The 132,382-nt window shown below is 62.7% G+C and overlaps 8 protein-coding genes across 14 annotated transcripts in view; 3 read left to right on the top strand and 5 right to left on the bottom strand.

Moving 5' to 3' along the window:
- ANKRD2 (ankyrin repeat domain 2) overlaps window positions 1-9,084 on the bottom strand; it is a 15,814-nt gene extending 6,730 nt beyond the window's left edge. Inside the window, exons 1-7 of the mRNA XM_074959535.1 lie at window positions 8,920-9,084; window positions 6,574-6,687; window positions 4,341-4,493; window positions 3,964-4,071; window positions 3,224-3,322; window positions 2,268-2,366; window positions 1,765-1,863 (exon numbers count right to left, since the gene is read on the bottom strand). Coding sequence (XP_074815636.1) covers window positions 1,765-1,863; window positions 2,268-2,366; window positions 3,224-3,322; window positions 3,964-4,071; window positions 4,341-4,493; window positions 6,574-6,687; window positions 8,920-8,979 — 732 coding nt within the window. The 5' untranslated portion in view covers window positions 8,980-9,084. The remainder of the gene's footprint in view (window positions 1-1,764; window positions 1,864-2,267; window positions 2,367-3,223; window positions 3,323-3,963; window positions 4,072-4,340; window positions 4,494-6,573; window positions 6,688-8,919) is intronic.
- Window positions 9,085-11,722: 2,638 nt separating this feature from the next.
- Window positions 11,723-28,562, bottom strand: UBTD1 (ubiquitin domain containing 1). Of its 4 annotated transcripts, XM_074959524.1 has the most exons (4): window positions 28,469-28,548; window positions 27,185-27,339; window positions 15,815-16,042; window positions 11,723-12,732 (listed from the first exon to the last, which is right to left on the bottom strand). In XM_074959524.1, the coding sequence occupies exons 3-4, from the start codon at window positions 15,987-15,989 to the stop codon at window positions 12,347-12,349; spliced, it is 561 nt and encodes a 186-aa protein (XP_074815625.1). In that variant the 5' UTR covers window positions 15,990-16,042; window positions 27,185-27,339; window positions 28,469-28,548; the 3' UTR covers window positions 11,723-12,346. The 4 variants fall into 4 exon arrangements, with proteins under 4 accessions (XP_074815625.1, XP_074815623.1, XP_074815626.1 ...); XM_074959522.1 differs by lacking the exon at window positions 27,185-27,339 and having other exon boundaries at window positions 28,469-28,562; XM_074959525.1 differs by lacking the exon at window positions 28,469-28,548 and having other exon boundaries at window positions 27,185-27,538.
- On the top strand, window positions 26,709-50,579 carry MMS19 (MMS19 homolog, cytosolic iron-sulfur assembly component). 3 transcript variants are annotated; one of them, XM_074959521.1, is made up of 31 exons: window positions 26,709-26,729; window positions 33,926-33,974; window positions 34,827-34,927; window positions 35,993-36,078; window positions 36,643-36,717; window positions 37,299-37,368; window positions 37,523-37,651; window positions 37,837-37,898; window positions 39,051-39,137; window positions 39,944-40,018; window positions 40,200-40,277; window positions 40,574-40,712; window positions 41,004-41,158; window positions 41,246-41,324; window positions 41,675-41,800; window positions 42,102-42,183; window positions 43,194-43,291; window positions 44,984-45,124; window positions 45,510-45,665; window positions 46,111-46,210; window positions 47,242-47,344; window positions 47,431-47,505; window positions 47,660-47,786; window positions 47,898-47,998; window positions 48,153-48,209; window positions 48,349-48,535; window positions 49,197-49,279; window positions 49,353-49,517; window positions 49,591-49,650; window positions 50,079-50,179; window positions 50,269-50,579. In XM_074959521.1, exons 3-31 carry the CDS (start codon window positions 34,855-34,857, stop codon window positions 50,294-50,296), a joined length of 2,898 nt encoding a protein of 965 aa, XP_074815622.1. In that variant the 5' UTR covers window positions 26,709-26,729; window positions 33,926-33,974; window positions 34,827-34,854; the 3' UTR covers window positions 50,297-50,579. The 3 variants fall into 3 exon arrangements, with proteins under 3 accessions (XP_074815622.1, XP_074815619.1, XP_074815620.1); XM_074959518.1 differs by lacking the exon at window positions 26,709-26,729 and adding an exon at window positions 29,283-29,381; XM_074959519.1 differs by lacking the exon at window positions 26,709-26,729 and adding an exon at window positions 30,416-30,437.
- A 744-nt stretch (window positions 50,580-51,323) lies between these two features.
- ZDHHC16 (zDHHC palmitoyltransferase 16) lies at window positions 51,324-58,823 on the bottom strand. 2 transcript variants are annotated; one of them, XR_012640348.1, is made up of 11 exons: window positions 58,735-58,823; window positions 56,427-56,679; window positions 55,696-55,890; window positions 55,146-55,234; window positions 54,812-54,840; window positions 54,003-54,136; window positions 53,634-53,681; window positions 52,920-53,005; window positions 52,467-52,590; window positions 52,220-52,362; window positions 51,324-51,864 (listed from the first exon to the last, which is right to left on the bottom strand). XR_012640348.1 is itself a non-coding variant. In XM_074959516.1 (11 exons), the coding sequence occupies exons 2-11, from the start codon at window positions 56,661-56,663 to the stop codon at window positions 51,750-51,752; spliced, it is 1,128 nt and encodes a 375-aa protein (XP_074815617.1). In that variant the 5' UTR covers window positions 56,664-56,679; window positions 58,735-58,823; the 3' UTR covers window positions 51,326-51,749. The 2 variants fall into 2 exon arrangements, 1 of the variants encoding a protein (XP_074815617.1); XM_074959516.1 differs by having other exon boundaries at window positions 51,326-51,864; window positions 52,292-52,362.
- Window positions 58,824-58,935: 112 nt separating this feature from the next.
- Window positions 58,936-64,390, top strand: EXOSC1 (exosome component 1). Its single transcript, XM_074959517.1, has 8 exons — window positions 58,936-59,079; window positions 59,752-59,867; window positions 61,302-61,376; window positions 62,131-62,219; window positions 62,594-62,627; window positions 63,248-63,298; window positions 63,407-63,491; window positions 63,999-64,390. The coding sequence occupies exons 1-8, from the start codon at window positions 59,049-59,051 to the stop codon at window positions 64,103-64,105; spliced, it is 588 nt and encodes a 195-aa protein (XP_074815618.1). The 5' UTR covers window positions 58,936-59,048; the 3' UTR covers window positions 64,106-64,390.
- Window positions 64,391-65,721: 1,331 nt separating this feature from the next.
- Window positions 65,722-72,824, bottom strand: PGAM1 (phosphoglycerate mutase 1). Its single transcript, XM_074959515.1, has 4 exons — window positions 72,646-72,824; window positions 68,255-68,529; window positions 66,932-67,112; window positions 65,722-66,662 (listed from the first exon to the last, which is right to left on the bottom strand). The coding sequence occupies exons 1-4, from the start codon at window positions 72,782-72,784 to the stop codon at window positions 66,493-66,495; spliced, it is 765 nt and encodes a 254-aa protein (XP_074815616.1). The 5' UTR covers window positions 72,785-72,824; the 3' UTR covers window positions 65,722-66,492.
- Window positions 72,825-74,531: 1,707 nt separating this feature from the next.
- Window positions 74,532-101,297, bottom strand: LOC141991237 (M-phase inducer phosphatase 3-like). Its single transcript, XM_074959514.1, has 11 exons — window positions 100,939-101,297; window positions 99,232-99,332; window positions 99,097-99,157; window positions 98,689-98,728; window positions 97,271-97,339; window positions 95,860-95,931; window positions 95,234-95,296; window positions 87,966-88,064; window positions 86,939-87,072; window positions 86,306-86,417; window positions 74,532-80,639 (listed from the first exon to the last, which is right to left on the bottom strand). The coding sequence occupies exons 1-11, from the start codon at window positions 101,094-101,096 to the stop codon at window positions 80,487-80,489; spliced, it is 1,062 nt and encodes a 353-aa protein (XP_074815615.1). The 5' UTR covers window positions 101,097-101,297; the 3' UTR covers window positions 74,532-80,486.
- Window positions 101,298-107,787: 6,490 nt separating this feature from the next.
- Window positions 107,788-131,352, top strand: RRP12 (ribosomal RNA processing 12 homolog). Its single transcript, XM_074960083.1, has 34 exons — window positions 107,788-107,945; window positions 109,665-109,897; window positions 110,214-110,297; window positions 110,873-110,949; window positions 111,382-111,487; window positions 111,871-111,987; window positions 112,252-112,390; window positions 112,669-112,796; window positions 113,160-113,258; window positions 113,394-113,485; window positions 113,644-113,755; window positions 113,972-114,063; window positions 114,231-114,345; window positions 115,019-115,161; window positions 118,857-118,978; window positions 119,743-119,807; window positions 119,955-120,117; window positions 120,484-120,638; window positions 121,200-121,267; window positions 121,641-121,734; window positions 122,048-122,206; window positions 122,335-122,415; window positions 122,610-122,715; window positions 123,076-123,183; window positions 123,644-123,801; window positions 127,127-127,218; window positions 127,427-127,579; window positions 127,885-128,054; window positions 128,336-128,458; window positions 128,979-129,028; window positions 129,276-129,354; window positions 129,781-129,848; window positions 130,376-130,458; window positions 130,892-131,352. Exons 1-34 carry the CDS (start codon window positions 107,807-107,809, stop codon window positions 130,992-130,994), a joined length of 3,876 nt encoding a protein of 1,291 aa, XP_074816184.1. The 5' UTR covers window positions 107,788-107,806; the 3' UTR covers window positions 130,995-131,352.
- The last annotated feature ends 1,030 nt before the right edge of the window (window positions 131,353-132,382 follow it).

The following is a 132,382-nucleotide window of genomic DNA, read 5'->3' as shown; positions in this document are numbered from 1 at the left end:
CAGGGACATGTTCTAACACAGAGCTTGTAGGTGCAGAGAACCGGACCCCTCAGCCGGGTCCATTTTGGGGGGCAGTGAGTCAGACAACCACGTCTGCACTTCACTCCATGTCCCAGCCAGCCCCCAACTGACTCCCCCTCCAGCCCCTCCTCCTCTGGGCTTTGTCCCTTTCCCGGGCCAGGAGGTCACCTGATTCCTTTGCTCTCCAACCCTTTAGCTCTCACCTTGGAGGGGGGAAGGCCCAGGCCATCAGTTGCCAGGAAACAGGGTGTCGGCCATTGTCTGTGTCCAGACCCCTGCACACACCTGCCCTCTAGAGCTCTGCAATGATCATACACCCTTATCCCACCACCGAGATACTTAAGAACTGCCTAGGGGAAACTGAGGCACCCCCACAACATTCAGAGGAAACATTAAGAACAGTCCCGCTTCGTCACATGTGGAATCTCCATCAGTTGAGATTTTTAAGAGCAGGCTGGACAAACACCTGTCAGGAATGGTCTAGATAATTAGTCCTGCCACGAGTGCAGGGGACTGGACCAGACAACCTCTCGAGGTCCCTTCCAGTTCTATGATTCGCTAAGCATGATAAACTTTGTTTATATGTTGGTATCACCTTTGTACCGTGAGTTATAAGTGTGTGCTATATCTATATGTCCAACCTGTGCTGGGCCTGGCTGACACCCCCAGACAGACTGGCATCAGCACTATCCAGCCTGCTGGATGGCCCATCAAGAGCAATCAGCTGAACAATGAGCCCACTGAGAGAAGCCAGGGTCTACACGGATGAGCCAGCAGGACAGGTAGGGACATGCCTGTGCACAGGGGACTCCAAGAGCTTTTCCATGCCCATGTGCTGCGAGCTTGTGTCTGGGACAAAGGATGTACAAGCCACGTGGCAAAGGACATAAAAGGCAGCTGCATCTTCTCCATTTCGTCTTCAATCCTGCTTCCCACCTCTGGAGCAACTTCTCTACAAACTGAGGCTCTGAACAAAGGACTGACTGAGCCATCCAAGCTCTGGGTGTGTTCCAGAGGGACTGTACAAGCCAGCAAACTCACCAAGGCTGCTAAGAACCCGATCTATGGACTCTGAAGTCGTACGTATGGATCTGACTGCTTTGATCATTGAACAACTCTTTTCCCGTTCTTTTTGTTTGTAATAAACCTTTAGTTTTAGGTTTAAAGGCTTGGCTGGCAGCATGGGATTGTGGGTCAGATCCAAACCAGTGTTGCTCTGGGAACGTGGTGGCTGGCCCTTCTGGGTTCAGAAGGACATTTTGTATAAGTAAGCAGTGTTTCTAAGGTTTCAGAGTAGCGGCCGTGTTAGTCTGTATGCGCAAAAAGAAAAGGAGGACTTGTGGCACCTTAGAGACTAACCCATTTATTTGAGCATAAGCTTTCGTGAGCTACAGCTCACTTCATCGGATGCAGAGTTTCTAAGTAATTTCTCACTTTACTGAACCAGTTTGCTGATTGGGAGCCAGAGAACTGGAATGCAATAAAGGGTCCTGGGTGATTTCTTTTTTCAGCTTCTTGATAACTAGTGGGGGGATTCAGGAGCACAGTCTGGGACTGGTTGGTGAATCTAACTTCGGTGTGAACCACCAGTTTGGGGGGAATCTGCTCCCCTTTTGCAGCCTGCTCTGACCTCAGCATTTTCAGTGTGGGCTGCTCTAGAAACCCCAGTCACAGGGGGGTGGGGGGATGCACACCTGGTGCTAGACACCCATGGGTACGGGCACTGCTGCTTGGGGCTCTTACCCTGTCCCGGGAGTTGACATCCACCCCTGTGTTGATCAGATGCTCCACGATATCAGTCTGCCCAGTGCGGGTCGCCACATGCAGGGGGGTGCTCATGAGCTGAGTACGGCAAAGGGGGGGCACCTGCCATTAGCTCCCCGCTGGTTTAAAATAATTAATCCAGACAGCCAAATGCTGTAGCCTCATTGCTACCCCCCATCTCTGCCCCCCACCCTACTCACCTGCCACAACCCTGCCCCCACCCCGCATCCACCCACCTCAGCCCTGCCCCCTTACTTCTCCCTCACCTCTACCCACCCACCACAGCCCTGCTCGCACCGCACACCCATTGCCCCCCACAGCCACAGCCCTGCCCCGCCATTCACCCACCTCGGCCCTGCCCCCCGATACATACTGCCAGACAGTCCCCCTCCACCACTACCCTCCCGTCTCCTGCCACTGCTCTATGCCAGCCATAGCTCTCCCTGCCCTGCCCAGTGCTGCCATGGCCCCCCAACCCCCACCTTATCTTTCAGGTTGAGGTCAGCGCCCCGGTCCTGCAGAAGCTTCACGGCGTCCAGGTGCCCCCCCCGGCAGGCCCAGTGCACGGCCGTGCAGTCCAGCTGCACAACCAAGAGACTCCGGTCAGGACGGTAGCAGCAACACCCGCACCCCCGGCTCCCCGCCCTGCGCCCCACACTGCCCACCCTCCAGTCCCTCCGCCAGCGGGTGGCGCTTACCCCCCCTGCCCAGGAGCCAAAGGGGTTCGGGGTGGGGGAGGGGGAGCAGAAAGAGCCCAGCAGCTCAGGGCAGGGGTGGTGCTTGGGGGGGGGTTGTGGGGGCTATAGCCCCCCCCAACATTTGCCTTAGCCCCCCAGCTCTGAAGGCAGAGCAGAGATTGGTGGCTGCCGGCAGGCGCCCAGCTCCAGCAGCAGTGTGGGAGTAAGTCCGGGCGGGGCCGGGGAGCCAGAGAGCAGCCCCTGCCCGTGCCCCTGCCCGTGGGGCGCAGCGTGCCCATCCCCTGGAACTGCAGGAGCAGCTGCACTGCACTGGGGGATGTGGGGTAGGGGGCTGGATGCTCCACCCCCTCCAGCGGCTGGAGAAGTCCCTGCAGTGGGGCAGTATGTGCATGGGCAGCAGCCCGGGGTCAGCCTCGCACGCTGGTTTGGGGGTCTGAGTCAAGGTGTGAACAGTCGGGGTTGGCGTCACCACGTCTCCCATGGTCCCTGCACCAGCTGTGCAGAGGAAGGGGTGTATGCCGTGCAGTAGCAGCGTGGTGCAGCCTGCACCCAGGAAGGGCTCCCCTGGGCTGCAGTGGCTGGGTCTGTCCGGCCGCCCCACATCCTCCGCCCCACTGCGGCTCCTCTGATGCCCCCTGATCCTGGATGGATTGGCCGGAGTGCAGACCTGGTGCCAGTCCCGGTGCCGCCCAAACTGAGCACATCACTGCTTCACGGGCAGGGAGAGCACCCCGTCTCACCCGGTCTCGGAAGTCCACGGTGGCACCGTGGTCCAGCAGCCTCTCCAGGATCTCCATGTGCCCTTCCAGCGAGGCGCGGTGCAAGGCCGTCCGGTGGAACTGGGGCAGGAGGCAGAAAAGACGTAGGTGTCAAAAGGACTCCCAGCCAGCACTGCTGCACCACCCTGGGCAGCCACGGCCACCAGCCCTCCCAAGAGCAAGCCACGGGTCTCACCCCAGGGAGTCTGTTCCTGGGCATGTCCGGGGTCGGCTGGGCGAGGCACCGTCTCCAGGGAGGATGGCTTTCTCCGGGAGGTGCCTGGGAAGAGGGGGTGCCCCAGCCCAGCCATCCAAGGTCCATCTGGGGAAGGCTTGACCCCTGGTATCTAAGTGCCAACAGACCCAGATTAACCAGCATGCCCTCGGTGCCCTGGCACAGGGCTCCCATCTCAAGGGCCCCCCCCGACCACCGGATTTGGGCGAGTGGCGTTGCAACCTGGCACACTGGGTCACAGCACAACTCAGGTTTCGACTCGACAGCCCTTCATCAAGGGGGGACTGGGCCAGATTGTGGCCCCCCCCCAGTTTCCATAGTCCTCAGGGCCCCAGCGTTCTCGACTCCAGCACTGGATGCCCAAGGGGGCTGTTGCGGGGCTGGGCTGGCTGTGGGGGTGGAGGGGCCTGGGCTGGGCACTGCCCCCTTGCTGGAGCCTGCTTGCACAGGTTTGCCGGGGGGGGGGCGAGGGATGGGGGGGCGTTACCTCGTCACAGGTGTCAGGGGAGCCCCCGTCCCCCAGGAACGTCTCAATGACACGAATCTTGCCCTGCACAGCTGCCCTCAGGAACGTCTCCTCCTCCACGGGGCCCACCTGCAGGGTGGATGGGACAGCAGCTCAAGGGGTCTGTGTGCCCCATGTGGGGAGCTCCACGAACCTGGCCCCAGAGCCCCTGCCCCACAGGGGAGGATGCCAGCTCCATGGCCCTCGCCCCAGAGCCCCTGCCCCAGAGGTGCTCTGACTGGGAGGGGGCTTTTCTGTGGGGTGGCCACCATCTTGGTCAACAACAGGGATCTGCTGGGCCCCCCAGCCAGGCTGGCACAGACCCACATCCTCCCGGGACCCTTCCCGTCCCCCCTTACAATCTCCTCGGACTCCGGCTTGGGCTCCGGCACCGCCTTCTCCACCCTGCGCTTCCGGCGCGTCTTGCGCAGCTCGAAGAGGTACTGGATGCCGCCCACGTGGATGATCTCCCGGCGCAGGTCCAGCGAGCTCTTCCGCTCCCGCCCCTGGCCCTGTGGAGACAGGGCAGAGCCACGCTGGAGCCTCTGGGGAGAGCCCTGCCAGGGCACCGGACTCCTGGGTCCCTCCCTGGCAGCGCCCGTTCCCTGGCTTTAAACAAGCAGGATGTGGGATACCCCCAACCTGTCCCCCCCACAGACTCCCTGGTCCCCATCTGCCTGGCCCCTGGTCCTGACCCCCAACCCTCTCCACAGACCCCCTGGTCCTGACCCCCATCTGCCTGGCCCCTGGTCCTGATCCCCAACCCTCCGCACAGACCCCCTGATCCTGACCCCCAACCCACCCCCCACAGATCTCCTGACTCCCAACTGCCTGGCCCTTCCCTGGCCTCTTAACAATCACCCTGTAACAACATGGGGGGTTTTCTTGGTTGTTCCTTGTTTCCAAGGGGGGGCTTTCTGGGTTGCATGCAGAGGGGGTGGGAAGCGGTGTTATTGGTTTAACGAGGGGATGGGAGAGGGAGTTTGTTGTTCCAGAGGACCGGCCAGAGAACGGGGGACCCAGCCGATGGCCTGGAGCATGGAGACCCCAGCGACTGGCGACCTGGGCCAGCGGGAGAACAAGGGCTGTGAAGAGAGAACCCCCGGGACCTGACCAGCTGGTCCAGCCAGAGGGGCGAGAGGGCAGACAGAGAAGAGGGGGCCCAGGCGACCCTGTTTCCTGTTTACCTGGAGAGAAGACAATGGACAGAGGGGAGCTTGGGGCCGGTGCTATCAGATGCCCAGCTGGGCAGCAGGGGGGCTCGGGGCTGGAGGGAGGGAGCAGGCAGAGCCCCCCTGGGTGCTGGGAGACTTGGATGTCCTGTGCTGAGGGAGGCCAGGCCTGAGGTCCTGAGAGTTTCCTGGGCTGTGTTCAATGCTCAATAAACCTCCTGTTTTACACTGGCTGAGAGTCGCTCCGGTGTAGAGAGCAAGGGGAATCGTCCCCGTTGGGGGGTGGAGGCTCTGGGGGGTCCAGAGTGAGGGGACTCCCCGAAGGGGCCCACGGCAGAGACAGGGGTGCTAAAGCTCCGAGAGATGCGGATCCAGGAGGCGAAGGGCCTTAACCCCGACAGAGAGTGGACCCCCGGGAGAAGGGCTGTCTCACTGAAAAGGGCACCCTGCCACGGACCACATGGGGCCAAGAGTGGGCACGATCGGTGAGTCCGTGACACCCAACACCTGGCCCCTCAACAATCCCTCAGCCCTGACCCCTCCCAGAATGCCTGCTCCAGCCCCCAACCAGGAAACCCCCGCACCATCACACACTGCCCAGCCCCCAACGGCCGACCCCCCCCATCACAGACTGCCCGACCCCAGTCCAAGCAGAGGGAAGCCACGTGGGGCAGCGCTGCCATCTGTGTTTAACAGCTGGCCTGGGCCAGGTGTCTGGCAGGCTGCCGAGGGGGTTCCTGCCCAGCACCCCGGGGGCAGTGAGCCAGGGGCCTGGTGCTGGCCCTGTGCCCCACACTCCATGGGGGGTGGGGAATGGATTCAAGGTGCAGAGACCAGCCCCAGCCAGCCAGGCCTGTTGGGGGCATCAGCCTAGAACAGCCCAGCCCAGCCCCGCTCCTGTGCTGGGCTCCCGGTGGGGCTCTGCACGCACAGGGGCTGCCCACACGGCCTCAGTGCAGGGGCAGGGCCCCCACACAGCACTGCCAGCCTGCCCCCGGGTCTGGCCGGCCCCTGCCCCTCATGCCGCTGGCTGGGCCCTCTGGCTGGGGCTGCCTCCCGAATACCGTAGGTTCCCCCTCTGCACCACGTTGGCCCCGCTCCATCTGGCCTGGACCCAGCCTGCAGCTCCGGACACGGGTGCCCAGGGGGAGGTGACGAGCCCAGACGTGGGGCCAGTTCCCTGCTGACCCCCAGTGCCAGTGCAGGCAGCGTGTGGTGGGGGCCGCAGCCAGGGTAACCCCTCAGTGCCCAGCCCTGCACCTTCCTGGCACAGTCTGATGGGCGGGGCTGGGGCAGGGAAGGGTTAACAGTGCAAGCCAGACGCGGAGTGGGGGGCTGCAGGGCTCGCTGTGCTGGTGGGGGGTGAGGCTGCCAGGGTCTGGCTGTGATGCCCCTGGCAGGGCAGGCCAAGCCCGCGTACCTTGAGCCCCTCGATGCCCCAGTGAACGGGGCCACGGCGCTTCTCGTCCTCCAGCTCCGGCGTGTCCATTCTCGCCACCGCCGGCGGCATCTCGGGGGCCTGGCTCTTGCGCCGCTGTGAAGCCAAGCAGAGAAGCCGGCAGGGTGAGGGCCAGGCCCCGGCCTGCCCCCCCACCCCCCTCAGGACTCCGTCCCCTGCCTCCCTTGGCATTCGGCCCAGGCCCCCTCCCGCCACAGCCCCGGTACCCACATGGGCACTGCACGTGCACGGGGTTTAGCCTGAGTTGCCAAGGGCAACAGCTTAATCTCTGGGCACTTCCAGCCCTGGCCCCTCAGGGGCCCCCAGCTCTGGCCCCATAACAGACCAGGAGGTGGTCCTGGCGTCCTCATGGACACGCCCCATTGATCTGGGTCTGCTCACTCCCTGTGGCCAGCCCCAAAGGCTCGTCTCCCCGAGGGCCCCTCCCAGGATCCCCCAGGCCTGGGGCCCACCCCGAGCAGGGGCGACCCCATGCCTGCACTTGCCATGGGACTGACTCCCCCCGCACTGCACCCCACACCCCATGCTGGTGCCCTGTACCCCACACCCTCCCATTTCAAGAGCGTCCGAACGCCCTACCTGGGGCAGGGCCTTACGGCCTCCCTGCCCACCGCATGGCACGCGCCCAGCATCAGCCCTGCACGGGGTGCCCGGCCCCTGGCTGCCCGCCGACCACAGGCCCAGGCACGGGGCCAGCGCAGACTGAGGCCTTTCCCCAGTCGGTGAGTCTGGGCGGTTACCGAACCCTGGCGCCCTGAGCCCATGGTGATGGGCGCAGGTTCGGGTGTAGGCAACCAATGGTAATGCAGCCCTGCGGAGAGCCTGGCCCCTGGGGCCCAGCCCCGCTCCAGGTGCCCCCCCGTTACCCCCATCCCAGCCCCACTCCAGGCGCCCCCCTGTCATCCCCAGCCCAGCCTCGCTCCAGGCGCCCCCCGTCACCCCTAGCCCAGCCCCGCTCCAGGAGCTCCCCGTCGCCCCCAGCCCAGCCCCGCTCCAGGCACCCCCGTCACCCCCAGCCCAGCCCCACTCCAGGAGCTCCCCGTCGCCCCCAGCCCAGCCCCACTCCAGGCGCCCCCCTGTCATCCCCAGCCCAGCCCCTCTCTAGGCGCCCCGCCGTCGCCCCCAGCCCAGCCCCGCTCCAGGCGCCCCCCGTCACCCCCAGCCCAGCCCCTCTCCAGGAGCTCCCCGTCGCCCCCAGCCCAGCCCCGCTCCAGGCGCCCCCCTGTCACCCCCAGCCCAGCCCCGCTCCAGGAGCTCCCCGTCGCCCCCAGCCCAGCCCCGCTCCAGGCACCCCCGTCACCCCCAGCCCAGCCCCGCTCCAGGCGCCCCCCCGTCACCCCCAGCCCAGCCCCGCTCCAGGAGCTCCCCGTCGCCCCCAGCCCAGCCCCGCTCCAGGCGCCCCCCCGTCACCCCCAGCCCAGCCCCGCTCCAGGAGCTCCCCGTCACCCCCAGCCCAGCCCTGCTCCAGGCACCCCCCCGTCACCCCCAGCCCAGCCCCGCTCCAGGCGCCCCCCCGTCACCCCCAGCCCAGCCCCTCTCCAGGAGCTCCCCGTCACCCCCAGCCCAGCCCCGCTCCAGGCACCCCCGTCACCCCCAGCCCAGCCCCGCTCCAGGCGCCCCCCCGTCGCCCCCAGCCAAGCCCCTCTCCAGGAGCTCCCCGTCACCCCCAGCCCAGCCCCGCTCCAGGCACCCCCGTCACCCCCAGCCCAGCCCCGCTCCAGGCGCCCCCCCGTCGCCCCCAGCCAAGCCCCTCTCCAGGCACCCCCCCGTCACCCCCAGCCCAGCCCCGCTCCAGGCACCCCCGTCATCCCCAGCCCAGCCCCGCTCCAGGCGCCCCCCCGTCACCCCCAGCCCAGCCCCGCTCCAGGCGCCCCCCTGTCACCCCCAGCCCAGCCCCGCTCCAGGCGCCCCCCCGTCGCCCCCAGCCCAGCCCCTCTCCAGGAGCTCCCCGTCGCCCCCAGCCCAGCCCCGCTCCAGGCACCCCCCCATCACCCCCAGCCCAGCCCCGCTCCAGGCGCCCCGCCGTCGCCCCCAGCCCAGCCCCGCTCCAGGCACCCCTGTCACCCCCAGCCCAGCCCCGCTCCAGGCGCCCCCCCGTCACCCCCAGCCCAGCCCCGCTCCAGGCGCCCCCCCGTCACCCCCAGCCCAGCCCCGCTCCAGGCGCCGCCCATGACCCCCAGCCCAGCCCCGCTCCAGGCACCCCCGTCACCCCCAGCCCAGCCCCGCTCCAGGCGCCCCCCTGTCACCCCCAGCCCAGCCCCACTCCACGCCCCCTTTGCCCTCCAGCTCGCTCACCCAGGGTCTCACCTCCTGCTCCTCCAGCTTCTGGTCAACCAGCTCTGTGGCCCACTTCACGCCCTGCTCCATGGGTGCCCAGGCCAGCAGCTCCTCTCCCGGGCAGGGACGCTGGCTGTGCCCTGGGGCCGCCTGGGGCCCCGTGCGAGCGCACGCTGGGGTGGGGGGCTCCGTGGCTCCCGTGGTTTATGCACTGCCGCTCCTCCGCCCCAAGGCCCCAGGGAGCCAACACGTGCCCGGCCCACGCGACCCGGGAGCCTTTGTCATGAGCTCACCCGGCTGCATTCTCAGCCCTGTTGCCCGGGGTCACCTTCACCCAGCGCCTGGCCCCGGTGCCGTGCCCCACCCGCTGGGCCGCGCAGAGGGGGACTGGGTGCTGCTCTGTGGGGAGCGGGAGACTCCTGGGCAGGCCGGGTCGCACAGGGGGCTCTGTGGGGTGGGGGCCTTGGCTGGCCCTGTGCCAGGACCCCCAGCAGTCTGGGCAGGGGGGCACTTTGTTCCGTTCCCACACCTGACCTGACGTCGCTCCCCCCAGCCAGAGCCCCCCGGACCCAGGGGTTATTTCCGTGTGACGGGGCCAGCTCCACGGTGCCCTGGGTGCCCCGCAGCCGCCGGCTGCCCCAGGCGGGCGCCACGTGAGAACGGGCAGCGTCTGTCCCCCTGGGCCCGGCTGGGGGGCCGGGGATGCTTTGGCTGCTTTGAGGGATGAGCTCAGGAGCTGCTGGCTCTGCGCACAAAGCTCAGACACAGCCCAGCCCAGGACGCGCTGCCCGGCCTGTGCCCCCTGGCCTGTGCCCCCCCGGCCTGTGCCCCCTGGCCTGTGCCCCCCCAGCCTGTGCCCTGCCCCCCCGGCCTGTGCCCCGCCCCCTGGCCTGTGCCCCCGTCCCCACCCCCCCAGCCTGTGCCTCCCCCGGCCTGTGCCCCCGTCCCCATCCCCCTGGCCTGTGCCCCCGTCCCCGCCCCCCCCCCCGGCCTGTGCCTCCCCCAGCCTGTGCCCCCCCCCGGCCTGTGCCGCTGCCCCCGGCCGGGGAGCCAGGAATGGTGGGAATAGTTTGTGCTGAGCCAGGCCGCGGGGCGCGAGAGCTATTCCTGGCTCTGGGCACTGTGCTCAGCCTCACCACTGCACCTCCCCATTTGTCAGCCAGCGGCTGCGGGGCGGGCGGAGGATGGCAGGGCGGGGAAGCCGGGGGGTGGGGAAGCCCTCGGGCAGGGTGGGGGAGCTGGGGGGGGTGGGGAAGCCCTCGGGGCAGGGCGGGGGAGCCGGGGGGTGGGGAAGCCCGGGGGGCCGGGCGGGGGAGCTGGGGGGGGGGAAGCCCTCGGGGCAGGGCGGGGGAGCTGGGGGGTGGGGGAGCCCGGGGGGCAGGGTGGGGGAGCCGGGTGGTGGGGACGCCCTCGGGCAGGGCGGGGGAGACGGGGGGTGGGGAAGCCCTCGGGACAGGGCGGGGTAGCTGGGGGGTGGGGAAGCCCGGGGGGGCCGGGCGGGGGAGCTGGGAGGGGTGGGGAAGCCCTCGGGGCAGGGCGGGGGAGCCGGGGGGTGAGGGAGCCCGGGGGGCAGGGTGGGGGAGCTGACCAGTGTTGCCAGAAGCAATGCCTGGGGTCAGTGCGAGTCGCTCGGGGGACGACAGGTTCTGCTCCCCACACACGTGGGGCTGGTGAAACAGTGGGGGGCTCTCCACCCCCTGCTTTGGCCCAGCTTTTTCATGGGCTGTGTCACGGTGGTGGGCCTCCCGAGGGGTGGGGGACACCAGCTGCCCCTGCCCCATGCTCCCCGTGCTGACCTTTGACCTCTCCACCAGAGGTCCCCGCAGGGGGACCTGAAGTCGCCCCGAGGTGGGCGCGTCCCAGAGACGGGCACCGCGGCGAGCGGGCCAAGCCTGCCCTGCTGGGAGGAGCCGCCTGCCAGGGCACAGCTCCGTCCGGACCCCACGGCCGGCAGGTGGACATCAGCCAAGACAAACGAGTAGCCCCTGCTGCCGGCACAGGACCCTCCCAGCCAGGGGGCAGAGCTGAGGGAAGCCCAATTGTGTGCCCCACTCATGGGGGGCTGGGTGGGTTGGGCTTGAGAAGGGGACAGGCACTGTCCCGGCAGGGCCTTCCTGGGGATGATAGGGGCTGGCGGTGCCCACAGCAAGCACCCAGGTCTTCCTGCCCCGCCCCGCTGGCCTGCCGAGCCCATAGGGACATGGGCTGAGATGGGAAGGTCAGCCAGGCCCCTGGGCACGAGGAGCAGCCAGGTGATGCCCCACAGGCCCGCGTGTCCATGTGCAGGTGGGGCCAGATGCTCCTGTCGGAGTCCAGAGGGCCTGGGGAAGGGGCTGTGTTCAGGGGAGCAGCCAGCCCCAGAGGGTGGCTGAGCTCAGATAGGTGCCAGGGGCTGGTGCTGGCCAGCCTAAGGGGGCAGGGAGCCCAGGAGGTGGGCGGAGGCTGCTTCGGGTTCCATACGCTGGGGAGGGGCCCATCAGTGGCTACAACAGCAGTTAGGCAGTTACCAGAGAAGGCGGCATAACCTAGTGGTTACAGCAGCAGACTGGGCACCAGGACGCCTGGGTTCAATTCCCAGCTCTGCTCTAGTGACCGGGGAGTCGCTGGCCCTCTGTGCCTCAGTTTCCCCCTTTGGTGACATGGAAGAAGCAGTGGGCTGAGGGGCGGGGGGGTTGGGGTGAGGCCAGTACCCTGTCCAGCAGGGCCAAGGGCTGGGCTGGGAAGGGGCAGCTCTAAGGAGCAGTCCCAAGTGAGCAACACAGGCTGGCCAGGCCATGCCTGTGCCCCAGCCCTGGCCGACGTGAAAGCAAGCGCTGGAGGCATCGGGGCCGGGGGAAGCTAAAAAGGCTTTATTGATAAATATGGAGACCCATAGACACCAGGAAAGCTGCCCCCGCCCGGCTGGGAGGTGCCAGGCGACAGGCGGCAGGGCCGAGTGCCCAGGCTGGCTCACCACAGGAGCCAGGCTCGGGAGGGCAGCCCGAAGTGCCAGGCGCCGTGGGCACTGCAGGGTCCCTGGGAACGCGGCTCCCACAGGAAGTGGTTTGGTCTCAAACCTCTAAACCATTTTATGACAGTGTCCAAGTGCCGATGGGGTGAGACAGGCCCCACACACCCCAAGGCGCTGTGCCCACCCTGGCAGCCCTTCCTGAGACTGACCTCCAGGGAAAGGGCTTTGACGGGACAGCTGTGTTCCGATGCCAGCAAGCCCCCAGCCCGCGGCTGCAGCGGGGCACGGGGGGCAGCAGCAGGCACGAAGGGGCGGGGAGGATCGACGCAGAGGTGAGCGCAAGCCCCGCCGATGCGGCTCTGCCCAGGGCTGTGTGCCCAGCTGTGCCCGGCAGGTGACGCTCCAAGTGCTGTCGCCTCTGGGGTGGAGACTCAGTTCGCCGGCTCCAAGGGCCCCGCTGGCTTTCCCTGGGGCCCAGCAGCCCCTGTGCCCGTCAGCCGGCCCGGCTCAGTTCCTGGGCACCAGCGGCTGGTTCACAATCACCTGGATGACAAAGTCCTTCTGGATCTTGGCTTCATGCAGCCGCGTGCGGTCCGTCAGCAGCTTGCCGGAGAAGAACCAGCGCTGCCAGCCTGGCTCGATGCCCTCCTGGGCCTGCAGCTGCTTCTTCAGCTGCCCCACGGTGTCGGCCACGCTGGCGCTCAGCCGCAGGTCCTTGCCAGTGGAGAGCCGCACCTTGAGTGGGAACTCGCGCCGGGTGCTGGGTGCAGGCTCCGGGGGCTCCGTGCTCTCGTCGCTGCCCCGCTCCAGTATGAGGTTGGCAGGTGGCGCCAGGCAGTATACGGGTAGCTGGTAGCGGTTCCCCAGCTCGTCGTAGCACTCAGTCAGGGACCCTGCCGGAGAGCCAGAGACACCAGCGAAGTGGTGAGGGGAAGGAGCTGGAGGCAGATACAGCATGGGCAGGAGCCACCAACAACGCAGACCCCTCTGCCAGTGCCCCTCAATCCCAACCCACAGCCCCTGCTAGCCCAGTCCTGGGGTCCCCCTGTGACGAAGTGTGACTGTTCTTAATGTTTCCTCTGAATAGTGTGGGGGTGCCTCAGTTTCCCCTAGGCAGTTCTTAAGTATCTAGGGGGTGGGGTAAGGGGGTATGATCATTGCAGAGCCCTAGAGGGCAGGTGTGTGCAGGGGTCTGGACACAGACAATGGCCGACACCCTGTTTCCTGGCAATTGATGGCCTGGGCCCTTCCCCCCTGCAAGGTGAGAGCTAAAGCGTTGAAGAACAAAGGAATCAGGTGACCTCCTGGCCCGGGAAAGGGACAAGGCCCAGAGGAGGAGGGGCTGGAGGGAGTTTCAGTTTGGGGCTGGCTAGGACATGGAGTGAAGTGCAGACGTGGTTGTCTGGCTCACTGCCCTCCAGAATGGACCCAGCTGAGGGGTCCTGTTCTCTGCACCTGCAAGCTCTGTTTTAGACCATGTTCCTGTCGTCTAATAAACCTTCTGTTTTACTGGCTGGCTGAGAGACCCGTCTGACTGCGGAGTTGGGGGGCAGGACCCTCTGGCTTCCCCAGGACCCCGCCTGGGTGGACTCGCTGTGGGAAGCGCACGGAGGGGCAGAGGATGCTGAATGCTCCGAGGTCAGACCCAGGAAGGTGGAAGCCGGGTGAGCTGTGTGTCCTGCAGACAGGCTGCTCCCAGAAAGGAGACTTCCCCAGAGTCCTGCCTGGCTTCATGGGGAGCAGTTCCAGAGCATCGCCCGGGGATTCCGTGACAGCCCCTGCCCCCAAAATAGCTCTGACGGTGCCCCTCAATCCCAACCTGCAGCCCAAAGGTATTCCAGCCCAGAACACCCAAAATCCACCTCCTGAAGCTCTTCCCCCCCACACACACACCCTTTCCCTGCCCCTACAGACCTCCCAGCCCCAGGAGGAGTGTGGCCTTTCAGGCACCATGGCTCAGTGCCAGCGGTCAGACAGATTCTCCTTTTGGGATCTGAGAGCTGGCTGGGGGAGCTGGGGCTCCGGGACTAGACACAGCCAGGACCCCCCGAGCTGCATAGCTCTGGGGCTCTTCATTTCAGTCTGGGAGAAGCCACCAGCCCGAGCCACGTGAGCTGCCCACGTGCCTGGAGCTGAGCCGAGGGAGACCCCGATCCCAGGTGGGGTGAGTGCGTTCCGGGAGCCTCTCCCCCCAGCACCCCCACAGCAGGGCTGGGGCACAGGGAGCCCCTGCAGGTAGATGGTCTGGGTCCAGTGTGACACTGCCCCATATTCATCTATCAATGGAAAAGTTACAATTTGCTGAATATGATTATCCTATTTGTAGGCATGTATCATTTGTGTGTCTGGAGTTATGACTATTGACCTTGTATCTGTATTTCAAATGAGCTTGCTCTGGGTCACACTCACAGCTAACCTTTCAGGTACAATAGGGAAGAAGCTAGACAGTGCTAATGGCCCATCCGTGGAAACAATGGGCCATGGGAAAGGCTTGTCCTCACTTGGGGACCCTTCAGACAGCCTATGGATAATGGCTGCTATGACTCGGGGAGACATGCAAGGGCATGTGACCAGACCACATGATACTGAACTCCATTTTGGTACCTGTATTTTTCCATAAACTGAGCTGGGCACTTGGCTTGGATCAAAGGAGTTCCCGCTGTATGGAAAAACTAAAAGGGGGAAGTGACATCACCAAGGAGCCTCACTCCCTCTACAACTCAACACCTGGAAACACCTGAGGAACAAAGACTGAACTGGGGGAAGTGCTACTCCCAGGCTGGAAGAGAGGGTTCCTGCCTGTGTACAGAACATCTACAAATGGCTTGTACTAGCTCACAGGATGAGACACTGTTTGATTCAAATCCTATCTAGTATATTAGGCTTAGATTGCATTTTTGTTTATTTGCTGGGTAATCTACTTTGATCTGTTTGCTATCATTTATAGTCACTTAAAATCTATCTTTCTGTAGTTAATAAACCTATTTTATGTTTTATCTTAACCAGTGTGTTTTTGGGTGAAGCATTAGGGAATCTCAGCTCTGTAACAAACGCTGGTGCATGTCTTCCCCACATGGAGGGGGAAGCAGACTAATTAATGAGCTTGCACCGTACAGACCCCTGTGTAGGACGGTATAATTTTGGGTTTATACTCCAGTAGGGGTGTAAGGCTCGGGAGCTGGAACATTGGCTGATGCCTCCATTGTTGGTCCATGAGTGGCTTAGGTAAAGCACTCAGGTGACTCAGTTGGGCGTGTGGCGCCACCTGTGGTTGTGTTGGGTGATAACAGGGCCCGGAGGGGCTGGCTGTGTGTCATCAGCAGAGCAGTTTGAGAGGCCAACCCAGCTGAATGGTTTGGGGGCACAGCGGTTCCAACAGCTTCCAGGCTTCACCCTGGAGGTAGAGCCCATCTCAGCCACCCCCACCAGCAGGCTCCAGAGGCTTCCCCAGTGCAGGGCCCACTCCTGGGTCACCCCCCTGGCCAACATGCCCTTCCTTGGGGCGGCCCAGCGCAGAGGGGAAGGGACACAGTCAGCCGTGGCTGCCCTGCTGACGAGGGGCAGGGCAGTTAGTGTCATGGGGCCCCTGGGTTGAGCTGCCCCCCTGAACCCTCCCACCCTGCTGTGCAGGCACCAGTCCCCTCCCTGAGCTCTGTTTCAATTCTTACTGGCCCCACTGGTGTCTACCCCTGCACAGGGAGAGGAATCTGTCTGCCCTCCAGCGGTTCTCCTGCAGCACTGCATCCCCCTCCCTGCCCGTGGGTCCAAAGCCCTGGCCCCCATTCTGATCCCGCCCCCTTAGCCCCTGCCCACCGTATGTCACCATCTTGCCCCTCTGGCCCCGAGTCCCTGCCCCATGGCCCCCTCCCACCCTGCTGGCCTGAAGTCCCTGTCCCCCTCCCCCCTCCCGCCCCAGGTCCCCATCCTGCCTGATGTGTCCGCCCCCCTCCTGCCCCCCGTCCCCATCCTGCCTACCATGGGGCAGGGTGATGCTGGCACCATCCAGGATGGCCTGGGCCAGCCCATGGTCGTTGGCCTCCACGGCGTAGGCAGCCGCCTTCAGGGCATCCCAGATCTCCTTGCGGCCCTCAAAGGCGGGCGCCGTGTCCCAGAACTCATCCCGCTTGCTGCGCAGCTGTCCGTCCGTCATGGGGTAGTCGCTCTTCCACTTGGGCCGCTCCTTCCGCAGGGGCTCATTGCGGCCTGGGGGGGACGGACAGAGAGCTCAGCAGGGACCCCGAGCAAGCACCCACCTGGAGACCCTGCCCCCCCCCAGTACCCCTGCCCCCAGCACAGCTGGGCCAGCACCTGCCTGCAGACCCTGCCCCCCTGGTGCCCCTGCCCCCATCACAGCTGGGCCAGCACCCGCCTGCAGACCCCCAGCACCCCCCTGCAGACCCTGCCCCCCTGGTGCCCTGCCCCCATCACAGCTGGGCCAGCACCCACCTGCAGACCCTGCCATCCCCCACGCAGGAGGGACACTCCACAGGCGCCAGGCAGAGCTGTGGCACACCAGCCCCTCCTGAAGGGGAACCGAGCTGGGCACATCCCAGGGACCCGTCCCCCAGCGCAGTGTTCAGCCCAGTGCGCTGAGACCAGCCCCGTCTGCCTGCACCTGCTGCCTCCTGGCCTTAGCTGGGGACCTCCACGGGGCAGGGCCCGGCCCAAGGGTAACATGGATCATAAATACCCTGGCCCTATCCCCAGAGCCCAGCTTCGCTCCGTCCCGGCTGAGGAAGGACTGGGCCAGACACTGCAGGCAAGGCGGAGGGGGTGTTTTGTTTTGTTTGTTTTTGTGTGTGTGTGTGTGTGTGTGCGCGCGCGCGCGCGCAGAAGGGGGGGGCATTGGGGCAGGAGGCCATGGGGCATGCCGGGACAGAGAAAGGGGTGGGAGGAGCTTCAGGTGGTAGATATTGAGTGTTCTGGGCTGGGCTATTGGGGGCGGAGGTCGGGAGTGAGGGGCAACAGCAGAGCTGGGGGGGCACTGGCAGAGCTGCGGGGGGAGCCCAGGGCTGGGCTATTGGGGGCTGTAGGTCAGGAGTGAGGGCCAGTATTCCTGAGGTCCCAGGGGCCCTGTCCAGCCCCGTTGCAGGGCACAGCAGCAGTCCACAAACCAGCCCCCTCGGTGGCTCTCTGTCAGGGCAGAGGGGGCCCACAGGTCTCTGATTGCCCTGCTAACAGGAACGTGTGCAGGTCCCACCCTCGGGAGAGGCCTGACTGGGAGCCCTGGCCAGAGGCAGGCGCCCCTGCCCCCCCCCCCCCCCCGGCCAGGCAGCTGCTCTAATCCTGCCCTGCCAGGCGGCCGCAGTGACTTAGAGGCCCCTGGCCAAGGGCAATATTTATAGCTCAGGGAATTAGCCAGGGAATTAACCGGAGTCAGAGCGTGGGGATTATCGGGCTCAGCCACTCCTGGGGGCACAGGAGGAGCAGACAAGAAAGGATGCACTGGCACTAATGTATGGGGCTGCCAGGACTCCTGGGTTCTCTACCTGCCTGCCATGCGTGACCTTGGGCAAGTCGCTGCCTCATGCCTCAGTTTCCCCATCTGTAGAACAGGCATGGTGCCCCCTGCCCCCCAGGGACAAGGTGGGAGGCGTAACTCACCCACGAGTACAGAGAGGGACCGGCTGCTGGCCAGGGCACCCTCACCAGGGGACTGACACCAGGCCTTCACAAGGGAGATGCACAGGGACCAGTGGGGCCCTGGAGCCATGTGCATAGTAGGGGTCCCAAAAGCCAGGGAACAAGCCGTGCAGGTGCAGCCTGGCAGCCAGCTGGCTGCTTGGTATTGTGACTTCGAGCCCAGGGCACGGGGACCAGGGCACACGCATGGCCATGACTGGACAAAGAGGCGGGCACTGCCCCCCCAGCCTCCTCTCGCTCTGTGTTCGGGGGCTGCAGGGCACACAGGGAAAGGCTGTTTCGGGGTGTCTGTACAGGGCACGTTAGACAGCTGGGTTTTCCCTCAGAGACCATGGGCACGGCTGGGTAAGCCAGTCAGTGCGTGGCAGTGACCTGCTTTGAGTGCTGGATGTTCAAATCCACCCTGCAATTATAGGGATAGCACCAGGGCAGGGAGAGCATGGGGCACCTGCTAGGGGGCTGCTGCCCAGGGAAGGGGGTGCCGAGGGCAGGAGTCCCAGCCCCCCACGCTCTGCAGCCCGTGTCAGAGGCCAGGCTCCCCTGAGACGGAGCAAGGCAGCTCCGCCAGGCCAGGCACCATGTGTGTGTGTGTCACTCGTCTGGGCTGAGGCCACCTGCACTAGCTGGGGGCTCCCTGGGTCGCCCTGTCCCACAAGCAGGAAGGGGGGGGCATTGGGGCAGGAGGCCGTGGGGCATGCCAGGGCAGGGAAAGGCGTGGGAGGAGCTACAGGTGGTAGATATTGAGGACCAGGGCAGAGATCACAGCTGCCCTGGGCTGGGCCGGCTGCGTCAGGGCTGCGGGGGGCTCTGAAGGGCGAAGGCGGGGAGAGCAGCTGCAGCCAGGATGCATCCTCGCCCCGGCGCTCCGGTGGCTGAGCGCAGCCCGCCCACAGGCCCAGCCTGTACCAGCCCCCTGCCCTCCAGACACCGGCTCGCGGGCCCCGCTCGGCCAGGGAACACTGGCACGATCCCGCGGAGCAGCCTGTGTGGGCTGTGAAGAGAGACCTGGGCCCAGCCCCGGTGCTTGTGCCAATGGCCACCTCACCCCTGGCCCACCAGGAGGCCGGGCTCCAGCGCAGGCCCCCCCCCCAAGGGCCGCAGGACGCGCACGATCCCCCCACGGCTGAAGAGGGCAGCCGAGCCTGTCTCCAGCCCCATGCCCTGGCAGTCGGCTCCAGCTCGCACAGAGAAGGGGCCCTGCCCCCACCACCCCAGCCTGAATTCAAGCGCTGCTCTGAGATGACTAGTTCTGGGACCCAGGTTGCTCCAACACATTGCCCCATGCATGGCCCGGAGATCACCGCAGCCAGGCCACAGATGGGCCCTGGGCAGGCAAACCCGGCCCTTCCCTGCTCCCTCAGCGCTGCCATGGGGCACAGGACACCCCATCCCCAAAGCGAGCCCAGCTCCGCCATGGGTGGAACCACAAGCCCAGTGTCAGGCCACGAGCGCAGCCCCGGCGGCTCTGGGACCCTCCGAGAGGGGCCGGGGAGACAGGCCCCGTGCACCCCCACCCCCGGCCTGGCCAGAGTCGGGGCCCCCTCGCTGCAGGGCTCTGCGCCACAGCAGAGAAAGGACACCAGGGCCCCCGGCCGTCACAGCCTGGGCTGCCCTCGCCGGCTCCAGACGCCCCGGCTGTAAGACCTGGCTGCAGGGAGGGTGGAGCTAGGATCCAATTCCGTTTCAAGGCCCAGCATAGCACCCAGCCAGCAGGGCCCACCACGGGGGAGCCGGGCATGGGGCCAACCGCACCCGCATCCCTCTGCACCCCTGGGCTGCTCAGCGCCCGCAGCCACCACAGCTCCCGCCGGTGTCAGGTGAGTTCAGCTCCAGCCCGGCAGGGCCAACCCAGCTCCTCCTCCCCAGACACAGCACCTGCCTCGCAGATTGCGCTGCGGGGGCCAGGGACTGTCGGGCGAAGGCCTTCAAAGGCTGAGGTCTTGCCTGCCCGGCCTGGGCATCAGAGCCAGGGTTTGTGCCGCTCACAACTCCCTCGCGCCCCAGAAGCGGCTGCATTTCTCACAGGTGCTGGACTCCTGCAGGGCAGAGCACTGGGGAAGTCTCGGGCGCTGGAAGGGCGCTGCCACCCCCGGGGCTGGCCAGGGTGGCTCCCCGCACCACCCAGCGCTTTGGTTTGTGTGGAGCGCTATGGGACCAGCCGGCCACCGCTCCCTCTCTGTTGCCATCACCGGGGGATGGCCAGAAGCCGACACCGAGCAGGAGCCCCGGCCAGGCAGCCGCGCCAGGCCAGCGCTGGAGCAGACAGGGTGGGGGGGTCAGTGAGAGACGTGGGAACAGCGCACAGTGCCCCGCGCAGGCAGGCAGGGACGCAGGAGTTAAGCCTGTTCTATTTATCGCGGTCTCTAATCGCCTTGTGCCGCTTGATGCCTGGCCCGGGCAGCCCCCACCCCCTCGGCAGCTCCCAGGGCCTCCCGCAGGAAAACCAAGACAGGTTGGGCCACTTCTTGCGCTTGGGGCCAGGCCAACAGGATCCAGGCAGCTCGCCCTCAACCCTGCTCCCCACCCCTCCTAGCACTGGCATCACCGACAGCAGCCAGTCCGGATCCCCAGCCAGTGACGTCACGCCCCACAGTGCTGGGGACGGCCAAAGCGTGGCCAATCCCTGGCCCCTGTGGAATGAGACCGGCTCTGCAGAGACCCAGCACCCAGACATGCCCCCCGGTCTGATACCTCACCAGCTAGGGCAGCGCATGGGCAGTTGTAGGGCAGGGGCTTGGCCCCAGGCTGGCCCCATGGACTGGGTGTAGAGGTGTGATGAAGCAGGACTGTTCTTAATGTTTCCTCTGAATAGTGTGGGGGTGCCTCAGTTTCCCCTACACAGTTCTTAAGTCTCTAGGGGGTGTATGATCGTTGCAAAACCCTAGAGGGCAGGTGTGTGCAGGGGTCTGGACACAGAGAATGGCCGACACCCTGTTTCCTGGCCACTGATGGCCTGGGCCCTTCCCCCCTCCAAGGTGAGAGCTAAAGGGTTGGAGAACAAAGGAATCCGGTGACCTCCTGGCCCGGGAAAGGGACAAAGCCCAGAGGAGGAGGGGCTGGAGGGAGTTTCAGTTTGGGGCTGGCTGGGGACATGGAGTGAAGGGCAGACATGGTTGTCTGGCTCACTGCCCCCCAAAACAGACCCAGCTGAGGAGTCCGGTTCTCTGCACCTGCAAGCTCTGTGTTAGACCATGTTCCTGTCGTCTAATAAACCTGTTTTACTGGCTGGCTGAGAGTCATGTCTGACTGCGGAGTTGGGGGGCAGGACCCTCTGACTTCCCCAGGAGCCCCGTCTGGGCGGACTCGCGGTGGGAAGCGCACGGAGGGGCAGAGGAGGCTGAATGCTCTGAGGTCAGACCCAGGAAGGTGGAAGCTGTGTGAGCTTTGTGTCCTGAAGACAGGCTGCTCACAGAGAGGAGACTTCCCCAGAGTCCTGACTGGCTTCATGGGGAGCAGTTCCAGAGCATCGCCCAGGGACTCCATGACTAGAGGTGTCTCCAGGGGGCTGCAGTCAGTGTGTAGCTGCCACATCCCAGGGTCCCCAGCTAGCCCAGCAGAGACAGCAAGGGCAGGCTGGGGGCTGGGCTGCTGCAGGGCATGTAGGGGGCAGAGGCTGTGGGTCAGTGCCAACATGCCACTTTCCCCAGCACATGGGGAGGAGATGGAAATTCAACCCTTCTGCAGCGTGCATAGGTATCAGCGGGCCCCGGCTGCTACCCTGGCACATGGAGAGATCCCCCAGCAGGAAGTGATGCTGGGAGCCCTCCCCACCCACCCCCCTGGCGCACACCAGCTCCTCGGGGAGGGGCTGCAGGGCGCGCTGCCTCCTGCTGGTTCTCCTTGCTCGTGCAGCAGCAGTGTCTATGGCTTTGCACAGGGCAGCGCTGGGCATGGCCCCTCTGGGCCAGCACTGACCCCAGGGCTCCAGCCCCGCGCTAGGGCCGGCGGCTCAGCGAGGGGGGCACTCTCCTCTGAGTCAGGGCACTGGGGAGCATGAGCCGTTGTTAAACAGCTCCGAGCCATTCTCGCAAGACCGGGGAAATGCCACGCTGGCTCCCCGCCACCCCTGCAGCTTCAAGGGAGACACTTGCCTGAAAGCTGTTGTCTGTTGCACAGCGCTGCCAACAGATAGGATGGTGCTAGGTGAGCTCGGCAGCCCGTGGAACTCACTGACACAGGAGGTTACTCAGGCAGGAAGCCCCAAACTGGTACAGCAGGTACCTGGCTAAGGATGGCAGCTGGGATAGTCATTGCGGGGCTGGAACTAGGCACCTGTCTGCAGGGGTCTGGGGCAAACCCTGCAGGATGCAAGTGCCAGGCACAGATGTGGGACAGGGACTGGCACTGGGAGTTTTGTAACCGAAGGTGCCAGGCCAAGAGCCACGTGGGGTAGCCCACCAGGCGGTGGGTCTGTGCCCCCAGTCTTCTGCTTCTGGAGCGGGGTCCCAGAGCTGTGCGCACTGGGGGCAGACACGGCCGGAGGTCCCTCAGCATCCCGGGAGGAAGCACATGCAGCCTGGGGGTGGCCCTGCTGGCTTCATGTTAGTGAGGAGCCCCGTGGCCACACAGCGGCAGGTTTCCTTGCCCTGGGGGCTCTCGCCCTCTCTGGGAGTGGAGGGAGCGGACTGTGCCAGCGCCCGCAGGAGCCCAGCAGACACGTCTGTGTGCTCAGGGCTCTCTGCACTCAGCCCGGGGCCACAGCCAGTTGCGGGGACCAGGTGACCAGTGGTCTCAAGCTGCAGTGGGGGAGGTCTAGGTTGGATATTAGGAAACACTCTTTCACTAGGAGGGTGGTGAAGCACTGGAATGCGTTACCTAGGGAGAGGGTGGAATCTCCTTCCTTAGAGGTGTTGAAGGCCCAGCTTGACCAAGCCCTGTCTGGGATGATTTAGTTGGGGCTGGTCCTGCTTTGAGCAGGGGGTTGGACTAGATGACTCCTGAGGTCCCTTCCAACCCTGATCTTCTAGGATTCCCATCACCGTGGGAACGCCCCATCTCCAAGCAGTGGTAGCTAAGGCGACAGAGGCATCGCTCCATTGGCTGAGCCACGTCCACACTGGGTTGGGTCGGCATAGCCATGGTGCTGGGGGGGGGAGGGGAGAATCTCTCACACTCCCAGCAACATAGCTACGGCATAGACCAGGCCTAGCATCAAGCACTGGGGCTCCCAGTCCGTCCCCCGACGGATCCATCCCCAGCAGGGAGCTGTTCCTCACACTCCTGGCTCCCCGCAGTCTCCTCCCAGGACACCTGGGTCTCAGCCTGTGGGGAGTCCCGGGGGATTTTACACACACAGGGGCAAGAACTCCAGAGACACTTGAACCCTATGCAGTGACTCAGCAGCAACAGATTCACTGTGTTCAGCCTAGCTCCCGAGAGGGAGCCACCCCCATGAACCCTCCCTTACAACAGCTGTTGTCAGAAGCTGCCCGGGCCTGGGTCTGGGTCTGACCAAGCCAGGCTGGAACCCAGGCAGGACGCTGCAGACCCTCACCCCAGCGTAGCTGCAGCAAGTGGGTCCATCTTTCCCCAGCCCTGCCAGAGGGCGCCCCTGGCTCTGTGCTCTCCCCTGACGAGCCCCATGCTGCTCCAGCCTGGCAGAAGGGAGATCACAAGCCAGCTGTCGGCTCACTGTAAACCTTGCCAGGCCTGGCCGGCTCCCCGCTGTCCAGAGACCAGCCCCTTTATTGCGCAGAGAGAAAATCTGCAGCCGGCACACTGCCCCTGGGAGGAGTGTTGTCCAAGCCAGCGGGAGTGGCAGCAGGTGCCACCCCAGGACTGTGCCCCCCAAACCTGCAGGGAGACGTCTCGGGAGCCCAAGCAATGCTTGGAGCAGCCGCCCCGCAGGACCCGACACAGTCTCTGGGCACATCCGGGCAGCACCAACGACCCACCCGCCTTCACCTCCAGAGAGTGCTCACTAGCTTAGGCCCCAGCTCACCCCTGCCCCGGAGGAGCCCATAGCGCTGCACACTTCTGGAGCCAAGGGAGCAGCTCGCTCTATGGGAGGAACTCTGGATCCTCCTGCCAACGCAGGGGAAACCCAGAGGGAAAAAAGGGCCCAGCCCACGATGCCAGGTCACCAGGTGTATGTGGGAGAGCCAAGGCATGGCAGGGCTGGAGGGGGGAGCGGCTGCTCCAGGGGGAGCAGGTTTGGCTGCCCGCCTGCCCCCCTCCTCTGGGCTGGGAGTGGCACGCTCTGACCTCAGCACAACAGCCTGGGGACGAGCCCCATGCACCCTACAGTGTGACCCACGATGAACAGATCCCAGCATGCAATGCTCCACCCCGATTGTCAGCCTGGCTCACGTGTCTCCGTGGGCTGCACCCCCATCAAGCCTGCTCCATCTCACACCAGTTAGCTGCAGTCCTGGGGCTCCTGCCATGCAGTGAGAGCACTGGGGCAAGAGGCCAGGAACCAGCCCTGTCTCCCATGCACGCAGCCAGGTGCTGTCCCAGCTACTGGGAACGTCCTGCACCCCACGCGCAGCGAGCGACTTTCCCCAGGAGCTCTGTGCTCCCAGCTTCACAGCCCCAAGTCCACAGGAGTCCCCTGGGGAGACTTCCCTTGCTGCCCTGTAGGAGCCCATGGGTGGGACAGCAGGAGGAGTACTGCAGGGCAGACGTTCTGCAAGAAAACCTAAGCAGTCAGCATGTCTGGTGGGGAGCTGACGGGCTCGGGAAAGCAGAAGGTGACCCAGCCGAGGCCAGCTGGTGCTCACAGCTGGGGCCTGCAGGAATGCAGAACTGGCTTCTCCGGGAGGAGCTGCTGATCCACCCTCACTGCACTCAGATTCCCCAGCACCTCCGACTCAGACCCCAGGCCAGTCGCTGCCAATGCCCTGAATGGCAGGAGGGGTCGAGGGTCAGTCCGGCCACAGGAGTGAAGGCCTCCTCTGGGCCCCGCTCCCCCAGTGCTGCCCTTGGGGGGAGCATGTACATGGCTAAGGGAGGGCGAGCTCCCGTGGGGCCAGGCAGGAGCCCAGCTGTCAGCTCAGACTCCCCAGCCCATGGCTAAGTTCAGGTGTTTGAAAATCGACTTGGGCCTCCCTGCCCATCTGGGGGGGGCGGGGGGGACGAGGCTGGCAGCAAGAGGGCAGAACAACAGCACAGCTACACCTGGGGCAAGGCCTAGACTCTCAGACTGGGGGCCCAAGGCGAGGCCCCCTGTTTAGGCACCTACACCAGCAGCCTGATCTCCCCATGGCTTTGATGGGAGCAGGGGGCACCCAGCCCCCAGCTTTGCCCCAGGGAGCTCGGCAGCAAGGAGCTGTTTGTGAAGCACCTTGCACGGCCACACAGCTGCAAAACCAAACAGAGTGGGGAGCCAGGACCCCTGGCTAATCAGTGAGGAGTCCCACCCGCCAGGGCTCTGCAGAGGGGATAATTCGGGTATCGTGCCGCGGTGGGGAGTGGCGACCCTGGGGGAAAGGAGGCAGGAGCGCAGCAGGTGGAAGGAGCGGTGGATGGGGCGCTGTTCCCGCAGCGGAGAGACGCTGCGGCATTAGAGCGGCGGCCCTGCTCCGTGCGCCACAGAGAGCCCCATGCCCAGTCCTGCTGTACAGCTGGCACCAGGCAATGAGCTCGCAGGGTGCGCAGAGCAGGGCTAGCGCGCGTGAATCTGCTCAACCTGCCACAAGCTGGGAGAGCCCGGGCACCAATCACCCTCCGAGACCTGCAGCCACCTTGGTACAGCCCCACTGGGCACAGCTCAGAGGCTGGGGAGAAGCAGGCCCTGGGTAAGCAGTTCCCGTCCAGCTGTGAACAACAGCACACTCCCCCGCCCCGAATGAGGCCTCTTCCCCACTGGAGCCTGGACGCTGGCACCAAGCGCCCAGCATGCCCAGCGCCTGCTCAGGAAGGCCGCAGAGCGCACACCATTCGCTGAGGGCTGCTCGGTGCCTGGACCTGGAACCCGCTGGGCTGCCTGGTGTCCAACAGCCACCTCTGGCAGTGGGTTTCCCCCAATGCCCACCTCTGCCGCGCCAGCAGCTATTAGGCAGGTCACAAGGATTTGGAAGCTGGTCAGGTCTGGGGCCCTGGCTGCTGGCATTCTCCTACAGAAAAACCCCTCTGGCTCCAAGCCTGTCTGTGCTCAGGTCCGGGAGCCAGGCTGGGACTCTCCTCTCTGGGAAGGTGCCGCTCACAGTCCCTGCTCCCCACCCCACGACCCCGCTGCCTGTTTCTCCTCTCCTGCTTTCCACAAACAGAGTAGTTATCCCCAGTGCCTGGCAGGGGAGGGCTGTGTGACAGGAAGGGCGCGTGAGTCAGCCCCACAGCCACCCTGCCCCCAGTCCTGGCGAGGCTGGTGCATGGAATGCTTGAAGCCGCTTATCACGGGCGTAATCTGCAGTCACACCGTGCAATCAATACAGCCCTCCCACAGTTCCCAAGTACACCACTAATTAAACATCACAACACCTCTACGGAGAGAGGGACAGGCAAGGATCACTTCACCCACCGCTGATATGCATCCACCTCTGAGGTGCAGCATGGCAGCTGTGTAACAGCAATGGTACAAGAGCTTAGGACACAAAGCAATGCACACCACAGCCAGCTGAAACTGCAGGAGAATGTAGAGACAAAGCAGTTCTTCGGTCAGAATTCAGCCAGCACACTGAGGTTCCCAAAACGCTTCCCAAAAGAATCCCAGGGGATCTTTAAGGCTCATGAGCAGCAGGGGTCTCTTCCACTGAATCATGATCACAACACCCCTTCTCCCAACACTCAGTTTCCCTGCAATTCTCCCATCCAAATGTTGACCAAATCCACCCCTGCTTAGCCCACGATCTGCCAGGGTCTCAGCAGGGGACAGCCCGTCTGCAGGTCTGTGCGGCCGTTTCCTGGGGAAGGGCGGTAGATACTCAGACTTGGGTGGGTATTTGGGTTTGTTGCTAGGTGACTCAGTCTAGTCCACAAGGTTTGCACTTGCACAATCCCGACCACATGTCAACAGGAACTCCTCTGAGAACGCTTCCAATACACAACTCCAGCTGCTCGCTCTCTGGCAGCTCACGGAGAAGGGGGCTTGGAATAGCCCCCACACAAAATTTTAAGGCCCTGAAGTACCAGCAGAAGTGGCCCCTTTTTCCGTCGGTGGATAAAAGAGCTGGGACAGAATCTGCTGTGTTATTTTCAGGAAATGCCAAAGCAGAAAGGACCAGGAGGATCCAGCCAGCCCGGCCTGCCAGCAGAACAGTGGCCCACCCAAGTCCCTACGTCTGTCTCCCGTAGTGGCCAAAGCGAGGTATGGCACGGGGTCCCAGCTGTGCAAGCCTACCCCCCGGGGGGTATTTCTCCCTGTCCCCTGCTCATCGTCAGCCTGTGTCCTGAAGCAGCAGGGTGAAGAGCACTTGGGTTTCATGCTTCCCAGGGTAATTCCTAGGAATGCTTCCCTTTTTCCCTAAGCCCCCCCTCCAAAAGGCTATTCGCACAACGGTCTAGGCCCGAGGGAAGCCAGACAGTCCCAGCTAACCCTGCTCCGCACAGGAAAGGCTCGCCAGACACCAGGTAACATTACACACCCGGGCTGGATCCTGCTCCAGGTGCAAAGAGGACATACGAAGCTCCTGACTCAAACAGGGTACAAAGCACGACCAGTCCGCTGTGGCGTAGGAGGCCACCCCCAGGGCAGGGCAGAATATGGTCTGGCCCTGAATGCACTGCAGGAGCTAGGCAAAGCTCTGGCTGTCTCAGACTTACCCAGCTCTTGTCTCTTTAAGGCCAGCCTCTCGCTAAAGTGCAATCCTCAGTGCGGGACATCTGGCCTCTGCCAACACAGCTCCCTGACACTGGGGGACAGGCCGTCGCGAGCAGCTCTTTTGGAGAGCCCCGTCGTGCCCCCCTCAGCAGTCCCGCTGCAGGGAAGTGACAGGTAGCATCACACCTGACTTGTCCATGGCTGGGGCAGTGAACGCAGTTTCTGGGCATGGCTTGGCTGGCACGGCGCTAGGTGCTGTCACTCTCCCAGCGCTGGCCCACAGAGGCTGCACACGCCTCTTTGACGTGCGTGTGTACATGGATTGTACACGGCCCCATTACACAGGGCAGACTCCTGAGGCTGTCCCGGTACCCTGAGCACCAGCCACACGTGGGAGCTGCCTTACACCCGGCTATGAAGCCCAGAGGCTGGGCTGCTGGGTTTCTCCGGCAGGGCTGGGGGTGGTTTGGGTCCCCGTTGGTCAGACAGCCTCGCCGCACTGACCCCGGGGGACCCAGGCGGAGTAGGGAGCTGCGCCAGCCGGGATCCGCGCCCGGCGGGCGAGGGAGTCGCAAGCCTAAAGTAGGAGCCCAGAGCTCAGGGATGGTGGCTAAGTAGCTGGCCAGGGAGCCGGGCCGGCCGGGGGGGCGGGGGGGGGGCTGTCACGGGAGCCGGGCCGGCCGGGGGGGCGGGGGGGGGGGGCTGTCACGGGAGCCGGGCCGGCCGGGGGGGCGGGGGGGGGGGGGCTGTCACGGGAGCCGGGCCGGCCGGGGGGGCGGGGGGGGGGGGGCTGTCACGGGAGCCGGGCCGGCCGGGGGGGCGGGGGGGGGGGGGCTGTCACGGGAGCCGGGCCGGCCGGGGGGGCGGGGGGGGGGGGGCTGTCACGGGAGCCGGGCCGGCCGGGGGGGCGGGGGGGGGGGCTGTCACGGGAGCCGGGCCGGCCGGGGGGGCGGGGGGGGGGGCTGTCACGGGAGCCGGGCCGGCCGGGGGGGCGGGGGGGGGGGCTGTCACGGGAGCCGGGCCGGCCGGGGGGGCGGGGGGGGGGGCTGTCACGGGAGCCGGGCCGGCCGGGGGGGCGGGGCTGTCACGGGAGCCGGGCCGGCCGGGGGGGCGGGGCTGTCACGGGAGCCGGGCCGGCCGGGGGGGCGGGGGGGGGGGCTGTCACGGGAGCCGGGCCGGCCGGGGGGGCGGGGGGGGGGGGCTGTCACGGGAGCCGGCCGCGCCCCCCAGCCCCCGCCGAGGCCCGGCGCGGGGCTGTCTCCCCGGGGCTCCCCGGCCCCGCTCACCTGCTCGCTTGCGGGGAGGGCGCGGGGCCGGCGGGCGCTCCCCGCGCGGCCGCCCCACGCAGCTGCCCATGGCGGAGGCTCCTGCCGGGGGGGCCGGTGCCCGGGCCGGGCCCTGCAGCCGCTGCCCGCCGGACCCGCACCGGCTCTGCCCGGAGAGGCCGGGGCGCTCCGCCCGCCCGCCCCGGGAGCACGTGACAGCGGCCCGCAGCCCCGCCCCCGTGCTCGGCCGGGCCAATGGGAGCGTGTGGGGGGAGGGGCAGAGTGTGACCACGCCCCCAGGCCGGGCCGGGCCAATGGGAGTGTGTTGGGGGAGGGGCAGAGTGTGACCCCGCCCCAGGCAGGGCCGGGCCAATGGGAGTGTGTGTGGGAGGGCTCAGAGTGTCACCCCGCCCCCAGACCGGGCCGGGCCAATGGGAGTGTGTGTGTGGGAGGGGCAGAGTGTGACCCCGCCCCCGAGCCGCCGGGCCAATGGGAGTGTGGGGGGGAGGGGCAGAGTGTGACCCCGCCTACCAGGGCCTGCTCCAGGCTCGGCACGGGCACGGGCACAGCCTCGGCGGGGGGGGCTGACCTCCTTTACCCCCACCCCCTCCCTGTGGGAGTCACAGGCCCCGCCCTTCATCCGCCCCCCCCGGCACTGAGACCGCCCCTCCGCGCACGCGCACTGGCATTTCCCTGGGCCCGTCCGACCCCGTTTGTCACGTGACAGATTTTGTCCCGCCTGTCCACCGTGACTGGAGGGGGGGGTCGCTCCCTGGCGCGCATGCGCCGGTGTTTGGGCCCCCCCCCCCCTCGCCCAATCCACTGCGCATCATGGCGGCGGCCGGTGCTGGGGGGCTGGGCGGCGCCCTGCGGGGCTGGGTGCGGGACTTCGTGGCCGGGCAGCAGGACGGGCAGGCGGCCGAGGTGGCGGCAGGTACCGGCCGGGCCGGGGCTGGACTGGGCTGGGTGGATGTAGGGGGTGGGGCGGGGCGGGGCGGGGCGGGGCTGGGCTGGGCTGGGCTGGGTGGATTGGGAGCTGGGGGGATGAAGGGGGTGGGGCTGGGGGCAGGGGGAATGTAGGGGGTGGGGATGGGGCTGGGGGCAGGGGGAATGTAGGGGGTGGGGCGGGGCTGGGTGGATTGGGAACTCGGGGGGTTGTGGGGTGGGGCTGGGCTGGGCTGGGGGCAGGGGGGATGTAGGGGGTGGGCCTGGGCTGGGTGGATTGGGAGCTGGGGGGGTGTAGGGGGTGGGGCTGGGGGCAGGGGGGATGTAGGGGGTGGGGCTGGGCTGGGCGGATTGGGAACTCGGGGGGTTGTGGGGTGGGGCTGGGGGCAGGGTGGAAGTGGGGCAGGGCTGGGAGCAGGGGGAATGTGGGGCAGATGGGATAGTGGGTATGCTGGGACTCTGGGTTAGGATGGTCATGGGCACTTGCCTGGGGGAGGGTGGGCAAGATTGGATACAGGAGAACAGTGCTCCAGGAGGCTTGGGTGACCTCTGCATCTTCTGGGGTTTGATGGGGCCCAGTCACTGGCTGCCTTCCCTGTGTGTAGGTTCCCAGCCTTCCCTGGCACCTCTCGTGGCGGGATAGCTCTCTCCTGTGCGGTCTGTCAGGGGTGGGAGGTAACTGTCCCCACTGTACTGCGCACTGGCGAGGCCTCCCCTGCACTGCTGGGTCGAAGCGCGGGCACCGCGGTTTAGGAAAGATGGGGATGAGCGAGAGAGCCCAGAGGACACCAGCAGCAATGATAAAAGGTTTAGAAAACCTGACCTGTGAAGGCTGGTTAATAAAAGGCATGTTTACTTGAGAAAAGACTGAGGGGGAAATCTGATAATAGTCTGTAAGTGTGTTGAGGGCGGTTTTAGAGGACGGCGATCAGTTGTTCTCCATGTGCATCAAGGATAGGACAAGAAGTACTGGGCTTCATCTATAAGGATCATTACGCTCTGGACTAGGCGTCCAAGGCAGGCTGTGGAATCCCCATCACTGGAGGTTTGTAACAACAAGTTGGACAAACACCTGTCAGAGGTGGTCTAGGTTTACTCAGTCCTGCCTCAGCACAGGGGGCTGGACTAAAGGACTTCTTGAGGTCCCTTCCAGTCCCACATTTCTAAGATTCTCTTGACAAGGTTTGTGCTGTTTGGTTTCCCAGAGAACTTGCTGTTCTGTTTGTACCAGTAATTCAGTGACTGTTACATTAAGGGATTCTGCCGCGTCTGGAATTTAGCTTTTAAGGCTACAAGGGTGTGTGGCTGCGTCTTGGCAATGGTTTGGAAAGGAGCTAAGAGAGCAGTAGGCATACATGGTCTGTTTGATCTCATGGAAGCTTAGTGGGGGATTGGGGGTCTGTACAGGGACTGTTGGTTTGTAACATGTTTACCAGTGAGTTGAGGAAAGGGGTGAGCTGGCGAAACTAGCAGATAATGCAGAATGTCATTGGCTAACATGATGGCAAGTGAAATTCACGGTGATGTTTGTTGGAAGGAACAATTTGAACTACCCCCGCGCTATGAAATCCATCACGTGCTCACCTTGAGTACTGTGCTTGTTCTTGGCCACCACGTTTGAAAGGGGATAGAAGAAATGAAAGGATGCAGCAACGATTAGAAGTCTGGAAAGAGAGAATAAAAGGTTGGAACTGTTTAGTCTAGAGTGGAGACAAATCAGCGGAACGTGATGTACACAAACCAATGAATGGTACAGAGAAGGTAAATCACGTACTTCTGTTCCCCCCAGACCTCGTGAGAACAACAACATGGAAAGGCAGCACAAACTGATACATAGAAATACTGTTTTACACAATGGATAATTAACCTTTGGCTCTCACTGCCATACCCCCATACGTTGATGATGCTGAAAGTTTCACAGGTTTACCATAGTTTCTGAAACCGTGCTGAGCACAACTGGACCTTGCCTGTGTTTACGGCTGTACCCGATTCAACCCTATAGCAGAATCCACTGTTGGCACAGTCAACAAAAGGTGTCTTTCACAGGCTAATGCGGTCACTAGGTGAAAATACTCAAGCCTCCGGTCACCCGAGAATTGAGCAAATCTCTAGCCTCAGAACATAGCAGGATGAGCAGGTAGCTTAACCTCACGAAGCGTTAGTAACTTGTCATGGTTAAGTCACACTACCTCAGCCTTTTCCTGTTTATGAGGAAACACTCCTCTCTGTAGGTATTATTTTAAATCTTGCCTTTTCAAGTGCAGAAATTCATTGCTCAGGGTTAGAGTCCTTGGAGGTTCCTGGCCTTTTAGGAGACAGTTTAAGGAAGGAGAATTGACAGTTGAGCCCCTGCATTTTTCCTCCTTGGAGCTTCCGATGCAGCTTCACTGCATCCTAACCCACCCCTGTGCTATTCCATTTCCGCTTGCCCACATGCAGGTCTGGCAGTGCCCTTCAGTGATTGATTGACCTGTGGCACCCCCTGCTATTCTAGTTCTGGGCTCTTCCAGTGCCAGTCAGTTCTGGCCTGCAACCCCCCCCCCCCACTATGCCAGTCCTCCCCCCATAGCTCTGCTGATGCTCCTCAATTACAGACTGTCTTGTGCCGGTTAAGGGCTGGGTGCTCTCCAGCAGCAGGCTGCAGCACAACAGGGGTGCCTACCTCAGTTTCCCCTTTTTTCCACCCATGAAGGGAACATAGTTTCGCACTGTCTGATACAAAACGTGCTTCTGGGCATAATTTGTTCACGTACATCAGTGTAGTAATCCCCAGAAGCCTGGTAGTAAAAACCAGTCTCCAGTTCCCACAATAATCATAGAAAGGTTCAGCAGATTTTCCATTCCCCTCTTCAGGTCTCACCGTCAGGTCATGAACTCGACAGTCAGTAGCAGCCTTTTGTTCCCAGGTCCTTGTGCTGCTGATCCAGGGCCCCACTCTCTGGGTCTCCCTGCCTGAGAGGAACCAGTCTTTCTGTAGCCCTCCCTTGGTCTTCATGCTGAAGGCCCCTCGTCCTGTAGTGTCCCCCCTCCTCCTATGCCTGCTCAGGTAGCTCCACCTCCCCACAACAAACCTCTTGACCCTCTTGCTTCTGGGCTCGGCTTCTCCTGACCAAGCTGGTTGTTCCCCGTTTCCTAGGGGCCAAGCCCCAGGCTCCCACCATCAGAGGTCCCCAGCTTTGGTCAGTTCCTCACCAGCAGCCCCCAGGTAGTTGCTCTCCTTCAGCTCTTTCCCTGGGGCAGCTCTCACCTGCCCCTCCTGCCTCAGGCAGGCTCCTTCTCTCTTGGGCCCAGGTGCCCCCAGTGTTCAGTTGACCAGGAACAGGTGGCCCCCTCCCTCTTAAAGGGGAATTGCGCCCAGGGGATTCTGGCCTCCGTTCTAGCCTCTCCCTTTCACTGTTGTTGTGCTGACCAGCATTTGAAGCCATGTCTCAGCGTTAGCAAGCTGCCTGGTGTGCGAACCTTACAGGTTCCTTCCTCCTCCGTGGGCCCCCAGTACCGGGGAGACAGACTGAACTACTAAACAGTGATGTTAACTGGGCTAGCAGGAGTATTTGCAGGAGGGTGAGAGACACACGAGCTGAGGACCAAAAGCCTGGGAGCGGGACAGAATTGCAACCCAGAGCATGATCAGTGGGCGGCTGCCCTGCCAATCACGTGGGGACAGAGTGTTGATTGTTATGCCTCTCCGCTGTGCTGACAGGGATTCTGCTTTCCCCCTGCCCTGCTTTGTGGGGAGGATGTGGCCCTGGAGTGGGTGGGGGGAGGGCCAGCTAGGAATACCAGATGAGTGTGTGTCAGGTAACCCCCTCGTGCGCCAGTAATTGACAGCACATGCCGAACGCTGTCCAGGACAGCAAATCACATCAGCGGATGACGACAGTAGTGCAATATTAGCTCTTCTCTGGTGCTGTCGCTCCAACGTTCTCAGAGTGTGTTGCGGACACTTAGAGACCTCAGGAGTCCCCTGCTGGTGACTGTTACCCCTGCTTTACTGGTAGGGAAACTGAGGCACGGATAGGTGAAGTGACCTAGCCAAAGCTAGGAATAGAACCTGGGAATCCTGATGCTGTCTCACTCGGGCCATGCTCTAAGCAAAGATGGCACCAAAACACTCTGGATCCCACGGCGGGACTTTTCTGCTGGTGGCAGCCAGCCCCTCGCTCCCATGGCTGGGGACAGGGACTGAAAGGTATTCCACCCCCTTGCCCAGTGAGGCTGCAGAGGGAGCCAGGGGAGGGGCTTCTCGCATGGGAGACCCTCGTGTGGCACCGCGTTGTGCTGCAGCAGGCAATGCAGAGACCTGGGCCCCAGCCCATTGTCTCCTCGGGAGCTGGCGTGTGTACACCAGCCCTGCCAAGCCCCACAATTCCCCGTAATTCCCCCAGTACTTAATGGGGTGCTAGGGAAACACACGGCACCTGTGCTGTCAGCTAGGCCTGCCTCTCCTTCCACAGAGGGGAAGAGCAGCCTGGCCCTGTCTGTCTGAGGGACGCATTGGGCCCTCCGTGGCTCATCATTTGTCTCATTTTCTAGGGGTTAAAGCGGGAAGCTGGACCATCTTGGAGATCGTGGAAGCCCTGGGGTAAGAGGAACCCCATACACCTTCTCCCTCTTCCTCCTCCGGCTCAGGAAAGTCAGGGGCTCAGAGTGGAGCTCCCCTCAGGAGCGGGAGTGTTAGAGGCAGAGGGGGCTTTGTGTCACTCCCCTGGCCTGGAGCTGACACACACAGACACACACACAGACACCTCCCCCCCCCCCCCCCGGTGCACTCTGGCCCTATCGGTACCATGCAGCGCCCCCTCTGGGGATGAGCATTCATGGAGCTTGGGCTGAGTGCCGCCTCCCTTGCCCAGCCCATGCATACCGGATTGCTTCAGGAGAATGAATTCTGGGACCCAAACCAAGCAGGAGTCTCCACCAAGTCTTTGCCTGCCAGGATCCAGAGTAACTGCCCCATGCCCCTATCTCCCACGGGAGTTCACTGCTGGCGTGGGCTGTTGGGTGGGTGTTCTCAAGGAAGCGTCCTTGTCCCAGTGCTGCTGCTCCTCCCCCTCAGTCCCTGTGGCCAGTCGGAACCAAGAGCCATTTCTTTGCCTGGCTCCTGGCTGCGTTTGATAACGGAGAATTGGGGTTTCTCTGTTGTGGATGTATTGGGGGTGGGGGAGGGGCCTCTGGTGTCAACTCCATAGCCCCGGACAGATGACTGAGCGACGTCCCCCCAATCCTCCTCCCTTGTGGGCTGGTGGGGGGCTGTATTACTGAGAGGGGAAGTGACTTTGCCAAGGCCATGCAGCCAGTGTCAGAACTGGGCACAGAGCAGAGTAGTCTTTGCAGCCGGCTCCTGCTCTGACTGCTACTCTCCCCCTCACTTGTGCACACTGAATGGGGGCTCTGCTCACCGCAGCCCTCTCGTCTTTCTCCACCCCACCTTTAGGTCCTGCCTTGAGAACACAGAACCTCGCATGCGTGGGCGAGGCCTCCAGCTGCTGTCCCAGGTCCTGCTCCACTGTCACTCCTTGCTCCAAGAGGAAGAAGGTAGGGGATGTGTCAGCCCCCTTCTCCCTGTGTAACTTCAGCCCTGGACACCGGTGTGGGCATTGGTCTAGTAGCTGGGTGACTTACCATGCGCATGATGTGCCGTAGCGCAGGGGTGCTCAAACTGGGGGTCATGACACCTCAGGGGGTCGCAAGGTTATTTCGTGGGCGTCGCGAGCTGTCAGCTTCCACCCCAAACCCCGCTGGTCTCCAGCATTTATAATAGCGTTAAATATAAAAACGTGTTTTTAATTGAAAGGGGGGTCGCACTCAGAGCCTTGCTGTGTGAACGAGAAGCTGGATATGAGTCAACAGTGTGCCCTTGTTGCCAAGAAGGCCAATGGCATTTTGGGATGTATATGTAGGGGCACTGCCAGCAGATCGAGGGACGTGATCGTTCCCCTCTATTCGACATTGGTGAGGCCTCATCTGGAGTACTGTGTCCAGTTTTGGGCCCCACACTACAGGAAGGATGTGGAGAAATTGGAGGGAGTCCAGTGGAGGGCAACAAAAATGATTAGGGGACTGGAACACATGACTTATGAAGAGAGGCTGAGAGAACTGGGATTGTTTAGTCTGTGGAAGAGAAGAATGAGGGGGGATTTGATAGCTGCCTTCAACTACCTGAAAGGGGGCTCCAAAGAGGATGGCTCTAGACTGTTCTCAGTGGTAGCAGATGACAGAACGAGGAGTAATGGTCTCAAGTTGCAGTGGGGGAGGTTTAGGTTGGATATTAGGAAAAACTTTTTCACTAAGAGGGTGGTGAAACACTGGAATGCGTTACCTAGGGAGGTGGTGGAATCTTCTTCCTTAGAGGTTTTTAAGGCCCGGCTTGACAAAGCCCTGGCTGGGATGATTTAGTTGGGATTGGTCCTGCTTTGAGCAGGGGGTGGGACTAGATGACCTCCTGAGGTCCCTTCCAACCCTGATATTCTATGATTCTAAGTGGCCTGGCAGCTGGCTCTGCTGCCCAGTCCCAGGTGCCATGGCTCTCCGGGAGGTGTGGGCTCAGCCCGCAGAGCTGGGGTTGGGGGTCTAACATGTCGGGTGTTTGTTTCCGTGCAGTGACGCACCTGGTCCTGTTCTGTGAGAACCGGCTAAAGGATCATCACCTTGTGATCCCCGCTGTGCTGCAGGGACTCCACGCGCTGGTGAGCTCGCTTCTCCTGCTGCTGCACCCCCTCTCCGCCCGGCCGGGAGAAGGATTCCAGGGCAGAGCTGGGAACCAGCAACATCTGTCCGTCTGGGGGGGGACATGGGAGTCTGCTAGTCTGTTGACGCCTGCTGTGGCCTGTCGGATACTTCCGAAGAAGCTGAAACCACCTCTAATGCATGTGAACGATGCTCGGGGGGGGACGGGGGACGACACAGATGCCTTCCTGACCCTGTGGGGGGGCAGGGACAGCTTAGACCCTGAAGCATGAGGTTGGATCACCCTTATTACGTGTTAATGGCCATGGACTAGCTCCTCCCCAGGAGCGGGTGGGTCCCTCTGGCGCAGGATTTGGCTGGGCAGAGGTGATTAAATCGTTAGTGTGATTAGCCTATGGGCTCCCTGACATTAGGCTGTGCAGAGCGTGAGGGTACAGCTGGTAAATCCTGTCCTGTATGTTGGGGGGGATAGCATGGGGGCATCCCACTCTGCTGCAGATCACCTTCCGGTGGTGGCTGGCAGCTCTGCGCTGTACCTTACTTTTCTCTCCCTATGTCCCCAGAGCATGTGCGAGGTGCTGGCCCCAGGCCTGGCTGTGTCCGTGCTCAAAGCCATCTTCCAGGAGGTGCATGTTCAGGTGAGCGGCCAGAGCCCGTCTGTCACACCCCTTCGCGGGCCCTTCCCAGCTGCTGTCCGCGCCCCATGGGCCAGGGTAATGTGTCGCGTGCATGGTCTGGTGAGTCAGGCTGCACAAGTGCCTCTCGGCTACAAGCAGAGCTCCTGTGTCCCTCCTGCATGGCGGTGTAGAGCGAGCCATGCCCGGAGGAGGGCAGCGCTGGTCCCTGGGGACTCCCTGCTGGCTGGCTGTTCTGGAGCCAGCTGCCTCCTGGGGAGTGATTGGAAAAGTCTCAGCGAGCAGAGCCTTGGGTCCCATCTGGCCAGGACGGGATTGGGCCCTTCAGGCTGTTCTGCAGGCCAGGGTTAGACCTCCAAGCAACGGGGATTCCACCTGTTCTGGGAGATGACCGCCCAGCCTAACCTCCTTGTTTAATGCCCTCGCACTCCTCCTGCTCGCACCCCTGTGTGCCACACTAACTTCCCTCCCCCGGGGGCGCGCGTCCCTTCACCCAGCAGCACCGGGTGTCATAGTCCCTCCAGCCCCAAGTCAGCTCTGGATCACACGTGTGTTCTCCTAACTCCTCCACCCTTCCCCTCCAGTCCCTGCCACAGCTGGATCGCCACACGGTCTACAGCATCATCACCAACTTCATGCGCACCAGAGAGGAAGGTGAGGCAGGGAGACAACCCACTGGAAGTGGGGAGGATGGGTGCTGTGGCCTGGCTGAGGGCATGGGGGACCCGCTGGCAGCGCCCTGTGGCGGCCCAGCGGCTGGGCTGTGGGGACCCTGGGCCATTGCTGTGCATTCTCCTTCCCTCTGCAGAGCTGAAGGGCCTGGGCGCCGACTTCACTTTCGGCTTCATCCAGGTGATGGACGGGGAGAAGGACCCTCGCAATCTGCTGGTTGCCTTCCAGATCGTCCGCGACCTCATCCTCAAGGACTATGTGCTGGGTGAGCGCCTGGTAGCCCTGCCGCCCTCGGCGCTGTTGGCGGGACCTGCCTCCTGGGCAGCCACCACCCTCGGAGGCCCCTGTGATCCTGAGCTGCCTTGGGCTGGCTCCAGAGCTACTTGATCCTGGCCTGGTCTCCTGTGGGGCTGGCCCTGGGGCTGAGCCATCTCTGCTCTCTCCCCGCAGGTCCCTTCGTGGAGGAACTCTTTGAAGTGACGTCCTGCTACTTCCCCATTGATTTTACTCCTGTGAGTGAGTCTCTCCTCCCCATACCTTCTGCGTTGCCTGTCAGCGCGCTCCCATGGGGCCAGGGCTGGGGGTAAGCGGGGCAAGGTGAGAACCGAGGCTCATGAGTGTCCCATTGTGGGTCTCGGTGTCCTAGGCAGTGTGCATGAGGCCAGGTTCGTTTGACTGGTATTGCTGGTCTCTGGTCCCTTTGTTTCCTATCTTTTAAACAGTTACCAATCCATGAGAGGATCATGGATTTTATCCCATGACAGGTTTCAGAGTAGCAGCCGTGTTAGTCTCTATCCGTAAAAAGAAAAGGAGGACTTGTGGCACCTTAGTCTCTAAGGTGCCACAAGTCCTCTGTTTCTTTTTATCCCATGACAGTTTACTTTACTTAACAGCCTTTGGTGAGGGTCCTTGTCAAAGACTTTCTGAAAGTCCAGGTACACTATATCCACTGGATCCCCCTTGTCCACATGCTTGTTGACATTCTCAGAAAATTCTAGTAGATTGGTGAGGCATTTTCCCTTTGCAAAAACCATGTTGACGCTTCCCCCAACAAATCATGTTCATCTCTGTCTGGTAATTCTGTTCTTGACTCTACTTTCAGCCAGTTTCCCTGGTACTGAAGTCAGCCTCACCGGCCTGTCATTGGCAGGATCGGCTCTGGAGCCTTTTTAAAAAAATGGGTGTCCCATTAGCTGTCCGCCAGTCACCTGGTCCAGAGGCTGATTGAAGCGATCGCTTAGGTTACACACCACAATTAATAATTCTGCAATTTCACATCTGAGTTCCTTCAGAACCCTTGGGTGAATCCCATCTGGTCCTGGGGACATATTGCTGTTTATCAGTTTGTTCCAAACCCTCCTCTAATGACCCCTCAATCTGGGACAGTTCCTCAGATTGTCACCTAAAAAGACTGGCTCAGGTGTGGGATTCTTTGCATCGGTCTTCACGGCTGAGGGTGCGAGGGAGAAACTCGTCAGAGTCTATGCTCCTTTCTGGTTTCCTCAGTAGGGTTTGATTTGCAGGGTTTAAAAGATGCCTTTTTCTCTCTAATGGCCTCTCTTACTCTGTGGTTCTGCCCTGGTGGCATGTTTTGCTGCTCGTTCTGTTCTGTTCTTTGGGGGATTTGTCTGACGGGCTTCCTGCTCTTTGTGCTTCTGTTCCAGCCCCCCAACGACCCGCATTGCATTCAGAGAGAGGACCTGATTGTGAGCCTCCGGGCCGTGCTGGCCTCCACACCCCAGTTTGCCGAGGTACGATGCCCCTGGGGTGGGGAGCAGCAGCTACACCAAGGAGCATCGCCCTTCTGAGGTGGAGGGAGGGCGGGCTGGTGTTTCTGTGCCCTGGGCTCTGGGTTGTAGTGCGGAAGAGGACCGGATGTGCTGGTCTGGGTGCTGGCCCCTCTCCAGAGCAGCGGGCAGCACCTCTGAGGAGAGCCGGCTCCCTGCATGGGCACTGTGGTGGGAGGAGGGAATTCACAGATCCCAGGGCCATTGTGATAGTCTGGTCTGACCCCCTGTCTGCCAGGCTGGAGACCTGCCCTGAAATAATCCCTAGGGCCGGTTCCTTAGACAAACATCCCAGCTTGATTTAAACTTGGCACGTGCCAGAGAATCCATCTGCCCCTGGGGGCATGGTCCCCTTGGTTGGTGACCCTCCCTGTCACAAATGTATGCCACCGTTTGCGTGTGGGTGGCTGGGCCCCAGAGCGAGGACCGGCCAGGCTGGCTCTGGGCTGCTGGGCACTGATGCCAAGCGCGGTGGGCAAAGACCTGTTCTGGGGAAGCAGTGCTAGGTCTCAGTGTTCTGATGGAGGATGGCAGCTGATGGGCTGGGCCTCCCCTGGAAAGGGCTGCAAGCCCTAGCAGGTTCCCCTGTGTCCCCTGCCCTGCGAGCTCAGGATGGCTGCCGGCAGCCGTGCTTTGGGGAAGGCTCTGCACTCGCAGCCCTGCCTCCGTCTGGGGACGGGGGAGTTCCAGGTCCTAGGCGGGGAGCTGGCGGTGTGGGCTCAGGTGCTGGGCTGGGTCCAGGGAGCCTAACCACCTCTCTCTCGCCGCAGTTCCTGCTGCCGCTGCTAATCGAGAAGATGGACTCGGAGATGCAGAGCGCCAAGCTGGACTCCCTGCAGACCCTGGTACGGGGAACAGGCTGGAGCACCGGGTCTCTTCTCTTTGGCCCTAATGTGGTTGTTCCTGCAGCCCTGCCCACAGCCAGCCTGGCAGGCTGAGCCCTCTGACAGGCGGGGGATGTCCCTGCTCTCTGGCCCCCTCCCTTGCTGGCTCTTCCCTAATGTCTGTCCTGGCTCCCTCCTGCAGGGCGCCTGCTGTACCATCTACGGGCAGAAGGAGCTGCAGGAATTTCTCCCCAGCCTCTGGTCATCCCTGCGCAGGGAGGTGAGTGCAGCTGGGCCCCAGGAGTGCATCTGGGGGCAGGAGGCTCCCTGCTGGGAAGACGAGTCTTCTGCATCTCCGCAGGAGAGCCCCAGAGCACTGCAGTCGGCCCTGGCTGAGCCCTGGCAGCCCTGCCCAGAACACGAGGGTTGGGGGGAACCAGGGCAAAGCCCAGACCCCATCGGGGCTTTTGGGGAGTGCATTTGGGGCGGGGCCCTGTGCTCCGTTTCCAGAGCTAGTGGGAGTGGGGTCCGTCTCCCTCTGGCTGGCATCTGAGCACGCCTGACTTCCTCCCGCAGGTGTTCCAGACGGCCAGCGAGAAGGTCGAGGCGGAGGCTCTGGCTGCGCTGCACAGCCTGGCTGCCTGTCTGTCCCGCTCCGTGCTCAGCTCGGACACTGAGGACCTGCTAGACTCCTTCCTGAGCGGCATCCTGCAAGGTACCTCCTGGAGGGGCCCTGCACGGCGCCCACGCCTGGCTCTAGGGCCTGCATGCACTGAGTGTCCCCTCCCGGCTCTCCCCACTGCCCCTCGGAATCCTGTTCCCCCTCTGCGGGCCCCGAGCGGGACAGGCCTGGGGAACTGCCAGGGTCGCACCCTTCCCTGCAGAGGGTTGGCATGGCAGGGGCGCCCGTGGGCTCCGGGTGGAGGAGAGTCCTGGAGCTGGGTGAGCGGAGAGCAGCAGCGTGGCCTGGGGCTCCTGGGGGCGTAGCTGACGCCTGCTCTCTCAGACTGCAGACACCATCTGTGCGAGCCTGATATGAAGCTGGTGTGGCCGAGCGCCAAGCTCCTGCAGGCAGCGGCGGGCGCCTCCTTCCGAGCCGGCCACCGGATCACCAGCAGCGTCGTGCCCCTGCTGCTGGAGCAGTACCACCAACACCCGCAGGTGAGGGGCGCCCGCCAGTCTGCCCTGGTGCCGGGACACTGCACGGGACCCAGCTCTGACCAGGGCTGTGCCTTTGCTCCCTTGTAGAACAGCCAGCGGAGGACAATCCTGGAGATGCTTCTGGGCTTCTTGGAGCTGCAGCAGAAGTGGGGGCATGAGGATGAAGGTGAGGCTGTTAACTCCCCCACCCCCCCAGCATGGGGGGGCCATTACCTGCTTCCGAGGTGCCCCCGACGGTCCGGACTGGTCCTAGGTGCTGCCCGTTGCCCTGAGCTCGGCAGGGATGGGCTGTTCATGTTTTAAACTGACCTGCAGATGAACCAGCTGCTGCGTCCCACCGCAGAGGTCGCTGCACTCCTGTGGTGGGTGAGGTGTGCTGGTGTGAAATCTGCGCAGCCCTCGGGCCGGATGGTGCCTGGGCCGGAGGCTATGTCCCACCACTCCCCTGGTTCCTGCGGGGTGGCCGGGCTAAAATTTGTGCCCACAGGGCCCTGACGCTGTCTGTCTGTCCCCTAGAGGAGAGCGCCCTGCTGTGTTCCCGAGCCCCGCTCTGCTCCGTGCTGTTCTCGGCGCTGACGGACCCCAGCGTGCAGCTGCAGTTGGTGGGGATCCAAGCCCTGACCGTCCTGGGCACACTGCCAGGTTGGTGTCTCCCCGGGGCGGGGGCGCTGGTGGTGGCAGCTCGGGTGGGGGAGGCTGTCTGGTTATGGGCTGGTGTCAGTCCCTTGCAGGGCGCTGACCATAGCGGGTGCTCTGGGGCTCTGTTCCCCTCCTGCTGGGCTGTCCCGTGGCCCTGCCAGTGCTGTGCTGGGGCAGCACCTGGGGGCACTAGATGGTGCTGCAGGCCGTGGGGGCGGGTCCTAGCCTGGTGCCCGCTGGGCAGTGCTCTGGGCACTGGGCCTGACGTCGAGCTGCGGGAGCTCAGCCGTGTCTCTCGTTTCAGGGCTCCTGGCTCCCTCCGACGTGCAGCTGGTCGTGGATCACCTGACCCAGCTCATCTTGCATGCGGACGATTCCCAGAGCTGGTGAGTGGCTGTGCGGGTCCCCGGCCTATGGGTAGGCCTGTTGTCACGGAGTCCCCGGGCGATGCTCTGGAGCTGCTCCCTACGAAGCCAGGCAGGACTCCGGTGAGGTCTCCTCTCTGGGAGCAGCCTGTCTGCAGGACACACAGCTCACCCAGCTTCCACCTTCCTGGGTCTGACCGCGGAGCATTCAGCATCGTCTGCCCCTCCGTGCGCTTCCCACCGCGAGTCTGCCCAGGCAGGGTCCTGGGGAAGCCAGAGGGTCCTGCCCCCCAACTTTGCAGTCAGACGTGACTCTCAGCCAGCCAGTAAAACAGAGGCTTTAGACGACAGGGACATGGTCTAACACAGAGCTTGTAGGTGCAGAGAACAGGACCCCTCAGCCGGGTCCATTTTGGGGGGCAGTGAGCCAGACAACCCCATCTGCACTTCACTCCTCGTCCCCAGCCAGCCCCAAACTGAAACTCTCTCCCACCCCTCCCCCTCTGGGCTTTTTCCCTTTCCCCGGATTCCTTTGTTCTCCAACCCTTTAGCTCTCACCTTGCAGGGGGGAAGGGCCAGGCCATCAGCGGCCAGGAGACAGAGTGTCGGCCATTTATGTACCCTGGCCCTTTGCTCTGCAGCAATTACACCCCCTTATCCCACCACCTGGAGACTTAAGAAATGCCTAGGGGAAACTGAGGCACCCCTACAGTATTCAGAGAAAACATTAAGAACAGTCCCGCTTCGTCACACCTGGCTAGAACAAACCCAGGTCGCCTGTGGCGGCCTGGGACCCCACTGGGCTCTTGGGGTCCTGGGTGCCCTGCACCCCAAGAACCATACCGGGGCCTGCCGTGGGAATGGAGGAGTGACCAGGGGTTGGGGCAAAGCCACCAGCTCCCCTGTTGAGGGGCTGCGAACCCAGCCTGTCTCCCCTGTGCTCCGAGCCCTTTGCCTGTGGCTTGTGTGGCCATGTGGGACCCTGCCGGCCCCACCCGGCAGCTCTCACCTCTTCTTTTTCTCCCCCGCAGCATGGCCGCAATGGAAGCGGCAGGATCTCTGGCCCCCATCTACCCAGGGGCCTTCACGGGGCGCATGGCGCAGAGGCTCGCAGAGGAGTTGCAGTCAGGTACTGGGGCCTGGCTGGTGTGGGAGGGAGGCAACTCTCCACCTGGGGGAAGGTCCCATCACCTCCACCCTGGGAGAGGCTGGGACCCCTGTTCTCTCCCCCCCCCCCGGTCACTGCAGTGCCCATGCCATGCTGTACAGAGCCGTGCCCCCCTCACTGGCACCCCGCTTCTCTCTCCCCCGTCACTGCAGTGCCCGTGCCATGCTGTACGGAGCCGTGCCCCCCTCACTGGGACCCCCCCTCACTCCCCTGTTATTGCCGTGCCCGTGCTATGCCCAGCTCCTAGATGGAGGTGCTATAAAGTGGGTGCATAATTGGCTGAAAAACCGTTCCCAGAGAGGAGTTATCAGTGGTTCACAGTCAAGCTGGAAGGGCATCACGAGTGGGGTCCCGCAGGGATCGGTTCTGGGTCTGGTTCTGTTCAATATCTTCATCAACGATTTAGATAATGGCATAGAGAGTATTGAGGATGATACCAAGCTGAGAGGGGCAGCAAGTGCTTCGGAGGACAGGATTAAAATTCAAAATGATCTGGACAAACTGGAGAAATGGTCTGAAGTAAACAGAATGAAATTCAATAAGGACAAATGCAAAGTACTCCATGTAGGAAGGAACAATCAGTGGCACACATACAAAATGGGAAATGACTGCCTAGGAAGGAGTACTGCGGAAAGAGATCTGGGGTCATAGTGGATCACAAGCTAAATATGAGTCAACAGTGTAACGCTGTTGCAAAAAAAAGCGAACATCACTCTGGGCTGTCTTAGCAGGAGTGTTGTAAGCAAGACACGAAAATTAATTTTTCTGCTCTACTCTGTGTTGATTAGGCCCCAACTGGAGTCTTGTGTCCAGTTCTGGGCACCACATTTCAGGAAAGATGTGAACAAATTGGAGAGAGTCCAGAGGAGAACAACACAAATGATGGAAGGTCTAGAAAACATGACCTATGAGGGAAGATTGAAAAAACTGGGTTTGTTTAGTCTGGAGAAGAGAAGACTGAGAGGGGACATGAGAACAGTCTCAAGTACATAAAAGGTTGTTACAAGGAGGAGGGAGAAGAATTGTTGTTCTTGACCTCTGAGGACAGGACAAGACGCAATGGGCTTAAATTGCAGCCAGGGCGGTTTAGGTTGGACATTAGGAAAACTTCCTGTCAGGGTGGTTAAGCCCTGGAATAAGTTGCCCAGGGGGGTTGTGGAATCTCCATCACTGGAGATTTTGAAGAGCAAGTTAGGAAACACCTGTCAGGGATGGTCTAGATAATACTCAGTCCTGCCATGAGTGCAGGGGCTGGACTAGACGACCTCTCGAGGTCCCTTCCACTCCTTCGATTCTCTGATTCTAAGCTATACAGAGCCGTGCCCCCCTCTCGCTGGGACTCCCCTCCCTCCTGTCACTGCCGTGTTCACAGGGGCCCTTCTGCTGCGGCCTGGCCCTGGTCTTCAGTGCAGAACTGGCTCCCTGATGGCCGCGCCATGGCAGCATTGCCCAGTTTGGGGAGTGCATCCCAGCTCCTAGGGCCGGGCTGGGCCTGGCTCTGGCGGTGCTCAAAGGGGCTGGGCTCTAAGGGTGGATCCCAGCTGGGGAGTCGAGGCTGTGCCCGGTCTCCATTCTCTCTGCTCCCCCACCACCGCTGTCATCCGGAGCCACCTGCCTGTGCCCTGGGTCTCATCCATGTGCTGCTTCTTTCAGAGCGGGAGGAGGAGGGCAGGCAATCCCCGCACTCCCTGCGGGCCCGCTGCCTGCAGGCACTGGCAGCAGTGTCCACACACCCCAGGATAGTGCGAGAGACGGTTCCTATCCTGCTGCAGTGTCTGCAGCAGGTGCCGAAAGGTAAAGCCACCTGGGAATCCTGCCGGAGCCTTTGCGGGTTCCCGAGGGGGCTGGCAGGGGCATCCGCAGAGATCTGTGTGCGTGGGCTGGAGTCCAGGGCTGGGCTATCAGGGGGCTGCGGGTTGGGGTTGAGGGGTGTCAGCAGAGCCTCGGGGGAGGGGAGGTGCCCAGGGCTGGGCTACCAGGAAGCTGCGGGTCGGGGTTGAGGAGCATTAGCAGAGCGGGTACCTTGCCAGTGCCTCATGGGCTGGAGCTTCGAGCTGGCCCAGGGGCACTTCATAAATTGTCCGTGTGCTGCTTGGCATCTGCCACCTCCTGAGCCCCTGCAGGGGGGAGCGCTGGCGCTGTGTGCCGGCGGGGGTGTTCATGGGACTCTGCCCTGCAGGGAACGTGCCAGTGGGGGCCTGCGACCTGGTGGCCGTGTGCCAGAGCCTGCAGCGGGTGGCGGTGCGGTGCCAGCGGGATGCCGAGAGCTGCTGGTACTACCACCGGACTGTGGTGCCCTGCCTGCTCGCTCTGGCGGTGCAGGCCGCCATGCAAGGTGAGGCCCAAGCTCGGGCATGGAAGGGGACAGTCTGGGTCTTGCTGCCTCGTTGGGGTCAGACCAGGGGCTTCTGGCTGGAGAGCAGCCACAGGGCGCCCTGGACGGATGCTGTCCCTGTGGCTGGGCAGCCCAATAGGCCGGCCGGGCAGCCCAATAGGCCGGCCCGGCTGCCCTGCCAGGCATGGCGCCCAGGGGAGGCGCTGTCACAGCCTGGAGCGCCAAAGGGAAGGTCTCCCCTCCCTGCTGGTCCCCTTGGTGGCAGGGCCCGGCCCCTGCTGGTGAGAGGACCTGCAGTGGCCACGCCAGCCTTGTAGCCCTTCTCCTAACTCTGCTAGTGCCCGGGAGCACTCTGGGGGTGCCTGAGCCGGAGCTGCGGCAGGTCCCCCCACGGGTGGGCTGCAGGCAGGCTCTGACCTGGCCCTTTCCTCGCTGCTGGCTGCAGAGAATACCCATTCGCCACTGGGGAAGCTGCTGCTGGAGGAGGATGTCTTGACTGCCATGGTGCCCGTCATCAGTGCGGCCAGCGCCCACCTGTGCCCTGAGTGAGTAACACCAGCACCCCAGGGCAGGCCACTGGGGCTCTGAATGGGTTGCCCTGGGGCCACGTCACGGAGCCACAGGGGCGGTGCTATGGCCCCAGCTTGGGCGGAGCCCTTCAGTGTGCCTGACCCCCTGGATAAACCTCCCGGCTTCCCCACCTCCTTAGCCTGGACCCCAGCCCTGCAGCCCCCCTGAGCTCCGGGCAGCGGGTCCAGCTGGGAGAGCCCCCGAGGGAGGTTTGTGCATTAGCCCCTGAAGGTTGCCCCTCGGCCAGCGTTCACAGCGACTTCCCCAGCGCTGTCGGACAGTCGGGTTTGTTCGGTAACTGGCCACGACCCAGGCTGGCGGTCGGGTCTCCCAGAGAACTGAAGGTTACAGCACGGCTCATTCTGGGGAGCCCAGAGCCCGGCCAGGCTGTAGGGAGCCCCTGGGTTCCAGCTCTGTCAGGCTCTGACCCCCTTGGTCCAACTCCTGGTGAGAGCCCCAACTTCTTCCAGCAGCCCCCTCTGAGCCCCCCACCCCCTTCCCAGCCCTTTGATCTCCAGCGGGGGTGTGGCTCAGCCTCCCTGCGCAGAGGCGGGGAGATCTCTGTCCCCTGGGGTACTGGGTGTCAGTGTCCTGGGGACTGGATTTGCCGTCGGCATCTCAAATCTCCACTGATCTGGGACCAGGCACAGACCGCCAGGCGACGCCCCACCCTTGTCTCAGCCTGTCCTGAGAGGAAAGAGTCCTATCCCACGCACGGGGGAACAGTGCAGGGGAAACTGAGGCATGTCAGACTCATAAAATATTACAAAAATTTTCCACTTTGTCCCATCACATGCCCGTCCTGCTGCTCAGCCCCCGGCTCTGTCCCTTGGGGAGGCAGGGCTGAGCGAAGAGGGGCTGTTCCCTTGCCGTGGGGGGCGCTGTGACTCTGGGTGGAAGTGCTGTTCTCCTGACCTGCCTGGCCACTGCTGCTCCGAGCTCTCTCCAGGGCAGCACATCCCAGCATCTCTGAGGCTCCTGCTTGTCTCCTCCCCCCCCCCCGCAGGCTGGCTGCCCAGAGCGTCTCGCAGGTGGTGCCCCTCTTCCTGGACGGGGAGGTCTCCTTCCTGCCTCAGGACAGCTTTCCCTGCCCCTTCCAGCCCTTCCAGGTGAGTGGGGGTGCAGGGAGGGGCTGGGGCTGCGGGGGGCTGGGGCGCGGGCAGTTGGTGACACTGGCGCTGCTCTTCCCTTGCAGGGCGGGCAGCACATGGCAGCACAGAGACGCCTCGTCGCCCTGCTCATGGCCTTCGTCTGCTCCTTGCCCAGGAACGTAAGTCGGGGGATGGGCCCTCACCTGGATTCACGGGCCTGGAGGGCCAGGGTGAACCGGGGGCAGTGTGGATGTGGCGTGGGCAGCGCCCCCGGGATTGGCAGCTCTGGGGTTTGAGTGCCCAGCGTCCATACTGGGTTCTGGTCTCTTCCAGGTGCCGATTCCCCAGCAGGACAGGCTGCTGCAGGAGCTGCTGGCTCTGAGCTGCTCCTGCCACTGCCCCTTCACGGCCACCGCGGCTGCTAAGTGCTTCGCGGGGCTGGTGAACAAGTCCCCGGCAGGTAAGAGGGTGGGGCAGGCGCTGACCAGTCTCCACTCCGCTGGGCCAGCCTCAGGGGCACTCGGCCTGGGCGCTGCAGGACTCCATCCCTCTGTCCCGTCTGTCCCCCCAGGGCAGCAGCTGGACCAGCTCTTGGAGACAGCAGTGAACAGGATGGAGGCCGGCCTTGCCGAGGGCCCGCTCAGAACCCAGGCCCTCGCCCTGCTCCTCTGGGTAAGGACAGCAGCCTGGGCTCTCCGGGGCCAGCTGGCTGTGCCCGCCCGGCTCTCCGGGGCCAGCTGGCTGTGCCCGCCCGGCTCTCCGGGGCCAGCTGGCTGTGCCCGCCCGGCTCTCCGGGGCCAGCTGACTGTTCTTTCTGCCCCTGCAGGTGACCAAAGCCCTGGTGCTGCGCTACCATCCGCTGAGCTCCCGCCTGACAGACAAGGTGAGCGGCCAGCCCCCCCGTGAGACGATGCGCGGGGAGGCCCTGGGGACCCTGCACCTCTCCTTAGGCCTGGGAGAGGCCCTGCCAGCCCGGGGCGCCTGCCCTCACTCAGCCTCACGGTTCCTCTCTCCCCCTGCAGTTGCTGGGCCTCCTGGGCGACGCTGAGCTGGGCCCCGCGGTGGCCGACGGCTTCTCCCTGCTCATGGCCGACTCCCCGGACGTGCTGCACAAGGGGTGTCACGCCGACGTGCGCATCATGTTCCGGCAGCGCTTCTTCACCGACAACGTGCCCAAGCTGGTCCAGGGCTTCCATGCCGCCGGCCCCGGTGAGCCCGCCGGCCCCCCCGCCCCAGGTCGCTCCCACCCCCTGGGCTGCCCCCTGCCGCCAGCCCCCCCGCTCCTGGGTCGCTCCCACCCCCTGGGCTGCCCCCTGCCCCTCCCGCCCCTGGGTCGCTCCCACCCCCCGGGTCGCTCCCACCCCCTGGGCTGCCCCCTGCCGCCTGCCCCTCCCGCCCCTGGGTCGCTCCCACCCCCCGGGCTGCCCCCTCCTGCCCCTGGGTCGCTCCCACCCCCTGGGCTGCCCCCTCCCACCCCCTGGGCTGCCGCCTGCCCCTCCCGCCCCCTGGGTCGCTCCCGCCCCCTGGGCCGCCCCTGCTGCCTGCCCCTTCTGCCCCCTGGGCCGCCCCTGCTGCTTGCCCCTTCTGCCCCCTGGGTCGATCCCACCACCTGGGTCGCCGCTGCCCCCCGCTGCCTGGGTCCCTCCCACCGCCTGGGTCCCACTGCCTGGGCCCCTCCTGCCCGTCTGGGTCACTCCCACCTCCCAGGCTACCCCCCGCCCCTGTGGGCTCCCAGCTCCTGGGCGTGAGTGGTGGGGATCAGCCCCCAGTGTCTGCCAGGCCCCCAGCTCTGGGGGGTGCTTTCCCCTTCGTGTGTGCCTGGCCCCTCCCAGGAACGGGGCTGTGATCTGCTTCCCTCTGCTCTCCCCAGGCGTGAAGGCGAATTACCTGAAGGGCCTGTCCCACGTGCTGAACCACCTGCCCAGGCCGGTGCTGGTGACGGAGCTGCCCACGGTGAGTGCTGGGCTGGCAGGGCAGGGCCGAGGGTGCCGAGCCGACAGATCGCTCACAGCCTGTGTCCCCCCAGCTGCTGTCTCTGCTGCTCGAGGCCTTATCCTGCCCGGACCGCGTGGTGCAGCTCTCCACCCTCAGCTGCCTGCAGCCCCTGCTGCGGGAGGCGCCGCATGTCATGAGCCTGCACGTCGACACCTTGGTCACCAAGTTCCTGGGCCTGACCTCGAGCCCCGCCATGGTGCGTGCCCTGCCCCTCTCCCTTCCCCGCCCCGCTGCCGCCCACGCTCACCCCAGCTCGCTCTCTCTTCCAGGCCATCCGCATCGCTGCACTGCAGTGTGTCCATGCGCTCACCAGCCTGCCCATCCCCGTGGTAAGTGCCCGCTCCCAGCAGCCTGCCCGCGCAGGCCTGGCCACCTTCCTTGGGAGACAGGAGCGGCTCAGCGAGGTCGGACACGGTCTGGCCTCGCTGGGGTAAGGCGAGTGCCAGGGACCACGGCCAAGGGCCAGGCAGACCATGGGTAAGATAGAGCCTGGTGCCCAGGGTGGGGTCCCCCGCAGCGGAAGGGGTGAACCCCAGGGGGAAGGAGGGGCTGCGGGGTCTGGAGCGGGCTGAGCACTGCTCTGTAGTGCCCCCGGGGGTGTGGAGGCTCACCAGGGCAGTTCAGACGTCCCCTGTGGGGAACCTGGGGCTGCCAGCCAAGCACAGGCTGGCCGTCCCCTGCACACCGGCGCCGGCCCCGTGCCCCTCGCTGCAGGGCGCACAGTGCCCCCGCTGACGGGCAGCGCTCTCCCCTCCAGCTGCTCCCGTACAAGCCGCGTGTGATCCGGGCCCTGGCCAGACCCTTGGACGACCTGAAGCGGCTGGTGCGGAAGGAGGCGGTGGTGGCCCGTGGGGAATGGTGAGTGCCGGGGGGGCGGGGGGGCGGCAGGGGGCTCCCGGGACAGCCTGGAGCCCACCCCGACCATGCTGCCTGTTCTGTGTCTGCAGGTTCCTGCTGGGGAGCCCAGGCAGGTGAGGCCCTGCCTGCACGAGCTCCTGCACTGACTGACAATCGAACCAGGACCCACTCACCAGCCAAGCCCTTCAGCCGCTGCCCTGGACCAAGCCTCCCAGAGCGGGAAGGGAAGGGCGGCCGGAGGCCAGCCTGCTCCAAGCACAACGGCGGAGCTGCGGGGCGGCCCTGCTCCTGCTGGCTGCAGTGCTGGAGGGAAGGCAGGCGCCTGGCTCCCGGCCGTGCACATTCATAGGCAGCGCATGGAATCCATGGGCCAGACGAATAAACACACGTTTTGCTAATGGCCTGAGTGGGGAAGATGGCTGGGGCGAGGGGCCAGAGGCTGCTGCTGAGGAGGTGTGAGCCCACCAGGGGCCCTGGAGCTGGCCCCTGCAGGCGAGGGTTTGGCCTGGCCCGGGGTTTCTCCAGGGCTTAGTCGAGTCTGGGTCTGAAGGTCCCAGGGACCACCTGAGCCTGCATGTCCCTCCTGCACTCCGCCAGCTGGAGGGGTTTGCTCCCTGGGGTCCTGTTAATTGCCCCACTCCCTGCCCCTTTCAGGGCTTTGCTGTGTCCTGCAGGCAGGGGCCCCACTCTGGGAACAGGAGGGCCCTTCTAAAGCTGGCCTTCCCCACTCATGTCTATGCCGGCTCTGTCCAGCAGCAGCACCCGCTCACCCCTGCTGGCTGGCGGGGGCCACACAGCCCCTGCTTTGCCCAAGGTCAGCCCAGGACTCGGGTCCCAGGGCTCTCAGCCCTGTGCCCTAACTGCTGGCCCACGCTGCTTCGGGCCCTCAGGGTGGGTTCAGTCCGTACCCTGTGTCCTCTAGTACAGCAGCCCGACCAACCCTGCTGCCCCAGGAGCTGGCTGTTCCCTGCCTCTGGGGCAGGGTCACGGCTCTCCAGCTGCGGGAACCCCCAAGCTGGTGCCCCCTATGTGCATTCTGCCTCAGTGGGCAAAGCTTCCCCCTGCCACTCAGCCCCGGCAGGCTGCCCCAGGGCTGGAACCGGCGGGACAGCAGCAGGTAACACTCCAGCTGCATTAGTGAAAATTTTTTTTTTTTTATTTCTGGCATTTAAAATCCCCTGTGGGGGAGGGGAGGGGCCCCCAGCAGCTCCATGCCCTGAGTGCCAGCTGGGGAGTCTCTGCTGTCCTGTACATGTGAGTGCCCTGGGCCCTGCCCCACATGCAGGTGCCCTGGGGTACGGGCTCAGCCCCGCAGAGAGCCACCCTGCACATGCTGCCCACCTGTCCCTGTGTCTCCAGAACGCAGCATGTCACCCCCAGGCACCGCGAGCTGCCTGCAGCCACGCTGGGGCTTGCTGGAGGGGTCGGTGAGCTGAGCTGGGAGGCTCCAGGCAGCCGGCTGGTGCATTTCCTCATGGTGGACGCCCCGAGGAGTTTCTGCTGGTTCCAGGCTCTGCTGGCCCGGGCTGGGGGGCGGGTACCGCAACCTGCGCCTCTGCCCCCACGTCCATTAGATGGCCAGGAGAGGTGCACGTGGCTCTGTCACGCAGGGAGGCCAGTCCCAGCTCAGGCCAGTTCCATGGGGCAGGTGCGTAGAAGGCAGCAGGACACGGGTGAGCCAGTGTCTGGGGGAGGGAATAGAGCCCCTTGGTGAGAAGACGAGCCCTGGCTGCCAGTCCCCACGTGGGGGCCAGGCTGGCTCCAGCCTCAGCCCCTCTGGCCCTGCCCTCCCCCAGGCGGTGCCAGTATCCACCTTGCCAGGGGCCCCCAGTGCTGTAGTATGAGGGGCCCTCAGAGCCCATGTGTTGGGGGGGCTCTGGGCCAGGCTCTAACATCCTCCATTGGTGACCACAAGGGCCAGCTACCAGCCTGGTGAGTCTAAAGCAGCAGGGGACTGAGTCAGCGAGAGACCCCAGGAGTGATTCCATCACCCCAGGCAGAGCCATGGCCACCCCCTTCCGCCCGCAGCAGGGAATCTACCTGCGCGTGTCCACTGGGCAGCTGCCGGGCAGAGCCATGGCCACCCCCTTCCCCCCGCAGCGGGGAGTCTACCTGCGCGTGTCCACTCCCAGGAACACCTTCCAGTTGTCCCAGGCGCCGTAGCTGTAGGGGTTCCTGAACACCTGTGCCAGAGGGAGGGCTGCCATTAGCCTCCCCAGCCTGGGTTCCCGGAGCACCTCCAGCCCGCCCCCACCATCCCAGCCTAGAGCACAGGCCCTGCACTCACTCTGCCTTTCTTCTGCAGCCTCTGCCTCTCCTTCTTGTTGATGTGTCTCTCGATGCTGGTCTCCCCTCGGCTGATGAGGGCAGCGTGCCACAGCGTGAGGGCCCCCAGGGCCAGTGCTACGGAGCTGGGGGGAGAGCAGACGGGGTGGCGATGGGTGGGGAGAGGGGCTAAGCTGAAGCATGCTGGGAACCCCGACGGGAAGCTAACCTGCACTTGCTGCAGAGTCAGCTGCCTCCTTGCCTCAGGGAGGCCCAGGGCTCGGCCCAGGGGAGCAATTAGGCTCCCCGTGCACGTCTCGCTGTATTTCCTGCAGGGAAAGGCCCAGGCTCGCCAAGCCCAGCTCGCCTGCCCATTCAGGGGGCACAGGGATGCTCGCCCTGCTGTGCGTGGGAGACAGGTCTGTGCTGACTGGACCCAGTAGCCCAGCCCTGGACACCCGCCCAGCCCAGTTACCTGCACAGGACCCAGAGGTAGACTATGCTCTTGTGGAAGGCCCTCTGGCGGAAGGAGAAGGTGGGGGGCGGTGTCTGGTAGTACGTCTGCAAGGAAGGGCACGCGGGCAGGTTAGGCCAGACTGATGCTGGGCATCCATGGTCATTGGGGGTGACTCTACACCCCCCCCCCAGATGTAAATGGGTAGCCAGAGCAGATGGATGGACAGACAGTGAGTGCGTGGCCAGACAGACACCTCGCAAGAGACAGCGGAAGCGAGATCACAAAGCACTGGGCATGTGGCTGGTGCAGGGCTAAACCCACCCAGCGGCCGGGAGCGACGGGACAGCCACCAAGCAGGGCCTGCCGGAGCAAATGGCACAGGTGGGTGCTGCTGCCAACCACAAGGGCACCTGCTGCGCCCCTGGCCCAGTAACCCGAGTGGCACACGAGAAGAGCTGTTCACACAATGCCAAGGTGCTGGGGCAGTGTCCTGGCAGAGTTGCCTGGCCCATCCCAGCTCCCCTGCCCATCACAGACTGCGGGGGGGCGGTGCAGCTGGCTGAGACTCCAGCCCCCAGCATGCAGTGCTCCAGGACAGGGTGGAGCAGTGCATGTTGGGGGACAGCACCTTTCGTGGGGGCCATGCTGCTAAAGCCAGCGGCTGTGCTGGACCCCTAGACACAACTCCACGCCATGTTGCCTTCAGCAGCTGGGGGAGTGGGAATAGCCCACCTGGTTGCCAGCCACCTGCAGTCTCTCCTTCTCAAGCAGTTTCATTCTCTATTGGATGGAAAACAGGGCACCAGTTACACGTCTCACAGCAGGGGCGCCAGCACCCTCCCCCATGTGCCCAGCGTCCTTCGGCCCTGCTCACTGGGGCTGGCCGGCCCTGGCTGCGCCCCTGTGCTGTGTTCAGCATGAAACCTGGAGCTGCTGCCAGTCCAGGGGCAGGGGCACTGGCCTCCCAGCCGGTTTAGCCCCAGCTCCCGCCAGCCCAGCGAGAGGGTGATGGGCACAGGACAAGGGCCTGGGCAGAGCAGCCACGAACGCCCTTGGCTGGCTCAGCTGAGCTCCTTCCCACAGGCCCGGGGGCCCAGTCACCTCAATGGCAGCATAGGCCTCCCGGAACATGTCCCAGCTGCTGATGCCGCAGTAGATGCAACCCATGGTCATGAAGAGGCAGAAGGAGAAGAAGTAGCGATGGTTGTAGTGTCCCACGCAGTTATTCAACCACGCTGCGCCAGGGTTAAAGATGTGTAATGGGCCGGGCTGGCCACACACTTCCCTGCCCAGGTTCCCACTCCCCGCTCCGCCGAGCCCAGGAACAGCCGGGGAGCTCCTGCCGCAGCTGCTCCTGCCAGGAAGGGGCAGGAAAGCAGCCCCACAGCTTAAAGCAGGAGCCCCAGCATGCACGGCCCCATCTGGCACTCACTGAGCCCAGCATGCTGGGACCTGGGCTGCACTTTTAAACCAGAGGTGTCCAGTGCCCCAGCCTGGGTCAGAGCCCGGCAGCTGCACCAGGACCCACAAGCAGCAGGGCTGGGCACAGAGTGCAAACCCTTCCCTTGATCAGCAAAGCCAGAAACCTCCCCGTGCCCAGCCTGGCCTTCAACCTGCCGGGTGCTGCCTGCTGCTGTCTGTCCACCAGCCCTGAAGTCTGAGCGGAGCCGCCCTTCCAAGGGCAGGTTTCTGTACGACCCCAGGCATCCCCTTTCGGCAGCACCAGGCGCTCAGTGAGCATCACAGACCTCCTGCCAAGCCTGCTGCACCCCCGGCTCACTGGCACCATGCGGGCATGAAGAGCTGGCCCCCAGCGTGCCAGGACAGCACAAAGACTGCCCCCTTTCTGCCCAGAACCCTGCCCCCCAGCTGGTCAGGGGCTGCAGGGGGTAGCCTTTGCGGAAGGATACGGCAGTGATGGTCCATCTTCAGCACACACCTGGGAGAAGGAGAGTGGCACACGCTCAGCAAGCATGCGACCGGGGTGCAGAGACGGGCCCCAGCTGGGGTCTCCCACCTCGGCACAGCCCACCGGGACTGAGGCAAGAAGCCAGCAGAGCAAGGGGGGAGAGGGGAGTCCCTACCCATTGCAGGTGGTGCTGGGGGGGGACTAAGTGGGGGGAGCCCCTACCCATTGCAGATGCCGCAGTGGTGCTGGGGGGGGGCTAAGTGGGGGGAGCCCCTACCCACTGCAGATGCTGCAGTGCTCTGTGTGTGTGTGTGTGGGCGGGGGGGGCACCCTACCTGTTGCAGATGCTGCAGTGGTGCGTGCGGGCAGGCTTGGGGGAGATGCATTTCCTGCAGATGGAGACGGCCACGGTGTTGCTCTTGGCCTGTGGAGGGAAGCATGGGCTGGGCCGTCACCGCTCAGAGCAGCGCCCCGCTGGATCCCTTGGCCATCTGCCCAGCCCGCTCAGGACTGCCCTCGCTGCCCCACCAGGACCCTGCTCGCCCCTTGCCCAGAGCCCTGGCGACTGTGAGCCAAGCCCCACGTAGGCGCCTCACCATCCGTCTTGAGCCAGGCTGGAAACTAAGCCTGATGGCCACTTGCCCCATGGCTCCGAGCCAGATGTCTCTGGAAGTCCAAGGAAGTGGTGCCAGTGAGCCCGGCCGTGGCCCCTGCTCCCTGAGATGCACCAAGAACTCAACTAACTGTCCACAGTGCCCCCTGCTGGGAGAGGCTGGGGCTAGAGTAGCCAGGAGCTCCCCCCACAGCCAGCTCCTGCCCCACTCCCCACAGCGCCCCCAGGGTGACGAGGGACAGCAGCAGTTGGTGGCCTAGGCCTGCCCCTACCTGTGGGGGGTGCCCTGGCGGGGTGGTGATGGCCATGTAGTAGTGGAAGAGGATCATGAGCAGGTTCCAGTGGCCGTAGACGAGGTGCCAGCAGATCCAGCCGGGCGGGTAGCTCTGCAGGATGAGGGGCAGCAGGCAGATGTAGACAATGGCCACGATGGAGCTTGTCAGCACGATCACCAGGGCCACGAACACCTGCAGGGAGGAGCAGGAGAGGGCCTGAGCCCCCAGCCCCGAGCCTCAGCCCACCCCCCTTCCCTGCCCTGAACCCCCAGCCCTCAGTGCACCCCCCAGCCCTGCACTGAGCCCCCAGCCCCAGTCTACACCCCTTCCTCAGCCCCAGTGCTCACCGCACATCCCCTTTCTCCGCTTTGAGCCCCCAGCCACAGCGCGCCCCCTGCCCACTCCACCCCGAGCCCCTAGGACGTGGGGCACATGACTCTTTACACAGCTGACCCAGATTTCATTGGTTTTCCCTCTCTGGCACGGTGCCCGGACCTCAGGCAGCAGCACCACTAAAGAGGGGCTAGGAATGGGCAAAGCATGCTGGGAACCAATCCATGCCAGTGAGCACCCCCCTGCCAGCTCCAACTTGGGGGGCAGAAGGCTCTGGGGCTGGAACAGACAGCTGGGGGGGAGGAGATGAGACCCCATCCCCTCTCCTGGCTCCCCAGCCCTGAGTAGAGGGGCACTCACCCCACCTGGCGCCCCCCACCCCGCAGGGCACTCACCACACCGAACCAGCGAGTGACGTGATCCACCAGCCAGTAGATGGGCTCGAAGAGGGAGTCCAGCACCACGTCGCTGTTGGTGAAGGAGTTGTAGAGCAGGGAGCGCAGGCAGAGGTGCCCATAGCGCCACAGCTGCTGCGCCCGCCAGGCCAGCCTGAACCTGCGCCGCCGGCCCACACGCAGGCACTTCACACAGAGGCGCATCACCGCTGAGAACGCCCGCCGGCGGCTCCTCATCCCTGCCGCACACAGCCTGCGGGAGCAGAGCCCGGCTCAGACCTCGCGCGGGGAGCGCCAACCCCAGTGCCCCAGGACAGCGCTAGGGACCGGGGCAGGGGCTGCCAGGGGGGCTGTGCCGCCAGGACCGGGGCTGCCGGGGGGCTCTCCCCAGCAGTCAGGGCTGCTGTACTGTCCTGACCTCACTGCACTGGCACCAATGTTTCTGCCTTTGCCCTGCTGGCAGTACTCGCTGGCATGCCCAGCCCATCCCCGGGTGGGGGCAGAGGAAGCCAGTGACCTTCGGTTGGCCTGGGTGGGGGAAGCAGAGCCCGGGCAAGGGGAGTGAGCCCAGCTCCTGGGGCTGTCCTGGGTAACTGTCTGGAGGACGGGGAGTGCAGAGCCCACAGCTCCCCCCCCCATCCTGGCACAGGTGTTCATTGGCCACATTTCGCCTTTCCCACTCCAGATGCAGAAGAAACCAGAGATGGGGCTGAGGGCAGCTCTGCTGGGCTGGCTCCAGGGTGGGAGCTCAGACACTGCCAGCTCCTCCAGAGAGCTCCGATAGAGCCGGGGAGCCCCCAGAGGGGTACAGGTGGCGTTAAAACCCACACCACCATCTCCCACCCCAGCAGAGACGGCAGCCTCCCTCCTGGGGGCTGCTGGGTCTCAGCCCCCTGAACCTAGCACTGGGGGCTATTCCCCTCTCATAGCCCCAGTCTGGGGGAGCCCCACAAGTTATCCACCGCCCCCCACCCAGTCCAGTTCATCTCAGGCGAGCCTGGGAGACAAGGCTGGATTGATTCCCATTGAGCAGACCCTGGGCAGAGGCCCCAGGATGAGCTGACCAGTGGGTGCAGCTGGCATTGGGCATGGGGTGAATGGGGCCCTGCCAGGCTCGGGTGCTCACCCATCTCCGTGGGACATGCCACAGCACATCCAGCATTAACTAGAAGAGGCTGCCCCGGGACCGCCCCGGGGCTCAGGCACAGAGCCTGGCACAGCACACCGGGGGTGCCAGGACGGGGCAGCACGAGCTGGGGCCCTGAGCCTGTCTCCCAGCCTAGCTAGCACCCGTCTCTGGGGAGGAATCATGCTGAGCAAAGCCTCGGCCCAGCCTCTCACAGACCTGTCTCCTGTCTCTGCCAGCATTTACCCTCCCCCCAGATTTGTCCCTTCGCCCACTCTGTCCCCATTTAATCCTCGATTCCTCCAGTCCCCCCATCAGTCTTGTTGCCCTTCTCTGGGCTCCCCCCGTTCATCCACAGTGCTCTGATATGGGGCTGGGAGGTTCTTCCTCCATTTTCTCTTGGCTAAGATATTATTCAGCTCTGCAGAGGGCTTTGGGATGTGACTGTTTTACCTGGGAAAGGCTCTGACAGGTGAAGATACCACAGCATGTTAATGACTTAGCCCTGCACAGCCAGCAGGGGGAGCTCACGCTGTCTTTTTAGTGTGTCCCACTAAAAACGGGGCGTTTTATTCAGGAAAATCCTGTAGTGAATTAAAGTGCGTGAACTGAAAAGCAGACGGGGGGAGGCAGAGGGCAGCTCACACCTCAATGCATGGCAGCCAGGGGGGCATGCGGCTCACCCTGCCCCGCTGAGCTGGCATCTCCTCCGGGCCATGGGGCACAGGCTAAGGGTATTTCTGAGCCTGTCTTCGCCCCCGATAGACGGCGGCTGTGGAACAGGTGGGGAACCCCACGGGCAGGGGGATCTGCCCAGCGTAACGGTCAGACAGGCTGGTCCTCGCCTCTGCCCTGGGCCGGTGACAGGCAAACACGGGGGAGCCAGACCCCCCGAGGGGGGCGCACACGAGGTGCCACAGCGCAGGGGGGCAGGAGAGGGATGCACCCCCCCAGACACACGCCCGACACCCCGCCCCTCCCCCTCTGACACCCCCTTCCCGACCCCCCCGACACCCTGCCCCTGCCCCTCCCCCTCTGACACCCCCCCGACACTTCGCCCCTCCCCCTCTGACACCCCCTTCCCGACACCCCGCCCCTCCCTGTCTGACCCCCCTCGACACCCGCCCTGACTCTCCGCCCCGACCCCCCGCCCGGCAGGCCCTGGCCCTGGCCCCCCCTTACCCGCCGCCAGGGCCGGGCCGCGCCCCGCCTCCATCTGCCCCGGCCGCAGCCCTCAGCGCCGGCCGGGCATCTCCCCGGTACCTTGGCCCCACTGCGCCGGCGCGGCCTCCCACCGCGGTGCACGCTGGGAGCCGTAGTCTCTCCCCTCCAGACTACAACTCCCAGAGGGCGCCGCGCGGGCCGGCGTCCCACCCCGCAAGCAGGTGCAGCTCACGTGGGAGAGCAGGCCAATAGCACCGTCGCTTACAACCGCCCCTTCTAGCCGGGGCCAATGGGAAAACGGCTTTCTCGGGGAGAGTCGCAGAGAGGCAGGCATGGCCCCGCCGGTGCGGTACTGCGTCCCCGGTGAGTGGGGGGTCGGCTCCCCCCTCCCCCGCCCGCTCCATGCCCCCTTCACCCCGCGGGCCGGCCCCCCCCGACCGGTCCCTGCCCCCCCCGGGGCCGGCTGGGTCCCCCCTCCCCCCAGACCCCCCCCCGCTCGGTCCCTGCCCCCCCCCCCCGGGGCCGGCTGCGTTCCCCCTCCCCCCAGACCCCCCCCGCTCGGTCCCTGCCCCCCCCCCGGGGCCGGCTGCGTTCCCCCTCCCCCCAGACCCCCCCCGCTCGGTCCCTGCCCCCCCCCCGGGGCCGGCTGGGTCCCCCCTCCCCCCAGAGCCCCCCCCGCTCGGTCCCTGCCCCCCCCCGGGGCCGGCTGGGTCCCCCCTCCCCCCAGAGCCCCCCCCGCTCGGTCCCTGCCCCCCCCCCGGGGCCGGCTGGGTCCCCCCTCCCCCCAGAGCCCCCCCCGCTCGGTCCCTGCCCCCCCCCCGAGTTGGCTGGGTCCCCCCTCCCCCCAGAGCCCCCTGCTCGGTCCCTGCCCCCCCCCCCAGAGCCCCCCCCGCTCGGTCCCTGCCCCCCCCCCGGGGCCGGCTGGGTCCCCCCTCCCCCCAGAGCCCCCTGCTCGGTCCCTGCCCCCCCCCCGGGGCCGGCTGGGTCCCCCCCGACACCCCCCGACTGGGCGGGCCTGACGCGGGCTGTCCCTAGGCGAGCGGCTCTGCAGCCTGGAGCAGGGCGCGGCGGGCAGCGGGACCTACACCCGGCACGGCTACGTGTGCGCCGCCCTGGCCGGCTGCCTGGCGAAGACGAGCGAGGACGGAGCGGTGAGGGGGGGCCGGGGGGCTGGGCTCGGGCCCGGGGGGGCGGAATAAGCCTCGGGCCTGGGGAGACTCCCTCGCGGCTGCACTGGGAGGCTGCTGTTGCCTGGGGTGCGCCCAGCCCCCCTCGGCCCCGTTCCCCTCCCTGGCCCAGGGAACCCCCATGAGTGAAACCCCCCCAAAGACCCCAGCAGCCGTCCCCAGCCCGCCCAGCGGGGAGAGCTGCCCTTGGCGGGGTGATAGGCAAGGCTGGGATATTGGGGTACAGCGTGCTGAGGAAGGACAGGCAGGGAAAAGGGAGGAGACGTTGCCACAGATATTAGAAACCTACACACTTGGACTGAGGTTGAGATGGGAGCAGGAGACAGACTTGCTGAGAGGCTCTGGATAAGGACACGAGGGGTACAAACCAAGGGTGATGTCATGGTCGGGGTCTACTACAGACCAGCTAGCCAGGAACAAGAGGTGGGTGAGGCTTTTTTTAAACAACTAACAAAATCATCCAAAGCCCGGGACTGGGTGGTGATGGGGGACTTCAACACCCAGACATCTGCTGGGAAAAACAACACAGCAGGGCACAGAATCGCCAACAAGTTCTTGGAATGTATTGGAGACAATTTTTTATTTCAGAAGGTGGAGACAGCTACTAGGGGAGAGGCTGTTCTAGGTTTGATTTTGACAAATAGGGAGGAACTGGTTGAGAATTTGAAAGTGGAAGGCAGCTTGGGTGAAAGTGATCATGAAATGATGAGATTCTAAGGAATGGTAGGAGGGAGAACAATAAAATAAAGACAATGGATTTCAAGAAGGGAGACTCAGCAAACTCAAGGGAGTTGGTAAGTAAAACCCTAGGGGAAGCAAGTCTAAGGGGAAAAACAATAGAAGACAGTTGGCAGTTTTTCAAAGCGACATTATTAAGGGAACAAGAGCAAACTATCCCACTGCGTAGAAAAGACAGGAACTCTGGCCAGAGACCACCCTGGCTTAACCAGGAGATCTTCATGATCTAAAACTCAAAAATAAGAGTCCTACAAAAAGTGGAAACTAGGTCAGATTCCAAAGGATGAATACAAACATGGCTGGCGGGTGGAGCCCTACTCTGGGGAGGCTAGCCCCCAGCTCCGCCCATGGCTGGAGCCGCAAGACCCTCTGCGCCCCTGAGCCACAAGCCCAAACCCTGCAACCGGCGGTGCTGCGGCAGTACCTGCGTATTATACCCGCCGCCCATGAATATAAACAAATAACTCAAGTATGTGGGGACAAAACTAGTGCTCAGCCTGCATGGGGCTGTGGGGGCTGACGGTCTGGACTGGCTAAGCCCCTTGGCTGAGCCGGGCCTGGTGGACGTGGCATGTGCCAGTCGCTGGCTCCATAGGAGGTGGGAGATCCTCGTGCCAGGCGCTGGGCTAACCGGAGGCTCTTCTCTCTGTGCCCATGCAGCTGCCGGTGGTGTCTGTGGTGAGAGATGCCGAGTCCCAGCTCCTGCCCGATGTAGGGGCCATCGTGACATGCAAGGTAAAAGCAGCTGAACCCGCCAGGCCTGCGGGGTCAATCTCACCACAGGGGCGCCACGTCTGGGGTGACAAGGAGAGCGCTTTGGGTAAGGGGAAGGGCAGGAGTCCTCTGCAATAGATGCCCAAGTAACGACCGGAAAGCTTTACAAACCTTGCCCTCTCTGCCTGTGTGCCAGCCTTCTCCCAAGGGGCTGGCAGGCTGGGCCGGGTCTGGGAGTGGAAGGGAGCCTCTTGGCTGTACAGCACCAGTTCCAACCAGACCACACTGCTCTGGCTCCGGGTGCCACAAGCTGCTGACTCTCGTCTCCTTGTCTGGTGGGGCAGGTGTCAGCATGGTGGACCCCCCATCTCTGGCATTGGCACCGTCAGCCTAGAGCCCAAGGGCCATGGAGGCTGAATTCCTGTTTTCCACCAGGCTGGCCCTGCTCTGGGGAAGAGGTGGAGGCCTTTGTCACCAGGGCTGCGGGGCAGACATTAAATCCTGGAGTACTTGGCTCCTGTGCCAGGCTGGAGGGGAATGGGGTGCTGTTTAGGGGGAGGGGGCTCTGCCTGGCATGGAGTGCCCCACCCTGCTGTGGCAGTGACTCCCCTGGGAGCAGGAAGGAGAGCCAACTGGCAGGAGAAGCAGGGATGGCATTAGGTCCCCTAGAGTCGATCTGGGAGGGGCCCGTCCCTGCTGGTCTCACTGCCCAGTACATGGGCACCTCTGGGGGCAGCGCTCAGCCCAGGGTTCACGCCAGACTCTCTCCCCACAGGTGTGCAGCATTAACTCCCGCTTTGCCAAGGTGCACATCCTGTACATCGGCTCCACACCGCTGAAATCCGCCTTCCGAGGCACCATACGGTAGGGCCTGGCCTCGTCAGCCCTTCCCTGGGGGAGGGTTGGGTTCCTGCTGGTGCTGCCCCCCCCCCCCCGAAGTAAGGGGAGTGGGGCCAGCTCAGATGGGGCCTCGTGTCTGTAATCCCAGTGCTGCCTTATCCAATGACTGGCCCCTGCAGGCTAATGCCTTCCGCCCAGTGCCAGGCAGTGTCCTGGGCCCTCCTGCCAGCCTGGGGAACAGCCTGCCCCGGAATGAGGGGCAGGCAGGGGACGGATAAGTCCTTTTGGGGCAGTTACTGCTGGGTCTCAAAAGGTGGGAGTAGCCCTGGGCCCTGCTGCCCAGTGGGAGTGGGCCTGTCTGCCCGCCCCAGTACTAGGATCCCTCTGTCTCCTTACAGGAGAGAAGACATTCGAGCCACAGAGAAAGACAAGGTCAGTCGGGTGCTGCCTGCTTCTGTTACTGCCCAGCGTGGCAGCTGACATCTACCCTCCCCGCACGTGCAGCCGTAACCCCACCCCCACAGCATGGGTCGCCCCACTCACCTCCTTGTGTGTGCAGCCCTCTCCCCCAGCATGACTAACCTCCCTCCCCTCCTGTGTCTGCAGCCGTAACACCCCACCCCATACGGCTTGCCCCACTCACCTCCCGCATGTGCAGCTGTAACTCCCCCAGTGTAGCTCACCCCACTCACCTCCCCGTGTCTGCAGCCGTAACCCCACCCCCCTGGCATGGCTTGTCACATTCATACCCCAGCCTGCTCAGGCTCCCTTGGGGAGGGGGATTTGCTGAGCTTGGGGTCTCCCCCCAATCTCTGAAGGAAGCCCCCCTCCAGGACAGGCTGAGCAGGGTGCAGTCTTTGGGGGGGGTCTGTGCCCACAGGGCTGTGAGCCATGCTGCTTGTGGCCACTGATATGGGGCTGTATCAAGGTAATGGGACTCGCTGGATGTGGCTGTGGGACTCCTCTCTGCAAAGGGGACTGGCCTTGGTCCAGGCCAAAGCTGCTCTCCTGCTTGAACTGACTTCTCCTGCGCCTTGTGTTCTCTCTGGCAGGTGGAAGTTTACAAGAGTTTCCGTCCTGGAGACATAGTCCTGGCCAAAGTGGTATCCTTCCCTGCAGGGGTGAGGTGGGGTGGGGCACGGAGGGGAGTAGCCAGCTGGGCTTTTCCAGCCCAGCCCTGGAGCCTTTTCCCTTAACCTGCCTGTGCCTAGATCTCCCTGGGGGACATGCAGTCCAACTACCTGCTGAGCACAGCGGAGAACGAGCTGGGCGTGGTGGTGGCTCACAGTGAAGCAGGTAAGAGTTGCTGGCTCCCCAGGCCTGGCAGGGAGAGCTGGCCAGCAGCCTCGCCTCCAATTCCCTGCTACCCCTGGGCCTCCCCTGTGGGGGAGGAATGAGCATCAAGACCCTGTCCTGGGTGTTAACGCTCAAAGCCTGGGAGTTGACAGCGCAGTGGGTAATGGCTTTGTTCTCTCAGGGTTAGTGAGGGACTGGGAGCCAGGATTCCTGGGTTCTGTTGCTAATAACCCTGCCTTTGCCTCAGCAGGCCCCTCCGTTCTTCTCCAGCCAGTGGGGAGGGGAGCCTGGGTGATGCGCTGCACAGCACTGTGGTCCCTTGGGAGGAGGCGCTGGCAGAGGGCCATGTGGACTCTCCCCAGAGGGAGCTGCAGTCCCATGGGGGCTTGAAATGTTCCTTAGTCCAAGCCCCTCCCCGCTGGACAGGCTGGCCTGAGCAGGGAGCTGCAGCAGGCACATCCCAGCCCTTGGGGAAGCTGGACAGTGACCTGTTGTTCTTGGCTTTAGGGGCACAGATGGTGCCGATCAGCTGGTGTGAGATGCAGTGCCCCAGGACACACTCCAAGGAGCTCCGCAAGGTGGCCCGAGTGCAGCCGGAGTTCCTGCAGACCTAGCTGGCCATCCTGAGCCGCCAGCCTTAACATGGGGGCTGCAGGCAGCCAGCCTGCCTCTGCTGTCATCCCTTAACCAGAGCCTAGAGTAACCCCCACAGGCCAGTGAGCTGGGGCTTGACCCGCTGCAGGGCAGGGGGCCAGTGCATGCAGCCTGCACCTGCTGGAGCAGCCACTGGATTTTGGATTGTGTTAAGGCTAGCGTGGGGGGGATCACTTCCTTCTGCAAGTGGCGCCCCCCCACTGGGGCCGGGGCCCTGCTCTCCAGTTAAGTTTCTAAACTGCTGTGCCATGAACAATAAATGTTTTCCTGTAGGGCTCTAGGCTCCTGTCATGCTGGTGAGGGTACTGCTGGGCTGACTGTAGGTGCTGCGTGGCCATGCCCACAAGCTGGCATCTCCTGCTGCTGCCTGGGCACTGCACAGACAGCTGCTCTGTTCAGGAAGGGGCACTGGAGAGCCAGCACAACCGACCCCTGGTATGGGCCCCTGCACCACTTGGTGCTGGACTTGACCCCCAGGCTTAAATGGAACCACTCTAGGGGGCTGCCCCTGCTGCCCAGCCTTGGCTTCCCCTGTGGCACTTCTGCAGGAAGGAGTGCACTGTCCCAGAGTGAGAGGCCAGACTCAATAACTGGCCATAGGGTGGGACTAGCCTCAGGGGTGTGGGCAAACAGCCAGGGCCCAGACAAGGGAGGATTGCCCCCTCTAATGCTGCAGTCCTCACACTGCTCCTGAGAAGGGGGTGTCTGACAATCACTCTTCTTCTCTAAAGCAGTGGTTCTCAAACTTTGTACTGGTAACCCCATATAAATTATTTAATATATTTAACACCATTATAAATGCTGGAGGCAAAGCAGGGTTTGGGGTAGAGGCTGACAGCTCCTGACCCCCAGTTTGAGAACCCCTGCTCTAAAGTCAGTTTTCATGACCCCTTAAATTTCCTCTAAGCTTCCCAGCCCTTGGGTCCCACTATCCCCATGTAATTGATTGGGGGGGGAAGGGGAAGCCTACCAGAGTGGGTCCTGCACAGGGTGTTCCCTTGAAGGAGTTCAGGTGGCACATGGCCTGGGCACCTGTCACAGCCACAGTGCCACACCAGGGAAAGCTGAGGCATTGCGAGAGCCCTCTTGTGTGCTAGCTCTTCAAGGCAGCCTCCTAGCTACCCAGCTCCACCATGGCAGCAATGCAGGGCAGGCTGCAGTAGTCACAGCTCAGAGGCCCACTAGCTAGCACCACTGTGAGAACGCTGCTGCTGCCCAGGCAGGGGCTGTGTGGATCAGGGCAGGCCCAGCCATGAGCCGTCCTCCTGCTCTTTTGTCATAAGCAGTGTAGCAGGGCCGGCTCCTTTCCAGCAAGTGTTCCAAGGGTCTGGGCTCCAGGAGCAGCTGGAGGGATTGTGCCCAAGGGAAAGGGAGATCGACTTTGTGCCATGGCTGGAGGTGGAGGAAAGGGAAATGGACCCTTTAAGGTCCCATGGCCCAGTTGGGAGAGACAAAGGGCCTAGCTTGTGCGCGTGTGTACCTGGTGTCAGAGTGCCCAGGGAGCCTGCATGCCCATACTCGCCCCAGTTTCATCATTGCAGGGCCCTGCCAAGGGATGAGAGACAGACACAGGGGCTATTGCACATCACTCCTTTATTGTACTTAACGAGACAACCGCTATTGTTGGACAGTTGCACTAGACCCAGTGCGAGGCCAGTGCCAGGTAGACAAGCGCAGGGCTAACATACAGCAGCAGTGCTTCACGAGCACTACACAGCAGGTGAGGGGGCAGCTGTGGCAGCAGAAGTTCTAGAGGGCAGGGCAGACACTAGCTGCACCCCCTCCCCAGTCTGTGGTTTGAAGGCAATAAATTAACGAGCTACCCCTGGAGAGCTACAGTCACTGGCTAGCACACTCCCACATACGAAGAACACAGCTACAGGGGCCTGCACCCCAAACCCCCCAGGGGCATGTGAGAGCAAGACTGGTCCCTGACTCACGCCTCTCCTCCCTGGTCCATGCTCACACACCTGGAATGACTACGGCAAGCAACAGTAAAACTCGTGACAATGACAAGAGCTCCCAGTGAGGTCAAGCACAGCTAGGAAGGCCCTGGGTGACTGTCTAGGGAACGCTTGGGTTGGCCAATACCTTACAGAGTCACTGGTCCAGCCCAGGGTTCACTGGAGCCTGGCAGAGGTGGTTACCGCCTGGCTATGGCCATTGGGCTTCCCCCATCTTTGAGGGGAGGCTCTAGCTGGCCTGTGGGTTTGCAGGGTTGTCTACAGAGGGATGCAGGTCCCAGGGAGCTGGCTCTGTACTCGGTTCTTATGGCTGTGGGCAGTGTGTGCAGGGGAGGGGTAGGAAGGGGGCTCATCTACTGCTCACAAGCCTCCACTACCTGCCTTCACTTCTTAGCTTTGCCCTGAGCCGCCACAGCCTCCATGGCCTTGCGGACTGTCTCCTCATCCCCCAGGAACTGCATGGGCTTGATGGGCTTCAGGTTCTTGTCCAGCTCGTAGACAATGGGGATGCCAGTGGGCAGGTTGAGCTCCATGATGGCCTCTTCAGACATGCCTGCGAACACAAGGTACAGTCACCCACCGAGCACCCCGCACCAAGCCCCACACTTGCTCCTTCAGCAGGGCACTGCCCACCCCAGGGGCTGTGAGAGCAGCAGGGAGCTCAGTCCCAGCAACAGCCCCCAGGTTAGCACTTCGGGAGAGGGTCACTGGAGGGGAGAAGGGGTGGGCCCAGGACTGAGTTGACACCTTGCTGAGCTTGGGGCCAAGCCAGCCCACAGACCCACTGATTTGCAGGCAACTGAGGGCATGAGTCTGCCATACCATCCAGGTGCTTAACAATCCCTCGCAGGCTGTTGCCATGGGCAGCAACGAGAACTCGCTTGCCCTCCTTGATCTGGGGGACAATCTCTTCATTCCAGAAGGGCAGGGCCCGGGCAATGGTGTCCTTCAGGCTCTCGCAGGTCGGCAGTTGGTCCTCGGTCAGGTCGGCATAACGACGGTCCTGGGGAACAACCACCAACAGCCCTCAGTCGCCATGGACACAGGTAGCAATGCCTAGCTAGTGAAGTGCTTTGGGCTCATGGTGAGTTACCCCCGTCGATTTGGTCACTTCTACAGTTCATGCCCTGGAACCAGGAGTTCCTGCAGGGAACTCCACCCACCACTCTGCTGTCCTGGTCTGCGTCCCCACAGGGTTATTGGGGGGAGGGGGGCAACCCAGCTCTGCAGAGCAAACAAGCCCGTTACAGAGTGACCCAGACCCAGAGTACGCTTAGGCCAGGAAGGCTTTTCTAGTTCCTGAGGCTCACCTGGATTTCTGTGCGTTTCCCATGGCTAGTAGACATTTGTTCACCTGTCAGCTGGGTTCTGGGGACTGCAGACCCCTATCTAGGGCAGGGTTTCACTGCAGAGCAAACACCCCAGGGAGCTACACAGGACTGTAACGAATAACAGGCTCCCAGCCCCTGCTTGTGTAATGCCTAGTGGAGTCAGTATCTTCCCTTGGGACAGGACAGCGAGCAGAGACCAAGACCAGCCAGCAGTGCACACTGCTGGCTTCGGAGATCTTTACAGTTACTGGTGACATGGAGTCAGGGCAGAGCTGCATGCCAGAGACCACAATGGGGGAAGAGGCGCCCAGGGCCATGCCAAGTGCACCTCCACCCCAGCCCTAGGCTAGGAGACCAGGAGCCATGGGAAGAGGACGGGTGCTGGGCCAAGGATTGACTGTCTGGTTTGACCACTGAACTGGGAAAAGATTTCATTTTGGGTTGTCCTAAAACGACAATTATTGGGTTTTTTTGCCAAAACGACAAACTGAAAATTGTTTTGGGTCAAACGAAGCATTTCGTCCCTATGTTGCTTCCCCTCTGAAAGAAGCCAAACTTTCTTTTGGGCAACCCGATTTGCCAAATCTCTGTGCAGTTTTGGTTGACCCCAAACTGCATTTTTCAGCAAATATTCACCCCAAAAATGTGGCCCAGCTCCTGTTAGAACTATGCAGTAGCACCCTCTCCCCCCATTCACACAGGATCCCACAAAACGGCGACCCTCGTGCCAGCCCACCTTCTCCCCAGCCCAGAGGCCCCCCATTCAGCTGTTGTGGGGAGAGGGAGAAGGCAGAGCTGCAAGGGCCCACCTTACCTTGCTGATGGTGCTGTAGAAAGGGTGGTCCGGTTCCATGGGAGGTGGTGGGACATCAAAGGAACGCCTCCAGATCTTCACCTGGGCCTCCCCATGCTTGGCAGCTGTCTCAGCCTTGTTGAGACCCGTCAGGCCACCGTAGTGCCTTTCATTGAGGCGCCAGGTCCTCACCACAGGCAGCCACATCTGGTCGATGGCATCCAGCACTATCCAGAGAGTGCGGATTGCCCGCTTCTGGACAGAGGTGAAACAGATGTCGAACTCGTAGCCAGCATCTGGAAGGGATCAGAACCCCAAGGCCATCAGCACACAGCACCCACGAGATGCAAACGAGGGGAGGGAGCAGATGCAGGAGTCTCACACTTTGAGCACTTCCCTCTTTTAGTCCAACAAGCCAAGCTCTGATGGCAGGCTGTATCTCCCCACCACCAGAGACCGCACTGGCCCCCAGAACTCCCTGGCCCTAGCCTTTCCGGGGCGCCACTGCCTACAGCCGCTACTTTATGCCCAGCCCCAGCAGGCCCCCAAAGCACTTGGGATTCGACCAGAGGTAATGAGGTATGGGCTTCGCCCACCGGCAGTGAATCGGTTCCACCCACGGCATCAGGTTTGGGAGGTCACGTTAGCTCCTGTCATCCGGTCTCAGAGGCCGGCATTGATTTGTCCTCCGACTGAGCACATGGCGTAACCCGATGGACCAGCCTGCAAGTCGCAGAGTACCACAGAAAGGGAATATTTTGCCCCAGAAGGGCTTTAAGCTGCAGATCCTCTGCTCTCCCCAGTGCCTGACAAGGGTGAACGTGCCCCCTCCACAAGCTGGCCCCCCTCCACAGCCTGGCCAAGCTGTGCCTACCAATCACAAGGCAGCTCAGCTCACTGAAGTGGAAAGACAGGATGCTTATGTAACCTCAGTGGGGTGGAGATCCTGGGCAGCATCTGCTTCCTCTCCAAAGCTCTGGGGAGCACGCGGGGAGAGCTGCAGGATCATAGGGCAGGGCAGGAGGAGAAGAGGGCTCTGAGAGCCCCCTCCCCGACCAGAGGGGCTCCGTCACTGGCCTGAATCCATCCAGCAACATGAGAGCATCTACAACAGAGGTGGGCAAACTACAGCCTGCGGGACCCTCCTGCCAGCCCCACAGCTCCCGGCCAGGGAAGCTCGCCCCCAGCCCCTCCCCCACAGGGGCTTTCAAATAAGCCTGTCCTGCCGCTCTGAGCAGCATGGTAAGGGGGTGGGGGGGTTGGATAAGGGACAGGAAGTCCTAGGGGGCAGTCAGGGGGTGGGGGTTGGATGGGGCAGAGGTTTGGGGGTGGGGGGATGACGGAGCAGGGGGGTTGGATAGGAGGTGGGGTCGGGGGGGGCAGTTAGTGACAGGGATCCCAGGAGGGGGCGGTCAGGGGACAAGGCATGGGTGGGGGGTTGGATGGGTCGGAGGTCCCGGGGGGCCTGTCAGGGGGCAGGAGTGTGGATACGGGTCAGGGCAGTCGGGGGGGGGGGGGGGGGAGAGGCCGGGTTGGATAGGGGGCAGGGCGGTCAGGAGGGGGGTTGGATAGGTGGCGGGGTCCCGCAGTCAGGAGACAAGGAGCAGGGGGGTTGGATTTGTCGGGGGCTCTGAGGGGGGCGGATGGGGCGGGGACAGGCTGTTTGCAGAGGCACAGCCTTCCCTACATAAGAACGGTCAGACCAAAGGTCCATCCAGCCCAGTATCCTGTCTGCCGTCAGTGGCCAATGCCAGGTGCCCCAGAGGGAGTGAAGCTAACAGATAATGGTCTAGTGATCTCTCTCCTGCCATCCATCTCCACCCTCGGACAAACACAGGCTAGGGACACCATTCCTTACCCATCCTGGCCGATAGCCATTAATGGACTTAGCCTCCATGAATTTAGCCAGTTCTCTTTTAAACCCTGTTATAGCCCTAGCCTTCACAACCTCCTCAGGCAAGGAGTTCCACAGGTTGACTGTGCGCTGAGTGAAGAACTTCCTTTTATTTGTTTTAAATAAACGGCCCTCCATACCGTTTCGCAACTCCGATGTGGCCCTTGGGCCAAAAAGTTTGCCCACCCCTGATCTCGAAGCTCTGGCCCTACGCAGCACTGAGTGGGTGGCTAAGGACCCCCAGGCCCGAGCCATACCCCCACATGGGCCACACAGCTGCAGTGGTGGGGAGCATGATGCATTGCTGTCAGCTGTGCCAGGCAGGGCCTCCCTTGCAGAGGCATGTGAGCTGTCAGCCAGCAGTGGTGCACCAGCACAAAGGACAGCTCCACACACAGCAGGAGGTTACTGAGTTCCAGGGAACACTGACTGCGGCAGCCAGAGTCAGACAGGAACCGGGGGCTCCACCACTGCCTCAGAAATCCCCTCATCCTGGCAGGCAATACAGCTCCTCCGAAAGCCAGGCCGACTTCTCCCCGGGAGCGCGCCTGCCCACAACACGCCCCACGCCGAAGAGGACCAGGGCTCTGAGGAGACAGGGCAATAGGGTTACGCAAGGCTGCTGAGTGGGTTCCAGGGTGCGGTGGAAGGGGGCTATGCAACACAGTGCAGCTTGCTGGGGCCCACCTGGCACCCAACTCCTCTCACCCAGGATCACACTGCCCACGTTCTCCTCCCGTCCCAGGTGTCCAGGGGAGAGTGGCCAATCTGCGTGAGAACCAGCACGGGCTGTGACTTGCCAGAGGGGCTTCAGCACAGATTTGCCCAGACACTTTCTATTCTGGGACATTTTTGCTTCACACACTCCAGCAACGTGATTAGATAAACCAAGCTCTGTCCCACCCCCGGGTACGGTGAGCCGGCGCCTATCGCATTCTGCTGCACCCGGGTAGCATCTGCAGGAGGAATAAATCAGGCACTCTGCTGCCTATGGTCTCATTTTGAGTCTAGCAAGCAAGAGGGATGAGGCAGGTCCTGCAATTTCCTGTCAATGACTCTGCTTCCCTCACAGGGCTGTGGGGAGGAAACACGCCAGCACTTGTAACCCACAGCCAGAGCACGCTCGGTCTCCCTGCTCCCCAGAGAGGGCTGTGCGTCCAGTCACGGCTGAGACGTGCACGTCGGAGCACCACTTCTGAATGACTCAGCGCCAGGGAGAGCGAGACAGGAGCCCTCGCGAAGGCAGCCTGCCAGAGCAGAGCATCTCGCTGGTTGCACAGCGCTGCAGCCCCAAGTGAGGGATGGGAGAGAAGGGGCATGGAGGGACCGGTCACCACACTGCTGGGGAAGTGCTGTGCAGGGAAATAACGTATAGCCCTTCCGCTCCGCATTGCAGAGGGGCTCAAAACACTTTATCCTAATGAAGCTGGGCTCTCCCAGTGACCAGGCTGCCCATCCACCCAGGATTAACTCCTCCTCAGGGCCAGAACAGGCACGCATAGGCCCTCACTGCCCTCCAGCCCCGCAGTCTCCCTGGAGATGGGCAAGTCCTACTCCATTTTGCAGGTGGTCAGAGGCAGAGACATGAGACACTTGCCCGAAGTCACAACACGTGTCAATGGCAGAGCTGGGAATGGGAGCCAGGACTCCAGACTGATCAGCTCCTTTATGGGCAGGATTCTTTACAGCCTGGGGGGCCAAAGCACAGCCCCATGATAGCGCCCGGCTCTTGCCCCCTCCAACAGGGCCAGGCTGTGCCCTGGCAGAGACCAGGGCCAACGGATCAGCTCCCTTTTACTCACACTGAACTCACAGCCTGCGTTGGGCATGCCACCGAGATCACCCCGGAGCCCGGTCCTCTTGGCCCGCAGCGCCCTCCCCACGTTGCCCCCCCAGCTGGCCCTCCAGCCCGAGCCTTTGGCAGCAGCACATCCCTGCACAGCTCCTGTGACGGAGCCAAGCCCAGCACCCCCAGGCAGGGGGTGGCCCCTCACCGAGCCGGGCACCCTGAGCGTGGACCGGGGGAGGGGGGTGCTGACGGGCTCCACTCTTCCCACTGCCCCTCCGGCTCTGGCTGGGGCTCGGCTGCTGCCACCCCCCATGCAGCACCCGCCGGTCCCGGTCCCCCGGCCTCGCTGCCCCAGTGACTCCCCCCATACCCGGTACCGCCCCCCCCGGACCCAGGGCCACCGCCCCCCCCGGGCCCAGGGCCACCGCCCCCCCCATACCCGGTACCGCCCCCCCCGGGCCCAGGGCCACCGCCCCCCCCCATACCCGGTACCGCCCCCCCCCGGGCCCAGGGCCACCGCCCCCCCCATACCCGGTACCGCCCCCCCCCGGGCCCAGGGCCACCGCCCCCCCCCATACCCGGTACCGCCCCCCCCCGGGCCCAGGGCCACCGCCCCCCCCCATACCCGGTACCGCCCCCCCCCGGGCCCAGGGCCACCGCCCCCCCCATACCCGGTACCGCCCGCCCCCCCCCGGGCCCCCCCATTCCCAGGGCCCCCCCGGCCCGTACCTCTCAGCGCCTCCCCGCCGCGCTGCGCCTCCTGGCTGCCGGCCGCGCTGAGGTCGGCGTCGTACCAGCCGCTGAAGCGGTTCTCCAGGTTCCAGGCGCTCTCGCCGTGCCGCAGCAGCACGAGCCGGTAGGCCGCCATCTTGGGATTGCCGCGCTCGGGCCGCACTGCGCCAGGCTCCGCCCCGCCCGCGAGCCCGCCCCCGAGCCTGGCACGCATGCGCGTCTGGCCCCAGGGCGGCTCGCGCGCCCTCAAGCCTTTCCCGCGAGCAGGGTCAGACGCATGCGCCCGCTCTTCCTTGCTCCCGCAGCATTGCCCCGGAGCCCCGCCGCCAATTGGAGCATGCGCAATGTGAACAAGACGCTGTGGCGCATGCGTGCTGGAGGGCCGCCGAGGGAGCACGAAGAGCACGGAGCGCACGTGAAGGGCAACGTGACCTTCAGCTGCCGTGACGTCACTACCATCGTGACACTGTTACCGTAAAGTGTGGATCAGAGACGCCACCGAAATCTCCCTGGGGCCTCCACCCCGCCCCCACCGCCGGCGCGGCCCGCCCTATTCCCGCGCGCCAGCAAGGAGCGGCCATCTGATTGGCTCTCCGCTGCACTGCCCCGTTTCCTGGGGCAGAACAACCAATCAGAGCTCTCACCCTCCCTCACCGACTCGAAGCCTCCTCACGTGGCGGGAGGGGGAGCCACAGGCTGCCCAGCGGGCCCAGGGAGATACCAAGTAGGGGGGTGCCTGCCCAGGCTGGGTCAGACCAATCGTGTCCTGTGTGCCCACAGCCGGAGGGACCCAAGCCGGGCAGCGACCCAGTGACCCTCCCCTGCCGCCCAGACAGAGCCTAGGGACCCTCCCTGCCCAGCCTGGCTCAGCCACGCACCCGACTGTCCTCCCGGGGCTGATCCCGTGCTTCTCGGAGCCCTGTTACAGCCTGGGCCTTCCCAACATCCCCTGGCGAGGAGTTCCGCAGGTTAACTGTGTCGGGGGACGAAATACTGCCTTTCGCTTATTTTAAACCTGCCGCCCATTCATTTCAGGAGTAAATCACACTTCCTTCTTTACTTTCTCCACTCCGGTCATGATTTTATAGACTTCAATCATATTCCCACTTTTGTCGTCTCTGTGACGTTATTAACATAATCTGGGACCGTATAGATCATTGTTGCAACCAAAGCCCTGGAGTAGCACCAAATCTTATATAAAGGGGGGGTCAAATGAGGTGTCTAAGACAAGGTTATAGTTTGCTGGTTATGATTATGCGATCTGTGTGCGTGTATCATTTTTGTATTTAAAGATATAAGTATTGGCTCTATACTGTCTGTATTTCAAACTTCTGTTATGCTTCTGGGGGACACCCCAGACAAGTTGGTGTCAGCTCTGCCTAGCCTGCTTGATGGCTCATTAAGGACCATCAGCTACACAACTGACCCACTGAGAGACGGCAGACTCCCCTTGTGACTCAGGAAGGCATGCAGGGACCTGCCTGTGGACAGAACTCTGAGGGTTTTCCAGGCCATGGGATGGGCAGCTTGTCTTTGGGACAAAGAAAGCAGAGACCACATGGCAAGAGAATATAAAAACCTGCTGCAGCTCCTCCATCTTGTCTTCAATCCTGCTTCTGACCTCTGGAGGGACTTTGCTACAAATGGAAGCTCTAAACAAAGAACTGAAAGACCCATCCCAGCTGGGGATGTTCTCCAGAGACTTGATTTGAACCTGCAGCTTATTCCATCACTGCTAAAAGCCTGAACCAAGAACTTTGTCGTTACTGTATGTCATTGATTCCATTTAACCACTTCTAGCGCTCATCTATATTTATTTCCTTTTATGAATAAAGCTTTAGATTTTAGATTCTAAAGGATTGGCAACAGCGTGATTTGTGGGTAAGATTTGATTTGTATATTGACCTGGGTCTGGGGCTTGGTCCTTTGGGATCGAGAGAACCTTTTTTCTTTTACCAGGGTGTAACGATGCTGGTTCTGGCGGGACCCAATTGAGAGTGCCGATTCAGGACAAATTGCTTAAAGCTGGGCAGTTACAGCCCAGGGCTGGGGTTTTTCCACCTCTAAGGCAAACCAAACCAGCCAAACAGAGCAGACTTTGGTCTCACCCCACTGGCTAACCACAAGTCACACAAGGAGTACTTGTGGCACATTAGAGACTAACATAAATTTGTACATAATTTTAAACATAAAAGTACTCCTTTTCTTTTTGCGAATACAGACTAACATGGCTGCTACTCTGAAACCATTCACATTTCTAGCTGCTAGGAACTGAAACTTTCTTGATTAAATCACTTTCACACCCTTCAGTTGCAGTAAACTGCTTGCAAAGACTCCATGAGGATTCCTTTCCCTAGGGCTTTTCGATGCAACAATTCACCCCTCACAGAAATTCTGCTCTTACCCTCTTTACCTAGGGCTTGCTCTAGAGGAACACTTTCCTGAGCAACAACAGACTCTTTCTGGGTCTCACTTACATCCAGAATCACCTCTGGCCCATCCGGCGGATTCCTACACAATCCCCTTTCAGGCAAACTTACAGACTTCCTAGATAAAAGGTCAGAAGCTTTCTCCTTCCCTTTGCCACACACAAGCTCAGGAATCTTTTCCTTCTTGCTACCAGTTTCCACACCATCAGTAGGTAACACAATCACATCACCTTCATGCTCTCCTTGTGCCCTGGCTAGGATCTCACCCTGATTAGACAGAGTTGCTCCACCCTTTCCCAACAACACACTAGCAACAGGCAAAATACAAGCACCCGAATTGTCTGGTCTCTGGGATTTTACATAGACACTAATTGGATGCGACCTAGTTACAGGGCCATTCTCCCAAGCAGACACAAACTGATGAAGTGAGCTGTAGCTCACGAAAGCTCATGCTCAAATAAATTGGTTAGTCTCTAAGGTGCCACAAGTCCTCCTTTTCTTTTTGCGAATACAGACTAACACAGCTGTTACTCTGAAACTTAGGACCATTCCCTTTCTGGGCTTTAGCTGAATCCAGAACCAACTCTGAGACAACTGCACTATTCTCAACCGTCACAGGCTGCAAGGCCCCTTCTGTTTGCTCCACAGACAAAGAAGAGCCGGACACACTTTCTCCTTTCCCAGACACACAGCTTGGGATCTCGTTCCCCTGGTCCCAGCACACAGGGCTGTTCACAGACAACTGCTTGGAGACTGGGGTAGCTCCCTCCATAGGCAAGTCAATACCCCTGACAGACACAGGCACATTTCCTTCCCTGTCACAATTCTCCACCCAGCTAACAGGTAAGGTCCAGGGACACTCGTCTTCCACTCTCCTCGCCTTCCCACACTGCTGACTAGACAAAGCCATCAGCTCACAAGGCTGCCTAGGCTCATCCAAACTTTCCTTACCAAGCACCTTGCCCCTCCCCACAGATAAACTGCTGCTCTTCTCACTACCCTGAGCTACTTCCAGCAAATTGCAGTTCACTTTTACAAGCTGTACTAGCCAACAATCCATCACCCATCAAAAATCCACCCTTTCCTTCCTCAGTTAGGGCTTCCACCTGATCCTCCTTTAATCTGCTCTTGAGGAACATTTTCCTGACCAATGAGTTCTTTTTGCTCTTTATCTAACTCCAGATTCACTTCTGACACATTAGAGAGACATTCAGAAACTTCATTTACAGACAGCTCTTTTCCTTAGACAAACCTTTGGAGAAACCCTCCCCAGGCAAATCATTGCCCATAATAGACACAGGTTTAAGATCATTCCTTTCCTGTGACTGGTTACCTGGACTGAACAAAGCTTTAATATATTTTCCCCAATCAAAAGATCCTTAGGCAGTAACTTCCTTACACCAGCGATAACTTCATGCTTAGTACCATCGCATTCGAGGTGGATTCTGGCTAAAGGCACTCCTACAGTAAATTCACAGAGGACTACAACATTCACACTCTGATGTGGGAAGTAATCTTCCTCTTTGACAAGATCTGCTTTAACAAGAGTGATGTTAGAAGCCATAATTTGCCCTAAACAGCTTTTACCATTGACTTTTACACTCTCTATGAATTTTTCATTACCACTCCCATACAGAGCATTGGCACAATTTATGGGGCCACCCTCTACTGAATTCACGGTAACAGCATTTACATAAAAGGTGGCAGTTTTGGGGTACATTTGGTTACACCCAGACAACTGCTCAGAGATCTGGTGAGCTTTCTTCTTCCTTTCATCAGCTTCTTTTTCCAGCTGGGCCAAGGCTTGCTCCTCTTTCACTCACATTTCTGCCAGGTTTTGTTCATGTTCCGGCTGCAGACCGTCGCTCAGGGCTTGCAGTTTCATTGCTTCTGCAGCGTCTGTAGCCTCAGGCAAGGGCTGTGCTCCGGCCTCCTGATCACTGGCCGTTAACAGATCTCTCACTGCTTGGTTTGTAGCTTTCTTTCTAAAGCTTATCCCCTTTTCTGAACACAAACGTTCCAGGGCTTTTTTGCCAAGGTGCTCATATGCTCTTTGCTCACCCATTGCAACTGCTCTTTACCCAAGCAAACTCTCAATACCAAAATTCAAATTTGGACAGCGTGGGGTTCTGACCCAAAGTTTAATTGACCTGGTTCTGTGGATCCTGCCGACTACGCCACGGTAACGATGCTGGTTCTGGCGGGACCCAACGGAGAGTGACGATTCAGGACAAATTGCTTAAAGCTGGGCAGTTACAGCACAGGGCTGGGCTTTTTCCACCTCTAAGGCACCAAACCAGCCAGACAGAGCAGACTTTGGTCTCACTCCACGGGCTAACCACAAGTCACACAAGCAATTCCCTTAGACACTCCAGTTTCCCAGTATCACCACCAGTGCCACTCGTTATGGGGACAGATGGTTATGAAAACCAATACCCCAGTAAAAGAAAAAAGGTTCTCTCGATCCCAAAGGTCCAAGCCCCAGACCCAGGTCAATATTCAAATCAGATCTTACCCACCAATCACGCTGTTGCCAATCCTTTCGAATCTAAAATCTAGAGGTTTAGTCATAAAAGGAAAACGATAGAGATGAGAGCTAGGATTGGTGAAATGGAATCAATGACAGACAGTGATGGCAAAGTCCTTGGTTCAGGCTTGTTCCAATGATGGAATAAGCTGCAGGTTCAAATCAAGTCTCTGGAGAACATCCCCAGCTGGGGTGGGTCTTTCAGTCCTTGGTTCAGAGCTTCAGTGCAGCAAAGTCCCTCCAGAGGTAAGAAGCAGGATTGAAGACAAGATGGAGGAGCTGCAGCAGGTTTTTATAGTCTCTTGCCATGTGGTCTTTCTTTCTTTGTCCCAAGGACAAGCTGTCCCTCACATGGCCTAGAAAACCCTCAGAGTTCTGTCCATAGGCAGGTCCCTGCCCACCTTGCTGAGTCGCAAGGCGTGTCTGCCTTCTCTCAATGGGTCAGTTGTGTAGCTGATGGTCCTTAATGGGCCATCCAGCAGGTTAGGCAGAGCTGACACCACCTTGTCTGGGGTGTCACCCAGAAGCAGAGCATAAGTTTGAACTACAGACAGTACAGAACCAATGTTCATAACTTCAACTACAAAATGATACCCACATATAGGCAGCATAATCATAACCAGCAAACCATAACCTTGTCTGAGACACCTCATTTGACCCCCTTTATATAAGATTTGGTGCCACTACAAGACCTTGGTTGCAACGATGATCTACACAGTCCCAGATTATGTCAATAACGTCACATAGGGCATTAGTTTTCATAACCATTTGTCCCCATAACGAGTGGCACTGGTGGGGATACTGGGAAACTGGAGGATCTAATGGAATTGCTTGTGTGACTTGTGGTTAGCAAGTGGGATAAAACCAGAGTCCTCTCTGTCTGGCTGGTTTGGTTTGTCCTGAACTGATGCTCTGTTGGGTCCCAAGAGAACCAGCATCATTACACCCTGGTTTTTGTGTTATGAGAAGGAGTAAATCACACTTCCTTATTTATTTTCTCCACACCAGTCATGATTTTATAGACTTCAAGCATATTCCCACTTTGTCGTCTCTTTTCCAAGCTGAACAGTCCCAGTCTTATTAATCTCTCCTCATACGGAAGCCGTTCCAGACCCTTCTCATTTTTGTTGCCTTTTTCCGAACCTTTTCCAAGTCCAATACATCTTTTTTGAGATGGGACGACCACATCTGCACGCAGTATTCAGGGTGCGGGCGTACCATGGATTTATACAGAGGTAATATGATAGTTTCTGTCTTATTATCTATCGCTTTCTTAATGATCACCAACATTCTGGTCACTTTTTTGACGGCCGCTGCACACTGAGTGGATGTTTACAGAGAACTATCCGCAATGACTCCAAGATCTCTTTCTTGAGTGGTACCAGCTAATTTAGATCCCACCATTGTATTTGTACAGGTAGGATTATGTTTTCCAATGTGCATTTATCAACATTGAATTTCATCTGCCGTTTTGTTGCCCAGTCACCCAGTTTTGTGAGATCTTTTTGTAGCTCTTTACAGTCCACCTGGAACTTAACTGTCTTGAGTAGTTTTGTATCATCTGCAAATTTTGCCGCCTCACTGTTTACCCCTTTTTCCAGATCATTTATGAATATGTTGAATAGGACTGGGCCCAGTACAGACCCTGGGGGACACCTCTCTCCATTCTGAAAACTGACTATTTATTCCTACGCTTTGTTTCCTATCTTTTAACCAGTCACTGATCCATGAAAGGGACCTTCCCTCCTATCCCATGACAGCTGACTTTGCTTAAGAGCCTTTGGTGAGGGAGCTTGTCAAAAGCTTTCTGACAATCTAAGTACACTGTATCCACTGGATCCCCCTGGTCCACACGCTGGTCGACCCCCTCAGAGAATTCTAGCAGATTGGTGAGGCGTGAGTTCCCAGGCGTGGCTCAGCAGGAGAGGGGAGGGAGGCGAGAGTAAAAAGGAAATGGCAGGAGAACTCGAGGAGGGAACAAGAGGAGACCGAAGTGGCCACAAAGAGCCAGGCCTTAAAGCTGCTGCTGCATCAGTGCAGGTCTGAGTACTCATGCTGCTGCCCTTTTCTTGTATTTGCCTGGCAAGAAGGGGGAGCGAGAGGAGGGGAGGGGCTGAGGGCAGAACTAGGGGGAAGCTCCTGTCAATCACTGCCCTGGGGGAGGGGCAGAGGTGAGTTTGAGGGGGAAGTAGTGAGGTGCACCCATGCTCCACCCACAGAATAAACTCCACCCTTTTGAGGCACTAAAATGTGACACCCATAAAAGCAAATTGCGCAGGTCTCCATGAAATGATGGCCCTTCCTCTGCCCTGTGTCTCCAGGTCCGAAATGAGAAAGTGAACAATGCTGACATCAAGTCAACATCCAACGAGCTGAATGGGGCAGTTCAACCTCACAGAGCTATCATGTCAGGCTGCCTGCAGACTCAGGAAGACGTCACTGCATCAGCTTCACTCACAGAGCCATATTTTGAAGGTTTTCTTTGCAACCATAAGGGCTAGAGCAGTGGTTCTCAAACTTTTGTACTGGTGACCCCTTTCACACAGCAAGCCTCTGAGTGCGACCCCCCTTCTAAATTAAAAACACTTTTTTATATATTTAACACCATTATAAATGCTGGAGGCTTAGTGGGGTTTGGGGTGGAGGCTGGCAGCTCGTGACCCCCCCCCGTAATAACCTCGCGACCCCCTGAGGGGTCCCGACCCCCAGTTTGAGAACCCCTGGGCTAGAGTCTTAAATTACAGCTGGGATTGCTGGAGCTCCAGAGGCAGCCAGCCAGGGAAGGTCTGACTTGCCAAACGGGAAAGGGGCAGCTCCATTTCAGAGGCGAGGGGTGGGGCTAGTGGGTCCCTCGCTGTGAGTCAGGAACGGGCTCTGGGTTGCTATTGCAAGGGAGTCCCTGGGGACAGGGGCTTGAAAAGCTCTTTGCGGATCCTGCGCAGGCTCCAAGGCTGTTTCCTCCGCTGGTAGTTCCTAAGCTCGGCTCGGAAGTCCTTGTGCCGCATGTGGATGTAGCCCTGGGGCTCGCAGAGATCCTAGAGCGAGAGAGAGAACATGTGACACTTCCCATCGGGAGGGAAATGGAGTCTAGTGGTTAGAGCAGGGGGCTGGGAGTCAGGACTCCTGGGTTCTCTCCTCGGCTCTGGGAGGGGAGTGGTGTCTGGTGATTAGAGCAGGGGGGCTGGGAGTCAGGACTCCTGGGTTCTCTCCCTAGCTCTGGGATGGGAGTGGTGTCTCGTGATTAGAGCAGGAGGCTGGGAGCCAGGTGTGACGAAGTGGGACTGTTCTTAATGTTTTCTCTGAATATTGTGGGGGTGCCTCAGTTTCCCCTAGGCAGTTCTTAAGTCTTTAGGTGGTGGGATAAGGGTGTATGATCGTTGCAGAGCCCAAGAGGGCAGGTGTGTGCAGGGGTCTGGACACAGAGAATGGCCAACACCCTGTTTCTGGCAACTGATGGCCTGGCCCTTCCCCCCTGCAAGGTGAGAGCTAAAGGGTTGGAGAACAAAGGAATCCGGTGACCTCCTGGCCCAGGAAAGGGACAAAGCCCAGAGGAGGAGGGTGTCACGGAGTGCCCGGGCGATGCTCTGGAACTGCTCCCCATGAAGCCAGTCAGGACTCTGGGGCAGTCGCCTTCCGGTGAGCAGCCTGTCCGCAGGGCAAACAGCTCACACGGCTTCCACCTTCCTGGGTCTGACCTCGGAGCATTCAGCATCCTCTGCCCCTCCGTGTGCTTCCCACAGCGAGACCGCTCAGGCGGGGCTCCTGGGGAAGCCAGAGGGTCCTGCACCCCAACTTCGCAGTCAGACGGGACTCTCAGCCAGCCAGTAAAACAGAGGTTTATTAGACGACAGGAACATGGTCTAACACAGAGCTTGCAGGTGCAGAGAACAGGACCCCTCAGCTGGGTCCATTTTGGAGGGCAGTGAGCCAGACAACCACGTCTGCACTTCACTCCATGTCCTAGCCAGCCCCAAACTGAAACTCCCTCCAGCCCCCCCTCCTCTGGGCTTTGTTCCTTTCCCAGGCCAGGAGGTCACCTGATTCCTTTGTTCTCCAACCCTTTAGCTCTCACCTTGCAGGGGGGAAGGGTCCAGGCCATCAGTTGCCAGGAAACAGGGTGTCGGCCATTCTCTGTGTCCAGACCCCTGCACACACCTGCCCTCTAGGGCTCTGCAGTGATCATACACCCTTACCCCACCACCTAGATACTTAAGAACTGCATAAGGGAAATTGAGGCACCCCCACAATATTCGGAGGAACCATTAAGAACAGTCCCACTTCGTCACATCTCTCCCCCCTTCGAGATCGAACTGAGCGGGGTCACTTTAGGCGGTGACCTGGGGAAGTTCGAAGCCACCAACGTTCCCATGGATGCCCCAGCGTTTCTGCCATTCCTTGGTAGGAGTTACACCAGGCCCTTCCAGTTTCACGCCCTCCCTTAGGTCGGGGGTGGTCGATAGCACTCGCAGGCCGCATGTGGGAAGGTTTCTGCGGCCCGCCCTTTGGCCACCCCAAAACCCCAGGGGGTCAAACTTGGATTGGGTCTTCTCCCCAACAAGCTGGCCAAACACAGCCACTTGGTTATAGGACTGTTTAAGTTTCTTAACAGCTTTCACTCCATCTGAGACCTTCTCAAAGCTATCCACACTGGGTCTTTCAACAGGACAGTCAGTGGATCCATTCACAACAGAAAATTTCTGGCTGTTAGGAACTGAAACTTTCTTGATTAAATCACTTTCACACCCTTCAGTTGCAGTAAACTGCTTGCAAAGACTCCATGAGGATTCCTTTCCCTAGGGCTTTTCTATGCAACAATTCACCCCTCCCAGAAATTCTGCTCTTACCCTCTTTACCTAGGGCTTGCTCTAGAGGAACACATTCCTGAGCAACAACAGACTCTTTCTGGGTCTCCCTTACATCCAGAATTACCTATGGCCCATCCGGTGGATTCCTACACAATCCCCTTTCAGGCAAACTGACAGACTTCCTAGATAAATGGTCAGAAGCCTTCTCCTTCCCTTTGCCACACACAAGTTCAGGAATCTTTTCCTTCTTGCTACAGGTTTCCACACCCTCCATAGGTAACACAATCACATCACCTTCACGCTCTCCTTGTGCCCTGGCTAGGATCTCACCCTGATTAGACAGAGTTGCGACACCCTTTCCCAACCACACACGAGCAACAGGCAAAATACAAGCACCAGAATTGTCTGGTCTCTGGGATTTTACATAGACACTAACTGGATGCGACCTAGTTACAGGGCCATTCTCCTGAGCAGACACAAACTTAGGACCATTCCCTTCCTGGGCTTTAGCTGAATCCAGAACCAGCTCTGAGACAACTGCACAACGCTCAACCATCACAGGCTGCAAGGCCCCTTCTGTCTGCTCCACAGACCAAGAAGAGCCGGACACACTTTCTCCTTTACCAGACACACAGCTTGGGATCTCATTCCCCTGGTCCCAGCACACAAGGCTGATCACAGACACCTGCTTGGAGATCAGGGTAGCTCCCTCCACAGGCAAGTCAATACCTCTGCCAGGCACAGGCACGTTTCCTTCACTGTCCCAATTCTCCACCCAGCTAACAGGTAAGGTCCAGGGACACTCGTCTTCCACTTTCCTCGCCTTCCCACCCTGCTGACTAGACAAAGCCATCAGATCACAAGGCTGCCTAGGCTCATCCAAACTTTCCTTACCAAGCACCTTGCCACTCCCCACAGATCCCCTCCCCTGCCTGTGTCTCCCCCCACTCAGCTGGGGTCTCAGCTCCCCCTGTGCTCAGCGCTGCCCTTGCTGTGCCAGTGGGGGTAGGCAGCGAGCTCGCTGCTTTCCTCACTGCATCAGAGCCAGCGTGAGCCCCCTCTCCAGAGTGCAAGGGCGCAGGGAGCATCTCTCTGTCCCACCCAGCCCCAGGGGTCTGCTTACAGGCAGGCAGGTAGCCTGAGCCTAGCGGCTCCTCCCTGCTGCCAGCCAGGTCATCTGCATTTTCACTGACCATTTCCCTCTCCACCGATTGGTTCCCTGGATTCAAATTCAAACCCTTGGCCGTTACAGGAGCAGGGCCTGGATCCTGTCCCAAAGAGACACAGTCACCCCCCAACAGGGTCTCGCAGCCGATATCCTGGAGAACCCCAACAACCAGCCAGCCCCACCCCTCCTGGGTCTGCACAGGGATCTGGGCCATAGGCAGGGCGAGGGGCTTCGTCCCTGGGACCCTCACCCAGCTCACACAGCCCCTCAACCTCTGAGGCTGCACCACCCAGGGCCTGACAACAGTTCTCTCTGTCCCAGGATCTCGCCACCCCACGAATGTCTCCCCATTGACCATCACCTTCCGCTCCCACTGGGGGTCCGAGGGGCCTGGCCCCAGGAAACTCCACACAGACATATAGGTTGGGGTCAGGAGTGGGAGCCTGTCCACCTCCCCACCCATCTGGCCGACAGAGTCTATGGCCTTGGGACCCAGCAAGGGAGCTAGACACCGGGGCTTTTCCGCAGGGTCCCCCTGGTTCAAATCTCCAGCCTGCTCAAAGGCAGTGAGGTGGGCATCCACATCCCCCCCCTCCTTAACCAGGGGCAGCAATTTAGTCTCGAGGTTCCCTGCGGAACTGGCCCCCCGGGGTCTATCCCCACTCACCCCGGGGAGGTTCCCTAGGCCTCTCCGCTCCCCCACCCCCAGTTCATGCTGCTGCTGCTTCTGCAGCTCTTTCTCGGGCTCTCGCTGTCTCTCACAGTCCTCTTGCTCTCTCGGACTCAGCTCCAATCCCGTCCGTCTCTGATCCCCGGATGGGGAACCCGATCGTGAAGACCCTCGTCTGGTCGGGGACATGAGTCTTGGCGATACCTGGCTACCACTCCAGCTGCTCCCAGATCCTGCTATAGCCCCATTTGGGGTCAGGAATCTGTCCCTTAGAGCGGTCATCCTCCTCCAGCTGCACGATTAACTGTGCTTTGGTGAACTTTCCAATGCTCAACCCTCTCTTTCTGCACAGGGTTACAATGTCCTTCTTAAGAAGACGGTGACAGGCCATCACTCCGCTCTTCCCAAGTTGTTGTGGACTCACAGGCCTGTGTGCTCTCAGCTCCCCACGGTTTCCAGGGAGAACCCCTAGTGTGCCAGCCCTTCTCGAGGTCAGCGCCTCTCTCCCAGGGTTGAGCCGCAGACTCCTCCGCCCCTGGGACCGCTCGCTGCAGTCCCCCGGGGGACCCTGTTACTGCAAAAGTCCTTTTCTCTGGTCACACAATCCTAGGGGTTAACCGCCCCCTGAAACCGTCTCTCTCTGAATCTTCAGCACGCCTGGTCCCCGTCAATCCCCCTTCGTTTTACTGCTCCCCAGTCACTTACTGCAGGAAGCGCCATCCACGGGGTGCAGTAGATCCCACCACTGCCACCAGTTGTCACGGAGTGCCCGGGCGATGCTCTGGAACTGCTCCCCATGAAGCCAGTCAGGACTCTGGGGCAGTCGCCTTCCGGTGAGCAGCCTGTCCGCAGGGCAAACAGCTCACACGGCTTCCACCTTCCTGGGTCTGACCTCGGAGCATTCAGCATCCTCTGCCCCTCCGTGTGCTTCCCACAGCGAGACCGCCCAGGCGGGGTCCTGGGGAAGCCAGAGGGTCCTGCACCCCAACTTCGCAGTCAGACGGGACTCTCAGCCAGCCAGTAAAACAGAGGTTTATTAGACGACAGGAACATGGTCTAACACAGAGCTTGCAGGTGCAGAGAACAGGACCCCTCAGCTGGGTCCATTTTGGAGGGCAGTGAGCCAGACAACCACGTCTGCCCTTCACTCCATGTCCTAGCCAGCCCCAAACTGAAACTCCCTCCAGCCCCCCCTCCTCTGGGCTTTGTTCCTTTCCCAGGCCAGGAGGTCACCTGATTCCTTTGTTCTCCAACCCTTTAGCTCTCACCTTGCAGGGGGGAAGGGTCCAGGCCATCAGTTGCCAGGAAACAGGGTGTCGGCCATTCTCTGTGTCCAGACCCCTGCACACACCTGCCCTCTAGGGCTCTGCAGTGATCATACACCCTTACCCCACCACCTAGATACTTAAGAACTGCATAAGGGAAATTGAGGCACCCCCACAATATTCGGAGGAACCATTAAGAACAGTCCCACTTCGTCACATCGGGGCTGGAGGGAGTTTCAGTTTGGGGCTGGCTGGGGACATGGAGTGAAGGACAGACGGGGTTGTCTGGCTCACTGCCCCCCAAAATGGACCCAGCTGAGGGGTCCTGTTCTCTGCACCTACAAGCTCTGTGTTAGACCATGTTCCTGTCATCTAATAAACCTCTGTTTTACTGGCTGACTAAGAGTCACGTCTGACTGCGGAATTGGGGGGCAGGACTCTCTGGCCCCCCCAGGACCCCACCTGGGCGGACTCGCTGTGGGAAGTGCACGAAGGGGCAGAGGATGCTGAATGCTCCGAGGTCAGACCCAGGAAGGTGGAAGCTGGGTGAGCTTCTTGCCCTGCAGACAGGCTGCTCGCAGAGAGGAGATTTCCCCAGAGTCCTGACTGGCTTCGTAGGGAGCAGTTCCAGAGCATCACCCGGGGACTCCGTGACACCAGGACTCCTGGGTTCTCTCCCCGGCTCTGGGAGGGGAGTGGTGTCTCGTGATTAGAGCAAGAGGCTGGGAGTCAGGACTCCTGGGTTCTGTTCTAGGCTATGCCACCCCCACCCCTGCAACAGCCCCCTAGGTACCTGGAAGTGCTGGTAAAACTCCTTGTAGCCGCCACGCAGCACGTACAGCTCTGGGTACCAGAGCTCTGGGTACCGGTTGGCGTCTCGGTCCATTCTCCTCAGGCTGCGGCACCTGCCCGACGATAGAGGGATTTCACCAGTGAGCCCCTCCCCATTGTCACTCTAGGGACCCCCCTGGGACCACAGGACGGGGCAGAGGTGGGTGAGTCTGATTGGCCGAAGTGAGGTTTTGCGGGCAAGAGGGGTCATGGGCACAGGAACTGTGGCAGGGGGCAGCTGTGGGGGGCACTGTGGGGTTAATGGAGCGTGAAGCCAGCAAGACTGGCTGGCCCCAGCCACCAGAGCCAGGCATTGGCCTCGCCCCGAGAGCCTTGGGGGGCACCAGCAACCTCAGGCTGCCCCTGCTGCCCCCCAGCCATGGCTGCCTTGCGAGTGGAGCAGCGAGGTGCCCCCGGCTGGGCCCCATTGCTGGGATGGGAGCCAGGCACGCCCTGCTGTGTTGGGGCCACTTGATCTTGGCCGGGTAGGCGTCCCAGTGTCCCCAACTCGGCGGCTCCAACCTATCACAGACACCTGGGTGGGGGACGAGCAGGTGGGAGTGGGGGGAGACTGGCGGGCCCCCAAGGCACCTACAAGCGGGGGCCTCTCTCAGAGGAGAACTCGCAGTGGAAGATCAGGGTGCTGCTGCGGGGGCTCGGGGTCGTGCCCAAGGGATCCGGCAGGAACCACCTCGCCAGCTGCTCTTCTCGGTACAGATTCAGGGCGCCCTGCGCGAGAGCAAGGAGGTCAGAGGGGTGCGGCGGGGGGGGCAGCAGGCAGCACAGGCCGGACCAGGGCTCAGTGCTCCTTCCCCACCTTCAGGGCTGGGGGAGCATCCCATAGATGGGGGTCGACTGGGAGCTGGCAAAGTGCCAAGCGCCCCGCCCCCTTCTCCCCAGGCAAAACCACTGGGCAGCCCAGGATCCTGCATGATGCTCATAGGATTTTAATAATTTCATAATCCCCAGAGCCAGCACCCCACCCTGCTCCCCACAGTGTCCCCTCCTGAGAGCTCCCGACACAGCCAGCTCCTGCCCCGCTCCCCACAGCGCCCCCTGCTGGGAGGGGGCAGGACTGGAATAGCCGGGAGCTCCCCCCACTGCCAGCTCCTGCCCCGCTCCCCACAGCGCCCCCTGCTGGGAGGGGGCAGGACTGGAATAGCCGGGAGCTCCCCCCACTGCCAGCTCCTGCCCCACTCCCCACAGCGCTCCCTGCTGGGGGGGGCAGGACTGGAATAGCCAGGAGCTCCCCCCACTGCCAGCTCCTGCCCCGCTCCCCACAGCGCTCCCTGCTGGGAGGGGGCAGGACTGGAATAGCCGGGAGCTCCCCCCACCGCCAGCTCCTGCCCCGCTCCCCACAGCGCCCCCTGCTGGGAGGGGGCAGGACTGGAATAGCCGGGAGCTCCCCCCACTGCCAGCTCCTGCCCCGCTCCCCACAGCGCTCCCTGCTGGGGGGGGCAGGACTGGAATAGCCGGGAGCTCCCCCCACTGCCAGCTCCTGCCCCGCCCTCTGTAGCACCCTTTGAAGTGGTGTAGCCAGGAGCTCACTCTCTGCATAGCAGGCAGCCCGGTGCCTGCGGGAAGTTGCTGGGAGCAGGACAGGTTGAGCCGGGCTCTCTTACCTTGATGTGTCCCCCAGCGTATTCGTAGGGATAGCGACAGTCCACCACCACGTACTCCTCCACCACCCCAGCCAACTGGCCGCGCAGCAGGGAAGCCACCTGGGGGGGGGTGTAAAATGGGGAGGGGGATGAGCTCCCGAGAGGCTGTGTCATGGCAGCTCTGGGCTTGTCCTCCCCCTACCTGCCAGGGCCTCTTGCTTTGGGCGTTGGGCCCATGTTATGGGAGTTCATGCTGGCCAACGTGCTGCTCAAGAGGGTGCAGAGTCCCCAGCACCAGCGAATCAGGAGTCGCATGGACAGGGTGCGATGGGGTGTACTCCATCCTGGCTCTGAAAGAGTTAACTGGAGCAGGCGAGGCCAGTTAACCCCTGGAGCCTGGCCCAGGCCCAGTGAGGGGTACCTCCCAGCGGGGGGTCAGCAGACCAGGAGCAAGGGACGCACTCTGCAGGGCGAGGCTGGAGAGATGAGGAGGATCAGGGAGGAAGCCCTGGGGCAGAGCTGCCCTGGGACCCTCGCCTGAGTAGAGAAGTATCTGGCAGGAGGCCAGGGGAGACCCAGAGCAGCCCCTTGGGTGGGGAGCCCTGACAAAAGGGCAGGATCTGGCCTTGCAGAGCGAGAGCCCTGGGGGGGTTCAGGGGAGGAACAGGGCGAGGGGAACCGAGGAGGGCAGACCTCAGGTGCGGTGTGAACTGGCTCCTGTCTGTGGTAATGCAAAGACCACACAGGCAGCAGCCGGGAGGCCGGTGGAGTGACCCTGGACTGCCTGTCCTAGGGTCCCCGGGCTGGAACCCAGGGCAGGGGCCAGGCCTGGGCTCCCCACCTGCTCTGGGGAAGGCGGCGAGAAGCCCCCAAGAAGGGGATGTGGACTGGTGGGAGCCCTGGGGTTATGGGCCCAGGCCGGGGGCGGGAGACCGGACAGTTGTTGGACGTTGTTCCCCAGACATGGGGGACTATGACGTTATGAGTGTAATATAATATCTCATTGAAAGGTGACAGGGCCAGAAAGAGTTAATGAACTCCCAGACTGACCTGACCCCAGCCAAACTTGAAAGACTGGTTAGGAAGAGATGGAAATGGAGAGAGCTGTGAAATGCAGCCGGCAGGGTGAGAGAGAGAAGGGGAGCTGTGTGCTCAGGGCTTGTGATGTCAGCAAACGAGGCTTGGCTATGGCTATGGCTTTGATTCAAAGACCAAAAAGCGAATATTAATATATACTTGAGTGACATAGTATTGTTGTCTATGTGCCTCTTTGAAGGTTGTGGTAACCTGTGTCTGAACTGTTAATGGATAAATGACCCTGTGCCAACTGCCAGGGTGTTTGGGAGAAGGAAAGTGAAGCCGATTGTCTTCTCGGGCCAAGAGGCTGCAGGAAATGTTTAAAAACCTTGGGACACGATCCTTCTTCATCTCAGATCTGCTTTGGGTTTGAAGAAGGGGAAACCCTGAGCCATGAGGATTGAGATCCCCAGTCGCTGACTGGAGTCACCCTGAATACGAACATTGGACTGTAACCTGTGGACTATTTCTAAAAGGACTTTTGGCCACTACACACTCACCATCTCTGCCATGTACCTGGACCTCAAGAATTGAATTCAAGTCTGTCTGTATATTGATCTTTTAACCAACACTTTCTCTTTTCTTTTTAAATAAATGTTAGTTTAGTTAATAAGAATGGACTGTAAGCATGTATTTTGGGTACGATCTAAGTTATTATTTGACCTGGGTCTGGGGCTTGGTCCTTTGGGCTCAGGAGAACCTTTTCTTTTATAGGATGAGATAAGATTTTCAGAATTTACCATCCTATGTCTGACAGGTGTGTCTGGAGGAAGGCCTGAGGCTGGCACTTTAAGGGCACTGTGTTGTGTGGACGTCTGAGTTCTCAGGGAGGTGATACAGAAGCTGGTTTGGGCTGGCTGAGTAAATCTAACTATTGGAATATTCAGCAGCATGTGGGGTTTCTCTGCCCCGGACTGTTTGCAGTTCACCCTGAGTGAGTGACGTCAGCGCACCGTCATGGGACTGAGCGTGATCTGGCCGGAGGGCTGAGTCAGGAGAAGAGGCAGAGCTGCTGGACTGGAGCAGGGGGGCTGGATGAGGAGACCTGGCTGCGCCGTGCCCAACCATGCTGGGGGCTAGATGAGGAGACCTGGCCGTGCGGGGGCTAGATGAGGAGAGCCGGCCGAGCGGGGGCCAGATGAGGAGACCTGGCCGTGCCTGGCCATGCTGGTGGCTAGATGAGGAGACCTGGCCATGCCGTGTCCGGCCATGCAGGGGGCTAGATGAGAAGAGCCGTGCCGTGCCCGGCCGTGCGGGGGGGCTAGATGAGGAGACCTGGCCATGCCTGGCCGTGCGGGGGGGCTAGATGAGGAGAGCCATGCCGTGCCGTGCCCGGCCGAGCAGGGGGCTAGATGAGGAGACCTGGCCATGCCGTGCCCGGCCATGCAGGGGGCTAGATGAGAAGAGCCGTGCCATGCCGTGCCCGGCCGTGCGGGGGGGCTAGATGAGGAGAGCCGTGCCGTGCCGTGCCTGGCCGTGCAGGGGGCTAGATGAGGAGACCTGGCTGCGCCGTGCCTGGCCATGCAGGGGGCTAGATGAGAAGAGCCGTGCCGTGCCGTGCCTGGCCGTGCAGGGGGCTAGATGAGGAGACCTGGCTGCGCCGTGCCTGGCCATGCAAGGGGCGCAAGATGAGGAGAATCGCGCCATGCCCGGCTGTGCGGGGGAGTTAGATGAGGAGACCTGGCCATGCCTGGCCGTGCGGGGGGGCTAGATGAGGAGAGCCGTGCCGTGCCGTGCCCGGCCGTGCAGGGGGCTAGATGAGGAGACCTGGCCATGCCGTGTCCGGCCATGCAGGGGGCTAGATGAGAAGAGCCGTGCCATGCCGTGCCCGGCCGTGCGGGGGGGCTAGATGAGGAGAGCCGTGCCGTGCCGTGCCTGGCCGTGCAGGGGGCTAGATGAGGAGACCTGGCTGCGCCGTGCCTGGCCATGCAAGGGGCGCAAGATGAGGAGAATCGCGCCATGCCCGGCTGTGCGGGGGAGTTAGATGAGGAGACCTGGCCATGCCTGGCCGTGCGGGGGGGCTAGATGAGGAGAGCCGTGCCGTGCCGTGCCCGGCCGTGCAGGGGGCTAGATGAGGAGACCTGGCCATGCCGTGTCCGGCCATGCAGGGGGCTAGATGAGGAGAGCCGTGCCGTGCCGTGCCCGGCCGTGCGGGGGGGCTAGATGAGGAGAGCCGTGCCGTGCCGTGCCCGGCCGTGCAAGGGGCTAGATGAGGAGACCTGGCCATGCCGTGTCCGGCCATGCAGGGGGCTAGATGAGGAGAGCCGTGCCGTGCCGTGCCCGGCCGTGCAGGGGGCTAGATGAGGAGACCTGGCCATGCCGTGTCCGGCCATGCAGGGGGCTAGATGAGAAGAGCCGTGCCATGCCGTGCCCGGCCGTGCGGGGGGGCTAGATGAGGAGAGCCGTGCCGTGCCGTGCCTGGCCGTGCAGGGGGCTAGATGAGGAGACCTGGCTGCGCCGTGCCTGGCCATGCAAGGGGCGCAAGATGAGGAGAATCGCGCCATGCCCGGCTGTGCGGGGGAGTTAGATGAGGAGACCTGGCCATGCCTGGCCGTGCGGGGGGGCTAGATGAGGAGAGCCGTGCCGTGCCGTGCCCGGCCGTGCAGGGGGCTAGATGAGGAGACCTGGCCATGCCGTGTCCGGCCATGCAGGGGGCTAGATGAGAAGAGCCGTGCCATGCCGTGCCCGGCCGTGCGGGGGGGCTAGATGAGGAGAGCCGTGCCGTGCCGTGCCTGGCCGTGCAGGGGGCTAGATGAGGAGACCTGGCTGCGCCGTGCCTGGCCATGCAAGGGGCGCAAGATGAGGAGAATCGCGCCATGCCCGGCTGTGCGGGGGAGTTAGATGAGGAGAGCCAGCCGTGCCCGGCCATGCAGGGGCGCTAGATGAGGAGAGCCAGCTGTCCATGCGGGGACGCTCCAGCCGCGAGTCAATGTTTCCACTGGGGCATAAGGTCCCCACACATAGCTGGTCTGATGCCCCCAATCCTGACTTGCACCCCCTGCACCCTCCAGCTCCACCAGTGCACCACCGTCCCTGCCTACAGCCTGCTCTGTTTGAGCCGGATCCCCTCGGGCGCCACTGCTGCCCCTCAGGCGTGTGGCTTCGTGCTGCGTCTTTATGGGTGTGGCAGGGAGGCAGGCAGGAGGGGGCCTGGGCACAGAGCAGCATTAGGGCTGGTGCTGTTTCCCTCACCCTGTGAAGTTCCTGACTGGGGTGAGAGATGGGGCAGGCACCAGGCAGTCAGTCTGTGGGCACATGGCTGGAATGCTGGCAAATAATGGAGCCGCTTTAGGTTTAGTCCTTTCCTGTCACTCCCCAGCACACGGGGCGGCAGAGTCAGTCTAGGGAGACACACAGCACGGACCAGGACGATGAACAGCCCCACGATCCAGCAGCTAGCAGCAGAGCGAACAGGCAGCTCGAAGGACGCAGAGCGCAGAGAGAGCTGGATTGCCCACAGAACCCTCCGCCCAGGCATGGCAGCGGTCGACGTCAGAAATGAGTCTAGTCTGTATGGAGAACTGGCCAGAGCGGGGAAGGAGGCGAGGCGCGTGAGTTCCTGGAATGGCGGATCGAGGCGTTTGGGTCCTGGGGCCCCGAACAGAATGAGCCGGGGGAGGGAGCCGGAGCCGTGCTCTTGCAGCAGGGAGCTGAGAGCTCAGGCATGTGCATGGAGCTGTGAAGACGTAACAGGTTCCCTCATCAGCGAGAGGATCGTTAGTGGGACTCATGATCCCAGAGTACAGGGAAAGGGCTCTTGCCCTAGAGAAATGCCTCCAAAGAGCAAGGTCAGTGGAGCAGCCCAGGCACGATGACAGACAACGATAGGCACGAGTGCACGACACAGACGGGCTCAGGCTGAAGGAACCCAGGAGACAGGACTGAGGGACACAGATGGACTGACAGTGCCGGCATCCTGGTCCAGTGAAAGGCAGAAGGAAAAGTGCCCAGCTCTGGGCCGCAGCGCAGGGGGCGTGGAAACACAGTTCAGGCGAGCCGAGGGGAAGTGAGGTGCCCTACACCGGAGACCTGCTCATCTCCGAGGGACTCCAGCCAGCCCCGGCAAAACTGAGCCAGCAAGAAAATGTGTGGGCAGAGGCTGCGGAAGGAGTCCAGCGCTGTGGAGGAACAGCAGCTGCCTGTGCAGATTCTGCTCCTGCCCGCCCGACGCCCGCGCCCTGCAGACACGGACACAGCGCTGCAGCGCGGGCCTGGGCCAGGACCCGAGACCGCAAAGACAAGCACAGCCCTGCCGAGCCACCGGAGCTGCAGGGGAGGGCTCAGGAGGAGGGCTGGGGCAGCCCTGGTGCCACGCCCTGCCGGGCACAGGCAGATAGGAGAGGGGCGCCTGGTTCCAGCGGTTCCCTTTGATCACCAGCGGCACGCGCAGACTGAGCACACGCCGCGCTCTCGAGACGCTGGCGCTCGGAGGGGAGGGCAAGGGGCTGGCGGCCGGTGTGCAGAGCAGGCAGAGCTAACACGGATGCTCTGTGGGACAGTCTTTCCACAGCAACCCCTTCCCCTCTCCCACGGGGGCTCCCGGCAGCCCAGCCAGGCTGGGGGCCGGGAAACGATTCAGGCTCCAGGGCTGGCCAGGCCGCAAGGTGCAGGCTCCCCGGACTGCCAGGGCAGGGATGAGCTGGAGGCAGAAGACGGAGGTTGTTTAAAGGGGACCGGGCAGTAATCCCAGCAGATTTAGGAGCTGACGTTGTAAGACCTGGGGAGAGCGGCCTGCCTGAGCCCAGCCAGGAGGCGGACCTGCTGGCCAGGCGCGAATGAGATCGGTCCATGGAACCGTGTGAGCTGCGCAAAGAATACATCAGCGATGCACAACGGGAGGAGGCTGCAGCCACAGGAAATCCCAACCCCACCCTGGGGAAAGGTGGTGTGACGAAGCGGGACTGTTCTTAATGTTTCCTCTGAATAGTGTGGGGGTGCCTCAGTTTCCCCTACGCAGTTCTTAAGTATCTAGGTGGTGGGGTAAGGGTGTATGATCATTGCAGAGCCCTAGAGGGCAGGTGTGTGCACGGGTCCAGACACAGAGAATGGCCGACACCCTGTCTCCTGGTCACTGATGGCCTGGGCCGTTCCCCCCTGCAAGGTGCCAACTGAAGGGGTTGGAGAACAAAGAGATCAGGTGGCCTCCTGGCCCGGGAAAGAGGCAAACCAGATGAGGGGCTGGAGAGTTTCAGTTTGGAGCTGGCTGGGGAAAGAGAGGGAGGCCCAGACCTGTGGTCTGGCCTCCCTGCCCCCAAGATGGACCTGACTGAGGGGTCCTGTTCTCTGTACCTGCAAGCTCTGTTTTAGACCATGTTCCTGTTGGCTAATAAACCTTCTGTTTTACTGGCTGGCTGAGAGTCACGTCTGACTGCGGAGTTGGGGGCAGGACCCTCTGGCTTCCCCAGGACCCCGCCTGGGCGGACTCGCTGTGGGAAGCGCACGGAGGGGCAGAGGAGGCTGAATGCTCCGAGGTCAGACCCAGGAAGCTGGGTGAGCTGTGTGTCCTGCAGACAGGCTGCTCCCAGAGAGGAGACTTCCCCAGAGTCCTGCCTGGCTTCATAGGGAGCAGTTCCAGAGCATCGCCCGGGGACCCCGTGACACCCACCAAGCAATGGGAAGGAACCCTGGCAGTGCTGGCAGCTGGGGACCAATGGCAAAGGCTGAGCAGACAGGAAGGGCAATGCTGGATCACAGCAGCGTCACTCCCAGGGACCCCAGCAAAGCAAAGGAGCCAGAGAACCGGACCGGCATCCCCGGAAGGGCAGGCTGCGGTAGCCCAGCGGAGGGACAGTGGGCAGGAGGGAAGCAGTTTAGAGAACGCCACGCTAGGCAGGCAGCGCAGCCACTGTGACAGAGCCATGGAGCCGAGTCTCCTACGTAGGGGAGCAGAGTGGGGTCCAGCCATCAGCAGCCACACACAGCAGTGGCAAAGGGCAATGCTTCCCGCTGCTCTGGGCCGCTGGTCACGTGAGGTGGCTGCAGACCCAGGACAGCGGTGGAGAGCAAACCGAGACAGCAGCGGAGTAGAGCTGGACAGTCAGCACACCCGGACAGCTGGGCCAAGGGCAGGAGTGGGGAACACAGAATGAGCTTCAGCCCTCGGTCTGTGTGTACATGGCTGGAATGCCAGCTGCGGTCCTTAATAAGAGCTGTTTTACAAGCATGGGGTCCACGCGTGCTGTTCCCCAGCAGTGGGCGCATTTCACACTTACTGTGGCGGGGCTGACGTAACGCAGATCCCGGTGCAGGCCATCCTCCACTGGCAGAGAGCAGGGCTGGGGTCACCAACAGAGACAGGCATTGGCACAAAAACAGAGCTGAAGGGATATCCCTGCTCTCCCTGGGGGGGACATAGCCCCTGCCTGCCACCACACACGCCCTGTGCTCCCTGGAGTGGGACTCCCCCACACATGCTCTGTCCTCCCTGGAGTGGGATGTCCCCTTCCCCCACACGCACACACGTCCTACCTTCCCTGGAGCCAAGAGGTGAGGCGTTCACCTTAGTCGCAGATTGGCCCCGGGGGCAGGAGTGTTCACTGTAGGGAGTTGGAAACACGTCCCTTGAGGGGCAGCCGGCACCCTCCTGGGACGGGGAGGCCGGGCGGATGGTCTGCGCCCCAGTGGGGCCTGGCGGGAAGGGATGGGGGTGCTAGCGGGCGAGGCCAGCCCGCCTAAGGAGAGCAGGACAGCCTCGCTGGCCCCAGGAGAGAGGCCAGGGCACAGGGCCTGGGCTCTGGGCAGGGCACGGGGATTTTGGTCACTGCCCAGGGTGATGGGACCTTGCAGAGCAATTGGGCTGAGGGGCAGCGAGCTCACGGGACAGGTACGATCCACTCACCCTGGAAAAATCTCCGGTCAGGATCTCGCCGTCCGTCCCAGGGGCTAGAGCAGGAGAGAGGCCAGAGCTGCCCTGGGGGAGGGGACGAGGGGAAGCCTGGGTCTCAGAGACACAGGGACGGGGGAGAGAAGCAAATCCAGCCCCCAGCAGCACCACCCCGTCTGGCTTCCCTCGGGCCATGCCTGCCCCAGCCCCTGTCCAGCCTGGCACGGGACTTGTCCTGTGCCCCTGTGCAAGCCGGGCAAAGCGACTGGCTCCGTCTCTCGGTGCCCAACTCCTGCTCGCCCCATTGCTCAGCCAGGTGGGGCCCTGCCTGCAAGCGCCGGAAGTCTCTGCTCCCCAGGCAGGCTGCAGCTCCAGCCCCTGTTAAGGCTCCCACAGGGGGCCCGGGAGGGGCGAGGTGCCCAGGGGTCCAAGTGGCTGAGCAGCATCACTGAGACGCAGCGCTGGGTGGTCTGCGCTCTTCCCCCTCACCCTCCTCGTCTCGCCCCCGTGGGGCTGCTTCCTCCCTGGGGCTGGGCCCTCCGGGCTGGGGAACAGCATCCCCAGGTTCTTCCCCTGCAGCTTCTGGGAGACAAAAGCCAAAGGGGGCAAGTCCGGTGTGTGACCCGCCCCCGCCTGGGCGTCAGGCCGAGACGCTGAAGGTCCATTGACGTACCAGGTGACCGAAGCCCCCAGCCTCGCGAGGGGGGAGACAGCCCTTCACTACCATGGGGGCGGGGAGGAGACTGCAAAAATCCGCCTGGCACCCGCTCCCTGGCGAGCCGGTGCTGCACCCCCGGGGGCTGCCTCCCGGCGCCAGGGCAGTGACGGGTGGGAGACAGAAGCCAGCCCAGAAAGCCATTTCCCATCCACCCCTAGAGGGGCCAGAGCTGTGGGAATCTCAGACGGGGGGCAGGAGTCTCTGGGAACTGGGGTCAGGTGAGAAACCCGCGTAGGGCAAGCGAGTTGCTCGCTGTAGTTCAGCGCGAGGGGCGGCAGCCTGCTGGTGTCTGCGCGTGGCCCCGGCTGCCTCGGTGGCTCAGGCCTCTGGGCGTCTGGGCTGTCAGAACTCCCCGCCCCGCCTGTGCCTGCAAGAGTCCAGCCCCGGGAAATCGCCCAGCCGCTGCTGGGAGCGGCCCAGGCGAGGGCAGGCGGCTTGGGGGCGATTCAGGGCTGCGGGGCGTGTGGGTCACCCTGTGAACAGTAGCTGGGCGCTGGCAGCCCATTGGCAGAGCGCCCAGTCACGGTGCCCGGCCCGCTGGCTGCTGGCGCCAGGCTGTGAGCCCCGCGGCACGGCATTGCAGACACCCAGAGCTGCAGGGCCGGTGGTGACGCAGCCCCTCCCTGCTCTGGGCTGATCCCCGAAGCGCCCCAGCCGTGCTCCCCAAATATCCCCGTGGGCAGACCAGACAGCACTGCCTCCACTCACCTCGCCCATGCCCTGAGGACTGGCACTTCCTTCCCCTGGCCCCTCGCTGGCTCCTCGCAGCCGCTTGCTCTGGGGGAGGGCAGAAGGGAGGGAGCCATGACAAGGCTGCCCAGGACATGGGGCGAGTGGGGAAGGAAAACGAGCAGGGACGGGCATGGAGCAGGTTCAGAGCAGGAGGCAGGTGGAGCGGGTGCAGGGTGGAGCCAGGCACAGAGCGGGTACAGAGCAGGGCAGGGCACAGAGCAGGGCCAGGCACAGAGCGGGTACAGAGCGGGGTAAGGCACGGAGCGGGTGCAGGGCAGGGCTGGGCACGGAGCAGGGCCGGGCACAGAGCGGGTACAGAGCGGGGTAGGGCACGGAGCGGGTGCAGGTCAGGGCCGGGCATGGAGCAGGGCCAGGCACAGAGCGGGTACAGAGCAGGGCAGGGCACGGAGCGGGTGCAGGTCAGGGCCGGGCACAGAGCAGGGCCAGGCACAGAGCGGGTACAGAGCGGGGCTGGGCACGGAGCGGGTGCAGGGCGGGATGCGTGTGGCGGGGCACCAGGCAGGGAGCAGTCATGGGGCAGAGGGGCCAGGCACAGAGCGGGTTCAGGGTGGAGCCAGGCACAGAGCGGGTACAGAGCGGGGCCGGGCATGGAGCGGGTGCAGGGTAGGGCTGGGCACAGAGCGGGTACAGAGCGGGGCCGGTCATGGATTGGGTGCAGGGTAGGGCCGGGCACAGAGTGGGTGCAGGGCGGGGCCGGGCACAGGGCGGGATGCGTGTGGCGGGGCGCCAGGCAGGGAGAAGTCAAGGGGGCAGAGGGGCCGGGCATGGAGCGGGTGCAGGGCAGGATGCATGTGGCGGGGCGCCAGGCAGGGAGCTGTCAAGGGGGCAGAGGGGCCGGGCCTGCAGACAGCCCTGTCCATCCTGCCCCTGTTCTTAGCCCGACGTCGCGTGCAGCTGCCCAGCTGTCAGAGGAGTGTGCTGGGACCCGGTGCCCGGCAGGGCTCTATACATCCATGCTAGCGACGCCGGCCTCACCCACACTTCAGCATCGCCTGGCGCTGCCCCCACCCCCACGCAGAGCCTGGGCACCCCCCCAGTCCCTCTGCGCCCTGGGCTAGAAGAACCAGCTGGGGGGCACAAAGGCTGGTTCCTTCCCCACCAGGCAGGCTCTGACGGGGCCCGGGGCCCGCCCCCCAGGGCTGGGAACAAGCAGGCACCGGCCAGCCCACAGGGGCAGGTCTGGGAACGTGGAAGGGCCGACCCAGCGCGGTGCAGAGTGCGCCCAGCAGTGCCAGGGTGGGTACTGGGGCTGCAGGATGGCAGTGTTCGTGCCCTCGAGCCCAGGGGAGGGGGTATAGGACAGCGACCCACAGGCTCTGCCCATGCCCTGCACGGTCCCACCCCCGCCCCTCGGACACAGCCCGGGTACTCACGGAGCGGGGCAGGCTGCAACCCCAGGGCATCTGACTGCAGCTGAGAAGAGAAACCAGAGCCGGGGGTGAGAGCGGCCCCAGCGGGCAGCAGCCTCCCGGCCAGGCACACAGACAGGGCGGGGGGGGGCTATGGGGTGCACTGCATGTGCCGGGGGGCTCTGGGGAGCAGGAGGGGGCTCTGGGGAGCGGTGGGGGGGCTCTGGGGAGTGGGGGGGGCTATGGGAAATAGTGGGGGGGCTCTGGGGAGTGGGGGGGGCTCTGGGGAGCGGTGGGGGGGCTATAAGAAACAGTGGAGGGGCTCCGGGGAGTGGGGAAGGCTCTGGGGAGCAGTGGGTGTGTGTGGGGGGCTATGGGGAGCAGTGGGGGGGCTATGGGGAGCCTGTTCCCTGCCCCCACCCCTCCAGGTACCTGCCCTCGCTGATGCTGATGCTGCAGGCCTGGGGGCTGAGCGAGGGCTCCAGTGCACCACCTGGGACAGAGAGAGCGGGTCAGTGGGGCGCTGGCCCGGGGGGGGGCGGGGCATGCAGAGGGGCTGGTGCTGACCTGTGGGTGTGGGCGTCCCTGTGGGAGCCGGCGCCTGGGAGCCAGCAGGGCTTGGAGTCAGGGCGTCTGGGGACAGCCTCAGCCTTCTCCTCGGGGTGATGCTGTGGGAGAGAGTACCCCGTGACCACCCTGCCGCCCGCCATCACCCTCCTCGCCCGCCGTCACCCTCCCACCGCCACCACCCTCCTTGCCTGCCGTCACCCCCTCGCCCGCCATCCTCCTCCTCGCCCACCATCACCCTGCCACCGCTGCCACCCTCCTCACCCGCCGTCACCCCCTTGCCCGCTGTCATCCTGCCACCCACTGTCCTCCTCCTCACCCACCGTCCTCCTCCTCACCCACCGTCACCCCCTCACCCGCCATCACCCCCTCGCCCGCCGTCACCGCCTCACGCACCGTCCTCCTCCTCACCCGTTGCCACCCTGCCATCCTCCATCTTCCTCCACTGTCGTCCTCCTCGCCCACCGTCACCTTGCCACCGCCTCCACCCTCCTCACCCACCGTCACCCCCTCGCCCGCCATCACCCTGGCACCCACCGTCACCGCCTCACCCACCGTCCTCCTCCTTGCCTGTCGCCACCCTGCCATCATCCATCCTCCTCCTCGCCCGCCGTCACCCTCCCACCACCGCCACCCTCCTTGCCTGCCGTCACCCCCTTGCCCGCCATCCTCCTCCTCGCCCACCGTCACCCTGCCAACCACCGTCACCCCCTCGCCCGCTGTCACCCTGCCATCCTCCACCCTCCTCCTCGCCCGCCATCCTCCTCCTCACCCACCGTCACCCCCTCGCCCGCCGTCACCCTCCTCACCCACCGTGCTCCTCCTTGCCTGTCGCCACCCTGCCATCATCCATCCTTCTCCTCTCCCGCCGTCACCCTCCCACCGCCGCCACCCTCCTTGCCTGCTGTCATCCCCTCGTCCGCCATCCTCCTCCTCGCCCACCGTCACCCTGCCAACCACTGTCACCCCCTCGCCCGCTGTCACCCTGCCATCCTCCACCCTCCTCCTCACCCGCCATCCTCCTCCTCACCCACCGTCACCCCCTCGCCCGCCGTCACCCTCCTCATCCGCCGTCCTCCTCCTCACCCATTGCCACCCTGCCATCCTCCATCCTCCTCCTCGCCCGCCGTCACCCTCCTCACCAGCTGTCACCCTGCCACCGCTGCCACCCTCCTTACCTGCTGTCATCCCCTCGCCTGCCATCACCCCCTCACCCGCCATCCTCCTCCTCGCCCACCATCACCCTGCCAACCACCGTCACCCCCTCGCCTGCTGTCACCCTGCCACCCGTTGCCACCCTCCTCACCCGCCATCCTCCTCCTTGCCCGCTGCCGCCTGCCATCCTCCTCCTCACCCGCTGTTCCCTTCTTCACTCACCCTCACCCTCCTCATCCTGCTACCAGGCCTGGGCCCATCCCACGCCCTCCACCCCCATGGGGGCAGGGTTCATGTCCCCCCCCCAGATCTCCCCCAGCACCTGCCCTGCCTGAGGGCCCCACAGGGGTGCACTTCACTTGGGGGGACTGGCCCAGCCTCTGCCAGAGCCCGCCGGTGCCGTTCCGAACCTGGCCAAAAGGGGTCGCTGCAGAGTAAGGTCAAGCCAAATACCCCGGCCCCTCCCCACCCCATCCCACCTCCATCCCCTGCCCACCCGTCTCCTTCCCTGCGGCAGGGCGCGGAGACAGGCCCGGAAAGGGGGGCGGGTACCTCTCCACGCAGCTGAGATGCCCCATGTTCCTGCACAAGCCGCCGAGCGGTGACGGCCCCAGCTCGGGGGAGAAGGTGAGCCCCGCCGGCGGGCGGGTGCCCTGGCTCCCTGGGTGGGGGCTGGCGCCCTCGGGGCTGGCACCCTCAGGGCTGGCCATCGCGGACGGGCCTGGCCGTGGGCTCTGCTGCCAGGGCCAGGAACCACCCTGCTGCCCAGGAGCTCGTCCCAGTGAATTAAAGACGCCCACAAGTAGCTGGTCCCCTGCCCCTGGTCAGTGGGGGCGGCTGTCCTGCCTAGAGCTGCGATGGCCGGGGGCCGCTCTGCCCCCTCGTGTGCCTCTGCCCGTCCCCACCTCACTCCTCCCGGCCGCTCAGCTCGTCGCCAGCCCTGCATTTAAATGTCCCGCTGGCCAGACCTCCCTGGTCACCGTTGCTACAACAAGCTCTCTCCCCTGGGGACAACACTTCAGCCTCCTGCTGCCCAACTGTGCCAGCTGCCCCGGGCTTCCCCCCGCGTGGGAGAGCTCCCGAGGCTGGGCATCTCTGCACGGCCCCCCCTTCCCTTCGGGGCTCCCCCCACAGCTGCCCCTTCCCCCTCTGCCTCCCTGGCTGCCACTGGCCGTTGCTCCATTGTCCTGGCAGCACAAAGCCTTTCTCTGCCGGACGCCCCGCGCTCCAGGCCCGGCAGAATCCCCTGCGCCAGGCAGCCAGCTGCCTTCCCCTGCCCCCGGGGGCACCGGGCTGCGGGCACAGCGGCTCCTTCTGCCACGGCTCAGAGCCCCGTGTTCCCCACAGCTCCCCTGTGCACCTGGCAGGGCGCAATGCCAGCGGGGGCTCTCGGGCTGCAACGCAGCCCCCCCGGATGGCAGCATAGGAGCCCCGTGGCAGCAGCTGTCTGTCCTTGTCTGATGGGCCCCTTGTGTCCTTGGCTCTGCTGGGCTCTAGCCTCCATGTCTGCTTCCCCTGCTTGCTGTGGGGAGCCGATTTCAGGGCCCGGCAGAGCAGGGGTTGGGCGTGTTCGTAGAGCAGTTTGTTTGTGTACACACGCCCTGGTTCCCTGCGCACACTACACACTGCATTCGGGTCAGGCATTGGTGCCCTGTCCCCTGCTCCCTCGCCTGCCCCTCTCCGGGGTCCCACACGCATCTCCACCAAACCCGCTGCCTTGCTCCAGCCTCGGAGAATCACGCTGGGACTCCCCTCTGGCACCCGACTGCTGGAGGAGACCTGGTGGCCTGCCGCTGCCGGGGCGTGCAGGGATGTTGTGCTCTAGGGATCCCAGGAACGCCAAGTCAGCGGAAGCCCCAGGCTGGCAGCCCGGCTCACCGAACCATAAGGGGCGATCCCGCTCTGGGGCCGTGTTGAGCTCATGCCTGGTAGAAGAGAGGCGCATGGAACTGGAAATCAATGGACCAAAATCGGGGTATCATAAATTAGGCTTAATTAGTGAACAGAGGAGTGAGGGAATGGGTTCGTCCCCACCACTCCCTTGTGGGACCCTTAACAAACCCCAGAAGGGGAGATCAAGTGGGCAGAGATGAGGGACTGAAAGGAGCAAGTGCCGACACCTACGGGTTGGGCCTTCATCATCCTGAGCCCAGTGAGACCCAGGGACACCTCCATTGCCTCACTGAATCCCAACCACCAGCTGGGGTGTGAGCCCTGCGTCCGGCTGTCACCCCTCCGCCCACCCTGGGAGTCCTCCTCCCCTTGTCTCCCTCCCTCTCCTCTCCTGCTCAACCAGAGTCCGGCTCGGCTGGCCAGGACTGTGCCTTTCCCAGCATTGCTGGGAGACGTGACCAGAGAGGCAGGAAAAGGATAAATTGCCTGACGCTGGTAGAAGTTTTCCAGGCCTCAGCGGGGCTGCTCAGAGCATGGGCTGGGCCCTGGTTGCTCCAGCGGCGAGGATGCAAGAGGGGGAGTTGGCCCCAGAGACGGAAGCTGCCAGGGCAAGGAGCACTGTCCCTGGGAAGGAATGTGGCCTGCCGGCTTCCCAGCTCCGGGTGCTTAGAAACAGGCGGCCCCTCTCCCCAGGCTGCCAGGGCAGGGGCCAGTTAAGTGCGTCCAGCCCTGGTGTTTGGGTACAACGGGCACGTCTTCACTGGCAACGCGGCAGTGCTTGAACGTGGCTCGTGTAGTCGCGGCGGAGTGCGGGGAGTGAGCTCGCCCAGCGCTCTAGAAACCCACCCCCGTGCGGGGCGCGGCTCCCAGCGCTGGGGCACTGTCTACACGGGCGCTTTACAGCCCCGAGACTGGGAGCGCTCGGGGGGTGTTTTTTCACCCCGCCGAGCGAGACCGTTGCAGCGCTGTAAGTGCCAGTGTGGACAAGCCCAAGGCTGCAGTGACAGGTGACATGTCAGGCAGCGTCCTGAGCTCAGCTCTGGGGGCGCCACACACCCAGCACCTCGTTCCGGCCCCACCCTCCCAAGGGCTAACGGCAAACACAGTGTACCTTTGCAGGAGCCTGGGAGGGTTTTTTCCCCACTTTTGCAGGTCGGTGTCGTGGTGTCTAGAGCCGAAGAGGCTCTTTCCCAGGGTAGTGGGGTTCAAACCTGGCCCTCAGGCCCGGCCCGAGCAAGGCTAGGGAAACTGCTGTGGGTTGGGGTGTTGCTAATAAGAGTCCAGCCGCCAGTGGGGGGCTCTCGTGAAGAGGCACCAACACCCACTGAGCTGTTGATTCCAGGCACAACTAGCTCTAGAAAGTGAGCCCTGATGGCTACAGCATGACGCACAGGGGGCGGCCCGGGCGGATGCGGGCGCAGGATCAGAGCTGGAATATTTACAGCACTCTAAAGTGAATGTACTAGTCTCACTTCAGTGTGCCAGGCTTGGATTCTGATCTATGCAGGTGCTTCTACTGTGGCATCTGGCAACCCTGGTAGCCTGCAATCTCTGCGGTCTCCTCCGTTTATCCACAGCCCAGGGGCACTGGCTATTTCTGAGATGTCTGTGCATGAAAAATCTGTAGTAGGTAAAATACGGGTGCTTTTATTTTTTGCATAATTTGCTATTGGGTGATGCCACAGATTTCATTCTAAATCTCCCAACTTTCCCTGGGGGAGCCCCCAGAGAGCAGCCGGCCTCTGACCTGGCTGAAGAAATGGGCCGGATTTCTTTACATTTTCAAAGGCGGCTGCGATGCTGGCAGGCCAGATGCCAGCTCTTGTCCTGGCTGCAGGCATAAGCTAAGAACTGACAAACTCGTAGCTGGAGACCAGAGCAGGTCACCTGTGTGTTAGTTTTGCTCAAAACAGGTATTAGACTTATAGAAATGTTTAGACTCTAGGAAATGCTTGTAAATTGCTGCCGGCATTAATCTTATTTGCAGTGCCTGGATTCCAGGGTACAAGAAAATATGTACGTTTTGAAAATGTTTGCCCTGAACTTGTGAACCCAGGCATGGGAATCATCCCCGCATCCCATCCAGAAGGACTATCAGAATCAGGTGGGCCATTAAGGAACTTGCAGTACAAAGGATTGGTTGATAGCCCTGTTGGGGCTGGGAAATGCTACTTGCAAGGAAGCTGGGCCTGTGGGCTTGGAAGCTGAAGGAAGGTAACAAAACAAAGCCACAGGAAAATTTTCCATCTTTTTCTTTGAACTCTGAAGGGTCCGAGACTCTAAACTGAAGCCAGAGAGCCCCAGGGGCTGCCTCCTGGGTCCGCCCTGAAAGACACTTTGAATTGACAGATCCCTGCAACTCTGTTACTTTTAGGATTTAGATGGTAACTTATTGGTGTGTATGTGACCCAGGAGTTCCCATCTGAAACTGGCGTGGTGAAATCTAATTATAGAAGCCACCACCAGGCTGGGGTCTCTGCCCTGTTCTTGGCCGTCTGCCCTGAGGTAGGTGCTCATGGGCACAAGCTGCTCCAGGAAGTGTCAGGTTTCAGAGTGGTAGCCATGTGTGATGAAGTGGGACTGTTCTTAATGTTTCCTCTGAATACTGTAGGGGTGCCTCAGTTTCCCCTAGGCATTTCTTAAGTATCTAGGTGGTGGGTTAAGGGGGTGTAATTGTTGCAGAGCAAGGGGCCAGTGAACATAAATGGCCGACACCCTTTCTCCTGGCAGCTGATGGCCTGGGCCCTTCCCCTCTGCAAGGTGAGAGCTAAAGGGTTGGAGAACAAAGGAATCAGGTGACCCCCTGGCCCGGGGAAAGGGACAAAGCCCAGAGGAGGAGGGGCTGGAGAGAGTTTCAGTTTGGGGCTGGCTGGGGACATGGAGTGAAGGGCAGATGGGTTGTCCGGCTCACGGCCCCCCAAAATGGACCCGGCTGAGGGGTCCTGTTCTCTGCACCTACAAGCTCTGTTTTAGACCACGTTCCTGTTGTCTAATAAACCTTCTGTTTTACTGGCTGGCTGAGAGTCACGTCTGACTGCGGAGTTGAGGTGCACGATCCTCTGGCTTCCTCAGGACCCCGCCTGGGCGGACTGGCTGTGGGACGCGCACGGAGGGGCAGAGGATACTGAATGCTCCGAGATCAGACCCAGGAAGGTGGAAGCTGTGTGAGCTGTGTGTCCTGCAGACAGGCTGCTCCCAGAAAGGAGATTTCCCCAGAGTCCTGCCTGGCTTCATAGGGAGCAGTTCCAGAGCATCGCCCAGGGACTCTGTGACACCGTGTTAGTCTGTATCAGCAAAAACAACGAGGAGTCCTTGTGGCACCTTAGATACGAAATATAATATAAGGAGAGCACTCTCCTTATAATGTGTATGATGGTCAAGTTGGGCCATTTCCAGCACCTGGATTTGTGCTGGAAATGGCCCAGCTTGATTGTCATGCGCATTATAAGGAGTGTGATCACTTTAGATAAGCTATTACCAGCAGGAGAGTGGGGTGGGGGGAAAGAAAACTTTTTGTAGTGGTAAACACCCATTTTTTCATGCTTTGTGTGTATAAAAAGATCTTCTATACTTTCCACAGTATGCATCCGATGAAGTGAGCTGTAGCTCACGAAAGCTTATGCTCAAATAAATTGGTTAGTCTCTAAGGTGCCACAAGTACTCCTTTTCTTTTTATAAATGTGTTCGTCTCTAAGGTGCCACAAGGACTCCCGTTGTTTTTCCAGGAAGTGCGACAGCGGTCACAGAGTTTGCATGCCCATTGTGAGACCCATGAGCCCTGGTTTTCAAAGGTGCTGGTTGCCCACAACACTGTTGCCAACTCTTATGACATTTGGTGTTTGTTCCCACTCTAGGCCCGAGTGGATAGCAAAAGTTCAGGGCCCTGCAGGTTGTTTCTGTTAGGAGGAGAAATTGGTGATGGAGACAGGTATCTCGGGTACAACCCTGTGCATGTACAAATAATGAACAAAGTCCACATAAGAACAGCCAGACAGGGCCAGGTCAATGGTCCATCTAGCCCAGTGTCTTGTTTTCCAACATTGGCCAGTGCCAGGTGCCCCAGAGGGAATGAACAGAATAGGGAATCATCAAGGGATCCATCCCCTGTGGCCCATTCCCCGCTTCTGGCAAACAGAGGCTCAGGACACCCAGATCATGGGGTTGCGTCCCTTCCCATCCTCACTAATAGCCATTGCTGGACCTAGCCTCCAGGAACTTATCTAGTTCTTTTTTGAACCCAGTTATAGCTTTGGCCTTCACAACATTCCCTGGCAAGGAGTTCCCCAGGCTGACTGCGTGTGGTGTGAAGAAGTACTTCCTTGTGTTTGTTTTAAACTTGCTGTCTGTTAAGTCCTGTTAATAAGTCCTGTTCCCCTGAAGACAGCAGGAATGGAACTGTAGGAGACAGTTTCTTTGCTCACAGCTCCGAGCCCCTTTCAGACAGCACTCTGCCCAAAAGCCCTCCACTCTCTCTCGGCTTTCATGGGGCCACGGTGCCGGTGCTTGTGTTGCTGTGTGTGGTGCTTCCTTGCTGCCCTTTCTCTCATCTTCTCTGGTCTTTCTGCCTCTTTCACAGACACCCAAACCTTCACAAAACAATAGCCAGCGAAACCCTTCCACCCTCGTGTGGCTTTGTTTTGGGCGGTGACATGCCTGAGTTTGAGGTGGAGGCTGCTGTTGTTTCAGCCACCTGGGTCCATAAAAGAGCTGACTGGCTTCCTACCCGAAGGGCAGTGGTTAGGCACAACATGCTCTTCTGAAAGCCCCAGCTCCCAGAGTCATGGGATTAGGTCCGACTCTCAGTTTCCTTTAAGGGTTCCAGCCCTAGCCGTGGTGGGTAAAGGCCTGGAAATGTGACCCCTAAAGGCACCAGCATTAGAAGGCCAATAAAAGGACCCACATTGATTCTCAAACTCATCTCATGATTCTGGGGGCCCTGGTTCATGACTTTTAATGGTTGTGGTGACAAACCGGAGACGGCCACAACTCCCCCCGGAGCCCGTGGGGCTCAGCCCCTCTGACCCTCCGGCTCTGGCGGCTCCCGAAAGCCCCAAGGCCCCGAAGGGCCGTGGCCGGTTCCGAGAACTCAGGCTGTGACCGCTCTGGGCCGGCTCCGGGGCTCTCCGACGGGTGCTGTGTGGGCGCAGGGCGGGGCTCTAGGGCAGAAGCCCCCTGGGGCAGGGGCGGGGCTGAACTGGATGGGGGGAGCCCCTCGGTGCCACCGGTGCTGGGCCAGGCCCGTGGCACGCAGGGCACAGGGGCCAACGCAGCTGCCCCAGTTGTGCCCCCCAGGCTCTCGAGGCGGGGGGCGGGGGCAGGCTGGCAGTGAGGGCGGAAGTAGTGGCCGTGGCCGACGAGGGGGAAAAAAAAAAAAAAATCCCGTCTGCCCGCAGTAAAGATGGCGTCCTGCCCAGACCGGAAGTGCCCCCACTCCGGGGCCGGAAGGGGCGGCCGAGAGGGCGGAAGTGGGCCGCACGTGGTTTCCGCGTGGCCGGCGCCGCGGCTGCTGTGCCCCGCCAGGCTCGCGATGGGCAAGGCCGGGAGGCTCCGCTCCGGGGCCGCCCGCAAGCTCCGGCGCTGGCAGAAGGGCCACAGCAGCGACAGCAACCCCGAGAGCCGCCGCCACCGCCTGGCCGCCCGCAGCCGCTTCTTCAGCCGGCCCGCGGGTGAGCGGGGGCCCGGGCAGGCAGGGGGCCGGGCTGGGGGGGTAGGCAGGGGGCCGGGCTGGGGGCTGGGGGTGGGGATGTGGGAAGCGGGGCTGGGGGGGGCAGGCTGGGGGCGGGGATGGAGGAAGCGGGGCTGGGGGGGCCAGGCGGGGGCGGGGCTGGGGGGAGCCGGGGGAAGTTGGGGGCGGGGCTGTGGGAAGTGGGGCTGGGGGGAGCCAGGCGGGGGGGGAGCCGGGGGAAGTGGGGGGCGGGGCTGTGGGAAGCGGGGCTGGGGGGGGTCAGGCAGGGGGCGGGGCTGGGGGGAGCCGGGGGAAGTGGGGGGCGGGGCTGTGGGAAGCGGGGCTGGGGGCGCCAGGTGGGGCTGTGGGACGCGGGGGGCCGCACTCTGTCCTTGAGGGGCCTGGGGCACAAGCCACACCATCGATCTTCACACCCTGCTCCTCCTGGTGCTGGGGCCCCCAGGCTGCCCCCGTGCGGAGCCCCTTTCCCGGGTCTCCTGTGGCCCTGGGTGGTGCAGGCTGGTCCCCCTGGGGTGCTTGTAGGGAGACGCTGGGGCCTGCAGGGGGGTGGGGCGGTCCTTGGGCTCTGGCCCAGTGCAACGTTGTGGCTCAGTCCAGTTTCCAGCTCCCTGGGGGACGGGGGAGGGAGTGGGGCGCAGCATGGGGCTGGGGGGAACGGCTTGTCTGTCGGGGTGCTGGTCTCGGGGCAGAACTGACCCGCACCGGGCCATGGAGCCTGCTGCTGGGCGGTTGGCAGGCTGCGTCTGGCTGGCAGCTGTGGGATGCGTCCGCTGTCCCAGGTGGGGGCTGTGTGGGAGGATCACTGGCTCTGGGTCGGGGCCTGCATGTCTGAGCGGAGCGCAGCGGTCCCGATCCTGGCTGGGGCCTCTGGGTGCGACTGCACTGCAGCCAGTGGCACCTCTGCGAAGGTGACGTGCCGGGCCGCGGTCCCTGGACTTGAAAGATGCCAGGAAAACGTGCCCGGGTTATAAACCCCTTGGTGTCGTGAGTGCCAGGGGGCAGTGCTGGGAACCGGACCTGGCACCGACTCCTGTGCTGGGAGCTGCAGGAGGCCAAAGCACGGCCCGTGCCCTGGGGGTGTTGAAAACCCAGGTGCTGCGGGTAATGCGGCTGGGATTTGTTTCTCTCACCCGTTCGGAAGTATCACCTCTCAGCTCGGGAAGGGAAATGCTGCTCTGGCAACGCTCAGTTACCTGCCACAGCCGGGGCCGCAGGTGGTGAGAGCTGCCTGAATCAGAAGCTACCTGGACGCTGCCGGCGTCTCCGCATTGCACTGGCTAGGAAATGGTGACAGCGCTCTTGAGTTCCAGGACCCCCCTGCCCTGACACAGCACAGCCGAGCATGTCTAAGGCTTTGCCTCCTGAGGGGGAGGAGGCTGGGCTGGATGGGCTGGCATGGGGTGTCTGCACCCCGGTGAGCAGCCTTATAGGCCCCCTGCTCCCTCGCTCACAGCTCTGCCTCCTCGGTGGTTCTGGCCCAGGGCTCTCGTTCCACACGCTGGAGATCTGTGACCCTGCCAGGCCGTCAGAGGTCCATGCGCTGCCGGCCTGGCCCGGCCCGGAGGACCCGTGCAAGGCCGGGTGTTGGGTGCCTGGGTGCGCTGGCTGCATGGCAGTGTGAGGATTAGGGCGCCAGCCTGGGGGAGGGGAGGGAATTCGGGTGTTGGTCTGGCCGGCCCTGAGCATGTCCATCCCACAGAGAAGAGCGACCTGACTGTGGATGCCCTGAAGCTGCACAATGAGCTGCAGTCGGGGTCCGTGTGCTCGGAGCTGCCGGGCCAGGGCGCCCAGCTCCGCATGGAGGAGGACGACGGACCCGCTGTCAGCGAGAAGTCCTCGCGCACCTTCCTGAGCGGCTTGAGTGACTGCACCAACGTCACCTTCAGCAAAGTGCAGCGGTTCTGGGAGTCCAACTCCGCGGCGCACAGAGAGGTAGGTGGGGCGCTCAGCTTGCGGGCGGGGGAGACTCTGGCCTTTGCCTCGGGGGGGAGGGGGGGGGTGTGCACTTTGGGGCCTTTGTGAGCACGTTGCCCCCTGCCCACGGAGGGGGTGGGGTGGTGTGTTCTGGTGCCAGGTTCTTGCCCCTGGCCTGGCCTGGACGCTGTGGAGGGGTGGGGCGGCATGTTCTGGGGCCGGGTCCTTGCCCCCCGGCCTGGCCCGGACGTTGCGGAGGGGGTGGGGCGGCGTGCTCTGGGGCCAGGCCTGTGTCCTGTGGTGCTCACCCGTCCCCTCCTGCGTGCTCTTGCAGATCTGTGCCGTGCTGGCTGCGGTGACGGAGGTGATCCGCTCACAGGGCGGCACGGAGAGTGAGACCGAGTACTTCGCTGCGCTGGTGAGTGGTTGTGTGCGTGGGGCAGGTCTCAGCTAGAGGTGGGGAGCAGCCTGTGCTGGGGGGCGCTGGAAGGGACTGTGACCTTCCCTCTGCACTGGGCTGTCCCGGGGTAGCTGGATGGGCTGCGTACGGCCAGGGGCTGCGGGGGTGTCCGTGCAGGGCCCTGGGTACTGTGGCAACAGAGCTCTGGCTAGGAGGGCCAGGTGCTGGACACCCCCCCGCTCCCCCTCCCCCCCAAGCTGTGCTCGATGGGGCTGAGCCCTGGGGCAGGGGGGTGGTTCCTTCAGCGAGCCAGAGGTGAAGCCGTCAGGCAGTGTGAGTTTGAGGGACATGGACTCCACCATGGTGGGCTTGGGGGTGTCCAGCTGGGGGTCCCGGCCAGGCGGTTGCCGTGCATAGAGGGATGGGCTGGGGATCTGTGAGTGGCTCTTAGTGCAGCCCCAGAGGCTGCCTGCTCTGCTATCCCTGCCATGGAGCGCCAGCTGGGTCGTGGGCACTCCCTCCCCCCACCCCCGTGCTCGCCCCAGCCGGGCCCGGCGGCGGGGTCACCCCACTCACCCCGGCTGTGTTGCCAGATGACGACGCTGGAGGCTGTGGAGTCGCCGGAGTCGCTGGCTGCTGTCGCCTACCTGCTCAACCTGGTGCTGAAGCGGTGAGTCGCCCCCACCCACGGGTTAGTCTCACTGCCCTGGGGGGCCGGGGCCCGGGCAGGGTGAGGCAGGGGCCGGGGATGGAAACAAGGTGCAGGGGACAATGCAGGGTGCTGCTTGCAGGCTGGCTGGGCTGGGGGGAGGCATGGGGCGGGGGGCTGCGGGAAGCATTGTAACGTGTGTGGCTCTGAGCCCAGGGGCCTGTGCGGGGCCGTGTGGCCGCTGATGGCTGGTGTCTCCAAGTTGAGCTGGCAGGACCACCCGTGTCGGAGGGTCCCACTCACAAGGGGTCTCACCCTCGAGCTCCGGGGTGTGGAAGGGCTGGGAATCGCGGCTGGGGGTGTGGGGTGGAGGCAGTGCTGCGCATCTCCCATTGTCTTCCTCCCCGTTGCGGGCCCCCAGCCATGCTGACGCCCTCCCCTCCCTGCCCGCAGGGTGCCAGGGCCCGTGCTGATAAAGAAGTTCTCTGACACCTCCAAAGTGTTGATGAGCATCATGGCCTCGCAGGCCGGCAGCGGCCCCTCCTCCGCCCTGCGGTGGGTGAGTGCAGGACGTGGGCAGGGGGTCACTGGGGTGCGGCTGGCTGGGGGTTGTGAGCTGGGGCAGCTGGCTCGGACTCCCTGCCCTCAGCGAGGGTGTGACTGGTACAGGGCCATCCCCTTGTGCTGAGCTTGTGGGGGGGGAAGGACAGGGTGCATGTGTCTCCCCCAGCATCCTGGGGTTCCTGCCGTCCCTGGATGGGTCAGGCGGGTGGGGGTGCTCGGTGCGGGGGAGGGGCAGTCTGACTTTCGGGGCTGGGGGGGGTCAGGCGTGCGTGGGAAGAGCAGCCTGACTTGGGGGGCTGGTGGGGGGAGGCAGGCAGTTGCCCTGGCTTGGGAGGGTGGCACCGATACCCACGTGTCCCTGTTGGTCTCTCCCTGCAGGTGCTTTCCTGCCTGGCCACACTGCTACGGAAGCAGGACCTGGCAGCCTGGAGCTACCCCGTCACGCTGCAGGTTTACCACGGCTTGCTGAGCTTCACGGTCCACGCCAAGCCCAAGGTGAGCCCATCGGGACCCTGTGGGGTGCCCCTCCTGCCCCCCAAGTGGGGCCCTGTATAGCTCTGCCCCAGTCTGCTGGGTCTGGAGCTGCCTGGTCTGTGCGATGCCTTGGGCGCAGGGGTCCCAGCCCCGCGGGGGCTGGCCAGGCAGGCGGGTGCACTCCAGGGGCTCCCAGCCCTGGCCCTCACAGGTGTTGGCCTCCCTGATCCTTGGCAGGAGGCTGCCTGGGGCACCCCCTGCTCACCCCGCTCCCATGCTCGGCAGGTGCGGAAGGAAGCCCAGCACGGCGTCTGTTCCATCCTGAAGGGCAGCGAGTTCCTGTTCGGGGACACGGCTCCCACACACCACCCAGCTGCACAGTCCACAGCCCGGTTCTGTGTGCAGGAGATCGAGAAGTCCGGAGGTACAGGAGGGACGGGGACATGGGGTGCATGGCTGTGGGGGGTGCATGGGGACCTGGCTGGGATGTGGGGCTACTGGGTGACTGCCGGGCTCTGGGGTCTGTGCTGGGCTTTTTGGCCCCTGGCCCCCGTGCTGCTGCCCCTGAGCTGCGCGCTGTGGGTTCGGTGCTGAGCTCTCGGGGCCCGGCAGCCCCTGGCAGAGGGGTTCAGTCATGGGGGCCTCGCTGGCCGGGCCGAGCAGGGGGCTGTTCTGTGTGTTCATCTCTGCCCCGTTTCCCAGGTACCAAGGAGGCCACCACCACCCTGCACGTCCTGACCCTGCTCCGGGACCTGCTGCCCTGCCTGCCCCTGGCCGCGGTGAAGACCTGCTGCGAGACCCTGCTCCGCGTCATGACCCTCAGCCATGTGGTGAGCAGCCGGCCGGGCTCCGGGAGGGAGGGGACCCATCACTGTCCTCGGCCCCCAGCTTCTCGCCCCGGGACCGACCAGGCGCTGTCTCCCGGCCGTGACACACCAGGTCTAGGACTGCACAGCGCCCGCTCCCTGCCGGCCTGGGCCAGCTCCGCGGGGTCAGGCAAGGGGGCCCTGCAGGGTACCGGGGTGTGTGCGGGGTACACCTGGACTCCATCTGTGACAATCCCGCCCCTTCCCGCTGGGTGCAGCGTTCGTGGGGCTCCCGGCTGGGGCTGGGATCTGCCCAGGCCTGTGGATCGAGGGGCCCAGTAGGGCAGCACCTTCCCCCGTCGCTCCCTAACGCTGTGTCCTTTGCAGCTGGTGACGGCGTGTGCCATGCAGGCCTTCCACAGCCTCTTCACGGCCAAGCCTGGCCTGGCGTCCCTGTCTGCCGAGCTCAATGCCCAGATCATCACCGTGAGTACCGCGGCGGGGTCACGGGGTGGGGGCAGGGGGGCTGGGGGGGGCGGGGTCACGGGGAGGGGGCTGAGGGGGGCGGGTCACGGGGAGGGGGACATCTTTCACTGAGCCCGCCCCGCCTTGCCCCGCCAGGCCCTGTACGACTACACGCCCAGCGAGAATGACCTGCAGCCCCTGCTGGCCTGGCTGGCCGTCATGGAGAAGGCACACAGCAACCTGGCCAGGTAACGGGCTGGGCCGGGATCGGGGTGGCAGGGGCTCCCATGGGGGGTTGGGTGCGGGGGCCCATGGGGGGGTGATGGGAGGGAGAGCGGGGGCCCCTGTTGCGGGAAGGGGGGCGGGCAGGGGCTCTCCCTGGTGCTGGACCCTCTCTCTCTTGCAGGCTGCAGAGGGACCTGTGCTGGGGACACCTCCCCCGGCTCTTCACAGCTGCCGTGAGCTGCCTCCTCTCCCCCCACCCACAGGTGCTGGTGGCCGCGACCCAGACACTCAAGGTACCGTGAGCAGCTGCTCCCCCCGTCCCGCCCTGGCCTGGCTGTCCTGGGGGGGGGCTATTCCAGCCCCCGCCATGGGGCACCAGGCTTTGCTCGGGCAGGCTGCGGTGGAGTGCTGCACGCTGGGATCTGCCCCGCTGCAGCCTGCTCCCGTCCCTGGCCCGCATGGGGCTGAGGGGCGTGGCTAACCCCTCCCGTCCTGACTGCCCCCTGCAGGCTCTGCTGAGCGAGTGCGTTGCTCCCCACATGGCCGAGCTGGGGCCCGTTTCTGCCTCCGGACCTGCCTCCCACGTCTGCAGGATGTTCAGGTGAGCGGGGCCCGCCTGGCTGTGGGGTGGCGCTGCCCCGTGGCCCCCTTCTCTCCCCACCTCCGGGCTCTTGTGCCTGCCCCGCGGGGAGCCCCGTGTGATGGGTGCCGGCACTGTGTGTCCTGCAGTGGCGGGCGGTGCTGAGCCAGTGCTCTCTCCCGGTTCAGGGCGGTGGAGGAGGGCTTGACGTACCGATTCCACGCGGCGTGGGCCTCCGTGCTGCAGGTGCTGCGGGCCTTCTTCGAGACGTGCGGGAAGCAGTGCCATCCGTTCATGAGGAAGGTAAGGGGGCAGGGAGAGCCCTGGGTGCTCGCTCGGAGAGGGGCCTGGGCTCGGGGCTCTGGGGCTGGGCCTTGCAAATGCTTCCCATGATACAGAGGCTGCTGAGAGCCGGTCGGTGGCGCTGGCTTCCCAGATGTGGGCATTTGGGTGGCGAGTGGGCGCTTAAAGCCCCGTCCTGGGCGTTCCAAGGGCCGTTCCAGGGTAGCAGGGTGGAGGGGGAGTCCAGCAGCGGCTTCCCAGACCCGGGCTGGCCTACGCTGCAGCAGCTGGCCCAGAGTGGGGGAGTGTGTGCATGGCACCCTGCTGCCCAGAGCCCGGGTTGCTATGGCTAAGGGGCTGCATGCCCCTGTGGGCCGGCTCTGCCCTTCCTGCCCCGGGGCGAAGGAGGTTCCAAGCGCTGTCCTGGGGCCAGAGATCTCTGGGTAGGCTTGCTCCTGCCTCCTTAGTCCACCCTGGCTGGTGCTGGCTGTGCTCCTCTTCAGAGGTGGCTGCATTGGCACGGCCCCACCTAGAGCGCCTGGGGATCTGCTCTGAGAAGGTCTCGGACTGTGGCCAGGCGTGCGACTGTCTCAGTGGGACGGGGGGGACACACCTGCCTGTGGATGGGGGTTTCTCTCTGGCACAGGGACCCTCGGGGAGGAGTCCGTGTGACCACCCCGTCTCTGCTCTGCAGTGTCTCCAGTCCCTGTGCGACCTGCGCCACTCCCCACACTTCCCCCACACCAGCGAGCTGGACCGGGCGGTGGGGGCTGCTGTGGCCAGCATGGGCCCCGAGGTGCTGCTGCAGGCCGTGGCCCTGGAGATAGACGGCACGGAGTAAGTACGACGAGTAAGACGGGCGGCTGCAGGGAGCCACGGCTGGGCCTCACCCTCCTTCAGACAAACAGCTGGACGGGTCCAGGGGCCGGATCCCAACAGGGCTGTACCAGGAGCCCTAAACCTTTACGCATCTGCATGGAGTCACGGGGTCTGGTCTATGCCTCAGGCTGTCCCCAGTCTGCCGGGGGTGACCCCTTCAGTGGGCCGGACCCAGGGCCTCTCTCTGCACCCCAGGGACAGGACTCCCCACTGGGCCTCCGGCACCAGCAGTCCCTGTCTCTCCCCGGGGCTCCCTGCAGCGAATACAGCCAGGCCAGACTCCTGCAGAAGGCTTGTGCTGTAGCTTTGAGTGTTTCCAGGGACACAGGCAGCCCCTTCCAAAAAAGGGAACTGGCTATTAGTCCCCTGGCCATGGGGGCTGGAAGCCCTTCGCCCCGCCCAGAGGGTGAAGGCTACAGCACAGACCCTTCTGGGCAGCCCAGCCACGCTCCAGTGAACCCCCCGGTCAGGCTGCGTCTGACCTCCTGAGCCAGTTCCCAGGTGTCACGGAGCCCCAGGGTCAGTGCTACAGCCCAGGAGGAAGAGTGAGACCCCTCGGGGGCCTGGCCCGCTGAAAGGTTCCTAAGAGCATAAGAACAGCCATGCTGGGTCAGACCAGTGGCCCCTCCTGCCTGGTAGCCGTTGCTGGCCCTGTCCTCCAGGAACTTACCGAGTTGGTTTTTGAACTCACTTCTACTTTTGGCCCTTTCAGCATCCCCTGGCAAGGAATTCCACAGGCTGGCTGTGTGGTGTGATGTGCTCCATGCGGAGGTTCTCGCCCTCCGCCCTGTTAATGTCATTCGGTGACCCCATTCTGCGTGTTATGCGAAGGCCCCAACCCCTCCAGGTCTCTTCCCGTCCCGCTCCGCCCCAGCGCCTCCTGCACACCTCGGAACAGCGGATCCCCCGTGGGCGGGAGGGAGGTGCTGATTGGCGGGGCTGCCGGTGGGTGCTCACCACCCACCATGTTTTCCCCGTGGGTGCTCCAGCCCCGGAGCGCCCACGGAGTCGGTGCCTATGAAGTGAAGGAGCAAATAACACGTCCTTCTTCACTTTCTCCGCGCCAGTCACGATTTTATAGACCTGGATCGTCTCCCCCGAGTCGTCTCTTTGCCAAGATGAACTGTCCCAGCTTTTTTAATCCCTCGTGCGGGAGATGCTCCATCCCCTTCATTGCTTTTGTTGCCCTTCTCTGCACCTTTCCCGGTTCTCACCAGGGTTCCCTCTAGTTTTTCCCACCCATGTGTGGAATGAATTTTATGTGCACCAATATGGAAGCGACGTGTGACCCATCACCTCCATGTTGGTGCACGTAACAAAATTCATGCGGCAGGCGTGGGGTCAAGGGGTATGGAGAGTGGGAGGGGGTGGGCTCTGGCGTGGGGCTGGGGATGAGGGGCTCAGGACTGGGGCAGAGGGTTGGGTGCAGGGGGTGAGGGCTCTGGCTGGGGGTGTGGGCTCTGGGGTGGGGCCGGGAATGAGGAGCTCAGGGTTGGGGCAGGGGGTGAGGGCTCCGGCTGGGGTGGCAGGCTCTGGGGTAGGGGCCCAGATAAGGGGCTCAGGGCTGGGGCAGGCGGGGAGGGCTCTGGCTGGTGGGGAGGGCTCTGTGGTGGGGCTGGGGATGAGGGTTAGAGGTTTGGGTGCAGGGGGTGAGGGCTCTGGGGTGGGGCCGGGGATGAGGGGCTCGGGGCTGGGGCAGAGGGTTGGGTGCAGGGGGTGAGGGCTCTGGCTGGGGGTGTAGCTTTGAGTGGGCTCTGGGGTGGGGCCGGGGAGGAGGAGCTCAGGGCTGGGGCAGGGGGTGAGGGATAGGGGCCCGGATAAGGGGCTCTGTGGTGGGGCAGGGGGTGAGGGCTCTGTGGTGAGGCTGGGGATGAGGGGTAGAGGGTTGGGTGCAGGGGATGAGGGCTCTGGAGTGGGGCTGGGGATGAGGGGCTCAGGGCTGGGGCAGAGGGTTGAGTGCAGGGGGTGAGGCTTTGGGGTGCAGAAGGGTGCTCCAGGGCTACAATGGGGAGAAAGGACTCTTTCCCCCCCCCCCCCCCAGCGCTCTCTCCCCGCAGCAGCATCTGGGCTGGGGGGGAGAGGCGGCAGCTCTGCTGTGGGAGGTGCCCCTCCCCTGGCCCCAGCAGGTCTGGGCTGGGGGAGGGCCGTGGCAGGTTGGGGGCCCCTCCCCTGGCTGCGGCGCGTCCCCAGGCGGGTTCTCTGGGCACCTGCGCAGCGCTGAATGGGCTGCTGCACGGCCATGCAGCTTACAGAGAACGTAGGTTCTAATGTGTCGTCTTTGAGAGGGGGCAGCCAGGTCTGTACTCGGTGTTCACGGTGTGGGCATGCCCCGGATGTATATAGGGGCAGTATGATATTTACTGTCTAATTATCTCTCCCTTTCCTAATGATTCTGAACATTGTTCGCTTTTTTGACGGCCGCTGCACATTGAGTGGATGTTTTCAGAGAACTCTCCACGGTGACCCCAAGATCTGTTTCTTGAGTGGGAACAGCTAATTCAGATTGCAGCGTTTTGGACGCATAGTTGGGGTCGTTTTCCAATGGGTATTTGCATTCGTCAACGCTGAATTTCATTGGCCATTTTGCTGCCCAGTCACCCAGTTTTGTGAGATCCCTTTGTAACTATTTGCAGTCAGCTTTGGACTATCTTGAGTAATTTTGTATTGTCCACAAACTGTTGACCCCTTTTTCCAGATCGTTTGTAATGTGTTGAACAGCACTGGTCCCCGTCCAGACCCCTGGGGGACATCGCTATTTACCTTGTTCCATTGTGAAAACTGACCGTATCTTCCTACATTTTGTTTTCTATCTTGTAACTAGTCACTGATCTGTGAGAGGTACCGTCCCTCTTATCCCATGACTCCTTACTTTGGTTAAGAGCATTTGGTGAGGGACCTTGTCAAAGGTTTCCGAAAGTCCAAGTAAACTATAGCCACTGGATCCCCCCATCCACATGCTTATTGACCCCCTAAAAGAATTCCAGTAGATGGGTGAGGATTGAGTTCCCTTCACAAAAGCCATGTTGACTCTTCCCCCAGTATATCACGTTCATCGGTCTGTGTGTCTGACGATTCTGTTCTTTACTACAGTTTCAGTCCGTTTGGTACTGAAATCTGGCTTAGCGGCTGGTGTTTGCCGGGATCACCTCTGGAGCCTTTTTTTAATAATCAGCGTCACAGTACTTACCCTCCAGTCATTTGGGACAGAAACTGATTTAATCCAGTTAGCAGTTCTGCAGTTTCACGTCTCAGTTCCTTCAGAACCCTTGGGTGAATCCCATCTGGTCCTGGGGACATATTGCTGTTTATCAGTTTGTTCCCAACCTCCTCTAGTGACCCCTCAGCCTGGGACAGTTCCTCAGATTGTCTCCCACGCCTGAGCCAGGCTTCTTAGGTATCTCCCTCGCGCCCTCAGCCGGGAAGAGCAAAGCAGAGAGTTCATTTAGTTTCTCCGCAGCGGCCTTGTCTGCCTGGAGCTCTCCTTTCGCCCCACTGTCGCTTTGGCAGCTTCCTGCTTCCGGCGTAGGTGGTGGAGTGTTTGGTTTGTGTGAGCCTTTGGCCCGTTCTCCCGGACACTGTTCCAGCACGGGGGGCAAAGCACCGATCCTGCGGAGCGCCCCCTGCTGCACCTCACCTGTGTGTTCCCTCCACAGGGAGACGCTGGATTTCCCCCGCAGCTGGCTCCTGCCGGTGATCCGGGACCACGTCCAGGGCACACGGCTCAGCTTCTTCACCAGCTATTTCCTGCCCCTGGCGGCCACCCTGAAAAGCAGAGGTAACTAGCGGGGGTGGGGGAGGGCCCCAAGGCGAGGCGCAGCCATGCTGCAGGCAACCCCTCCATTCAGCCTGGTGCAGGAGGCAGGGGGTATCCCCACACTGGGGGTGGGGTGAGCTGCTGGGGGGCATGGGGGCTGTCCCCAGAAGGCATGTCCCCATGGAGCACTGAGCCAACATGGCCTCCACAGGGCAGGGCAGGCAGATGGGGAGCACTAGCTGAATAAACTGCACCCTGGCCCATCTCCTGCTGTGGGTTCAGAGGCCGCGGTCTGGGTGCTCTGCTCCCCAGGGGCCCTGAGATCAGAGGCTGGTGGTGCCTTTGGTCTCTCAGACTCTGCTGCCCCCCATGGGCAGATTTGCCCCATCGCAGGTGGCCCCGGGACACTCCCCGGGATGCCCCTCCCGGGTTAACTCTGGGGTCGCAGTCTGTAAGTACCCACGCAGGGAATGGGTACTGGAGGGTGGGCGCTGCTGTCTAGCCGAGGACGATCTAACGCGACCCGGGGCTGGAAGCTGGAGCGAGACACACCGAGGCAGGTAATCAGGCATGGATCTGTGCCAGGGCAGAGAATTAACCCCTGGAACATCGCCCCGGGGCGGGTGGCTTCTCCGTCACTGACAATGTTTAAATCCAGGTGATCGGCTCTGGGGTCGTTGCGGGGCTGTCCAGGGGTCAGACGAGTGGCTCCCAGTGAGCCCTTCTGGCCACAGGGTCTAGGCATCCCCTGCAGCCCTCGCGCCTCCCTTGTCTCTTTGCTGCAGCTGTGGAGCTGGCGCAGGCCGGGAAGAGTCTGGAGTCCAAGATCTATGACACGCTGCAGTGTCAGGTGAGAGGCTCAGGCCCTGGGGGTCACAGGGTGGGGCTCCCGGGAGCAGGGCCCGCAGCTAGGCTGGCTGGATCCTTGCGAGGGGCGGCTCTGCCGTGTCAGGCTGGTGTCCCTTCCGCCCCTTCACGCGCCTCCTTTACCTTTCAGATCTGGACCATGCTGCCAGGCTTCTGCACCAGGCCCACGGACTTGGCAGCCTCCTTCAAAGGGCTGGCACGGACCCTGGGCACGGCCATCAGCGAGCGGGCAGACCTGCGGCTCACCGTCTGCCAGGCCCTGCGCACGCTCATCAGCAAGGGCTGCGAGACAGGTAAGGGCCGGACCCTGGGGTGCCCCCTGCAAGGGGACTGGGCCACTCGGCAGGTGGAGGGGCACGTTGCTGGGGCAGGCACGCATCCTTCAGCAGCCTGGGAGCTGCAGTGCGGCAGGGCCGAGGTCCAGTCTCTAGGGTCTTCAGTCAGCCCTGAGCCCCCCAGGGTGCTGGAATTCCCAATGGTCTTTCCCATCCGGGCTGGGTTCTGTCTCTCCTCCTCCTCCTCCTCCTCCTCCCCCCCCCATCCCCTGATCCCCGGGTTGTGGGAAGGTGCCAGGTGTGAGCAGCTGGATCCCTCTTGGGGCGGTGGGGGAGTCCGAGGGCCCCGGGTGCAGACCCTCACTGCTCTGTGCCCCTCCCCAGACGCCGAGCGGGCGGAGGTCGGCCGCTTCGCCAAGAACTTCCTGCCCATCCTGTTCAATGTGTACAGCCAGCCGGGGGACGCTGGGGAGGGTGCAGCCCATCGGCGCTCGTTGCTGGACACCGTCCGCACGTACCTGACAATCACTGAGCAGCAGGTGAGGCGGGCGGGGGCCCGGACCAGCCCTGTGGGGCAGGGGGTAGCTTTGTGGCATAGGGCAGCGCAGCCAGCTGTAACGCTGGCACGGGGAGCCCATGGAAGCAGCTCCCTGCGGGGCCTGCCGCAGAACCAGCTGCTGGCGTCTAGGCGCTGTGGAGCCCAGGCCTCGGGATGCTGAGTGAGCATGGCTGGGGGGGTCATTCCCCATGCCAGGGGCCTCACAGAAATGCTGTGTCTGGGTAATGCCTCTGTGCTGGGGAGGAGCACACCCCAGGGAGGTATTGAATGCCCTCTGGAGCCCCGGATCCCAGGCAGCCGCTCTCCAGCTGGGTCCCTGGCTGGTGCGGGGCTCGGTGCGGACCCTGGGGAGCTGCCAGCAGTGGGGATTGGACCCTGGGGGGCTCAAGGCTCCGCCTCCTGAACTATTGGCCTTGCTCAGGGGCTGCCGCGTGCTCGCCACCTCCTGCGGGCCAGTGGGCAGAGCCGTGCTGAGCGGGGGTTACGCGGGTGGGGTGTGGCCCGAACTGATCCCGGGCCGGCGGCTCGTCCCCTCCTGCAGATGGTGTGCGGGTTCCTGGAGAAAGCCAGCGAGAAACTGACCAGCCCCGAGAGCACCGAGTTCACCAGGTAATGCCGCAGGTTAGCGCTCTGCCTGCCACGCCCCTGGGCGCCCCATCCCCGGGCCTGGACACAGCCGAGCTGCTGGGGGGCACTGCACAGAGCGCTGGAAGGGACCCCCACAGTTCCTCCCCTCCACAGACTCATCCTGATCCCCCTTCTGACTGGGTGGGTTGTTTGCCCTCCTGGTGCTGGGGGGCTGGCCTGGAGCCTGCCTCTGCTGGTGGCTAGGAACGTCTCACTTGCGGTGGCGGTGTGGCCCTGGCCAGTGTTCTCACTGCTGCTGGGCGGGGGGCGCGGCGCTGAGATCCTTCCCCCCAGCAGGGAGCTGGGCGGAGTCCTGGGCATCCCACCTCCCCTCCGCTAACCCCCTCTGCTGCAGGCTCTCCATCCTGGACCTGATAGTGGCCATGGCGCCCTACACCGACGAGCCCTCCCTGGGTGCCCTATACCGCACCATCCAGCCCTCCCTGCAGGTGAGTCGCCCAGGCTGGGGCCGCGGAGCTGGGGCGGGAGGGGACTGGGCGCCCTGTGGGAGGGGACTGGGCGCCCTGCGGGGGCCTCCAGGGTGCTCCACTTCCGGCTCCCCGGTCCTTCCATCCCTCGCTGCAGGCTCTCTGGAGGGGGCCTGGCTCCTGACGCCTCTTCCTGGATCTGGGGAGCGGAGAGGCTCTGCGGCACGGGGGTCTCTGGCTGAGGCTCGCTCAGTGGAGCGGGGGTGAGGCTGGCTCTCGGGGGAGAGGAGCGGGCGGGGGCTTGGCTGATGCGTCTGGTGCCGTCTCCCCGCAGAGCAAGGAGCACGGCATGCAGAAGAAGGCGTACCGCGTGCTGGAGGAGGTGTGCGCGGCTCCCCGGCTCCCCTGCCAGGCCTTCGTCCGCAGCCACCTGGCGGAGCTGAAGAGAGATCTGCTGGGCTCCCTGCAGAGCACCGCCTCCCCGGCCAAGAGGGTGAGCCGGGGCTGGGGGCAGGCGATGAGGAACCTGTGGGCATGGGGCAGACGGCATGGCCTGGGGGGAAGGGGGGGTGCACAGGGGTGTCTCTGGATCTGACCGTGCTGCCCTGCTCCCCTCCCCAGCCACGGCTGAAGTGCCTGTTCCACATTGTGAAGCAGCTGACGGCTGAGCACGAGGACTTCGTTGTGGCTCTGGTCCCAGAGGTGAGCGGGGGCGGGGGGGGGGGCTTGGCCCCTGGGGCGGGGGGGTGGCGCACGCAGCAGGGCTGTTCTGTGGGAGCGGGCTCCCTGCAGAGTGCCGCTAAAACGTGGTGCAAGCGGCGCCGGGGGGGGGGCGTCAGGGGGGGGCGCCGGGGGAGCGGGGGGGGGACCGGTTCTGATGTTGTTTGCGCCGCCAGGTGATTCTCTGCACCAAGGAGGTGTCGGTGGGGGCCCGCAAGAACGCCTTTATGCTGCTGGTGGAGATGGGGCAGGCCTTCCTCCGCTTTGGCCCCACGCCGCAAGGTAAGGCGTCCCTGCCCTCTTCCCTGCCTGGGCCCTGCTCCCAGCCCGCTCTGGACCCCTGGGTCCTCCGATTTCCACCCCCATCCATGCCAAGGCCTCTCCAATGCTCATTCCACCAGCCCAGCCATATAGCTGCTTCCAGCCCCCTCTGTCCCGGCCCCGTGGGGCGCAAAGGCCTGTCCTGCTCGGCCCCGGTGGCCAGCATGCCTTCCAGTCCCCTGCCCATGCTGTGGGCTTCAGTGGGGCCTGCCGGGGCCGGGCACCAGGGCTAGCCTGGCGGAGGCCCCCAGCGGAGCCGGGAGGCCTTGGAGCTGCCACGGGCAGGGCCGAGCTAACACGGGGCCGTCCCTCCCCGCACAGGTGCCATGCAGCGGTTCCTGCTCCTGGTCTACGCGGGGCTGACGGGCTCGGTCACCATGGTCAGCTGCACCGTGCTGGCACTGACCCGCCTCCTCTTCCAGTTCAAAGGTGAGGGGCTCTGTGGGGAGGGGTGGGAAGGGCTGTGCTGGGGCGGGGGCTGGAACCCCAGCTGCTCGCCTGGACGCAGGGCTAAGCAAGGGGTGTCCGACCCCCTGCGGCTGGGGCAGCCCCCGGGCACCTCCGCTGGCACTCGCAGCCGGGCCCGGGGGTGGGAAGTGCCCCAGCCGCGGGGGCGCTGTGTGCACATGGGGAGCACCGTCGGGGCCTGCTGCACCCCTGGGCCAGCGGCTAGGGGCGCTGAGGCCGGTCAGAAGACGGGGCGAGAGGGAAGGCCCCGCCCCATGGCTAAGGGGGCTGGCGCTGAGCACAGGTCGTGTTGGGCAAGTGTGTCCTGAGCCAGACTCTCTCCAGCCTTCTCCCCCGGCTCCAGCCCCCAGGGCTGCTGCTGCCCCAGCCTGGGGGGCTGGGGGGACCCTGCTGCCCGGCCTGAGCCCTGTGTCTCTTGCAGATCACATGGGGCTGGCAGTGGCGGAGCAGCTGCTGCAGAACGTCTGCCTGCTGCTGGGCTCGCGCACGCGGGACGTGGTCAAGGCGGCCCTGGGCTTCCTCAAGGCGGCCCTGCTGCTGGTGGACGCCCAGCTGCTGGCCAAGCACGTCCAGACCATGGTGAGTCGGGGTCGGGGGTGGGGGGCAGGCCAGGGGGCCTCCAGAGAGGGAGCGGCTGCCCTTAGAACAGGGTCCCTGCCAGGCCTGCGTGGGTCCTGCCCACAAGCTGGGGGCACATAGAATATCAGGGTTGGAAGGGACCTCAGGAGGTCATCTAGTCCAACCCCCTGCTCGAAGCAGGACCAATCCCCAATCAAATCATCCCAGCCAGGGCTTTGTCAAGCCTGACCTTAAAAACTTCCAAGGAAGGAGATTCCACCACCTCCCTAGGTAACGCATTCCAGTGTTTCACCACCCTCCTAGTGAAAAAGTTTTTCCTAATATCCAACCTAAACCTCCCCCACTGCAACTTGAGACCATTACTCCTTGTCCTGTCCTCTTCTACCACTGAGAATAGTCTAGAACCATCCTCTCTGGAACCACCTCTCAGGTAGTTGAAAGCAGCTATCAAATCCCCCCTCATTCTTCTCTTCTGCAGACTAAACAATCCCAGTTCCCTCAGCCTCTCCTCATAAGTCATGTGCTCCAGTCCCCTAATCATTTTTGTTGCCCTCCGCTGGACTCTTTCCAATTTTTCCACATCCTTCTTGTAGTCTGAGGCCCAAAACTGGACACAGTACTCCAGATGAGGCCTCACCAATGTCGAATAGAGGGGAACGATCACGTCCCTCGATCTGCTCGCTATGCCCCTACTTATACATCCCAAAATGCCATTGGCCTTCTTGGCAACAAGGGCACACTGCTGACTCATATCCAGCTTCTCGTCCACTGTAACCCCTAGGTCCTTTTCCGCAGAACTGCTGCCTAGCCATTTGGTCCCTAGTCTGTAGCGGTGCATTGGATTCTTCCATCCTAAGTGCAGGACCCTGCACTTATCCTTATTGAACCTCATCAGATTTCTTTTGGCCCAATCCTCCAATTTGTCTAGGTCCCTCTGTATCCTATCCCTGCCCTCCAGCATATCTACCACTCCTCCCAGTTTAGTATCATCCGCAAATTTGCTGAGAGTGCAATCCACACCATCCTCCAGATCATTTATGAAGATATTGAACAAAACCGGCCCCAGGACCGACCCCTGGGGCACTCCACTTGACACCGGCTGCCAACTAGACATAGAGCCATTGATCACTACCCGTTGAGCCCGACAATCTAGCCAACTTTCTACCCACCTTATAGTGCATTTATCCAGCCCATACTTTTTTAACTTGCTGACAAGAATACTGTGGGAGACGGTGTCAAAAGCTTTGCTAAAGTCAAGAAACAATACATCCACTGCTTTCCCTTCATCCACAGAATCAGTAATCTCATCATAGAAGGCGATTAGATTAGTCAGGCATGACCTACCCTTGGTGAATCCATGCTGACTGTTCCTGATCACTTTCCTCTCGTGTAAGTGCTTCAGGATTGATTCTTTGAGGACCTGCTCCATGATTTTTCCAGGGACTGAGGTGAGGCTGACCGGCCTGTAGTTCCCAGGATCCTCCTTCTTCCCTTTTTTAAAGATTGGCACTACATTAGCCTTTTTCCAGTCATCCGGGACTTCCCCCGTTCGCCACGAGTTTTCAAAGATAATGGCCAAGGGCTCTGCAATCACAGCCGCCAATTCCTTCAGCACTCTCGGATGCAACTCGTCCGGCCCCATGGACTTGTGCACGTCCAGCTTTTCTAAATAGTCCCTAACCACCTCTTTCTCCACAGAGGGCTGGCCATCTACTCCCCATGTTGTGATGCCCAGCGCAGCAGTCTGGGAGCTGTCCTTGTTAGTGAAGACAGAGGCCAAAAAAAGCATTGAGCACATTAGCTTTTTCCACATCCTCTGTCACTAGGTTGCCTCCCTCATTCAGTAAGGGGCCCACACTTTCCTTGGCTTTCTTCTTGTTGCCAACATACCTGAAGAAACCCTTCTTGTTACTTTTAACATCTCTTGCTAGCTGCAGCTCCAGGTGCGATTTGGCCCTCCTGATTTCATTCCTACATGCCCGAGCAATATTTTTATACTCTTCCCTGGTCATATGTCCAACCTTCCACTTCTTGTAAGCTTCTTTTTTGTGTTTAAGATCCGCTAGGATTTCACCATTAAGCCAAGCTGGTCGCCTGCCATATTTACTATTCTTTCGACTCATCGGGATGGTTTGTCCCTGTAACCTCAACAGGGATTCCTTGAAATACAGCCAGCTCTCCTGGACTCCTTTCCCCTTCATGTTAGTCCCCCAGGGGATCCTACCCATCCGCTCCCTGAGGGAGTCGAAGTCTGCTTTCCTGAAGTCCAGGGTCCGTATCCTGCTGCTCTCCTTTCTTCCCTGTGTCAGGATCCTGAACTCAACCAACTCATGGTCACTGCCTCCCAGATTTCCGTCCACTTTTGCTTCCCCCACTAATTCTTCCCTGTTTGTGAGCAGCAGGTCAAGAAAAGCTCCCCCCCAGTTGGCTCGTCTAGCACTTGCACCAGGAAATCGTCCCCTACGCTTTCCAAAAACTTCCTGGATTGTCTGTGCACCTCTGTATTGCTCTCCCAGCAAATATCAGGAAAATTAGTCACCCATGAGAACCAGGGCGTGCGATCTAGTAGAGGGGCCCTTCCCTTGCTCTGGCTGCCTGTCCCATCTAGGGCCATTGGGGCCCAATCCTGGCCCTGAGGTGGATGCTGCCAATCCCTGTTCCTAGTGACCCACGCGAGGCCTGCCCTGCAGCGCAGGGGCCCGGGCGAGGCTCCTTTCCCACAATAGCTGCCAGGGGTCACTGCGCTCCGGCCAACTGCCCAGTGCCTGGGCTCTGAGTGCGCAGGGAGAGCACCCGCTGCCAGGCACCCACCCAGTGCCAGCTTCCCCCTCCCAACTGACAGGGGAGGGTGGCAGGGCTGTGAGAGCTTGGGGGGCAGGGGTGACCGTGCAGGGAGGGTGAGGCCTGGCTGGGGAGTGCTGAGCAATGTCTGAGGAGTGGGGCCCATGGGCAGGGGGAGATGGTGCAGGGGTGAAGTGTGCTGTCCCATGGGGGTGGGGGATTGTGGTGGGGGGAACATGCATGCTGTCCCTGGAGATCGTAGGGGGGTGCCTGCACATTCTCTTGTGGGGAAGGGGGTGGGGTGGGCACGCTCTGTCCCGGGGGGGGGCGGGGCAGGGGATGGGGGGGGCACTGTCCCAGGGACTGGGGGTGATGTGTGCTGTTCGGGGAGGGCTGGAGATGGGGGACGTGTGCTGTCCCGACGGGGGCGGGGGGACGCATGCTGTCCTGGGGACTGGAGGTGATGTGTGCTGTCCGGGGAGGGATGGGGATGGGGGACGCGTGCTGTCCTGGGGCCTGGGGGTGACGCGCTCTGTCCCGGCAGCTGGAGGCCGTGGGGCGCCTGACGGACGACATGCGACGTCACTTCCGCATGAAGCTGAGAAATCTCTTCACCAAGTTCATCCGGAAGTTCGGGTGAGCGGGCTGGGGAGTGGGGGGGCTGCGGGGCTCGCGCTCGGGCCGCAGGCCAGCCAGGGGGCTCCAGCGCATGGACTGTCCCCTGGCTTTGAGCTGGGCGGGGGGTGCATGTCTGGGGGAGGGGAGGCTGCTCTGTGTCGGGGGGGTGTCGATCAGGGGGCTGTGCCAGGCTGGGGGTTGCTGAGCTCTCTCTCTCTGCCCCCAGCTTCGAGCTGGTGCGGGGGCTGCTGCCCACCGAGTTCCACAAGGTACTGCTGAACATCCGCAAGGCGGAGGCCCGGAGCCGCAAGCAGCGAGCCCTGAAGCAGGCGGTGGCCGCGAGCGAGGAGGAGGTGCCGGTGCAGCCCAGGGGAGACAGGTACTGCGGGGAGGGCAGCCCATGAGCCCAGGGCCTGGCACGTGGGGAGCCTCTGCCAGCCACGGCGCTGCCTGGCTTGTCCCTCAGGAGTCTTGTGGGGCGGGGACACCTGGGCCCAGGGCTGGGTTCCTCAGGAGTTGGGGAGGGGGGTGAATGACGCCCCAGGGCCTGTGCTGGGGGATGGCGTGGGGCTGCGAGGGTGTCTCACGCCCCGGGACTGGGCTGAGCTGAGCTGGGGGGTCTCATGCTGGGCACTCTGCATTGGCCTGGCACAGCACCCTTTGCTGACTCTCTCTCCGTCCCAGCGTGGAGGAGCTCCTGGCCGACTCAGACTCGGAGGAGGAGGAGGGCGAGAGGCGTGGCGGCAGAGAGCAGAGGAAGCAGGCACGACAGAAGAGCCAAGCATGGCTCAAGGAGGGCGAAGGGGACGAGCCTCTCAACTTTCTGGACCCCAACGTGGCCCAGAGGGTGTTGGGTAAGGAGCGGCTGACGGGGCCTAGCATTGAGCCGTGGCAGGACGTGGCTGTGTCAGCTCGGGGACCTTGGCCGTTGCCCCTGCTGTCCGGGTCAGTCCCCATTCCCCAGTGCACGCAGGCTCGGCTTTGGGGGGCTGTACACGATGGGTATAGCCATGGGCATGCCCCAGCTGGGGGTGGGTTGGGTGGCTGGTCGGCCGTGTTCCCAGCCAGGGCACCTCTCGGCTCGAGCCGCGTCTGCCCCGGGCTCGCTAACCCCTCCATCTCTCGGCTGAACCAGCTACAAAGCCGGGCAGCGGCAGGCCTAGGGGAGCGAGCCATGACTTCAAGGTGTCGGCGGACGGGCGCCTGGTTATCCGCGAGGGCCCCGAGGACGAGGACGACGACGACGAGGGAGCCAAAGGTACCGACCTGGGTGGAGAACGCGGGGACCCGGCTCCCCCACACCTCCTCTGGAGGCTCAGCGACCTGCTCCGGGTTCACCTCCTCCCACCCAATGCTCCACGTTGGGCCGCCCCCTCCCTGCCCCAGTGCCCGCAGCTGGCATGCTGTGTGATGGGGCGTGGGCCCCGGAATGTCTCCTGGCCCTGGGCATGGGGTCTGGGGTCACCCCTCTGCTGGGCTCATGGCAGCCTGGGCAGTGCTGGGGCAGCCTCACGCCGGGCGGGGGCGCTCTTTTGAGCTGTGGGGCTGCCCGGTCACACCCACCTGGTGACATGGGGCAGCCATAGCAGGCAGGTCTCCCCTCCTGGCAAAGGCGCCCTGGGGCCCCCCCGCACCCCTGCTGGGCACAGCAGCAGGGGAGCCGTGTCCATCCCTGAGCCACCCTCCGTCTGGCTGTGCCGAGGCAGGAGGTCCAGCCCCGGTGCCGGGTGGGTCCGGGCCCTGGCTCCCGGCTCTGACCCAGCTGTTCTTTGCTCCAGGAGTGGATGAGGAGATGGCCGACCTGATGCAGGAAGTGGGGATCCGGAGCGTAAGTACCAGCACTTGCCCCCAGGGCCGGGGTAGGGCTCAGGCCAGTCACGCCCTGCGGCCCCAGTGGGGGCTGGTTCCAGGGGAGAGACTGGGACCCGGGGCAGGCCCTTGTCTCTGCCTGGGGCACAGCCTTGTGGGCAGGGTCTCACCAGCAAAGCAGATACCCATGGCGGGGATGGCGGCCCAGAGGGATGGGGGGAGCGGGGGTCCCAGCTGCTCCTGGCTGAGCTGCCCTCTCCCTGCAGAAGAAGGCTCAGAAGCGCCGGTTCCGGGAGGAGGTGGAGGACGAGGAGCCGGAGGACGGGACCCAGGCGCACTACAAAGGTGACTCCAGGCTGCACGGTGCTGGCTCCAGCGTGCGTGGGGGCCGGCCGGCCCGCTGCCCCCAGCCCCTGCGCAGCCGGCCGGCTCCCCGAGGGCGGGGCGTCCCGAGGCCTCAGCGTTGGCTCCTGCCCCCAGCTCCTGCGGCTGGAGCTGGGTCCTGGGTGGGCTCTGGGTCCCTGTGGGAGCACTGGGCTTGGAGCCTGGTTCCAAGGCTGGGCTCAGTCACTGGCACACCCTGGCAGCCCTGGGGATCGCCCCCACCTTGCCCACGGCCAGGGGCAGAACTCAGGGGTGTGGGATGCCCAGGTCTGTGCTGGTTCCTGCGCCTCGCCCTCCCCTGGGCTGGGACCATGAACCCGGGGGCCCCCCCCTTCCCAATCTCAGCGCCGGAGCTGCATCTGATGCACGTTTGCTGCTATTTTTCAGCTGGAGGCTCCGGCATCCACCGGCGGCTGGGCGCAGGGCCGGCGCTGGGGGCAGACTACAAGGCCAAGGTAAGGAAGCAGGGGGAGTCTCCAGGGGCTTTGGGGTCTGCCCTGGGAGGGAGCAGATGGCAGGGCAGTGCTGTTGCCTGGCACCCCCCCTTTGCAGCATGTGGGGCTGGGGCACGGCTGCTCTGTTGCCCGAGGCCCTGCACACGGCAGGAAGAGTTGCCTGGGGGCGGTTTCCCAGCCTGGAGCTGCAGCGTTTCCCTGGCCATGGGTGCAGGGGGCCCTGCCCTGGGGCGCGTTCCCTGGGATTGTCTCTCTGCCCTCAAGGTCTCCTGGCCTGGTTCCCTCCCTGGAGCAGGTCTCTGCAGGGCTGGCATGGCCCAGCGGCCGCCCCTGACCAGGGGTGGACTGCAGCCCTGTTGCCTGGTCCTGGAGGTGGCTACAGCCAGGCTGGGCTCTGGGCTTGGTGAGAGGGGTGGGGCTGGACCCTGCTGGCCCCGTGGCTGCATCGGGGCCCCCTGCCCAGGGCTGTCAGCATGCCCGCCCCGACCTGGGTGTGCTGGTTCCTCAACCCCCCGTGTGCTCCCCAGAAAGGCCGAGGTGACGTGAAGAAGAAAGGCCGGCTGGACCCCTACGCCTACATCCCGCTGAACAGAGCCAAGCTCAACCGAAGGTGAGGCTGGGCTGGAACTGGAGTGAAGCCAGGAGTAGATCCCTGTGCTCCGTAACCCTGTGTGTGGCCCTGCCAGCGCCCCCTGCTGGGAGAGGCCGGGGCTGGAGTAGCCAGGAGCGCCCCCCCCCGCCAGTGCCCTGCCCCCCTCCCCACAGCGCCCCCTGCTGGGAGAGGCCGGGGCTGGAGTAGCCAGGAGCGCCCCCCCCCCCGCCAGTGCCCTGCCCCCCTCCCCACAGCACCCCCTGCTGGGAGAGGCCGGGGCTGGAGTAGCCAGGAGCCCTCCCCCCACACACACAGCCAGTGCCCTGCCCCCCTCCCCACAGCGCCCCCTGCTGGGAGAGGCCAGGCGCTCCCCAGCTCGGTGGCTTGCTCTGAAGCTGGCTTTGGGCAGTGCCCGCTCTAACCTGTGCCCCCTGCTCCTGCCCCCGCCCAGGAAGAAGGCGAAGATGCAGGGACAGTTCAAGGGGCTGATGAAGGGGGCCCAGCGGGGTGCGCAGACCGGCCGCAAGCACCGCCAGAAGGAGCGTCGCGTGTGAGGCGGGGTCCCTCAGGGCTTTGAACACCCCTTCCCCCCACGCCCCCTGCCATCTTCGAAGACTCTCCCAGGCCGGACGCTGTTCCCTGCCCGCCCAGAGCCCCGTCTGCCCTTCCTGTGGTTGGGGGCAGGGCGGGGGCTCAGCGTGGCCCTGGCAGGAGGAGATAGACACGGATGGTGCGAGGTTTGTTGGGAGCCACCCACGCCCCCCTTGTTCCGGACTCGGGTGGGCTCCCAGCTGCAGCTGGGCCCTCTGTTTTGGGGAGGAGGAAGCTGCCTTGGCACGGAGCCAGGCTGGGGAGTGGGGCGAGCCAGTGACTGGCTGCATTGAACCAGCATGGTGAGAAATAAACACGGTGCCCACCTCACGCGGCTCCCTCGCCGTTCATCCTGCCAGCAGGGCCCTGCTGTGCGGGGACAGTGCCCGGGATGGCGCCAGAGTGAGCGGTGGGGCCAGGCCCCATCACTCCTCCCCACACTCTGCCCATTAACCCTCCCCGCTGTGGCTGGTTCCAGCCTCCCAGCAGCCTCCTGCTGCCCCCCCGTCCCATGCTGAGCTCAGACCCCTGGCGGGTTCGTCCAGTGCCCTGCGCCCATGGGGCCTGGAAACGGGACCTGCCCTGGCACTCTGGGGTGTGGCTGGGCAGAAAGCAGCCGTGGGGAGGCTGGGGGAACTGTACGCTCACTCCGTTCGCGCCCACTGGCTCATGGGGCTGAGAGCTGGGCTGCCGGCCAGTCCCCCCACCCCCAGCCTGTCCCAGCTGGCTCTGCTAGGGTGCGGCGTGTCCCATCCCTGGGCCGGGGCCTGCCGGGGGTGCTCTAACCGGGCTGGACTCCGCTGCTCCAAGCGGGCGCATTGACCCCCCGCGGCCCCCCGCCGCATGCAGGCTCGTGCTGCTCCGAGGCCCGTGTGGTTTGTTAGCACTGTGCGTGTATGCGAGGAGACCCTCGCCCCCTGAAGCGGGCTGTAGACCCCGCTGGGCTGGGCCAGGAGCGGGTGGGGACGAGCTGAGGAATGTCTCTGTCACGGAGTCCCTGGGCGATGCTCTGGAACTGCTCCCTACGAAGCCAGGCAGGACTCTGGGGCAGTCGCCTTTCCGTGAGCAGCCTGTCTGCAGGACACACAGCTCACACGGCTTCCACCTTCCTGGGTCTGACCTCGGAGCATTCAGCATCCTCTGCTCCTCCGTGTGCTTCCCACAGCGAGTCCGCCCAGGCGGGGCTCCTGGGGAAGCCAGAGGGTCCTGCACCCCAAATTCGCAGACAGACGTGACTCTCAGCCAGCCAGTGAAACAGAGGTTTATTAGACGACAGGAACATGGTCTAACACAGAGCTTGCAGGTGCAGAGAACAAGACCCCTCAGCTGGGTCCATTCTGGGGGGCAGTGA

The sequence above is a fragment of the Natator depressus genome, chromosome 7 (genome assembly GCF_965152275.1).
Source record: "Natator depressus isolate rNatDep1 chromosome 7, rNatDep2.hap1, whole genome shotgun sequence".
Taxonomy (NCBI): Eukaryota; Metazoa; Chordata; order Testudines; family Cheloniidae; genus Natator; species Natator depressus.
Note: the sequence above shows the minus strand (reverse complement) of the source record. Positions and strands in the feature narration are given on the sequence as shown.

What these genes read in the sequence shown, in the direction of transcription:
- ZDHHC16 (XM_074959516.1), bottom strand. Translation starts at nt 56,663, where the DNA reads ATGAGGAGCCGCCGGCGGGCGTTCTCAGCGGTGATGCGCCTCTGTGTG. An exon ending in TCACTCGCTGGTTCGGTGTG is followed by an intron (nt 55,891 to 56,426) that starts GTGAGTGCCCTG and finishes TCCTCCCTGCAG; the next exon opens with GTGTTCGTGGCCCTGGTGAT. An exon ending in AGGCCTATGCTGCCATTGAG is followed by an intron (nt 53,682 to 54,002) that starts GTGACTGGGCCC and finishes TCCATCCAATAG; the next exon opens with AGAATGAAACTGCTTGAGAA.
- LOC141991237 (XM_074959514.1), bottom strand. Translation starts at nt 101,096, where the DNA reads ATGGCCAGCCCTGAGGGTGCCAGCCCCGAGGGCGCCAGCCCCCACCCA. An exon ending in TGACCGGAGATTTTTCCAGG is followed by an intron (nt 95,297 to 95,859) that starts GTGAGTGGATCG and finishes TGGTGACCCCAG; the next exon opens with CCCTGCTCTCTGCCAGTGGA. An exon ending in ACGCTGGGGGACACATCAAG is followed by an intron (nt 87,073 to 87,965) that starts GTAAGAGAGCCC and finishes GCTCTCGCGCAG; the next exon opens with GGCGCCCTGAATCTGTACCG.
- PGAM1 (XM_074959515.1), bottom strand. Translation starts at nt 72,784, where the DNA reads ATGGCGGCCTACCGGCTCGTGCTGCTGCGGCACGGCGAGAGCGCCTGG. An exon ending in CGGCGGGGAGGCGCTGAGAG is followed by an intron (nt 68,530 to 72,645) that starts GTACGGGCCGGG and finishes GATCCCTTCCAG; the next exon opens with ATGCTGGCTACGAGTTCGAC. An exon ending in GATTGTTAAGCACCTGGATG is followed by an intron (nt 66,663 to 66,931) that starts GTATGGCAGACT and finishes TTGTGTTCGCAG; the next exon opens with GCATGTCTGAAGAGGCCATC.
- MMS19 (XM_074959521.1), top strand. Translation starts at nt 34,855, where the DNA reads ATGCGTGGGCGAGGCCTCCAGCTGCTGTCCCAGGTCCTGCTCCACTGT. An exon ending in CGTCCTGGGCACACTGCCAG is followed by an intron (nt 41,801 to 42,101) that starts GTTGGTGTCTCC and finishes CTCTCGTTTCAG; the next exon opens with GGCTCCTGGCTCCCTCCGAC. An exon ending in CTTCCATGCCGCCGGCCCCG is followed by an intron (nt 48,536 to 49,196) that starts GTGAGCCCGCCG and finishes TGCTCTCCCCAG; the next exon opens with GCGTGAAGGCGAATTACCTG.
- UBTD1 (XM_074959522.1), bottom strand. Translation starts at nt 28,538, where the DNA reads ATGGGCAGCTGCGTGGGGCGGCCGCGCGGGGAGCGCCCGCCGGCCCCG. An exon ending in CCCTCCCCGCAAGCGAGCAG is followed by an intron (nt 16,043 to 28,468) that starts GTGAGCGGGGCC and finishes CGTCCCCCCCAG; the next exon opens with GCCGCAATGAGCCCCTGCGG. An exon ending in CAGCATCACCCTGCCCCATG is followed by an intron (nt 12,733 to 15,814) that starts GTAGGCAGGATG and finishes GCTCTCCGGCAG; the next exon opens with GGTCCCTGACTGAGTGCTAC.
- RRP12 (XM_074960083.1), top strand. Translation starts at nt 107,807, where the DNA reads ATGGGCAAGGCCGGGAGGCTCCGCTCCGGGGCCGCCCGCAAGCTCCGG. An exon ending in ACTCCGCGGCGCACAGAGAG is followed by an intron (nt 109,898 to 110,213) that starts GTAGGTGGGGCG and finishes GTGCTCTTGCAG; the next exon opens with ATCTGTGCCGTGCTGGCTGC. An exon ending in CAGCAAGGGCTGCGAGACAG is followed by an intron (nt 120,118 to 120,483) that starts GTAAGGGCCGGA and finishes GCCCCTCCCCAG; the next exon opens with ACGCCGAGCGGGCGGAGGTC.
- EXOSC1 (XM_074959517.1), top strand. Translation starts at nt 59,049, where the DNA reads ATGGCCCCGCCGGTGCGGTACTGCGTCCCCG. An exon ending in GAGCCACAGAGAAAGACAAG is followed by an intron (nt 62,628 to 63,247) that starts GTCAGTCGGGTG and finishes TCTCTCTGGCAG; the next exon opens with GTGGAAGTTTACAAGAGTTT. An exon ending in GGTGGCTCACAGTGAAGCAG is followed by an intron (nt 63,492 to 63,998) that starts GTAAGAGTTGCT and finishes TCTTGGCTTTAG; the next exon opens with GGGCACAGATGGTGCCGATC.